Raw genomic sequence first — 136,716 nt, forward strand, 5'->3', positions numbered from 1 at the left:
CACACATGTGGAACACATAAATGTACACACCACGAGAAGCTCTGAAAACATAAAATTTAAATACATATGTAAAATTTTAAGTTAAATATAAAATTTAAAATAATACATCTTTTTAATTTTATTTTTTAAATACTTTTAATTTTTTTAAATTATTTTTTAGGGGTGCCTGGGTGGCTCAGTCATTAGGCATCTGCCTTTGGCTCAGGTCATGATCCCAGGGTCCTGGGATCGAGCCCCACATCGGGCTCCCTGCTCGGCCAGGAGCCTGCTTCTCCCTCTCCCACTCCCTCTGCTTGTGTTCCCTCTCTTGGTGAGTCTCTCTGTCAAATAAACAAAATCTTTAAAGATTTTTATTTATTTATTTGACAGAGGGAGAGAGAGAGCACAAGTAGGAGACAGGCAGGCAGTGGGAGAGGGAGAAGTAGGCTTCCCGCTGAGCAGGAAGCCCGATGTGGGGCTCGCTCCCAGGACTCTGGGATCATGACCTGAGCCGAAGACAGATGCCCAACCGACTGAGCCACCCAGGCGCCCCCCAAAAAATTATTTTTTAAATGTAATCTCTATCCCCAATGTGGGGCTCGAACTACTACCAGTAATCAAGAGTCACATGCTCTACCCCCTGAGCCAGCCAGGTGCCCCCCAAAATAATATATATATTTTTAAAGTTATGCTTTAATAAACTCCCACGGTTCACAGTTTGGGCATAAAAGGCTTTACGTTGAAAAGCTCCCTCCCACTCCTGCCCTTCCTTGCCTCATCTCCTCCCCAAGGAAGTCCCGCAGAAGTAACCGAAGTTCCTGTGTTTTGCGACTCTCTATCTAGCAGGTGCGCGTTCACAGGAGGCCGCACTTGCGAAGCGGCTGTGCGGAGTGTAGGCGGTCCATGCCTCTGACCCACCAACAGGACGCAGGGCCTCATTCCCTGCTGCCAGGTGGCCCTTCCACGTCCGCCCAGAAGCCTGGCGCGGTCCCCACTCCGACAGGTAGATTTAATTGAGCCCGCCCACTCCGGTCGCAGGAGCCAATCGAGCACGTTATGCAAATCTGAATCTAATTCCACTCCCAATGGTGGCGAGGAACAACAGGCTAGCGGGGTTCCCCTTTACTGCTTGGGCGCTGAGAAGTCTGGAAAGTTTCTGCCAGGGGCAAGAAGAACTTGGAAACCGTGGGAACTGGAGAACTGGGGGCAGGGACGTAAAGGGGACTGACATTGAGGCTTGAAGGACAGCTAGAGGTCATTTTGTCTGGACTCGGGGCTGACCCTCTCCCTCCCTCCGCGTCCTTCCTGCCAGGTGCTCACATAATCTTTGGTGAAATCACTACTGGCAGACGTCGCCCAGATGATGTGAGAGCGCGACGTGGCTTCATTGGAAGCAGGTCCAAGGTCTGGCTACTGGGCGTGGGGGAAAAGCCCCAGAGAGAATCGGAAGCAGGCTCAAATCCTGCCTCTGCCACGGGTTAGCTGTGTGCCTTTGGGCAACCCCTGCCATCTTGCTAAGGCCTCAGCTTCCTCACCTGGAAAATGGGGGAGTAATAACACTACCCTCCTAGCTCCAATGTTAGGATCGATGGGCTAGTCGAATGAAAACGCAGATTTTGATCTCTGCAAGCCCTAGTGCTTAACAATTAGAAGAGTATCACTTTGAGGTTAGACAGACCAGGTGATCCATTCCTGGTTTTCCCATTTATTTGCAGTGTGACCTTAGGCAGGTCATTTTACCTCTCTGACTCTTGTTTTCTTCAACTCTAAAGTAAAAAATTCCAACCGCTGTCATTAGGATTAAATGAATTCAGGTGTATAAGGCACTTGGCACAGGGCCAAGCCACGTGTTCCTAGAATAGGAACCTAGAATAGTTCCTCCTGGAACCTCAGTTTCATTGTTTGCCTGCCGTATACAACAATAATGTCTTTCCTGCCTGCCCCACAGAATAGCCATGAGCCTTAAATGTCTTATGACACAGTTTATAAATAGGAAAACATTATACCAATGTTAATAGTGATCTTGCAAGGCAGCCAGCACACTGGAAAAAAGCATGATGTTGGCCCTGGCTCTGCCTTTTATTCTGGGTGACCTTGAACATGTTATTTTATCTGACCAAGGGTCAGTTTCCTCTCCTGTAATACACCAAGTTTATAGAGTCATTGTGGACATTGGGAAAATGGTGTGTGGAGAGTGCCCGCTATATGCCCAATGCACAACAAATTTTAATAAACAGTACCTATTATTACCAGTAAGTTTTTCTTTCTTTTTTTTTAGAGGAGGGAAGGGGGAGAGGGAGAGATAACTGTAAGCAGGCTCTATGCCCAGCAAAGAGCCCGACAGGGGGCTCGATCTCACAATCCTGAGATCATGACCTGAGCCAAAATCAAGAGTCAGATGCTTCACCGACTGAGCCACCCAGGTACCCCCCCAGTAAGTTTCTCTTTAAATGTCCCTGGATTCTATTTCCAGAACTGAGGGACTGGGAGATAAGGATGAGAACAAGACTTGCTTCTCACTGTAATCCTCCTGTATCGTTTGACTTGTATTATGGTAATGTATTACTTTTTTAAAGATTTTATCTATTTATTTTTATGGGGGGGTGGGAGGGACAGAGGGAGAAGCAGACTCCCCGCTAAGCAGGGAGCCCGATGCGGGACTCAATCCCAGGACCCTGGGATCATGACCTGAGCTGAAGGCAGACGCCTAACCGACTGAGTCACCCAGGCACCCTGAGAATGTATTATTTTTTTTTTAAATACATAAAATTTAAATTAAAAGTGGAAATACAATTAATTATATAAATACAATAAGTAATAAAAATCAAAACATAATTAAAATTTAAAACTGATTTTTAATCTCATGAGTAGAGGCCTTGTCTGGGGTAAGAAGAAACCCAAATGCAAAGAATAACCTTGTGTCCACAAATGCTACAGTTTACCATGGAAAGGCAGAGTCGTGATTTTTTTCTAAGATCCATGGGAAAATTTCCAAACCCTAACAAGGGGTCACCTCTGAAAGGAGTGACCATCCATTGGTGTCAACATTCTCAAAGCCACTCTGAAGTCATGTTCTATGGAAGGAGATGACCTGGATGAGGAAGACTTTGGACTGGATTTCCCTGAGCATCAGAGGTATTCAGGACTCAGGGTGAGTCATTCCTCCCCGCTGGGCTTGCCCTCCAACCCCGATAAGGATGAATAATACCTCATTATGGAGTATTAGCGTTCCCCCAACCCTAGTGCCTTACATGGGTATCCACGAGCCATGGAATGTCCAGCCAATCCACGCCCACACTTCTCCAACTGTCCTGGGATGCCTCTGGCCTTTGGATGGCCTTCCTGTTCTTCCTCCTCTGGAGGCCACGGTGTGAATTGACTACCACTACTCTGCCCTGGAGGTCCCCATTCAGCTGGAAAAAGGCAGGAAGGAAGAACATCAAGGCCCCAGCCCACTTGCTCTCCTGTGTCCACTGTCACATCTTTACTGTGTGTGGCAGTGACCCCAAAGTTCAGGTTCTGTTCACGAATTATTCATCAAGTCGGAGGCGGAGGGGACATGAACTTTCACCTGCCTCCTCCTGGGAGGGACATGTGTCCTTTTCACTCACATCTCATTGGCCAGAACCATAGTGGGCCCAGCCAAGTGGAAGGGTGTGGGCCAGTGCTGGGGAGGTACTGGAATATTTGGTGAGCTTTGCTGGGTCGGCCACCATCTTTCTGCTCAGCCTTTGACCCACATTAATTCACTTTAGAACCAGAGGACATTAGAATGGGAGGGACCTCGGCAGTCATCCCATCCAGTGTCTTCTGAAGGTCGAAACACATCAGAATCTTTGGGTTGTTGTCAAAAACGCAGAGTCCTTGGTCCTCCCCCAGAACTCCTGAGTCAGAACAGTCTAAGATGGTGCCAGGGAATCTACATTTTTAGGAGCTTACCAGTTAATGCTAGCAGCAGCCAGGTTTGTGACCCACTGATGGAGGCTCTCCCTCTTTTACAGATGAGGAAACAGGCCCAGAAAAGGACAGTGACTTTCTCAGGGCCACGCAGGGAGGGAATGACAGAGCTTGGACCAGAGTCTAGGCTTCCTGTCCAGGGCCCTTAACACCTGTCTCTTCCTGCCCCGGCTTCTGATAACAGCACCTAAATTCTCCTTTGGGGAGCCACCAGTCACCCTCTCTGGGTCCCCATGGTGGAAGTGGGGCTGACCCATTTCCCAAATCTGGAGTGGGTCCATGACTCAGACCTGACCAGTCAGAAGCCCAGGATATGTTCTGAGGAGGTTTTGAGATCAAGTCTGGGAGGGGGGAGGCAGCCCCAGGATGTTTGCTGCAACTATTTAGAGAAAGCAGCTCTCTTTCCACTGAGGTTGCTAACTGGTTTGATGTGATACTGGATAGCTGGTGGCTGTCTGCCATCACGTAGGGAGAGCCCACCTGAAAATAAGCCCTAACTGCTGGAAAGCAGGGCTAAGGGACGGAGAGAGGGACCCGATCGCAGCATCCCATACCTGCATCCAGCTCTGCCCGGACTTTTCCCTGTGGGAGCCAATAAATTCTCTCTCGGTTCCCTGAGGTTGGCATCTGCCCTGCAAACGGCTGGGGGACAGAGCACTGGGGTCCAGGAGCACCACTGATTGGATGATGTGTGTCTACTGAGGGACATCTATTGAGGGTCAGGTGTGAGATGCTGATCCTGCCCCTCATCAGCCGGGGACACAGGACCCACACACAGGCAGAGCAAGTGGGGCCCAAGACAGGTTCTAGATGGGCTTCACAGATATTCGGGTCTCACTGGATCTCCTCCCTGGGAGTTAGGCATGGGAGGCCTAACCATCTCTGAATGATGAAGAAAGCTAAGCTCAGAGAGAGAAGGCCACTTGCCCAAGGTCACACCAGAAGTGACAGAGCTGAGACTTAGCCCCGGTGTTTCAACGGTCAGCCAGAGTGCTCAGAGCTCCCGTGGGCTGCTTCTCGTGGGTTCTGCACTGTCTGGACCTAGAGGGGACGTGTGCTGAGTGCCTGCCATGGGCCCGGCGCTGTTCTGAGCCTTTCTGGGGTTTGCTCACGCATTCCATAGGCAAGATACTGAGAGGGGATGCTGGGGATGACGACCCCATGTTACAGTGATCTAATAAGGCACAGGGTGGCTCAGGAACTTCACCAAGGCCACAAGGCCGGAGAGTGTCAAGGTCCCATTTGGGCCCAGAGAGCCTGGCTCCTGAGCAGGTGGTGGCTGGAAGGTCCCTTCACCGCATGTTATGCCACATCCAGGCAGGCAGGAGCTTCTCAAGCTGAGGAGAATGGCTGAAAAGAAACCCATGTCTGTGGGGGGCACGTGGGAAGGACAGGAGCCCCTTCTCTGCTCACACAGACTTCCCTGGAATGGCCCCAGACGCGAGTCCCCCCTGCAAGGAGGCCTCACAGAACAGCCGGAGAAGCCGGTGGGGTTTCTGCTAAGAGGCAGGAAACGTGGTGAAGCGTGTTCTCTGGACTTCTGGGCGCCCCGCGGAACTGAAAGCAGGGTCTCGGAGAGAAAGTTGCACATCCCTGTTTATAGCGGTCTTGTTCCCATTAGCCAGGAGGCGGAAGGACCCCAGTGCCCGTGAGCAGTGAGTGAGAAACCAGGTGTGGTACACACGCACAGTGGAATCGCACTCAGCCTTAAAGACGAAGACAGCTCTGACCAGGCTCCAGCGTGGATGAACCTGGAAGACGTTCTACTTGGTGAAATGAGCCGGTCACAAAAGGACAAATACCTTAGGATTCCGCTTCCGTGGGGTACCTAGAGGAGTCAGCTTCATAGAGGCAGAGAATAAAATGCCACATGGGGCGCCTGGGTGGCTCCCTCGGGGAGGCATCCGACGCTTGATCTCAGCTCAGGTCTGGAGCTCAGGGTTGTGGGTTCGAGCCCCGCGTTGGGCTCCATGCTGGGTGTGACGCCTACTTGAAAACAAAAAACAAAAAACAAAAAATGCCCCCTGCCAGGGGCTGCAGGGAAGGGCGGATGGGGAGTCGCTGTTCAATGGGGACAGAGTTTGTTTTGCAAGTGGAAAAAAGCTCCGGTGGTGGACAGCAGTGATGACTGCACAAGAGTGTGAATGTTCTTAGTGCCCCTGGACTATTCACTGGAAGACGGTTAAGATGGGACAGTTGATGTGATGTGTGTTTCACCACAATTAAAAATTAATTAATTAATTAATTAAAAAGAGTGCTCTAGGGGCGCCTGGGTGGCTCAGTCGGTTGAGCGTCCGACTCAGGATTTCGGCTCAGGTCATGATCTCAGGGTCGTGAGATCGAGCCCCGCATTCAGCTTCCATGCTCAGCAGGGAGTCTGCTTCTCTCCTTCTCCCTCTCCCTCTGCCCCTCCCCCTGCTCAGGTGCACTTGCTCTTTTTCTCTCTCTCTCAAATAAATAAATAAAATCTTTTTTAAAAAGTGGTCTTTTTTTTTCTTTTTTTAAGGGACAGCTTCATTTCAAATCCTAGCTCTGCCACTCATGAGCCGTGTGACCTTGGGCAAGTTTCTTTCCCTTCCTGTGCAATTTTTCTTACTTGTGAAATGAGAATATTACCTAGGTCAGTAGAAGTATGGTGAGGTTTCGATGCCTGGGTACCAGCGAAGTGCTCAGAACAGTGCCTGGAACCAGATAAGCACTCAGCGCTGTTGGCCAGCATTATTTTCACGCCAGTCCCTGGATCCCAAAAGGAAAATAATGAGTCTTTCTTCTTCTTTTCTTTTTTAAGATTTTTATTTATTTATTTGACAGAGATAGAGCGCACAAGTAGGCAGAGCGGCAAGCAGAGAGAAGGAGAAGCAGGCTTCCCGCTGAGCAGAGAGCCCAACGTGGGGCTCGATCCCAGGACCCCGGGATCACGACCTGAGCCGAAGGCAGACGCTTAACAACTGAGCCACGCAGGCGCCCCGAGTCTTCCTTCTTTAGCCTCACGGTTACTTTCCCTAAGTTCCACCAACCTAAAGACACCAAACTGTCCACACTTCAAGCCACGGAGTGGGATCGTGGGAAAGACGGGTGTCACAGCCACCCAGTGCGAGCCCTCAGCTCCGCCCCTCCTTGTGCTGCTCTGCAACTTTGGGCCAGCTCACTTACCTCTCTGTGCCAGACTTTCCTCACCCGAGAAATGGGTGAACTAGCCCCTATCTCACTGGTGGAAGTGAGGATTAAGAGAAGGAACGGAAGTGCACAGGGCTGGCCCTCCCAGTAGGCACCCTGCACACATCCACCCCTTTCTTCTCCCCCTAAACCACGGCCAGGGCCCAGGGCAGTGAGTTTCCTCACTTCCCAGGCTGTTGCTGGTTTGTAAAGGACCAGAGAAGTGTTGTCTCCAAGGACTTCAGTCCATGTGCCCAGGATGAGAGTCATTCACAAAGGGCCACCAGCCCTCCAAGGCTTCCTGAAGAGCTTTTGTCTTCCTTGTAGGGCCTCGGGTGGGAGTCAAGAAGATGCCCAGGGCGATAAATAAAGAGGAAGCAAAAACAAAACTAAAGAAGTGTTTACTCTGAGATGAAAGTGCATTGCTAAACACTAACCACAAGGACTTGTGTACAGAAACCACATGTTGGGGATGCTCTGGAATGTCACAAGCTATAGTGGCAAGAAAGGCAGGCTGGGCTGGGCCGGGCCCCAGGAGGCAGGAGCAGGACCCCACCCACGGCAGCCCTCTCGGGGACCCTGGCACCTACCTTCATGTCCCAGGTTCCATGAGCTCTCACACCCAAGCTCCCACAGCCTGAGCGCTCTGCACCACCTCCCCGTGTGACCGCCCCCTCCTCGGCAGGGCCCCTCTGCCCATCTGGAGCGTCTTTGCCCCCCACTCTCCTTAGCCTCACTACGTCTGACTCATCCTTCAAAACTGTGTTTAGACACCACCTCTGCTGGGAACACTTCGCTGACCCCACTGTGCCCCCAGACCCTCATAACCCGTATGCTCATCTCTACGGCTACAACTCTACAAAGCGCATCAATTATCCGTGTACTTGTTTCTCTCCCCTATGAAGCTGCAAGCACTTAGGGGCAGTAGAATGTTGAGGACGTGGATTTGGAGCCCGACTGCCATGGTCTGAATCCCAGTCTCCAGCTGCGTGACCTTGGGTGAATGAAGGAATCTTCCCTGCTTCCGAATTCCCCTCGGTAAGATGGGGACTGTAACAGCATTGGCATTACGGGGTCTCTGCCAGTTGCTGAGGATGTCTATTCCAATCACACAATCTAGAACTGGGGAAATAACCATGGGATGGGTTTGGGGACCCATCTGGCCAAGTGTGAGAAAGACCTAAGCTGACACTCCATGGATCATCTGATCATCCCAAAAGCCCTTGCTCTGACTGGTGGACCACCGTGATGTGCTGGGTCTCCTGGAGTTCACGTCAGTTTAGAGCCAGAAAAGTCTGATTATCTCCTTTCCCTAAGGCGCAGTCACCCTAGGAAAGGGCTGGATGTGCCCTTGGGGGAGGCTGGGAGAAAGCTGTAGACTGTAACTTCTTCTTCTTCTTCTTTTTTTTTAATCTATCACTCTTTTCTCACTGAGCTCCATTTGAAATTCTCAGGCTCAGTTACTTTATTTCTTTTTTACTTTCCACTTGATATATGTGTGCAGCGCCCATTTTTCTTTTCAGTACTAGATTGGCTAAATTTCTTTTCCTGCCAGAGAAATGGCAAGCTCAATTTTAAATGGCTCACACTGCTTTATTTTTTTTTAACATTGATCTTTTCTGTTAGTTTTTTTTTTTTTTTTAATTTTAATTCTAGTAGAGTTAACATACAGTGTTATATTAGTTTCCGGTGTACAATATAGTGATTCAATACCTCCATACATCACCCAGTGCTCATCATGATAAGTGTGCTCTTAATCCCCTTCACCTATTTCCCCCACCCCCCACCCACCTCCCCTCTGGTGACCAGCAGTTTGTTCTCTATAGTTAAGAGTCTGTTTTTCAGTTTGTGTCTTTTTTTCTTTGTTCATTTGCTTTGTTTCTTAAATTCCACATATGAGTGAAATCATATGGTATCTGTCTTTCTCTGACTATTTCACTTAGCATGATACTCTCTAGCTCCATCCATGTAATTGCAAATGGCAAGATTTCATTCTTTTGACGGCTAATATTCCATTGTACATATAGACCACATCTTCTTTATCCACTCATCAGTCGATGGACACTTGGGCTGCTTCCATAGTTTGGCTATCGTAGATAATGCTGCTGTAAACACAGGGGTGAAGAGGGTAACTTTTTGGCACTGCAGTGGGGTCCCCCCTCAAGGGGAACCAGCTCCCCTTTATTCAAGGTGTCTGGGTGCATAAACTGGTTCAAGTCCAAGAACTGATTGAGGGCATTGACTTTGTTTTGGTCACTTGAGTTAGTCCCTCTTTACTTGATGGAGAATTCTTCCACTTCCATAGACCAATTAAGAATTCAGTAGACCCTCCATCCATTTCTTTTCTAGGGACACCAGGATCGACTACCAATGTCGTCAATCTCTGTGTGTTTAGATGGATTTAAGTAGGTTGATGTATGCAAAGTGCTAGAATGAAGCCTGCCACGCCATATGCAAAATAGAGGGGCTTTTATTTTTTTAAGATTTATTTATTTATTTTGGAGAGAGAGCAGGGGGAGGGGCAGAGGGAGAGAGAATCTCAAGCAGACTCCACACTGAGCACAGAGCCCAATGCGGGGCTTGATCCCACAACCCCAAGATCACGACCTGAGCCGAAACCAAGAGTTGGGTGCTTAACCAACTTCACCACCCAGGCGCCCCAACAGAGGGGCGTTCATCACTGTCGTCCCTCTTTGTGCTCCTGTGCCCCACAGCAAGTAAGCACTTGATAAATGATTACAAAATGGGGCCACTAAGGGGTCCATGATCTACGTCTCCTCTTGAGGCATAAGCAGTGTTCACCTGTGATTCGGGTAAGACTGGAGGTCCTGGGGCATCCAACATGGGCCTCTCTGCATGAAGCCAAGGAGACTTCCGGGAAAGAACTCACTGGAAGGTAAAGGAAAGTCCAACATGGAGGGTTGCTTTGAGGGTTGGCCAACACCAGAGGAGAGTGTTTTGAACACAGAGCAGAGCAGCCTGAGATGTGACCCTCAGATTATCTCCCCTAGGCTTACTTGTTTACGAATGTAGTTATTTGTTTTTATTCTGCCTCTAAGAAACTCTAGCTACACAGAGTTGAGTAGACAGACTTTCAGGGGATAGCAGCGATCTTTGGTAGTTTATGCAAGATTATTTTCTTATTTATTTTTATGCTTTCCTTCTTCCTTGGTTCCCATTCATCTTCCCCACACATGCGTGAATCTTGTGAATTTTCTTTTAAGATTTCTTGCATGTGTTTTTTTTTTCCTTGCACGTGTTTTCATTTTCAAAAATTATGGGGCGCCTGGATGGCTCAGATGGTTAGGCGTCTGCCTTTGGCTCGGGTCATGATCCCAGGGTCCTGGGATCGAGTCCCATATGGGGCTCCCTGCTCAGCGGGGAGTCTGCTTCTCCCTCTCCCAGTCCCCCTGCTTCTGCGCTCTATCTCTCTCTCTGTCAAATAAATAAATAAAATCTTTAAAAAAAAAAGTTAAATCTCGCTCCGTTTACTGCTTTGAGATCTATCTCTCTGTTGCTGTACGCACACCTGTTCTTTGTTGCTGCTCTCACTTCCCTAGCACAGATCTGCCACATTTTGCCACCAGCAATGCAACAATGAATATCTCTGCCCAGATTCTCTGAGAGATTTTGATGAGAGTTTCTCCAGGATGATTACCCAGGAGTGGGATTTCTGGGTTATGTGGCATACCCAGATTGGATCTTGCCAGATAGTGCCTGATTGCTTTCCAGAATGGCTGTGCCAATTCACATGTCTCAGCCGTGCCTGAGACCACCCAACTCCCCCGCGTCGTCACCAACACCTGCGAGTACTGATCTTTCTAAGTTGTGCTGGGCGTGAAGTGGCATCTCACCGTTTCAGTCCTTGTTAAAGGCTGTCTTCCCTCCTGGACTGTGAGTCTGTGAAGATGGCAGGTCCACACAGAAGGTATGTCTGTGTCCTTAACTTTCTGCTCAGTGCCTGCCACACCAGGTACTTCCATTTGTACTGTTGAAGGGGTGAACACTTACTCTCGTGAGCCCCCCTTCCTGAGCTCAAGCTTGACTCCTGGGGAGGAGAGACAGGACCATGAGTGAGCAAAAAGGAAGAGCTGATCCACTAAAGCCGCAGAAAGCCACCGGCCACGGAGAGTTCCCTAGGGGCTCCCAGATACAGCTGGAGGGAATGTAAAGGAGCGGACGTTCCCACAGAGCCAGGGAAAGCCATTGGGTTGCAGACTGGTATCTGTGTTCATCTAGAAAAAAAGGGCTCTGGGGCGCCTGGGTGGCTCAGTCGTTAAGCGTCTGCCTTCGGCTCGGGTCATGATCCCAGGGTCCTGGGATCGAGCCCCGCATCAGGCTCCCTGCTCAGCAGGAAGCCTGCTTCTCCCTCTTCCACTCCCCCTGCTTGTGTTCCCTCTCTCGCTGTGTCTCTCTCTGTCAAACAAATAAATAAAATCTTTAAAAAAAAAGAAAAAAAGGGCTCTGCTGAGATCAGGGAAGCCTGGCCGGAGGCGCCTGGCAGAATCCCCACAGGCTGACTTGAATATTGAAGGAGAACAGAGCAGCTGCTACCAGGGGGTTGGACCAAATGGTCCTGGCTCACATGTTACTGTAATGATGATTATTACAATTTGGGGGGCTCAGTCCGTTAAGCATCTGACTCTTGATTTTGGCTCAGGTCATTATCTCGGGGTTGTGGGATCAAGCCCCATGTGGTGCTCTGCGCTCAGTGCGGAGTCCGCTTGAGATTCTCCCTCTCCCTCTCCCTCTGCCCCTTCCCACTCACGCACTCTCTCTCTCTCTTTAAAATTAGTAAATAAAATCTTTTAAAAAAAATTGATGGGATAAAATGAAAGCCACATGCCTCTGAACCCTCCCAACCAGCTCTGTTTGAGCCTTGCTCTTCTCCCCTGCAAAATGAGACTCATGGGGTTGTTTTCATGTTCAAGTGAGAAAAGGGATGGATGGGAAAGAACTTTCTAGACTGCCAAGTACATCCAAACAGATGGCCAAGACTATATTAAGAAAGCAGAGACCTTCTTACAGAGTGATGCTGATGGTCAGTGGGCTCTTTCTTCAGGGCAGTTTAAAAACCTACGGTTTTAAGAAGCTTTCAAATAAAGGAATGATGTTCTTAGCCCATCCTTTGAGGAGAGAAAGGGATGGTGGCAGTTGGTAGGGGAGGAATGGGGCTGAAATTTGGTTGCTCGTCCTGCTTTCTAGATTGCCAGGAACTGTCTGAGCGAGGGGAGGGTCAGGAGCAGAAGCAGATGGAATCCAACCACCGTCTTCCCCCGGCCTATACTCCCAGAGGTCAAGGAGCTGACGGGGTGGGGACACAAAGCTCACTGCTTCAGCAAAGGGACAGTATTGGTTAGAGGGTAGATCAGGCTGCTGTCACCGAGCGGAAAACATCATTGCTTCCATGAGACAGAGATGTATTTCTCTCTCACGTAACAGTCCGGGGAGGTGGTCCAGCACCAGCATGGCAGCTCAGCAGCGCTGGGCGCCCAGGCTCTTTCTATTGTGTAGCTCAGCCATCCCTCGGGGGTTGCCCTTATTCACATGCCTTCAGCCACAAAACTGCAATTAGTCTGTCATTCCAGGCAGAGGGAGAAGCGAGAGAGGAAAGGGGCTGACACATTCCTTTCCTATTAAGGACATGTGGTAGCCAGCCTCCAAGACTGTCCCAGATGATCCCTGCCCCTCTGTGTTGTCCTTTCCTACACCGAATAGGGATGACTGTGTAACCAATAGGATATTTTGGAAAAGACAGAGGGTGCCTTCCGAGGCTAGGTCATAAAAGACATTGCAGTTTCTGCCTTGCTCTCTCTTGGGTCGCTCGCGCTGGAGGAAGCCGGCTGCCATGTCCTAAGAACAGTCATGCCTTGTACAGAGGTCCACACAGTGAGGGACTGAGGCCTCCCACCAACAGCCCGCGAGAACCTGCCTCGCCGTGGGAAGGAGCCACCTTGGAGGAGGATCTTCCAGCTACTGTGCAGCCTGGAGGTAACTGCAGACCCAGCCGACATCTTGACAGCAACTTCCTGAGAGTCAGTCACTGCATCACTCACCTAAGCCATTCCTAAATTCCTGACCCCCTGGAACTGTGTGAGATACTAAATGTCTATTGTTGTTTTAAGCCGCTAAATTATGGGAAAACAAGTTGCTCAATACTACCTAACTCATACAGGTCACCACTCAGAAGGCACACACATCAGATTCATTCACATCTATTGGCCTCAACCCAGCCACATGGCCGCATGTAGCTGCAAGGGAGTCTGGGAAATGTAGTCTTTAGTTGGGCAGCTATGTGCCCCGCTAAAACTTCAGGGATACAGATCCTTAACTTAATTACATCTGCAAAGTGTCTTTTGCCATATAAGGTAACATATTCACAGGTTCCAGGGATAGGACGTGGACATCTTTGGGGGTCATTATTCCATCTGCTGCAATGCAGAAGCTTGCACATAAGCTTGTACTTCTGCACATAATCAAGATTATTCTGAGTGGGAAAAAAGTCAATTTCAAGAGGTTGCATGCTGGTGATTCCATTTATACAATGCGCCATGTGAGTGAACATCACTACAGAGGTGGGACCCAGAAGCTACAAGGGGCTAGGAGTGGGCAGCGGGGGTGGGCTTATACAGGTGCATCTCGTGGTGTTGGTACAGTTAAGTATCTTGATTACGGTGGTGGTTACATGAAGCCCCACAAGTGATAAAATTGCATAAAGCTACATGCACACACATGAAGGCATGTAGAACTGGTAAAATCTTGATAAGCTCTGTGGATCGCACTCATGTCAATTTCCTGGTTTTGATACTGGACTATAGTTAGGCAAGATGTTAACATGGCGGAGGGAGTCTGGGTGAATCTCTAATTCTTTCAAAACTTAAAAATTTTTAAAAAAGAGGGGGGGCACACCTGGCTGGCTCAGTCAGTGGAACATGTGACTCTTAATCTCAGGATCGTGAGTTCAAGTCCCACATTGGGTGTAGAGCTTACTTTTAAAAAAATGTAAAAAAAAAAAAAAAATTATGCTGGACTCCCAGACTGGAGACCTGGCTTCTGGATTCTGGTTCTGGTTCTTTCCTTAATTCACCTGCAGCAAATCGCTGGCCATCCCTGGGACTCTATCAGCCCATCTCTGAAATGGGGGTTTGGGCATATGTCGCAGGTTTTCAAAGTTTTATGTCTAACAGGGAAACCTTTTGTTCGGATGCAGACACCGTTAGCACCCAGTGCTGTGATCCCCCGTGGGACTTACTTCTGCCAGCACCGGTACCACCTCCCTGGAAGGCTCTAGCTGAGCTCAGGGGAGGCTGGAAGTGCAAAATCCTTGCCTCAGGATCCAGTCTGCTTCCAACCAAGTTAGAATCCCAAAATGCAGACAGATCCCAGTCCCAGGAGGCAAGAGGGTCAGTGAGGGCTGTGCCATGCGGGGGCCAACCTGAAGCCCTAGTATATTTTGATAAGGAAGGGAGTAAATAGGGAAGCACAGCTGGAGAGGAAACCTCATGATCCAAGATGCCAGGAGCGACCCTGAGATGATAATTTGCTGTCCCCATCCTCCAGGCAGACCAAGTCACTCGGTGGTAGTTCTTTCCATATCTTTCCTTTTCACTCCAGACCATGTTCCTCTTTTGACCAAGAGAGTGACCCAAAAAGGATTGTGGTCACTTTCTTATCTGGCCTGTGGTGGGGGTGGGGCACACACGTCAGGCCCTTCCCCAGCTCGTGTGGCCCCAAGCAACTTCTTCAGTGAGGACATGGCAGCCCCACTGGAGGCCACCGCTGGGCACCTCCCAAACTCTGAGCCAGACAAAGGAACCCCAGGCAATATCCTGAGGGTAGGCCCCAATGGAAGCTGGGTAGTATGGTCCTAGGAGAGAGCATTAAGGAGGGAGTCCTAGGAGAGAGCACTGGAGACAGAGTCCAGCGCTGCCCTTGTAGAGTGTTTATCCTTCTGAACTTCAGTCCCTTCAACAGCATCCACATACCAGGATCCTGGGCAGGGGATGTGAAAAATCCCCATAGGCCAGAAACCATAACCAATCGTACCATTCAGCTGGGAGTTACCCTTCCAGTGAGGACAAAGCCTTTGTTCCACATTGTGTCCTGGCACCAGGCACAGGGCTGACACGTGGGAGGGGCTCAGTAAATGCTGGCTGGATTAATGAGTTGGTGAATGAATGAGTGAGAGCTTGCATAGGTCATCCAGTTTGACAATTCGATCCAACCAAGTATCATGAATGGGCCTACTATGTGCCAGGAGCTGGGCAGGGCACTGAGGAAAATCACGAATAACAAAATTAAAAATTCCCACTTCTCCTTCTCCTCCTTCTCCTTCTCCTTCTTCCCCTCCTTCCCCTCCTTCCTCTCCTCCTTCCCCTCCTTCCCCTCCTCCTTCCCCCCCTCCTTCCCCTCCTCCTTCCCCTCCTTCCCCTCCTTCCCCCCTCCTTCCCCTCCTTCCCCTCCTCCTTCCCCTCCTTCCCCTCCTCCTTCCCCTCCTCCTTCCCTTCCTCCTTCCCCTCCTCCTTCCCTTCCTCCTTCCCCTCCTTCTTCTTCCTCCTTCCCCTCCTCCTTCCCTTCCTCCTTCCCCTCCTTCTTCTTCCTTCTTCTCCTTCTCCTCCTCCTCCTCCTCCTCCTCCTCCTCCTCCTCCTCCTCCTCCTTCTTCTTCTTCTTCTTCTTCTTCTTCTTCTTCTTCTTCTTCTTCTTCTTCTTCCCCTTAAGAGCTGATGGCATAAGAGGGGAGCAGCCTCTGGTGGAGGCCCACGTGTGTATTCCTGTGTATCCTCTGCTGGAATTATAACTGGAGTCTCAACCTTAGGTCACTGCTCAGGCTGTCTGTGGTGGCTGAACTCTAGGCCAGTCTCATGATCCCTCCTCCTGGTGTTCATACCCTTGTGTAATCCCCTCCCCTTGAGTGTGGATAGGGCTACAGTTTGCTTCTAACCAACCAAGTGTGGCCAACGTGATAGAGTGAGGATGATCACGTGTGGGTGACTCCATTACTCACACTCTTCTTGTGAGGAGGCTCTGTCTCCCTTGCTGGCTTTAATGAGGCAGAGGGCCGTGTTGGGGGACCCAGGTGGCAAGGCTCTGAGGGAGGCTTCCTACTGACAACCAGCAGGGAAACAAGGCCCTTGGTCTGACAACAGCAAGGAACAAGATTCTACCAATTGTGGGAACTTGGAAGTAGACTCTTCCCCAGTCAAGCCTCAGATGAGACTGTAGCCCCAGCCAGCACTTTGTCACCTTGTGAGACCTCGAACTGGTAATTAAGCCTCGCCCATATTCCTGACCCACAGAAGCTGTAAGATCATAGATGTGTGTTGTTTTAAGCTTCTGAGATTGTGCTTATTTGTTATGCAGCAATAGATAACTAATGCATCCTTCCTTCTTCCTGAAATGCCCTCTTCCCTATTCACCACGATGCTCTGTCTTTGGGGGAGAAGGCACATGTTGTTTTTTTGCCTTCGCAGAATCCCATTCTTCCTCCTCTGATAACACAGCCCAGCTTCTGTGTGGGGGGCCACCTCTGTCCCACTGTTGGTTGGTCCATTTCATTCACACAGGGCTGACTCCACTCTCTAGCTCCAGAGTTTGACACATGACTCTGAATCCTCCCAGTCAGAATTCTCCATTGGTATGCCCATAGATGATAGGTTCAAGGTTGAGCATGTGTTCTAAGCTGGTACATTCAGAGGTAACTCTGGACCTTTTCTGAGTTTGCTACACTGATACTTTAGCTTTTTGTGCAATTGGTGTCATCTTGCAGAAAGAACCGTCTTCAGAATGGAGCCAATAGGAGGAAAACAGAGGTAGACATGGAGAGAGAAAAAGCCTTTATGATATTGCTCACTTGAGTACCTGGATCCAACCATGCCTGAAACTGGTAATCTACCCTTGGACATTCCACTCATGTGAGTCAATAAATTTTATTATTTCTTTAACCCAATTGAGTCAGGTTCCTGTCACTTGGAAAAGAGAAAGTCTTAATTAATATACTCATCTCTACAGGTTTATTCAATAACCTCCCTCCTCAAGAAAGCCTTCCCTACTCACACTGAAGGGCTTCTGCCTGCTACACCACTCTCCCAACTTAGCCTTTGGTTTTATCCTCTCCTGTTATTCTTTTTTTTTTTTTTTTAAGATTTCATTTATTTATCTGAGAGAGAGAGGAAGAGAGAGTATGAATGGGGGGTCAGGGGCAGAGGGAGAAGCAGGCTTCCCGCTGAGCAGGGAGCCCAATGCAAGGCTGGATCCCATGACCCCAAGATCATGACCTGAGCCAAAGTCAGATGCCCAACTGACTGAGCCACCCAGGTGCTCCTCTTCTGTTGTTCTTTAGCATCTTGAGTGTGAGTTGTGATGCTCCAGCAAGATTTAAAGCACTTTTAAAAACCTTTCTCTTGTGCCAGGCACATAGTATGTACCAAAACAAAACAAAACTGACCCAAACCAAAGAGTGCCTTTGGATCAAAATGCAATGTTGTAAAGAGGTGTCTAAATGGACTGAGGGTCACTACCCTGCACTGGGCACCTACAGTGCGCCAGGAACTCTCAAATGGACTGTCCCAGTAATCGCCCAGAGCTTTTGAAGTAGCAGTTCAGTTAGGGGACTCAGGTTGAGCAAACAGTAGAATTCAGTGAATTCAGGGAAAACAGTGGTTCTCAAACTTGACTGCACATAAGGATCCCCTGGAGGGCTTGGTAAACCCAGATTGCTAGGCCCACCTCCATAGTTTCTGATCCAGGTCTGAGGTAGGCCCGAGAATTTGAATTTCTAACAGATTCCCAGTATCGCTGACAAGTTTCTAACTGCAGGTCCTGGGACCACACTTTGAGAACCACTGGATGAAATGCTATTAAGAAGATTACAGAGCCAGTGAGGGAAACTGAGTCAGGCCTGGAGGCTACACAGCAAGAAGCAAGCCCAAACCACACTGAGGGACAGCTTCAGGGAAGAAGATCCACTGTATGGTTCCCCCCGCTGACACCAGGCACTGGGCACCTGCCATTCCACCACTGCGGCCCCCGGAAGCCTGCTGCCTCCCCCATCACTCCCCCCTCACCCCGCGTCTGCAACTGGGGTCTCCTGGGGGTTGCACGCCCGATTCCTAGCTGCAAGAGAGCCCAGGAAACAGAGGTGAGAATCATAATGTGGAAATTCTCCCAAACATAAGATTTTCCCAAAATGTCAGCTGGCCACAGAGCATAATAAATGTCGATTTAGTGTGCCTATTTGATGTGGGACAGGGAAATGGTTTGTGATGAGGAAAATTCTTCTTCTTCTTCATCATCTTCTTTGTTGTCATCTTCTTCTTCTTCTTCTTCTTCTTCTTCTTCTTCTTCTTCATCCTCTTCTTCTTTTTTAAGATTTTAAGGGGTGCCTCAGTCGGTTAAGTGTCTGACTCTTGATTATGGCTCAGGTCATGATCTCAGGGTCCTGGGATTGAGCCCAGCATCGCTCCCTGCTCAGCAGGGAGCCTGCTTCTCCTTCTCCCTCTGCCCTTCTTCCCGCCTCATGTGCGCATGCTCTCTCTCAAATAAATAAGTAAAATCTGAAAGAAAAAAAAAAAAATTTTAGTAATCTCTACACCCAATGCAGGGCTCGAACTGACCCCAGGCCTGCCGGCTTCATGGCAGAGACACACAGAAAACCCAAAGGAAGCCTGCGGGTCCAGGAAGCACAGTGCTCTCTCTGGCCTCGCCTGCCCAGTCTGTTTCTGTTTGTCTAGGCCTCCTTCTCCAACTCTCTCATTCACCATTTTGTCTCTGGGTGTCTAACTTGCTTCCCCTCTCCTGATTCTCGGACTCTTTTCTCTTGCTTCTTCCTCTATGTATCTGACCCTCCCTCTTCTGTTACTTTCTGTCTCTGGCTCTCTCTCCCAGCTCCCTCTGCCTCCCACCTCTCCCTGCCCCCCGCCTCTCTCCTCTCTCTCTTCCCTCCTCCTTTCCCTGCCCTCTGTCCCCTTGGAGCTCAAGCAAAGACCCGCCAGCCTCTAGGACACCAGGCTCCCCAGGGGCCCAGCAGGAAGTGCAGTTTCCCCTCTGACCCCATCAGCTGGCTGTGGGGGATGCAGCTTCCCTCCCACTCTGTCCGCTGGGGCAGCCTGGGCGGCCTCCCTGGGGCTCAGGATGGAGCATCTCACTTTTGAGGAAGACAGCCTTTACCAACAGGGCAGAGGGTAGGGGGCTGGGCTCTGGCCCGGTGAGCACGGGAGGAGAGCCCCATGTTCACTGAACTCCTCCTGGGTGTTGGCGCAGCACCGGTTGCTGGGGGGGGGGGGGGTGAGGGTGGCGGGAAGGCATCAGAGGCCATAGTCTGGTCCCCTTCCTGGAAGACAGCAGGACACATAGGGCAAGAAGTGGGGGATGGGGTTGGCAAGAACTGAAGTTTGAGGGGCCTGAGGGGTCTCTGCTGAGACAGGGGCCTCCTGGCCGGCCCGGGATGATAAGAACCACCCCCATGGGGACACCTGGGTGGCTCAGTCAGTTAAGAGTCTGTCGTCAGCTCAGGTCATGCTCTCAGGGTCCTGGGATCAGCCCACATCAGGCTCCCTGCTCAGTGCGGAGTCTACTTCTCCCTCTGCCTCTGCCCCTCCCCTCGCCTGCTCATGCTTGCTTTCTCTCCCTCTCAAATAAATAAATAAAATCTTTAAAAAAAAAAAAAAATAGGGGCCCCTGGGTGGTTCAGTCGGTTAAGCGGCTGCCTTCGTCTCAGGTCATGATCCCGGGGTCCTGGGATCGAGCCCCACGTCTGGCTCCCTGCTCAGCGGAGAGCCTGCTTCTCCCTCTCCCTCTGCCTACTTGTGCTCTCTATCTCTCTGTCAAATAAATAAATAAAATCTTTAAAAATAAATAAATAAAAAATAAAAAATAAATGCAAATACATCTTTATAAAAAAAAATATCCACCCCCATGAATTTGCACAGCCATGAAGGTATTTTTACATCCCCTGGGTGACCCTTAGGAGAGGCAGTGTGCCGCGTCAGCATCCTGGGTGGGAGGCAGAGGCCTGGAGTCTGACTCCATTTCCACCTTGCCGCATGCGTGACCTTGGACGTGTCACATAACCTCTCCTGGCCTGTTTCTTCATGTATGAAATGGGTGTAAAAAGCCTGCTCATTGCAGCGGCGTAGAGCGGATGGGGGACTAAAGACGGGGGAGAGGGGAGAGGAAGGAGCACAGGACCAGGAGCCCGGCTTAAAACCATGCACACTGAGGATCTCAGGGCTGCGGAGGTCAGAAGTCCACCACTGGTCTCACTGCGAAACATCAAGGGGTCAGCAGGGCTCTGTTCCTTCTGGAGGCTCTGGGGGTCTGCGTTCCTTTGCCCTTTCCAGCTTCCAGGGGCTGCCTGCACTGCTTGGTTCACGGCCCCTCGATCCATCCTCCCGGACCATTCTGCTGGACCCACAGCTCACTCTCCCCTGTTTAAGGGCCCACCCAGGTAATCCAGGATAATCTCCCTATTTTAAGGTCAACTAATTAGCAACCTTTTTTTTTTTTAAAGATTTTATTTATTTATTTGAGAGAGCGCAACAGAGAGAGCGCAAGCAGGGGGTGAGGCCGAGGGAGAGGGAGAAGGAGACTCCCCGCTGAGCAGGGAGCCCGATGCGGGGCTCGATCCCAGGACCCCGGAATCATGACCTGAGCCAAAGGCAGACGTTTAACCGACTGAAACACCCAGGTGCCCAATTAGCAACCTTAATTACACCTTGAAGTCCCCTTTGCATGGAACCTAACTGGTTCCAGGGATTAGAACATCCTAATGACCATCTTTGGGGGTCGCTTTTCTGTTCACCACATCCTGAAAGGGGGAAGGTTTAACATGCCCCATCTCATTTTAATCTCCCTAACAACCCTGGCGGGTTAGTGTTGTTAACCCCATTTTACAGATGCGGAGATTGAGGTCAAGATGACACCAACATGGGGCACCTGGGTGGCTCAGTCGTTAAGCATCTGCCTTCGGCTCAGGTCATGATCCCAGGGTCCTGGGATGGAGCCCCGCATCGGGCTCCCTGCTCCGCGGGAAGCCTGCTTCTCCCTCTCCCACTCCCCCTGCTTGTGTTCCCTCTCTCACTGTGTCTCTCTCTGTCAAATAAATAAATAAAATCTTTAAAAACAACAACAACAAAAGATCACACCAACGTTAAGTTAGTGCTCTGGAGGGATTTGCAGAGGATTTAGATGTGAGCTCTCCCTTCACAGGAATTTATAATGGGGGGGGTGGGGGGCAGGGCACATCATACCCAAAAGCAGAGAGGAGAGGGGTGGGGAGAGGCAGGGTAAGGGGTGGGACGAATGACTTCTTGGTGGCGGATGAGGACCCTGATGCACCAGAGTCCTTACCGCCAGGAGGGCTTTGGCAGTGGGCTAATCCTGTGGTTTCCAATGTATTATTAGCAGCAAACGATTGCTCAAGGGCACCTCCTGAAAGGTCCATCGGAAGTGGAAACTCACTCTGGTCTCGGAGGCCCCTCCTGACCTGGCCCCTGCCGACCCAACCAGCCTCCTGGCTCCCGTGTTCCACCCCATACCCACCACCCCCAGCCCCTCAGCCTTGGGCGACAGAGCTTGTTTTCCTTAAGTACTTCAGTTTGCTCCCCCTTCTGGGCATCTGCTTCTCCTCCCTCCCCTGAGGCAGTGCGCCTAGTGTTTACGAGCAGGGACTCTCAAATCCCAATACTGGCCCCTGGACTTCTCTGCTGTGTGTCCTCGGGCAAGTTACTTACCCTCTCTGGGCTTCGAGGGAGGAGTAAATACAAGATCCCGTAGCAGGCCCCCAGGGCACACTGTCCAAGCTCACTCTGTACTTCAGGTCACAGCACAGGTGTGGCCCCTCCCTGAGGCCTTCTCAGATACCCCACGTGTCACTGCCCTGCCCTGCCCTCCCACCCCCAACAATAAACATGGAGAACCCCCTCTGTGCCAGGCTGCGCTGGGCATCATGGGGAGACTCACAGGAATCAGACAAGGCTCTCCTCTGGGGAGCTCCGAAGACAGGAGCCCAGCCTCCAGGGCAGGGAAGCCCCAGGAATTTGTTCTCCAACATTCCTGCCCCAGGGCCTCAGGAGCAGTCCTCAGCCCCCCAGCCCCCAAATGGCTCTGAGCAGACCTCAGTGGGCCCGGCAGCCGCAGGAGCTGGGAGCCCGGGAGCTCAGAGCTCGGGGTTCAGACCGAATTTTGCTCCCCTGGCTCTGCCCCCATGCTAACGGAGAAGAATGGCCCCTGGTCTCTTGATTCAGGAATGCAGAGCATTTCTTAGCACCACTAAGAAGGAAGGGGTCAAGGCCTCCTATCCCAAGCTCTAGAAGGATCCAAATTGTTGGCTGAAACTACAGCCCAGGAGAGGTCCGAGGGGAAATGGAGGTCTGAACCCGGGCGGGGAGGCAGGAAGAGGACTCTCCCTCCCACGGCCACGCTGGCTCCCCAGGGGTGTGGGCGAGGGTGTGGGTGGGCTGCCCCCCCCAAGGCACCCCACCTCCCAGCCTGGCCCCCATTCCCTCCTTTTCTCTGTTCTCAGATCTTTGTCAAATGCCTCATCTTCTGGGCCCCGTTGGCCAGGCCCAGTCTCCTTTTTTTTTTTTAAGATTTATTTATTTATTTGCGAGTGAGTGAGAGAGGGGCAGAGGGAGAGGGAGAAGCAGGCTCCCCGCTGAGCAGGGAGCCCGATGCGGGGCTCGATCCCAGGACCCCGGGATCATGACCTGAGCCGAAGGCAGCCGTTTAACCGACTGAGCCACCCAGGCTCCCCCAGTCTCCTATAATTTGTGCAGTGACCTTGATGTGCTGGACACTGCACTTGCTAGGCAGCCCGGGGAGGGGCAGGATGCCCAGGAGGGCGGGGGCTGCTCCCTCTCTGGGCCCAGGATGGCCACACAGCTGGTCAGAGGAGCAGGATTCGGTCCAGTCTGGCCTTGCTTTTCCAGCACCTATAGGCCTGCTCACTTCCTAGAGACCTCCCCCTCCCCCTACCCCCAAACGCAGGCCATGCTCTTCCCTCCCACCTGGCCCATCCCCAGCTACCCTCCACCCTCCACCCCTTCCAACTCCTGTGTTTGCTCAGCTGCCTGTGGGGACTGCACTCTCTCTCCACCCCCTCCCTGGAGACCTGGGCCTGACACAGACCCCAGCGGAGGGGCCCCTGACCTTCTAGACTTTTCCTGAGCCAGCTCTCCTCTGCCCACCACGACCCCATTCTGAGTGGTCTCCCAAATACACACCCCCGAGGCCAATTTCCCTTGGCTCCTGTTGGCCTCAGGCTTCCACCAGAGAAAAAGAACCAGTAGGATACATATATATTGAATGATTGATTGATTGACAGTAAGGCTTATGTAGCCATATGGGAGCTGGCGAGGCAAGTCCAAACTCTGCAAGGCAGGCCATCAGGAAGGGCAGCGGGATTTTTTTCCACCTCCAGAGCCTTAACTCACCCACACCTGCAAAGTTCCTTTTGCCATATAAGGTAACGTATTCCCAGGTGTCCGGGATTAGGATTTATTTTTATTTATTTTAGAGAGAGAGTGAGCGCATGAGAGCATGAGAGGGGGGGCCAGAGGGAGAGAAACTCAAGCACACTTAGCACGGAATCCGACCTAGGGTTCCATCCCAGGACCCTGAGATCACGACCTGAGCCCAAAATCAAGAGCTCGTCACTCAAACAACTGAACCATCCAGGCGCCCCAGGTGTCTGGGATTAGGATGTGGCCATCTTTGGGAGGCCAGTATTCTGCTTACCACAGCAACCGCCCCCACCCACCCCAGGCCACCACCCTGCCCATTCCTTGACCATCTCAGTTTTCCACATGGTCCACATACGACCTGAGCCTGTGCGGGGGGCTGGGGGCACAGAGTGAGGGAGCCTGTGGTCCTCTCCTCCAGGGAGGCCACCGTCACAGGCCAAGGCAGCCACAGAAGCAGATGGCTGTGACACAGCGTGATTTTGGTGACATGGTAGGGGTCAGATCTGAGAAGGGGGGAAGGGAAGACTGCTTGTCCTCAGGGACAAGAGTGTCTCGTGGAGCCTCCCATCCTGCGGCCCTTCCCCGCAGGGGTCGGTGGGGACACTGCCGTGCTGTGGCTAGAAATCCTAGTCCTCTTTGGGGTAAAGACTATGGACTCCAAGAAACAAACTGAGGGTTTAAAAGGCAGGGGGGTGGGGGGATGGGTTAGCCCGGTGATGGGTATTAAGGAGGGCACGTACTGAATGGAGCAGTGGGTGTTATACGCAAACAATGAATCATGGAACACTACATCAAAAACTAATGATGTAATGTACGGTGACTAACAAATAAAATAAAATAATAAAATAAAAATAAATACATACATACATAAAAATAAAAAAAATAAAAAATAAAAGAAATCCTAGCCCTCTGCAGTCATATTTACTGCGACCCTTATGGCAGGCAGGAGGAGAGGAAATCACGTTATAGCGAAACACAGATTTGCTAGGGAGTGAAATGCAAAATTCACCAGGTTCCTTAAGGAAACAGTGGGGACCTGAAGGTGAGGGGGCGTCTGGTTCTGTTCTTTGATCCGCCTTCCCCCACCTGCCAGCCCCCCTCCCCCAGCTGCCCCGAAGACACCACACTGGGTAGGAACCCGGGGCTGTGCGCTCTGTCTCCTCCCACACACCTGGGAGGAGAGAGGCCCTGCCGGGGGCTCCAGGCCAGGAGCACACCTGAGCGCCGGGGCGGGGCCAGGTGGGGTCCTCGGCCCCTCCTTCCCCCTCGCCTTCTCCTGGGCTCCCAGTCGGGCCTTCCTGAGCTCTCCCCAGCTGCTAAGTGCTAGGGACACAGGAGAGAGCCAGGTGGCCTGTGAAAGCAGACCCCTGGGGACAAAGCCAGGCTCCAACCCCTGAAGCCGAGTGGACAGGGGCAAGTCTCCTTTCCTCTCCCCCAGATTAGGGTAACTCCCTGCCCTCACTCTCGTTCCTGGCCAAAGGCTACAGGCCTGGGGAAAATCCTGCCTTCAGTTACAAAGCCGCAGTTACTTCACCAGCTGCTGCAATTAACCACATCTGCAGCCCTTCGAGAAAAATCTCCAGGAAAGCAGCAACTGGATCTGCCTGTTCGCCAGTGTCCCCAGTGTCTCCTCCAGGGTCTAGCACATGGTGGGGACACAAGAAGTATCCCCTTTCTTCCTTTTTTCCAAAAATGCATACTAATCAGCCTACAGATACTAGGCTGAGACTTAGGCATACCTGTCTTCACTTGGCAGCTGAGGAAAGGGAGACCCAGAGAGGTTAAGTGACTTGCCCAAGGTCACACAGCAGGTAACTCCTAGTAACTGAACTACCCCATTCTTCTACTGGGCCCTTCCCACTTGACCGAATCATCAAAGTGTGGAGGTACGGTGGAAAGGAAGGGGGTGGCCTGCCAGGGAGGCGGCCAGAACAGCAGGGTTTAGCCTGGAGAAATGGGCCAGGGCAGGCTCATGGTGATCATCGAGGGTCAAGTGAGGGACCAGGGAGAGTTTGGCTTTCATCCTGCAGGCCACAGGGACCAGAAGTTTGTTCCTGCTTTGCACCCTTATAAAACCAAAGCTTGTCACAAGTACTGTTCTCTCACCTGAAAAAAAAATGGCACAAATCTGTTGATAAGCGTTCATAATCCCAGTGTAAAGGGTTTGAGCCTTGGAGTCAAACATCTCTGGGTTGAAACCCCAGCGCTACCACTTCGCAGTTGGGGGATCTTGGCAAATGAAATCGCTTGCCTTTCCTGAGCCTTATGTCCAGCTGGGGAAACGGGGCTGATCCTGCTCATCACGCGGGGCCACCATGAGACTCACAAGGGCCAAGCTGGGAGAGCACCCGGCACAGTGTGAGCAGCTGATAGTGGTAGCTACTATTATTATTATTGTTGTTGTTATTTTTTTTGTATTACTATTGTCATTACTATTGTATTACTATTATTATTACGATCAGCCAGGCATTTGGGGATAAGACCCAGCACTGAAAGTCCCCTAGCCAGGGAGCAGGGCTCCCCGTGTTCTGTGGCCCCACCTCTCCCCACAGAACTTGGAGCCCTTTTGTTTCTGGCTTCCCAAAAGTGTCTGTGCATGTTCCAAAAGCTTAGGCTTACAGCTCATGACCCCCATGAGCAGATCACACTAAGCAGCATGAGAAAAAAACTGGCTAGAGACAGGAGACCCAGGGCTGAGCCCCATTCTGCCCTGACTGGCTGTGTGATATTGGGTGAGTCATTCACCGCTCTGGGCCACAGACGGGGGAGGTGGAAAGATTACGGGAAGAGCCTTTTCTTTTCTTTTTAAATTTATTTATTTATTTGAGAGAGGGAGAGAGAAAGACAGAGAGAGCCCATGCAAGTGGGGGGAGGGGCAGAGGGAGAGAGCATCTCAAGCAGACTCCCTGCCAATTGCAGAGCCCACAACCCTGAGATCATGACCTGAGCCGAAATCAAGAGTCGGACACCCAACCAACTGAACCACCCAGGAGCCCCGAGCCTTTCATTTCTTACCTTGGTAATGGGGGCCTGGAGATGGAAATCCATGCTGGCCCCAAAGAGTGGTGCCTGCAGGGTCTGATTCAGAATAAGGCCAGGGAGTGGATGCCCGCCAGGTCCCAGGTGTCCAATTCCTGAAGACTCCAAAGACTTAATTATAAGGAATTCCCATGAGGGGCACACCTGGCTGGCTCAGTCGGTGGAGTTGTGCGACTCTTGATCTCAGGGTTGTGAGTTCGAGCCCCACATTGGGTATAGAGATTACTTAAAAATAAAATCTTAAAAAAAAAAAGGAGTTCCCATGAAATATAGCAAGAGGGGCCAGATTTGGCACATGGAATTACGGGATGCTTGGTTAAATTTGAATTTCAGATTGAAAAACGAATGGGGGGGTGCCTGGGTGGCTCAGTCAGTTAAGCGTCTGCCTTCGGCTCAGGTCATGATTCCAGAGTCCTGGGATCGAGCCGTGCGTCAGGCTCCCTGCTCAGCGGGAAAAGCCTGCTTCTCCCTCCCCCACTCCCCCTGCTTATGTTCCCTTTCTCACTGTGTCTTCCTCTGTCAAATAAATAAATAAAATCTTAAAAAAAAAAGAAAAGAAAAACGAATAGGGGTTTTCTTAGTATAAGTATGTCCCAAATATTGCATGAAATGAACTTATACTAAAAAGTCATTTGTTCTTTTTTTTTAAAAAAAGATTTATTTACTTATTTATTTGACAGAGAGAGAGCACAAGCAGGGGCAGAGGGAGAAGCAGACTCCCCGCTGAGGAGGGAGCCCAAAGTGGGCCTTGATCGCGGGACCCCGGGATCATGACCTGAGCAGAATGCAGACTTAACCAACGGAGCCATCCAGGCACCCCAAGTCATTTGTTCTTTATCTGAAGTTCAAATAATTCAAATTTAACTGAGCATCCTGCATTTTATCTGGCAACCCTAAATACAGGCAAATTAAAAAAATGAGGAAGCTCTGTATGCGCCAAATGCTCTCAAGGATGAGTTCAGGGAAAAAGCGAAGTGAAGAACAGCTGATAGGCGGCTCTGGGTTGGCAAGGGAGGAAAAGAATACAGGAAGGTTGTATGCAGAAGCCCCTGGAAACGCTGGCCTTCTGGGGAGGGGAGCTGGGGGGCAGGAATGGGAGGATGAAAGACTTCACTGGGTCCCCTTTGTACCTTTTGGATTTTGTACGATGTGAATTTTTTATCCGGGCAAAAATAAATAAATAACATAATCAGGCAGTTTTGCCCTGACCCCGCTCCCCACACCCTTAACCTCCTGCATTCTAGAAATACTCCAGGGCTTGTGTTATCCTTATCAAAATTCCTCTAGGCCTTTGGACTCGTTGCAGCCTGTCTGCAGCATCCCCTAGCCTGCAGGAGTGGGGGTGAGTCACGGCCACCCCCGGCCGGCTCTTGGCCATCTGCAGGCCTTCCTGGGGAACAGCCCCTTTCAGCCGTAGCCCCGGTCCCTGCAAAGACTCTGGGCTTCTTTTCATCTCTCTCTTTCTCTCCCCTTAGACTATAATTCAAGTGAATTCAACCCCGATTTATTGGGTGTGCCAGGCACTGTTCTAGGAAACGATCTGAAAGGGAGGGATGACCAGAGCCAGGGGAGAGGTGTGGGGGTGGGAGGAGCAATTCTGTATGTGTGTTGCAGGAAGGTGGAATCTGGGAAGGCTTCCTGGAGGAGATGGCACCTTGAAAGAAAAGTGCTCTCTGGGCACAGCCAAGGTCTTTGGGAATTTATCAGCACAACGATGCATGGAGCTCAGTGCTAAGTGCAAAGCTGAAGGCTGAACAGGGAGGCACAAACACAGGGCCCACCCTCAAAGAACTTAGTCACGCAGGGGAGAAAATAGCACATCTCATAGGAGGTTGTGGGAACCGCTGAGCAGGATGTGCTTCAGTGCCATATCCAGGAGGACAGGCAGGGCTGCTAAGGAGTCCAGGGGATGGTTATGAAGCTAGCATGGGAAGGGCCTTCACGTATCCATACATCTCACTCATCTTTCAGGCAAGTCCTCAGGCCCAGAGAGGGGCAGGGACTTGTGCAGGTCACACAGCAAGTCAGCTGCAGAGCCAGGACCAGTCCCCGGGCTCCTGACTCCCAGCCCAGGACTCTCTCCACAGCCCCCACTGCCACCCACGGGGCTGGGAGCTCAGGCCGGCACCAGAGAAGGCTTCCAGAAGCAGGGATGCTAGGCACTCTGACCCGGGGCATTCCTTTGGCAGGTGGCACAGATGGGAGGCACGAGGTGTTGTACCAGGAACGGACCTGCCCACTTTGTAACCTGGGGTGACTCTGCCCCAGTCGGGCTCAGTTCAGAGCCACCCGCCAGAGCAATCTAGAGAGGAAAGGGCTACCTGATAAAGGTTATCTCATGTAACCCTCCCTGTGAGACTCCATGTAGGAATCATGCCCGTTTCCAGGAGAGCAAATGAAGGCTTAGGGCAATGAAGTGACTTGCCCAAGGTCGCTAGGCAGTGATGACTATGACCCAGCCATAAACAGTGCCCTGTGTTGTTTCCACAAGACTATTCTGTCTGCATTTAGCAAGTCCATAGCCCTCCCACCAAGACACACACGCAGTTCCTCCAGACATGCCTGACAAGGTGCTGAAACCCCACCAGGAGTGCTCTTTCTTCCTGCTTACTGCAGGTACCCCCTTAAAAGGAACAGGTAAGCCCTGAAGGCCCTATCAGCCATTTATACTCGAGTGTAAGTTAGTTACCAGACTCTGAGACTGGAGCTGAATTCAGGACCCTGCCCCAAATGACACACGACAGATGAAGAGGGAGAGGTCCCTGGGCTTGGGCTGCACCCCAGGAGTGGCGGGGTGGAGTTTCCCTTGAAGCATCGGGGCGCTGGGCACCGTGTCCAGGTGGCGCTGTGAAGGGAGGCGGCCAAGGGCGGAGGCACATGGGGATGTGGAAAGAACACTGGCTTTGCTCAAGTTCCAACCTGCGCTGTCTGAGGCCAGGCCCTCACCTCCCTGGACCTCATGACTGCACCAGTGCAGTGGGGAGACTTCTTGTAGGTGGGGGTGCTTGAGAAGGCACTCCATCCCAGGGTTCTCAAACTTGAGTGAGCACTGGCATCCCCTGGAGGGCCCCCAAAACCCCAGACTGCAGGGCCCCACCCCAGAGTTTCTGCTTCAGTTAGTCTGGGGAGGGACCTAACTAACTAACTAACTAACTAACTAACTGAGTGCCCTAACAAGTAAGCCCAGAGGTTGCAGGGGGTGGTGTGGGGGGTGGACAGAGCAGAGCCTGGAAAAACCTTGGGTACAAACTTGACATCTGGCAGGGATTTCACACCCCCATCCCCTCGGTTGGACCAACGGTGCCCAGGAGGAAGAGAAGAGATGGCACATAGGACCACGGTCAGGGATGACGATGCTGAGCTCTCTTCAACGACGACCCCTAGGAAAATCTCCCACTAAGTGCACGATGGCAGGTGTTTCTTTCTATGCCAGGCGCTCTGCCCAGGGCTTCCCGTGGATTGTCTTCCATAATCTTGCCCATGAGTCTATGCAGTAGGTTATCAACACCCCATTTGACAAGTAAGGAACCTGTGGCAGGCAGAATAATGGCCCCCAAACCTATGAATGTTACCTCGCATGGCAAGAAGGACTTTGTAGATGTGATTTTGGTACAGATCTCCAGATGGGGAGGTTATTCTGGGTTATCCAAGTCAGCCTGAAGCCATCACAGAGGCCCTAATCACAGGGAGGCAGAAGGTCAATGTCTTAGTCCATTCAGGCTGCTATGACAAAACACAGCACTGGCTGGGCGGCTTATAAACAACCGACATTTATTTCTCACAGTTCTGGAGGCTGGAAGTCCGAGATCAAGGTGCCGGCACGATCACTTTCTGCTAAGGTCCCCCTTCCCCATTCACAGATGACACCTGCTCGCTGTGTCCTCACCTGGTGGAAGGGGCAAGGGAGCTCGCTGAAGCCTCTTTTTTTTTTTTTTTTTTAAGATTTTATTTATTTATTTGGCAGAGAGAGAGCACAAGTGGGGGAGAGGCAGGCAGAAGGAGAGGGAGAAGCAGGCTCCCCGCTGAGCAGAGAGCCCGATGTGGGGCTCCATCGATCCCAGGACCCCGAGCCCTGATAAAAGAGGGAAGGGCTCCGCCTTCCTAACCTAAGCACCTCCCAAAGGCCCCACCTCCAAATACCATCATCTTTGGGGATGAGCATTTCGACGTTTGATTTTGGGGGGGACAGAAACGTTCAGACCATGGCAGTCAGAGAGTCAGAAAGGAGGTGTGAGAGTGGAAACAGAGGTTGGAGACAGGAAGCACCGTCTTGAGGCTGAGCCCAGGCTCCCAGGGAAAGGGTGCTGAGGTCGATTGGTAATGCCTGACTTGGCCTTGCTGGGGCTGAACAGCAGTGTATGCTGATCGGAATTAGATAAATTCCCTAGGGTTGGCCCTGGGTCTGACTCATCTTTTTATTCCCCGGGCCTAACAATGTGCCCCAAACAAAGCAAACACTCAATAAATGTTGGGAGGAGGGAGGGAAAGAGGGAAGAAGGGGGAGGGAAAGCAGGGAAAGTGAAATTTGTTTTCAGAAGGCCAGGATGAAGGCCAGTGGGTAGAATCTCAGGGTGGAGAGCTTCTGAGTCCCCTGCCTTGTTCTGTTCACAGCAATCCCTTCCTTGGGGGGGGATCCACCCCTGCCTCATTCCATCTGGTTATGGCAGGGCTGCCAATCACAAGGTCCTGCCCCTCCTCTCCTGGGGCAGGTCTGTGACTCAAGCCAGGCAACAGGACTCTGGTTCCTAGAATCAGAACCTTGATGAGATGGGTGCCTGGGTGGCTCAGATGGTTAAGCGTCTGCCTTCGGCTCAGGTCATGATCCCGGGGTCCTGGGATCGAGTCCCGCATCGGGCTCCCTGCTGGGTGGAGAGCCTGCTTCTCCCTCTGCCTCTGCCTCTCTCTCTCTCTCTCTGACTCTCATGAATAAATAAATAAAACATTTAAAAAAAAAAAAAGAAAAAAAAAAAAGAACCTTGATGAGAGACACCAGGGGGAAGAGCGCGTCTGACGGCCACATCCTGGAAAGGTGACCCATAAACTCAACCAGTAAGGGGGAAGTGGTAAGTGGGCCAGAACTCTGGTCTGTGAGACTCCCGAGACTGAGCTCAGATGCTCCTAACCTTAAAGTCATCTCTGGTAGGCCCGCCAGCCGAAGGCACAGAAGCCCCCTGGGGAGGGGCAGGCACCCAGCCCTTCCTGCAGTGGAGTGACCAGTGTGTTCCGGGAAGTCCCTCCACCTCCATTTTTATTCTGCTTAGTTATTCGGAGTCAGTTTCTGTGGCCTGAAACTGAAGAACCCCAACCTTGTACAGTGTTTCTAGAAGGAGGAGCGGGCCAATCATCAGAGCCGTTCCACTTGGGAAAAGCTCTTTAGTTGGAGGCTTGAGAAAAGAGAGATTTGTGTTCCCCCAGATTCACATGTTGAAGCCCTCATGGGATGGGATGGGAGTTAGAGGTGGGGCCTTCAGGAGGGTGAGCCTGCATGATGGGGTTAGAGCCTGCTGAGCAAGAGGGAGGGCACTAGTGAGCATACAAGAAGGCAGCTGTGTGTGAACCAGGGAGAGGCTCTCCCCAAGGACCCGAGCTTGCTGGCACCCTGATCTTGGACTTCCAGCCTCCCCGTCTGTGGTACCCTCCCCGCCCTGAGACACGGCGGCTGGGGGTCCATCTGGTGTGAATGCTGTGGAGTCAGTCCGGGAATGAATGGGATGGAGGGTCCAGAGCCCGGTAGCCAGTGAGCTTGAGTTAGACTCCCTCCCTTCTGGCACGGGGCCTGACCAAGTCCCTTTGTTCCAAGACCCTTTGCTCCCGGAGCCTCAAGGAGGCCATGAATATTATTCATCTCATCGGGTCCCTGTGAGGCACATAGAGATAATGCAGATGAAGCCCTTCGCACATTCCCAGGCTTCTCTCCTCTCCCAGGGTGCTCACACCATGCGGAGTAACACTAGATTAATAGATTCCTGCAGCATTAGTGAGTGCCTGCAGGGTCCCCCAGCAGGCCAGCAGGGGGCTGGGGCCTGAACCCTTCAAGGTCACCCAGCAGGCCAGCAGGGGGCTGGAGCTTGAACCTGGGCACATTCCACCAGGAGCCCCAAATCTTAACCAGTATTCATGCTGCCTCCCCTAGGGAGAGGCCCAAATCCTTCCCGCTGTAAGAGCCCTTGATTGCAGACATAGGGTCTCAAATCCTGCCCCAAGAAGCATGTGGTCCAGTTAGAGAGGAAATTCCCACGTGGAAAAGGAAGGTGAACTGAGAAGGCAAATTGTGCATAGGGAGAGCCCAAGGAGCCAGGAAGCCCAGCGGGAGGAGAGCCCCTCTGCCTGGATTTCAGGCCATACCCAGTGTCTCCAGAAAGAAAGTATTAGAAGTCACCACCCTAATCCTGAGGCCCCCGGGGAAGCAGCAAGTTCCTGGGAGAAGACAGGTTCCCACAGGCTTTATCCTCCCCTGTCACTCCACCAGGCAGCTCAGGGCTAGGGAGGGGAGGAAGAGAGGGTCTTCTCTTAGCTCAGGGGGTGGGGAAGGCTCCAACACTGGAGAGGAGAAGGCAGGCAGCTCAGGCTCAGAGCTGGAAGGGCTCCAGGACCTCACCTGGTCCCGTCCCTTCGTTCTGCAGCCCAGACAAGGCAGTGACTCCGGCGGGGCCACAGAAACGGGGTGGCAGAAGCACAGCGAGGACGCAGGTCTCCCAAGCTGGGGGCCTTGCAAGCACACGGCCCAGTTGCTCCCAGACAGGACATTTCTCCAAGCCCCTTCCCAAGCCCCCTTCCCCTTTCCGCAGACCCTTAACATGCAACAGTGAAAAGAAAGAGCCTTGGATTTGGAGCCAGGAGACCTGAATCTCCAGGACTCACTCTGAGACTAACTCCTGTGTAAACGTGGGTGAGTTCCCTCCCCTCTCTGGGCCTCAGTTTCCACAAAAATAAAACGAAAGGGTTGGACTCCATTTCGAAGCTTCCTTTGGCTCCGGCGTTCTGAGGGCCAGGGGTTATGAGTTGGGGCCACCCCCCTTCCACGGGTTTCCCCTATCTCTCCAGAGGCCTCAGAGATCCCGATGGAAGAGGAATTTAGCCAGAAGCTTGGATCGGGGTGGGGCTCTGGCCCCCGTATTCACCCTCCACTAAGCCAAAGTGCTGGCCTGCAGACAAGGTGGTTGGTACAGGCTAGAGAACAGAGGGGAGAACTGAGCCCACGTGATGGCACAGAGTCCAGAGCCCAGCTGCGGCCTCCACCACCCCCTTCTCCCCATCCCACCCCCAGGGCCAATGGCATCCTAAGCCAGCCTGGCAGGGAAACTAGGTGCCAAGTGGAGAACGAGGCGGGGCGGTGTGTGCTGGGAGGGTGTGTTAGATCAGAGGAAATGTGGTGGGGTTGTTCTCCTTCTTCTCATTTGGATCTCGGAACCCCCTGGGAGCTCCACCTGGGAGCACCTTGCAGCCATGGGATCCTGATTGGGGGGGTGGGCACCCAGACATGGGGGAGGCTGGGGGACCTGCCCCGCCCTCTGGTGCTGCTTTACAAGTGAAAGCAGCTGCGGAGGGGCGCCTGGGTGGCTCATTTGGTTAAGCGTCTGCCTTCGGCTCAGGTCGTGATCCCAGGGTTCAGGGATTGAGCCCCGCATCGGTCTCCTTGCTCAGCGGGGAGCCTGCTTCTCCCTCTCCTACTCCCCCTGCTTGTACGCTCTTTCTCTCTCTCTCTCTCTGTGTCAAATAAATAAATAAAATCTTAAAAAAAAAAAAAAGAAAGAAAGTAGCTGCGGAGTGAAGGACAGCCTCTCAGGATGCTGAGTTTAAATTCTTTATGAATCAAAAAAGGCCTCCCAGCCACTACTAGACCCTTTGGAAGGACACTTGGATCCATGTTTTTCAACGTGCAGGTCACAGTGAGTCACACTCAGAATTTCATTATGATGAGGATGATGACGATAAAAAGACCGAAGAGAAAATATCAGCGGGAGTCTCGGGTAGTACACTGTCTCATGAAAGGCTTGTTTCAATTTGGCGAGCTGTGCCAGGCTGTGACGTGATGTGGACCTTACCTCTGGTCGGTCAGGAAAACTTGAAAAGCCACTGCCTCAGATGATGTACCTTTGTTCACCAAGGGGGGGCGGGAAGTGAGCGGGCACTTTCCAGTGTCGGGCCCCAACCTACGTGGCTGGGCTCCCGGCTCACACACCCGACCAAAGGCTCCTGCCACACCCAGCCGGGGGCCCCACCCCAGCACTGCAAGTGCTCACACCCCTCTGCTTCCTTCAGAGTCCCTCTTCCTTCAGCCCTACGCCCAATCCTGCCTTCACTCAAGGAGGCCCTGTTGAAATGACACTCGCTCTGGCAGTTGTCCCACAGGGGCCCAGGCAGGATGACCCCTTTGTGGCTGGCTGTCCCACAGTCTGCCACAGCACAGAGCTCACCCTCTGTCAATCAACTGATCCACCATCAGGGGCTTGGCACACTCTGATTTCATGGATGAATGAAATTGTTCATTTAAAACGAATGAATGAATGAGTGAACGAATGAATGCTTGATGGAAGATTGAATTGCTCTGGGGTGCGGATCCTGGTGTGGAGACTTGCCGCTTTAATAGTCATCCAACAAATGCTGTGCACCTGCTAGGCATCCACCCAAGCTACTGGGGACACCAGACCGATTAGACCAAGATGATTTTCCTTGAGGAGCTCATCGTCCAATGTGAGAGACAGGCATGTAAATTACCACCCCAATATGATAAGAGCCGCAAATAAAGACACATGCAAGGGGACCCCATTTTGCTGGTGACACTATCAGCAAAGACTAAAAGCAGGGCAGGGTGGGCTGAGTGGGGGTCTTCCTGGCAAAAGGCAAAAACTCTCTTGGTACTTTGTAAGTCCCTTATAGCACATGGCACTTTAAAAACTTTTTTCATACTTATTTAACTTCCCCATTAGCCGGTGAATGCCAGGAGAGAGGGCTGGACCATGCCCGCTGAGCTCCTCACCACAGCTGAGCTCTGTTTCTGGTGCTGCATCCTAAGGCATTAAATATTTACTTAATGAATATTCAGGAAGCTGCAAACGGCTCAGGTTGACCTGAGAGGAAAATGGAAGGAAGGTGTGCTAGGAAAAGGCTCTGAGAAGTTTGTGGGCCCCAGACCGCGGAAGGCACATCAGCCCTGCTAAGGTCTGGTCTTTCTCCTGTGGGCACTGGGGAGCCATGGAGTGGTTTCAGTGGTCTAGAAAATTCCTTTGCCTCTAGTGTGCAGGGCAAGTGCCTGCAGCCCAGGTGGGCAGGGGAGAAAGTAAATACAGAAATAACCCAGGCGAGGAGACTTGAGTCTAGAGGCAGCCGACTGGGGCATGCTGGCTCTCGGGATTTGCCTGCTGCGGTGCGCGCTAGGACAGCCCGAGCCAGGCTCGGAGATCTGGCCTCCTAGCGCCGCCACCGGTGGGAGGGAGAGCCCCCTCTTCCCTCCTGGCCCACGATGCAGCCCCTGGGGGTCCCTCTGCCAAATTTCAGGCACTGTTAGCCTGCTCAGAAGTTTTGCCTTTGCACTCTTATTCTTGGTACTCTTATTCTTCTTTCTACAAATCAGCTCCTATTTTAACGCATTTATTTGTGAGCATTAGATGAATATATGAAGAATCATCATATTATCATTCTCTGTGCCCTTGTATTTCTGCACATTTTCATACTAAAAACATTAAGTGAATATTATGTCACTACCATGTATGGAAAACCAAGAGCCATAAACAGTAACTCTAAACTCTTCGAGGGAAACTCTGAAATCACCAAAACAAACTCATGTTATTGAATTTACCCACCTCCTATCTCCTGCCCGGGGCTCCCAGTCTGAGGCCTGTCTCTCCTTTGCTAAAAATGGAATCTGCTGAGGGGGTGACAGAGACACTCTAACGAAAGACTTTCTCCTTGCCCCTAACCAGGATTTACCGAAATGTGAAAACCAAGTACCTCGGTGTTTTTAAAAACTGCTCCTATGGCAAACAAGACCAGGACTGGGGCTGAACTCCGGGGGGTAAGGGTCTCACTTCCTACCCTTCAGGGCTCAATTATTTATCAACTGCACCAAAAACTGCGGAAAACCACTAACTCATATTAACGCATTCAGTGCTCACCCCAGCCCTGAGGAGTAAGCCATTATATCCCCATTTTACAGATAAGAAAACCGAGGCCCAGAACTACTTAACTTGCCCATAGCCCACAAAGCCAGTAAGCAAGCTCGCTAAACCCAGCCCGAGCGGTGTGGTTGCAGAGTCTTGGCTCTTACTGAGCCATACCACGCAAGTCGGCTGGGCGATCAGCTTTGCAGAAGTTGAGTTCACTGCCTGGCCTGTAGCAGGCACTCGTGGGCTGGGGCGGGCGGGGGGGGGGGAGGTCCCGAAGAGAGGCTGATTTTCCTCCCACCCCCACCCCAGCTTGCGGCTTCCCCCCCAACTTTCCGGGCCCACAGCCCCGGCGGGCTGACTGCGCGGGGGCCCGCTCGCGCGCAGCTGGAAGGAAGGGGCGCAGGTGCGCGGCCCCGGCCGGCCCGGGGACGGCGCTTCCCGGCAGGAAGGCGCTGGGCGGCGCGGCCCTGGAGAGGTGCCCCTGGCGGGCGGGCGGACGCAGGTGACGACAAGCGCCCCGGGCGGGAGCTGGCCGCGGCGCTCACCTTATAAGGGCAGGCGCGGCGCGGAGGGGCGGGGCCGGGCGCGGCAGGGGCGGGGCATCCCATCCTGCTGGCCTGGCCCGGAGGCCCGACAACCTCAGGGTAGACTTTTCTGCCAAGGGCGGGGCCCCTCCAGTGGTGCCCCAAGGCCCCCCGAGGCCCTTTGGGGCTCCCCACCCCCACCCCCCGCTCCCCTCTTGGCTGAGACCGCGCCGGGCCCCGTCCTCCGGGGGGCTGAACTTGACCGACTCTCCTGTGGCTGTGGGCGAGTTTCTTTCACCCCAGCGTTGGCAGCAGGTCCACAGTAGTTAGCGGGGAGGGGTGTGGGGGAGGAGGACCTTTAGTGACCGTACTTTAGAGCACTCGGTTACCGATCCTTGCGGTCAGAGGGTGAGACTTCCCGGGCCCGGTGTGCCCCAAGTGGGCGCCTTTTCTAACTGGCACTTAAAGAGTCTCTGTAGCCCCAAGCTCAGCCCAGGACCTGGCTGAACATTAGCCATTGATCCGTCGGAAGTGTATGGTTGACTGAACCGTTCTTGGAGCGACAAAACTTTAAAACAAATAGGAAGTGTCCCAAATGAGTCAGCTCCCTGGTCGTCTGGCCTCCACTCTTCTCCCTACAACCTCTCCTCACAGCCCATATCCTTTTAAAACACGATGTGTCCAATTGCTCTTCTTTGACCTCCACTGGACTTCACAACCTCCCAGTCACCTACAGGATAAGTATGAACCCTTAACTCAGTACACAGGCATCTGTGAACTTGCAGTTCCCTGGAGGCATCATGCTGTTCCAGGCTTCCCAACCTTTGCACCTGCTGCTCCCTCCTGGAAAGCACCTTCCTGCACACACAGAGACATACATTCATCCTTCAAAAAGATGCTTCTTAATGCCCTCTCCCTGACTTCTGTACTGATTAATCTTTCTGAGCCTCAGTTTCTTCATAGGCAAAATGGGGATAAGATAATCTTCACTTCACCATGTTATTGTGAGGGTCCCATGAGTTTATGTCTGTACACTGTTCAAGACAATGCTTGGGACATAGTGGCTGCTCATGAAAATTTGCTCCTGAACAAATTCATCTTACTGTGTTCAAAGTACCTATGCGTGCGCTCTGAGAAACATGAGGGCTGGGCTCTTCTTTTTCCACCCTTGCAGACCTGGTGCCTGGCACGTAGTAGGTGCTGATTAGCATTTGGCAGGAAATGAGCGAATAATAGGCAGTGGGAGTTGGGGGGGAAGGAGGAGGAGATCCCTCACCAGAGGGGCCACCACTAATGGTGAGAAAATAACCCTTATATCTGCTGGGATGTAACACAATCTAGCTTTCTCTCTCCAGTCTTCTGGGAACTTCGTGAGAAGGATGTTGGTGGCTATTGACCCCATTTCCCAGATTCACTTCTGAGGCATGCAGAGGGGAAGTGTCTTACCCGTGGTTACCCAGGGAGTGGCAGAGTCAAGACTTGGCCCACTTTTAGCTCTCAAATCCTGTAAGTGCTGGCAACCTCCTTAAGTCGCAGGCAAACCAGGATGATTGGTCACCTCAGATCCAATTCCAAACCCTAGTCTCTTGGGGCCCCCCATTCTCTGCCCTCTGGTGGGACTACCCCATTGTCCCCACGCTTTTTAGTGAATTTCTTGAAGATACAATGCTCTCTGGCCAGAAGTTCTGGGCAGCTAAAAAAAAGAATCTCTCTCACTTCCCAAAAGTCACTCACAGCACCATGGGGGTGGGGGACAAGAGCATCCGAAGGACCCAGACCCGGGGTCAGGAGTTCGGTGCACTTTGACACAGAAGAGAAGACCAGGCCCACTCTCTAGGACTCAGGTTCTTGCGGGAGAGACAGTGTGAGGACACATGGCAACAGTCTGGTTTTGGACAGCTGGAGAAGAGAGGGATGCCTCCGTGGGGTTTCTGAAAAGCCACCTCCGGACTTAGCCACTCTCCAGCTGGCCTCAGCGCCTCCCCGACCCCCTCCCCTTGCTGGGCCTGGCTTCCTCTGTAAACCCGGGGGTGGAGACTGGTCTCTGGGGGCTTCGGGGCCCTGAGGTTCATGACTTGGGGAGAGCAGAGTTCTGGGAAACGCGGCCTCCAGAGAGGAGGCATCAGAGGCCAAGCAGCCCAAGTGAGTGAGGGCGTGAGCCTGGGCCTCATGGACAGAAACAGCTTCATCTTCCCAGGCTGCCCCGGCCCCGCCTGCCTTGTCCTCCTGGGCCACTGTCCAGGGAAGCCAGTTCTCTGCCTGGTCCCCAGAGCCCACGGGGGACCAGCACCAGGACAGGGAGGGCCTGGGCCTGGCCCCAGAGAGCCTGCCCTCCCTCCCTCCCTCCCTTTGCTGGGGAGGAAACTTGCTCTTGTGGCCTGAGCACTGCAGCCCTGAAGTCGGCCCAGCTGTGCCTCAGTGGTCAGGGCCAAGTGCTGAGCAAACACCAGGCCCGCTGGGCAGCCAGTCCCACTGTGGCCACTGCTCTGTGGAGTCGTTCCTGGGCCATGTGGGGTGCTGAGCTGGGCAAACAAGTACAGGCAGGGAAGGGTAGGGTCTTTCCTGGCCCCAGGGACTCAGCAGGGGGAAGGGACGCCTGGGGACCAGTTCCTGCCCCTATGACTTCCTTTAGAAATAATCGCTCCCCCTCCACCTCTCTGCCAGTCTCCAAAAAGAGCAACCCCAGGACCGGCAATGGGAACCCAGAGCCACCTCTGGATTTTCTCTTCTTGCTTGCTGGTTGACTCCAGGCAAGGCCTCTACCCTCTCTGGGCTTCCATTTCCCTCTTCTCATCCAGACTTGGTAGACTTCTTCCCTTGCCTCCACATCACTGGGAGCCCCGTTATATGGAAAACGAATATGGGAAAGAACGTGGGAATCATGAACATGCTTGCTTCCTGGGGAGGGAGGACACGGTGGCTCAGAGACTCAGAGCGATGCCCAAAGTCACGTGGAAAGTGCCAGAGGTGCTGAGGCCCGGCCGGGCCTCCGTGGTGAGGAGAGAGGGGCCTTGGCAATGGGGTCTGGGCTGTGGGATAAGGGTGGGGACCAGACCAGCAACAGGGCCTGGCATAGAACTCCTTGGTGGGGTTAGACACTTCACTGATTCATTCATGTTGCAGATTCCTGTGCCTGGCCCCATGGGAAGGTAGGAACATGGAAGGCTGCTCAAGGAGCAGGTGCAATAGGATGGGCTTGGAGAGGGTTCTGGTCACAGGAAGGGCATTTTCTCCAAGTCCAGGATCATCTGCATCTGAATCACTAGGGCTTTAGAAATACGCATTCTCGGGTCCCACCCCAGACCCAGAACCATCCCAGATGCGTAACCGCAACCAGACCCTTACATGCATGCTTGCTTTGGACTCAAGTTCTCAGAAACGCCGGGATTGGGGGCCTGGAGGTTTCTTTCTTATTGTTCTTTCTTTCTTTTAAAGATTTTATTTATTTATTTGACAGAGAGAGACACAGTGAGAGAGGGAAATACAAGCAGGGGGAGTGGGAGAGGGAGAAGCAGGCTTCCTGTGGAGAAAGGAGCCCAATGTGGGGCTTGATCCCAGGACCCTGGGATCATTAACTGAGCCGAAGGCAGACGCTTAATGACTGAGCCACCCAAGTGCCCCTTATTGTTTTTTTTTAAATTGAAGTGTAATTGACTGGGGCCTGGAACTTTCTAAGGTAGCGGTGGCCCGGACAAAAAGGTGACTGGAGGTGGGGCAGGTCTGATGACATTCCTGCCGCTCAGCCTCCCCTCCCCCAAAGTAAACCAGCCGGTGGGAGGTGCGGGCGCTGGGAGAGAACCTAGCTCAGGTTTCAGGCCCCAGGACACTCCTTCCAGGCTCTCAGCGACAATAAAATGCTCCCTTTGCCCTGAGAATCCCGCATCTATAAAATCCAAAAGAAGAAAGAAGCTCTACTTCCAAACATGTTCATTCCGGTCTCATTTATAATGGACAGAAATTTATTTTTTTTATTTTTTTTTATTATTTTTTAAAGATTTTATGTATTTATTTGATAGAGAGAGACACAGTGAGAGAGGGAACACAAGCAGGGGGAGTGGGAGAGGGAGAAGCAGGCTTCCCGCTGAGCAGGGAGCCCGATGCGGGGCTCCATCCCAGGACCCTGGGATCGTGACCTGAGCCGAAGGCAGATGCTTAACGACTGAGACACCCAGGCGCCCCTATAATGGACAGAAATATTAACAGGAAAATACCTATGTATGGGACGGTGGGGGAAAGGCTAATGACATGACCCTCACTGAGTGACTTTCCCTGGTCTGGGATGTGGGGTGGGGAGGCTGTAGGAATGCTCTGAGTTGCTGCTAGGAGGTCATGGTAAGGCTCTAGGGGAGGTTGAAGAGCAGGGCACCAGTCAGACTAGGGGGGTTTTCATCCTGGCTCTGCACCTTCCTAGCTATGTGACCTGGCGTCATAACTAAAACCTCTGTGTTGGGGCGCCTGGGTGGCTCAGTTGGTTAAGCGACTGCCTTAGGCTCGGGTCATGATCCTGGAGTCCCGGGATCCTGGAGTCCTGGGATCGAGTCCTTCATTGGGCTCCCTGCTCAGCGGGGAGTCTGCTTCTCCCTCTGACCCTCCCCCCTCTCATTGCTCTCTCTCTCTCAAATAAATAAAATCTTAAAAAAAAAAAAAAGCCTCTGTGCCTCAATTTCCCCATTCATAAACTGGAGCTGATACTAGAACCTACCTCCTAGGGTTATATGAGCATCGAAGGAGTTAATATACAGTGTTTAGAACAGTGCCCACAACCTCTGTGTGTTATCCATTGTTATTAAACTAAGTAACGGGCTTTTATGGGCTGAGTGTGTCCCCCCTGCCCCCAAATCGACCTGCGGGGAGGCAGCGGACCAGAGAGAGACAGCTACTTGCCTACCGTTTCCCAGTAAGCGGACCAAAGGCGGGGGACTTGCTCACCCCCAGTTAATAATTAGCAGCTGTGCAGTGGGGTGCGGGAGTCCTAGCTCACAAGAGGTGCTCCCATCAGTGGCTCTGTGTGACCTGCTGGTTCAGGGGCGGGAGCGAGAGGGCAGTTGGATGGGAGTCAGGCTGGGAGGCGCGGAGAACAGAGGACCAGACTCAGGGTGAATTCCAGTGGGCATTCTCCAAGAGTGAGGTCACCACCTCTAGCTCCCCGGGGCTGCCCGAGCCACAGGCACCTCCAAGCCAGCTGTAGAGCGGGAGGGGGCGGCGGCAGGGGTCGGGGCCAGGGCAGGGAGCCCAACGTCAGGCCCACGGCCTCCTACAAGCACGGCCCTGCCCGTGGTGAGGTGCCGGGTCCTTATCTCAGGAAACCTGGTGCTTCCTGTTGAAGGTGTCGCTGGGGTGGGGGGGGGAGCCTAGCCGTGGACACTCTCAGAGCTCCAGCTAGGTCGCAGAATGCTTCTGCACACCTCGCCATGTTGTCCCCACTGTGACCTCATGCGGAGTGGGTGTCACTGGCCCAGCGTGCAGATGGGGCCACTGAGGCTGAAAGTGGAGAAAAACCTTGCCCCAAAGGGAAAGCAGTGGAGCTAATAGGTAAGGATGCAGAGACTTCAGGGTCGGACACACCCGCGTCCAGAGCCGAGCCCTGACACCTGTCGAAGCCGGGCCACTGAGGCGCTCCGGGCCTCAGTTTCCTCATCAGGAAAGCAGCGACAGCAGTCCCTGCCTGTCGGGCTTGCTGAGGAGGCTCAGTGAGATGACACCTGGAGCGCGCTCAGCGGGAGCTGCCCCTGTCGCCCGGTTCTACTGATGTCACCGCTGAGCTTCCGCATGGGGAGGCAGCGGGCCCCAGGCCACACTAGTAGGCGGCGCAGTCAGGACTGGAGCCCAGATCTGACTCTTCCTGCTCTCCTCACACCACCGTGGAGTGCCTGCGGACGGCCCTGGGCTTCCAGAAGGCCGTCGGGAGGTGGCTGGAGAGCTGGAGCTCCTTGGCACAACCAGTGGTCGCGGCAGCCAGCCCCCTGGGGCCCGGGGTTCAGGGTCACGGCCGCAGCCGGTGTTCCAGGCAGCGGAGAGGAACTGCGGCAGCATGCCTGGAAGCCTCGCGGCTCGCACGGCGTCGGCCGGCCCCCGAGGCCCAGCATTGTTCTCTGGGCCCTCCCAGGCCAGGGCCTGCACATTAGGGATTTCCTGCAGCCCCGCCAGAGCTGCCTTTGCTTTCCGGAGAAACCTTCCCCAGGCGTCTGGGGCAGGGGCTGAGCTCCCCGCCTCGGCCCCTCGCCCTGGGCAGGGACTGCTGGGAAGGGGACTGCTGGGAAGGGCCCTGGCAGCACGGTCAACATCCTCTTGACCCAACAGGTCCTGGCCCCGGAGCCTGGCCTCCTCCGAGACACAGCATCCTCTGCACCTCTCCCGGAGCGCAGGGAGGAAAGGGCCGGGTGAGGCCCTGCGATCTCAGGGCTGGCTGCAGTCAGGGCCTGGGGCCTCGAGTTCCCTTCACAAGTGCGCTGGGGCCTGGGCAAGTCACGCCGCCCGTGCCCTTATGAGGGACACGGGATGACATGCGAGGGCCTCTCACATGACATTGCTGCCCGAGGGTCTGTGGCATCAGGAGGGCACGGTCAGTTCCTGCCCGTCCTAGCGCTTCGAAGGCCCGCGGGAGCCCTATGTTGGCGAGCGCTCCGCTTGGCCACACATCTCAGCCATTCCGCGGACGTCACTCTGCCCTCAGTCTCCTCCCCTGGGAAATGGGGAGAACTCCTGCCCGGCGGGGAGTGGTGGGGATCACGGCGGAGGACGTACATACAGCACAACAAATGCGAGCTTCCGTCCCCGACTCCTGTCTTCGGGCCCCCTGGAGGACCTTGGTTGTCAGAATACGTGTACAGACGCCACCCCCGGGAGGTCTTGGGGCCGAGGGGACCCGTGGCCGTGCCCCCTTCCCTGGGGGGTGTCTGTGCTTCTGAGGGGCTGGCGCTGGTCCCCCTGCCCCGCGGCGGGCCCACCAGGCCCTGCAGCCGCACGGCCGACCCCTGTTCCACAGGCTGGGAGCCCGAGGGGGCTCCCAGGGGGCAGCAGCGGGGCCACGATGCAGAGCCAGCCGCGTCCTGGTGAGGTCAGAGCCGGGGAATTAGTCAAACGGGATCACCCCGGGGGTTCTGTGCTCCCAGCCAGTGACTCACGCCACGAACAACCACACGGGCAGAGATTGCCAACCTGGGCCGGCGGAGGCCCCCAGCCTACCTCAGCCCACAGCACACCTTCTAAGGACGGGGAGCCCGGGGCGGTGCAGAGGCCCTTTGGCAGCCCTTCACACCTGCCAGCGGCGGAGAGGCCAGACCCCCACCTGGGTTTAAATCTGGCATCATGGCTTTTTAGACGTGACCTTGGGTAAGTCAATTTCTCTGAACCGGTTTTTTCACTTGGAATGTGGAAATAATACTTGCTTCACAAGACAGGAATTATATGAGGTAATGTGTGTAGAAAGTGCTTGGCAAAGGGCACCTTTTAAGGAGCGGCGGCGGGGTACTGTGGCAGGGCCCCAGCTCGGGCGTCACGGCACCCTGACCTTGAACTCTGGCCCACCCCTTACTTGCCAGGCGTCTCTGAAAGTTGCTCAACCTCCGCCTGGGCGTCTCTCCCGTCAAGCGAGCTGCCACGGCCTGCCGTGTTCCCTGGCTCTGGGACTAAGATCACACGCTGCATTTTGTACCGGGACCGAAGAGGCGCGGGAACGGGCCAGCCCGCCTGGCCTCGAACCCCAGCCCAGGGCCCCGTGCGCCCCGTGACCTTGGACAAGGCCCTCAACCTCTGAGCGCGTCTCATGTGTAAAAGGGAACGAGGGTGAGGACGCTGACCTTGTGCAGCCGCGGTGGGGTCGGGGGGCACCCAGTTAGCGCCCTAGCAGCACCAGCTGCTGTCGTCCACCCTTCCAGCGCTCTCGGCCCCTGCCGGCCATGCCCACTGCTGGCGCATCTCCCCTCCGCGTGCCTGTGACGGGTCCTGGGTCAGAGGTCGCTCAGGGGCTGCTTCTGAGGCAGCCCCGCTCCCTGGCATCAGCCGGTGCTGGCGTGGACCCCTCCAAGACCCTGGTGTGACTCAGGCACTTTCAAGAGCAACCCGAGAGCCACTGAGGACAATGCCCCCAGGAGGAGACATGGCACCCCAGGGCCGAGGGCAAGGGCGCCAGGATACCCCTGCTGTCAAGCCCCGCACGGTGCCCAGGAAGCTGGCACCTCGGTCCCAAGAGGGAGACAGAAGGGGCAGGCTATTTTGGCTGGCAAACCTGGTGGCCTGGCACCTTCCTCCATGGGCCACGGGGCGCTGGGAATAAGAAGGGACAGAGAGCCTGGGCCCGAGGCTGAGGAGTTCCCGTGGCATGCACAGGAAAAGCGGCCCAGCTCCCCTAGGGCGCCAGGCTTTCCAGAGGAGGGGCCATGTGCCGGTCAGTGGAGAAGAAAGGCCCAGAAGCACCAAAGGGATCAGGTGCAGGAGCCCAGGCTTCAGCGGCAACCATGTCTGGGTACAAACCCTGGCCCTGCACCCCATGAGCCTCAGTGTCCTTATCTGCGTAACGGGGACAGGAAGCACCCTCTTGCCTCACTTGCGCGTGAAGGCGGCGCCAGGACAGCGGCCACCACCAACAGTGTTAGGAACAGGGGGTGCTGGCTGGTCAAGGGCAAGAGGGTGGTGGAGTCGCAGGAAGCAGGGACAGCCGCCCAGCCTGGGGAGGGGTCCCAAGTGCTTCCAGAGCCCAGACAGAACGGAAGCTGTCAACGGTGCAAACCCTAGCTTTATTGGTCCGGTTTGTTCACAGTGAGGCTTCCCAAGGCAGGGGTCTGAGGACTCCCCCCTCGTCCTGCCCCATGTGTGTGTTTCTGCCCTTGCGCCTGGGAAGAAGGAAGGGAGGTGGCTCTTTGGGGGGTGGTGGCTACAGGGTAATTTAGTGTGGAGCCCAGGGTCTGTTCTTCAGAGCAGGAGGTAGAAGGGACCACATAAAGTTCTTTATTACAGACCTACAAAAAATGAGAGAATTATAGATTACTCTCACTTGTTTGGGTTTCTTTTTTCCTTCTTCCTTTTTACAAAACAGAGGCAGGAAAGAAAAATGCAGGAGGCAGACAGGCCAGGCACCGGGGTGCGGATCAGAAGAACCAGGGAGATGTGGGCCGAGCGGTCCCTGCCGGCTGGCCTGGGGCTGGCCTGGGGCTGGCCTGGGGCTCTCTCCAGCATCCCGGGAGGACGGACAAGCCCTAGTGGGAGCAGACAAAAGACGGTGGGGGGTGGGGAGAGGCGGCTGTCCCCAGATCAGCAGCAGCACCATTCCTCTGGCACTCAGCCGGGCTGGAAGCACGCAAGGCTCCTGTGTTTGGGGGCCCGGTCTCCAAAGCATGGGCCCACAGGGGCCGGACAGAAGGGAGGAGGCGGGAAGGGCCAACACGGAAGGGCTCGGAGTTCTATCGGGGGCCCTCCTGGAACCATGGGGGCCCAGGGGGGCAAGGGCAACCAGGCCTCTTCCCTGCTGGTCAGCCAATGAGCTTCTTCAGGAAGGCCTCCAGCTGGTCCTCGTCCTTGATGCCCACAAACTTGTCCACCACGTCCCCATTCTTGATGGCCAGCACGGTGGGCACAGCTGACACCTACGTGGAGGAGACAAAAGGAGACCAGGTCACCTGGAGGCGAGCTTTTCTCAACAGCCGTTCCCCAGCCTTTGTGGAGAAGGCTGGTGGTGTACGCAGGGCAGCGACTGCCTGAGCGGCGGGCGGGGCCCCCTCCCTTGGTGCAGGGGTGCTGCAGGGCTTTTCCACTGTGGGCTCCTGGCGGTCCCCTTCCTCCCCCAACCGCAGGACTGACTCACTGGCCCAGTGGTTTGGCTGCAATGACAGGAGGGATGAAAATAGCCCACACAGCTGCAGGCCAGGGTGGGGGGCGGGGAGAAGCTCCCCGAGGGGCAGCCCGGCCCTGGGGGTGGGGTGGGGTCTGAGTCCTGGCTCTGCGGCCCACTAGCAGGCCACGCCACCTTCAGGGCGTCGGCACCCTCTTCTATAAAATGGGGGCAACAGCATCGACCTTGAAGGCTTAGGCCAGAGATGAGAGTCACAGATAAAGCGGGGTGGTTAGGAGCTCAGGCTCTGGAAGTGGCTGACCCGAGGTCGGGCCGCTCTGCGGAAGCCCCTTCATCACTCCGTCTCCTTGTTCCCATCCGCAGAACAGAGCCACTGAGCACACGGATACCAGGTCCCGGGGCTGCACGAGCTAAGGCGAGCGGTCTCGGCACGGCGCCCTGCACCTGGCAGGGCCCTCGAGGGTCACACCTGGCCGAGCGCCTGGTATGCAGCGCTCAGCAAATGGTGGCCGCAGAGAGCGTGTCAGAAAGTGTACTACGGGCCGCGCATGGGCCACATTCGCTCACTGCCTGCGTGGCCAGCAGGGTCCAGAAAGTCACCGACTCACACTGGGCAGTGCGGGACGACGGGCTCAGCCATGTATGCGCTCATGTTTATTTATTAGGGGGGATGGAGGCAACATTCTTGGCCTGTGAAGCATTTTTTCAAGTCCCCCAGGGGGCCCCGTACAGATTCCATGGCGTGTCCATGAGGCCCACTGCTCACTCTGGCATCGAGCATCTGCTGCGGCCTGGGCCCCCTGCCTGACATTTGTAGACATTTTTTAGAAAATGGATAAACAGAACAAGATAAACATTCTTTTCTTACACATGTTAACTACAAAGTAACAACAGCAGTTTACACAAACATACCAAGTCTTCACGAATTGTTCTGAGAATTGTCCTGAGTGCCGTCCTGCCCATGAGTCATCCCGGGGAGCCAGACTGGGGAGTTCGGACGTTCACATGGTGCACAGGTCCGTTACAAGAGAACTGCAGGCCACACCGGCCCGCTCTCACGCCTCGGGGGGCTGCCATCACGCCCCCACTGACTTTACGTGGCAGGCCTTGCCCCCCGCCCCTAATGGGCTCTGGGTGGACAAAGAGAGGGAAGAGGACACAGTCCCTGTTCATATTAGTCCCATTAGGTTCCTTCAAGGACTGTCCAGGGGCTGATGCGGGTGGCAGAGGGAATGTGCGGGTGGACCCACGGGCAGTGGGCTGACCACGCGTGCGCTGTTTGTAGTCTTACCGCTGGCTCCTGCCCTTGTTCATGACTGTGGCCCAGGAGGTGGCATGAAGGGCAAAGTCCAGCATGCGGCTCGCCCTGCCTCCAGGCACAGGCCAGGGCCCAGAGACGCTTGCTCTGGACTGTGCCACCAGTGTGGGGTGTACCAGGGTGGGCACGGAGCTGTGTGTTTTATTTTTCCGAAGACTTTATTTTATTTTAATTTTTTAAAAAGATTTTTATTTATTTATTCATGAGAGACAGAGAAAGAAAGAGAGAGGCAGAGGCAGAGGGAGAAACAGGCTCTCCACAGAGCAGGGAGCCTGACGCGGAACTCGATCCCAGGACCCCGGGATCACGACCCAAGCCAAAGGCAGACACCTAACCATCTGAGCCACCCAGGTGCCCTATTTTATTATTTTTTTTTTAAGTAATCTCTACACCCAACCTGGGGCTTGAACTCACAACCTGAGATTAAGAGTCACACACTCCGGGGACGCCTGGGTGGCTCAGTCGGTTGGGCGTCTGCCTTCAGCTCTGGTCATGATCCTGGAGTCCCAGGATGGAGCCCCGCGTTGGGCTCCCGGCTCAGTGGGGAGCCTACATCTCCCTCTCCTCCCTGCTCGTGCTCTCTGTCCCTCTCTCAAATAAATAAATAAAATATTAAAAAAAAAAAAATCACACACTCAGAATGAGCCAGCCAGGTGCCCGTGGAGCTGTGTTCTTATGCGCCCCCTAGTGGCCTGTGAGGGCAGCAAGGGCACCTCGAATCCAGCCACTCAACTGAGGGACAAGGCTCAAGCATTAACTGGATCCCATCCTGTTCTGTTTCTTTAACTGCTATAAAACCTGTATGTCCTATGAGAAGTGGTCTAATGGCTTTTATGTGTCCTCCAAGTAGGACTACGCTCGCTGAGGTGGCTTGGAGTGGTGTCAGTTTTCAGAGACTCCAGACCAGGCCCGCCACGATCACATTTGTGCAAACTCACACGCGTGCACGCACGCGCCCGGCCACGCTGCAGTCAGACGTAGAGCAGATACTCCAAGGTCTAGTCTTTACTGACCAAGGGCGTCCTTCGGAGGGTGAGTCTAAATCAGACGAGTGCACACAGCAACGGGCTTGCCAAGAGGCTGGTTTTCCCAGGACGTTGCTGTCGTACCTGGGGTGGGGCTGGACTTCCCTCCCCCGAGGGAGGAGGATGTGGCTTTGCGGATCCTGAGTCTGGCTCACAAATCAGGAGGGGCTGGTGCTGGTAAACACTGCCTTAAATGGAAGCGCACAGGTCCTTGGCACAGTCCTCTGGAATGTGATCTAAGTGGAAGAGGGGCCGCCGTGGGGCAGGAACGCGGCTTCGCTCTCCGTTCTGGCAGCTCTGAGGGGACCAAGCGGCTGCAGCAAAGGTGAGCAGCCGTGCTACCACGCGCTGTTCCTCCTCCTGCTCTGCGACACCACCTGGTACCTTCCAGGCTGGGCCCGAGACGCTGGGGACTCGTGTGTGTGTGTGTGTGTGTGTGTGTGGTCTGTTCCCACGGACCTGCAGTCCACTGGCCACATGGCCACGGAGCTCAGTGATCCTGCTGAGTCTCCCCCTGCCTCCCCTCCCCGTTCCCCGTCTGTCAGGCCCCACCAAGGGACAGGCACCGCGCCAGTTGTCACATAGGCCGGCGACCTCCTTCTTGGCTAATTGCGGAGCTAATGCAAAGGAAAAGATCACCGTCAGCCAGGCCACTACGTACCGGGGGGTTCCTCACGTGTCAGGGTGACACTAACCACTTGCGGATGCGACCTCATAAATTCGCACTGCAAGGTGGGGTCGCTTTACAGGGGAGAAGACCGAGGCCCGAGAGCTGAGTGACTAAGTGGTAGAGCTGGGGTCTGACACGAGATCTGTCCGACTGCTGTCGTGACGTCTAACTGTGCCACACGCTGGCCTCGGAGCTCCTGAGTCCCCGCAGGGCGAGGAAGCCCAGGTAGGGAAGAGCCGAAAGGCGGACTCCACGCTTCACATGAGAAGCCTTTGGACCCAGGAGGATTCTTGGAAAAAACTATTATTATGATTATTACTTTTTTAAGATTTTATTTTTTTAAGTGATCTCTGCATCCAGTGTCGGGCTTGAGCTCACAACCCCGAGATCAAGAGTTGCATGCGCCACTGACTGAGCCAGCCAGGTGCCCCAGGAAAAAAACTACTATTAAAAAAATCAAATCCAGGGGCGCCTGGGTGGCTCAGTCAGTTAAGTGTCTGACTCTTGATCTCCGCTCAGGTCTTGATCTGATCAGGGCTGTGGGTTCAAGCCCCACGCCAGGCTCTGAGCTGGGCATGAAGCCTACTCAAAAAATCAAATCCAACTATACGACATTCTGGAAAAGGCAAAACTATGGAGACAGTAAAAAGATCAGTGGTTGCCAGGGGCCCAAGGGGAGGAGGGAGGAGAAAGTGGAGCACAGGAGATTTTAAAGATGGTGAAACTCTTCTGTACAAAACTGTAATGATGGACGCATGTGACTGTACATTTGTCCAAACCCATGAGATGGACACCACCAGGTGTGAACCCTCACATGCCCCCTTGAAGGTCAGCATAGGCCTTTGGAACTTTTGCTCTTTCATGTTTGGTTCCAGACTGCTGGCAGTGGTCACTGAGAAGCTTGTAGAAAAGCAGAATCTCAGGCTCTTCCCAGACCTACGATTCATAACCTGCTTTTTTTTTTTTTTTTTTTAAAGATTTTATTTATTTATTTGAGAGAGAGAATGAGATAGAGAGAGAGAGCATGAGAGTGGGGAGGGTCAGAGGGAGAAGCAGACTCCCTGCCGAGCAGGGAGCCCGATGCGGGACTCGATCCAGGGACTCCAGGATCATGACCTGAGCTGAAGGCAGTCGCTTAGCCAACTGAGCCACCCAGGCGCCCCTCATAACCTGCCTTTAAGCAAAATCCCAGATCATACGCATGTTCGTGAAGAACTGATTTAGAATACTTTCGAAGTAGGGGCTATGGTAATGATTAAAGTGCTATACTTTGCAACAATGAAATATTATTATTCAATGAACTATGAAGTTACATGAAACATTAAAAGGGAAAAAATTCAAATAAAAGCATAAACCAGTTACCCCAAATCGTGACATGATTGTGTTGGGATGGTAAAACGACAGGTGACTTTTCACCCTCATTATTTCTTACCTGGCTGTTTTTCTAATACTTTTTAAAGGGTCTTCTCTATATGAGGAGAAAATAAAAGGATAACAGCTCCAAGTGTGAAGCCAGAAGAAGCCCCAGAGGAGAGCATAGAGGCTCAAGGGTCCACATCTGGATCTGCTCTTTGCCCCCAGTAGCTGGCAAGGTCTGAAGGATCAGGGAATGCCCAGCCATTCAGTGGGGACGAGGAGCTGGGAGACCAGGGAGCTTCTTTCCGGCCAAGCCAGGGCAATGCGCAAATGGGGGTGGGGACACCAAAACCCCAAGGCCCCCAGCCTTTCCATTCCTTCTCCTTTGGGAGACAGTGGAGTTCTAGGGTGGGCAGCTGACCTAAGCAGAGGTGTGGTGCAAGGGGAATTTGTGTGAGGAAGGAGACTCACCCTGAGGGTGCGTGCTGGGCGTGGGGGTGGGGCAGAGTTCAGGAAAGCTCGGGGAGAGGCACCAAATTCCCTGAATACAACTTAAAGCAGTTTCTCCCAGATGTTCATCCAACACTTGGAAAAGGAGGAAGCTGTCTCAGGAGGTACCATGGATCTCTCAGCTGAAACTTCTTCCTCAGGCTCTCTTCCAAAAGAACAGGTGTGAAGGAAGGAAGGAAAGGGCTGGCGGAGGGGGTCAGGACAACCCCAGTTGGAGCTTCCTAAGCACTGCAGTGACATCTGCCCAGGGCTTGGCAAAACAAGAGCCATGTGATGTGGGCCCAAGCACCCTGAGGTCCTTCTGTGTGACCGACACACCATTTGGACAGCAGACAGAGGGAGGAGTGAGACGCTCCTACAAGGGGACCCACCTCCAACACACACTTTCCAGGCCTGACCACAGGACCTCGGGGGCCAGCCCGACATCACCAGGCTCCCTGGAATGCAGGTGGGGATGGGTTATTCTTCTTGCCATCTGTACCAGCTAACCACAATTCCTGGAGGATGGCTGGCACTCAGGGTGTGTCTGCCGAGAAGTTCCACTGGCTGAGGCTGATTGCTGTGGTGGCAGGAGTTGGCCTAAGACATCTTACGCCTGCTGGTTACCCTGGGGATGTTCTAGCCACTCCAGCCCTAAGCTCATCCCCGCAGCTGCTGTGGGCTTTGGGGGAGGGATGGACAAGGAGGAGAAAGGCAGGGGCATCTAAATGGCCAGTTAAGTGCCCCCTTGACTGAAAGATCAGTGGGAGAGCTTTAAAAAAACAGCGCCTCGGGGCACCTGGCTGGCTCAGTAGGGCATGTGACTCTTGATCTTGGGGTTGTGAGTTCGAGCTCCACGTTGGGGGTATTGTTTACTTAACAAAACAAAACACAAAAACAGCAAGTCGTCCCTCCCCCACAAGCCCTTGTAAGCAGCCCCAAATCTCTTGCTCAGTGCCATGGCCAGCCTTCCTTCGGTAATACCCCCTCCTCCACCCGCAGTGGTCATCAGTGACTTTGCCTGCCCAGCATCTACTTCCTTTGCCTCTGTTTGGGGCAGATGTTCCCGTGGGTGATCACTCCCACCCGAGTGCAACAGGCGGCCAGCCTATCCTCACCCCCGCCCCCATGGGGACCAGCTGGAGGCGGCACCTTTACTTGAGCAGGTCTCATGAGCGCTGAGCCTGGACTTACAAACCCTGAAGGGTACAGGCCCCCTCTTTCAGGCTACCCAGAAGGAAGGAGGGATGGAGGCTCACTCTGGCCAGATCGTCAAGAGAACCAGAAATCTGGATTTTCACGTGAAATCTCTGCTTTAGATACCAGCATCTGGTTCGGTATTTAAAAAAAAGAACCCAAAGGCCAGATCAAATATGTCGGGGAACCACAGGCCACCAGGCATGACCTCAGCTTGGTAATAATGGTATCCTCAGCATGGTTTCCCGACCCCTTCCCCTCTGGCCACAGCCAACGTCCCCCACAGCCTGTCTTCTCATTCCCTGCTCAGTTCTCCATGCTGGCCATCCAGCCGCAGTGCACCTCTCCCTTTTCTCCAGCTGTCCTGGTCTCCGAGGCTGGGAGGACGCCCCCACACCCCACGCATCTCCCGCTCCAGGCACACAGGCACTGCTATTCTGTGAGCAAACCAGGCTCACACTGACCACAGGGACTTTGCATTTGATGTCTGCTCTGCCTAGATTGCTCTTCCGAAGAGCTGCCTGGTTCATTTCCTTACTCCCTCTAGGTCTTTGCTCAGATGTCAGCTTCTCAGAGAGGCCTTTCCGAGTCCACCCTTTTATTTTTTATTTACTTACTTATTTGTTTTTAAAGGAAGCTCTACAACCAATGCAGGGCTTGAACTCACACGCCTGAGATCAAGAGTCGCACACACCACTGAGCCAGCCAGGTGCCCCCCCACCCCGCCCACCCTTTTAAAAATGAATCCCTCCCCAGCCCCATGCTTAGCCCTATCTCCTCTTCCTGATTTACTTTTTCCCACTGTACTTATTATCTAAAGCAGGATCAGTGAACTATGGCCCATGGGCCAAACCCAGTTTGCTGCCTATTTGTGTGGATAAAGTTTTACTGACATACAACTACGCCCATTTGTTTATATACTGTCTCTGGCTGTTTCCAGTGGCAGCTGAGTATTTGCAATAGAGACCAATGCCCTGTAAAGCCTCAAGTATGTTCCACCTGGTCCTCTAGAGAAAAAGTGTGCCGACCACCCATCAAATATACTAGAGGGATGGGCACCTGGGTGGCTCAGTTAAGCATCTGCCTTCGGCTCAGGTCATGATCCCGGGGTCCTGGGATCGAGCCCCGCATCGGGCTCCCAGCTCCTCGGGAAGCCTGCTTCTCCCTCTGCCTGCCGCTTCCCCTGCTTGTGTTCCCTCTCTCTCTGACAAATAAATAAATGAAATCTTTAAAAAAGAACACAAATAAACTGGAATGTAGGCTCCACAAAGGCAGGGATTTTGTCCACTTTGTCCACTGCCTTATCAACAACCAAGAAAAAGCACCTGGCATTTAAGAGACTCTGAAAACACACACCAAAGGAACACATTAGACTCCCTCCTGTCTCAGTGTGTGCCATGCACGTGGCCCTTCTCCATGCATTCTCCATGGCCCCACTCAGAGGTCCCCCTAGTGGGAAGCATTCCCTCCTCCACCCTTCCACCCCCCTCCCCAACAATCAGTCCTTCCTTTGTGCACCTCTGCTCTTAGCACTTCTCACCATATGGTGAAATGATCTGTCTACCTGTTGTTCTCTTGCTAGACTAAGAGTGCTGGACACAAGGAGTTTGTCTTTCTTGTGCCAGAGTCACGAATGCCTGGCACATGCCAGGGCTCCCATGTGACTGCTGACTGAATATGTGCACGGATGAATATATGAATGAAGGAATGCATCCATGTCCCAAGACTCAGAGAATAAGCTGGTGTTTTAGATCATACATTCCACTTCCTAAAGGTGGTGAATAGACAAGTGGCTCAGAGGCTCGACAGAGTCACAACTGCAAAGTGCCCTGAACTCCTGAGCACGCTAGAAAAAACCGAGACACCCCTATTGGCTACTGGTGGTCCCCAAGCACCCCCCACACCAGCCGCACTGGGGCAGTCCCCTGCCAACTCATACCTCATATTCTAGGGCGAGGTCTGTGTGGTCATCAATATCCACCTTGGCCATCACCACTTTTCCATGCTGCTTGGCCACCACCTTCTCTAACCTTGGCCCCAGGATCTTGCACGGGCCACACCACCTCAGAAGGGGAGAGAAGAAGCATCCAGTCACAAGAGTGCTTAGCAATCGATCTTCTGTCTCCCCAGAATCCTCTCTTGAGCCACATCTTTCTGAGGGGCCTTTTGCCCTTCTCAGCTCTGTGTACAGTGATTGAATATTAACCTATAATGTTGACATGCCAAACAATAAAGCCAGCACTCTGCAGTGGGGGGATTTTCAGAGGTCACAGGTTTCTAAAACACAGTCCTCATCAGAAGACTCTTATAAAGGTTATTTCAGCACACGTAAGAGAAATACACTGTCATACAGAAAAATGTAAGATCTGAAGTTAAAAGGTTTGGGTCAAACAGAGATTCCTCACCAACCAGCTGACTGTTCTGGAGCCTCAGTTTCCTCTTTTCAAGTAAGAGAGATTATGCCTCTCACAGCAGTGATGAGAAATCCACTAAGGCAATGGGGCTCAATGTGCTCTCTAAAATGCAGTTATTTCACACACCTCATGGACCCAGAACCACGGGGAGGAGAAGCCAATGCTAGGGAGCGTCTCCAACATGCTCGTCACATGCCAGGACCTTCTCCGCTTTTATTGCCCAGAGCCCTCAACCCCACAACCCCACAAAGGAAAACACCTTCTTAAGAAACTAAGGACCATACAAGTTAAGGAACTTGTGGCAAGGTCCCAGAGCTTGACAGGCACCCTGGGACTGCAACCCAAGGTTGTGCTCCAAATGTGTTCTTTGAGCCCTGGGTTATTCTGTGATCTCCCAGGCCCGGGGTCAACTGCTCACACTGCACTCATCACAGGTGCTCCCCTCTGGGTGGTGAGCTCTGTGACAACAGGCTGTCATCTCCAGGGTACTAAGCAAATTCATGTCTCACTTTCTGGTCAGAGAAGAAAATGAGGCATCATCCCATTTATCATTCATTTTGGAAGTCCTCGCTTTACAAGGAAGGGAGAAAGTTCTGCTGGCCATGAACCCCTGGCCGACGACCCTTATTTTAAGTCTCAGCCTTTAAAACCCTTTCCGTTCAGAGATGTCAATTAATGAACTCACAACACCTAAAAACCCACTTTGCAAGACCTTATCTCCATTTGTAAGTGAAGGGGAAGCGCAAGGACATCAGACGGCATGCGCAAGGCAACGTGGTGAGTCCGAGAGAAAGAACGGGAAAGAAAGCAAAACAATCTGTCAGAGATTTGCCCAGAAGGCCTTCCAACTTCTAACCCAGGCTACCCAAGGATGCCTCAATCTGAGGGGTTAGTCCAAGTTCTTTTGTAGCCAGGTGGCTAGTCAGGACCCAAAGTCTGGAAATGAGGAAGGCCAAGCTAACAATCAGAAGGCTATCAGCGTTTAAATACCCCTACAACAAACTTCTACAGCCCTGAAAAGAAAACCCTGCCCATCCCCTGCGTGCTTGGGTACCACTGGGGTGGCACCGATAACTTTTTGCCAGCCCTTCCCCGTTTTGGTTGTTAAAACTCAACTTATCTGCAGGGCCAGGAATTGGTATACACCCAAAGCCAGATGATGTGATTGTCCTATTTTTCCTGCTTTGGTCCAAGCTGAAGGGGACTCTGAGCCATTTGGGCAGTGAGATACAGAACGTGAGTATTTCTCAGCGCCAGTGACAGTGAGCTCTGAAGACTGTTCACTAGTCTGTGTCCTATCAGACTATACTCGATCTTTGAGTGCGAGGGTTGGGTCTTATCAGTCTTTGGAATGAGACTATGTCGGAGAAGCATCAAACGTGGGACTGAGACCCAGCAGGTACTCAATAAATTCCTGAACAAGCAACACCCCAGTCTTCTGCTGACCCCCAGGACTCACTGCGCATGGAAATCCACAACTACTGGTGTTTCACTGTTGACAACTCGGTCTTGAAAGTCAGGTCCATCCTGGATGTTAAAGGTCGTTGTGCACACTCTGGTGGTGTATATTGACCGGGCTTGGTTGGGTGTTACTGTCAGGTCACCAGGACTGCACTGCGGGACCCTGTGGGTGAGGGGTGCCCACCGACCCTGAGGGGGCTTCCTGGAGATGATGGAGGACAGGAACCTCCTCAGGAGAAGTCGCTGAGCCATCTGTGAGGGGAAAAAGGAAGGAAGAGTTCAGGAAGTCAATACACTAGGAAAAGAAAAGTATCTGGGCAGTACTGTGGGGCTCAAGATTCAGGGCCTGAAAAAGAATGCCAGGAAATGATACATAAGACTTCTAGAGTAGAGGTTAAGTGAAGAATGAGAATCAAAAAGCAGAAGGAATGGCAAACCAGGACAGGAAAACTGGGCTGACAACCAAAAAGAAGTCAGGATGTGGGCGGAGTTACAACAGAAGGGAGGGAGGAACCTATATTTACTGAGCACCTGCTAAGGGCCAAGTCCATCCCCATCCCCAAGTGCCCTATACACATTACAGTTCTCCCAGATCACCCTGGAGGAAGTTTCTACAGTATTGCTCACATCACAGATGAGGAGTCCGAGGCTCAGGTAAATTGTGACATGCCCAAAGTAACCTAACTATTGAATGAGAGTCAACATTGGAACCCAAGGCCGTCTGCAAATTCTTTATTACTCGTTTAATAGGCGTTTTAATGGGAAATTAAGGGAAAAGGGGGTTATCAAAGGATCAGGAAAGAGGAATCGCAACAATTCAAGGGGAACTAAGAGGCTCAGGAACAGGAGTGTGTAGGGGGTTCTTAAAAAAGAAAGGACGTGTCTGAGGAGGGACTGGGGAATCGGACGCCACTGGGGATCCCGGCTCAACGAAGGACAGGTCCCCCCGCCCGCTCGGCCGCCGGACAGCGCAGGAACAGGCCCGGAGCGTGTCTCCGCCACGACACCACCTCGAGCCACCCCCACGAGCCTCCTACCTCCCTGCAGCGCGAGCGGAGGGATGCACAGCCCGGCCCTCCCCGCCAGTCAAGGGCACTCCTGCCGTCACTTCCTCAGGGGAGGGCCCTCCGAGCATCACTTCCGGGGACAGACAACCTGGAGCTTTTCCCTCCGCCCCTTGGATTTTCCACCAATGGGGATGGCGGGAGGTGGCACAGCAGAAGGGGTGGAGCTTCAGTTAGGGACAGGAAGAGAGGAGCTCTTGGGGCTGGGGGGAGGAGAGAACGGAAGTGGGGTGGGCTCTCGAGGGGAAGGACCGCGAGAGGGGGCGGGCCCTCGGGGAAGGACCGGAAGAGGGTGTGGCCCTCGGGGGGAGGGGCCGGAAGTGGCGGGCGGGCCCTAGAGTAGGGTCCGGAAGAAGAGGAGGAGGAAGGAGGTGGGAGACGGGGGAGGTACTCATGGGAGAAAAGGGCGGGAGGGAGGCGTGGTTCCGGGTCTTGCAAACTCCTGCACCGCCTACCTCTTTGCCTCAGTGTCTTCCAAAAACTGGAGGTGCTGAAGATTCCTTCCCTCTATTTTACAAAGGAGGAAGCTAAGTTCCTCGAAGGCGGAGTGCTGGTTGGGGGCAAAAGACCCTGACTGGGCGTAAAGAGGACGCTCTGTGGCCCTTGTCTGTCACACACAACTGTACGACCTCGTGGTTATCGGGCAAGTCACCCTGGCCCGGGGGCTTCTGTTTCCCAGTACCCGACATGAAAGGCTGGGCTTGTCTCAAGCCTGTCTCTTTGGAGTCGCTAGGGAACTGGGCCTGGACAAGATGCCAGGTGGTGGTACTTGGAGGGCCTGCCTTTGAGGCCCCTGGTGAAGTGTTGTGACCTGTGGACTTGCTTGGGCCTCGGTTTTCCTTCTGCACCCACCGTCATTGTCATGGGCAGCGGGGGGTATAAGTATCCTCTGTGTGTCCCAGGCTGGAGTCACAGCCAGATCTATCTTCCCTGCTCCCCAGCCGTACATTACCACCATTCGTGGCCTCATGGCTCTAGGAATATATCACTGCCTTTTTCCTGCTCCTTGCCTTTGCTCAATTTGAAATGCTTTTTTTCTCTCTCCCCTTGGTGGTACACCTGCTCATCACTTCTTATAATGACTTTTTTTTTTTAAGATTTTGTTTATTTATTTATTTGGACAGAGAGATGGAGAGAGCACAAATAGGCAGAGCAGCAGGCAGAGGGAGAGGGAGAAGCAGGCTCCCTGCTGAGCAGGGAGCCGGACACGGGGCTGGGTCCCAGGACCCTGGGATCATGACCTGAGCCGAAGGCAGACGCCTAACTGACTGACCCACCCAGGCACCCCGTCATCACTTCTTCTTTGAGCCGCATTAATTGCTTCCTTCTCTGTAGTGCTTGGCTCATAACTCTTGCATAACACATGGTAAGGTGTCTGTACCACATGCTTCCTGAGAGTAGGAATTTGTAGCTTTTATTTGACTCTATATGCCCAGCAATCTGATACAGTGCCTGGCTCACAGAGGATGTTCCATAGGTGCTTATTAAACAGTACCTTTGGATATCTCAGGGAACAGTTTGCAGAAAGGTTATGTGACTTGTCCAAGGTTACAAGGAAGGTAAATTGGCAGAGCCCCATCTCACGCCTTCATTTCAATCTACCTTCCAGCCAGTGGGAATCCCTTACAGTTCCAGAATTTGCTTAAATGTCTCTCCTCTCCCTGAATTTTGCAGTTGCTACTCTTTATGACTGGAAGGCGTTTCCCTCTACTCTCCATGGGAGAAAATGCTACCAGATGCCAGACTAGGCATCATCTTTGGAGACCCTTCCCTGAGTCTCCTCGAGTGGGAGAGATGCCCTTCTCTGAGCTTCCACAGCCCCTGTGCATCTGTCAATCAACCACCATGCTCAACACTCTGTTGTTACTGTCTGTTTCTTTTTCTTTGTTTCCACTGCATTTATTTGTAAAAAAATGTTAAAAAGAAAAAACTTCGGGGCACCTGGCTGGTTCAGTTGGAGGAGCATGTGATTCTTGATCTCGGGGTTGTGAGTTCAAGCCCAATGTTGGGTGTAGAGATTACTTAAAAATGAAAAATCTAGGGGCACCTGGGTGGTTCAGTCAGTTAAGCATCTGACTTTGGCTTAGGTCATGATCTTGGGGTCCTGGGATCGAGCCCTGTGTCGGGCTCCCCACTTGGTGGGGAATCTGCTTGTCCCTCTGCCCTTTCCCCCTGCTCATTCTCTCTCTCTCTCTCAAATAAATAAATAAATAAATAAAATCTTTAAAAAAGTGAAAAATCTAAAAAACAAACAAACATAATTCACTCTCCATTTTCCAACAGCTCTCATCCTTCCCTCTTGCCCACACAACTCCTGACCCATTTCCTCAGGGCCAGTTCATGACCAAACGTGTTCACTGCCGTTTTCACAGAAAGCAACCAGTGTCCAGGATGGAGGGGAAGAAGACGGGAAGAGGGCCACAATCCTGTTCAGGTTCCTTCCAAAGGTAGGCCGGGTGGAGATTCCCAGAATTCAGACGAAAGGGCTGGTGGCTTCACAATGACGCAATCTAACTAAAGTGGGTGGGAGAGGGGGGAGGGTAGCCTGTCAGAGGCATCAGAGGACAGTTCATGGGCTTGTGTCATGAAAAACGGATGCCAGGAGAAGGATGGGGAGGCCAGGGTGGCAGTCTTGTGGGAAGTTTCACAATGCTCCCGTGCTGGGACGTGCAGAAAGTCTAGAGGGCACCAAGAGCCTCACTCATTTTGGCGGAAAAACTTCCTCTGGTGTGGGAAAGGCATAAAGATGCCCCGGACACTGAGAAGGGCTATGAGGAAGGCACAATTTCACAAAGCGCAGTGGCCACAGACCGGAGCCATGGGGCTCATGCTTCTGACACAGAAACTACAAAATACTCTCTGCTTCTTTCTTCCTCGCTCCTCATTATACTGTCAGCTCCCACAGGGTCCATCTGTCTCTCCACTGCTTACCTCAGGGCCTAGGGCACCATAGTAGGTGCTCGGTGATGATTTGTTCCATCAACAGAGCATGGGAGCACAAATCACATCTTCTAATCCTGAATCTCATTTTCGCCACCATATTACATGGCTCCGTGAGACCCTTCCCAAATCGTTGCCTTGGTATTTTTGTGTGTTGTTTTTTTTTTTTTTTCCACTTTGTCTTGGCCATATTTGTTCTCTGTGCAGTTGGCGGGTTCACTCCCTCGCTCCCCTGGTGTGCACAGTCGCAGCTGTGCAGGGACCTTCCTCCGGGACGGGGGAGGGAATCTTTGGAATAGGCCCACATCCCCCCTGGTCATCAGCTGTGTCAGCCTTCCACTTAGTAGGTTGTCCATCACAGGCAGGAGACTAGGGGAGAGCATGGGCAGGCGTGGCCCTCTCCACCCTGTCTGACCTCTTGCTTTTGCCTCCGCCCCTGCCTGGGACTGGAGCCAGTGGTGGTAATCCACAGCGGGAGCCCCAGTACCTCTGGCTCCCCTGACGTCTGCATCCCTTGGTGCAGCTATTTCACTAATACAGATGCCATCTGGCAGGGGTGCTGCCCCCTTGCCCGTGTTTATTTCCGTTTTCCTGTATCTCCCGCACTTTCTCTTCCAGTCACCTCTTAATCCTGTTCGTCATGTCCACTCACTGCACTTTCTGGTGGGCCAGTTTCCCTGCGTAGTTCACATTTTGAATTCCAAAGGGGGACCGGTCCTGTTTATCCTTATTCCATAGTTACATCACCTCTTGGCCTCAGGCTTCTCATCTGAGAAATGGGAAGAATGATGCCTTCCTCACAGGGGGCTGTGAGGCTGCAGGAAGGACTGAGAACAGGGCCTAGCACATTGTCAGTGCCTGATGACTGATGAAATCGCTCTCTCTCTCTGCAGGGAGAGAGCCTATGACGAGGCTGAACTCACAGTAGGCCACAAAGGGGCTGCTCAGCTCTATGCTGGTGCGTCTGCCCAGCCAGAGCCGACCTGGTGTGGGTCCGTCTCAGGTACCAGGCAGGCTCAGGGCACAGGTATGAGAGGAAGGGAAGGGGGCCAAGGCTATAGCAGCCTGAGCTAGGGGTAAAGCTTCTACTGTTGTCTCTTGCCGAGATTTACTGCAGTGGTTTTTAGACTGAGGGATGTGAGCCATTGGTGGGTTTGTGAAATCAATATAGTGGGCTATGATCAGGTTTAAGACAAACAAATAGAATTGAAAATGTTGGAGTACATTGGATGTTACAAGTATTATTTTGTGGAACAGTTGGTGGTGTTATGTCTATATCTGTGTGTCCTGGGTTTTGATGTAGGTGTTTCTTTTTTTTTTTTTAAGATTTTATTTATTTGACAGAGAGAGAGACAGCGAGAGCAGGAACATAAGCAGGGGGAGTGGGAGAGGGTGAAGCAGGCTCCCCGCTGAGCAGGGAGCCCGATGCGGGGCTCGATCCCAGGACCCTGGGATCATGACCTGAGCCGAAGGCAGACGCTTAACGACTGAGCCACCCAGGCGCCCCTAGAATGTGTTTCTTGCCGTGGGTCGTGGTCAGAGGGTTTGGAAGCTGTTGATATACTGAAGAGTTACCAAACACCCGACACTGTGCTAAGCACCCTGCATGTATCAACTCATTTACTCCTACAACCCTGTGAGTCCCTATCTTGCAGATGGGGAAAATGAAGCACATAGAGGTTAAGTAGCTTGTCCAGGATCACCCAAATAGTAGGAGGTAGAAGCTTAAAGGTATTCTACTGCCCCTAGTAAGGGGCTGATTTGACTCTAGACTGCTGCTCCTCCTCCTCCCTGCCAATCCCGAGGGACCAGCCAGCCAGTCTAGGCCATTGGACTGCAACTGTGGGGCTCAAACCCAGGGCAGGGTGGGCAGCGGCGGGCAGCGGTGGTTCTCGGCCGCCGTGGTTCTCAGCCACGGTCATTAGCAACGGTGTCCACCTGGTGGCAGTGTGGCTCTGACGGTCTCCTCAGTGGGCCGGGCAAGCTGGGCCCAGCCGCGGGGAGCCAGCTCCCTCAGGTCCACCGGACAGGGGACGGGTGTGGGAGACAGGTGCATCTCAGTGACCACGTGTCGGAGGATTTCATAGCTGGAGGGAGGCACTTTAGCAAAAAACACTACAGAGGGAGGTAGTGGGCCACATCTAAGCTCATAGTGTTTCTGGGAGGTGTTTTTCCTAGAGTATCTGCTTTCAGTTTCCATCTTGATGGTAATTGCTGGGTTGGTCTTTTATTTTTTTATGTTTTTAATGTTTTTTTAATGTTTTTTATGTTTTTTTTAAAAAACACTTTTGCAGAACAATTAGAACTGTAATGTACGTTTTGCATTTCAAGAAGCTGGTTTCATGTTCCATGGTGATTCATGTTCTGTCGTGTTTCCAGCAATCACACAATGTCCCCTCACCCCTTTCTGAACATGAAGAGTGCACGCTGGAGCAGCCCTGTAACCCTTAACTCCCAGACTGGCCACTGTACCTTCCTGGGATGGCAGGTCTGGAGTGCAGGCAGGTGTATGCTGTCGCCTTCACGTGCCCACCCCTCTGCCCCCGGCGGACACGTGCAGGCTGGGGCACCAGGGCTCATTCCAGATCCTGCCTGCTGTTGTTCCTGCCCAGGGGTCTGGTGGCTCAGAGTCTGCTGGTGTGGGTTTAACAGCTCAACTCTACTGTGCCTTTAATATTATCTGTAAATAAGGGTTAACATGTACAAAGCTCTTTGAAAAGGTTTCCTTTACAACGTTGGGTCTTATTATAGACTTTTCCTGGAGGTGCCAGTCACAGACCCGAGCTGGGAAGGCGGGCCTGGGTGTGCTGGTGTTAGATCTCGGAACCCAGGTTGGTGAACACGTGAGCTTTGGAGTCACATGGACCTGGATATGGATCTTGGCTCTGTCACTTACACACAGTGTGATGTAACCCATATAAGGCTTGATTTCCTCATCTGTAAAATGGGGCCAGCAGTATGTACCTTAGATACTGTTTATGGATGGAAATCAAGTCATGGAGAGGTCATGTGACTTACCAAAGGCACACAGGTAGAGGTGAGGCCAGGCTCACATCCAGAACTTCTGACTGCATGTCCTCAATTCTTCCGCTGACTGCAAGGATGTGGTGCGGCTAGGTCTGAGGATAAGTATATTTGTCTTTAGTTTGTGAAAGTGTCACTGACAAGAATTATAATGAGGTCCCATGAATAACAATGACTTTTGCTTCCTGAGCCTTTGCTTTTTTTAAAAGATTTTATTCATTTATTTATTTTTTTGAGGGGGGAGGAACAGAGGGAGAGGGACAAGCCGACTTCACGCTGAGCATGGAGCCTGACATGGGGCCTGATCCCGCTACCCTGAGATCATGAACTGAGCCAAAACCAAGAGTCGGTCACCTAACCGACTGAGCCACCCAGGCCCCCCCTGAGCATTTACTTTATGTGTAAAATTGGACTAATAATAATACTCACCAATGTCTTAGGGTTATTGTGAAGGATTAAACAGGATAATGCAAGTAAAGGGCTCATAATAAGTACTCTTAGATTTCAATCTTGAAATTTATGGAGGCTTGCTTTATGGCCCAGCCTATGGTCTGTCTTTGTGAATGTACCATGTGTACCTGAAAAGACTATCTATTCTATAGTTGCTGAGCGGTGTGTTCTATAAATGTCAATTAGGTCAAGGTGGCTGATAGAGTGTTGGTTAGCTTCTCCACATCTTTACTGATTGTTCTGCTAGCTGTTCTATTAATTGTCGAGAGCAGGATGTTAAAATCAGGTATGATTGTGAATTTATCTATTTCTCCCTTTAAATCTGTCCATTTTTTCTTCATTTTTTAAAAAGATTTTATTTATTTATTCATGAGAGACACACAGAGAGAGAGGCAGAGGGAGAAGCAGGCTCCCCAAGGAGCAGGGAGCCTGATGCAGGGCTTGATCCCAGGACCCCGGGACCATAACCTGAGCCGAAGGCAGATGCCTAACCATCTGAGCCACCCAGGCGCCCCTATTTTTTCTTCATTTATTTGGAAGCTTTGTTATTAGGTTCCTACAGATTTATGATTGTTGTGTCTTTCTGATGTAGTGACTGTTTCACTATTATGGAATGTCTCTCCTTAACTCCAGCAATGCCCTTCATCTTGGAGTTTACTTTATCTGCTATTTAAAGAACTACTCCAACATTTTTATGATTACTGTTTGTCTAATGTATCTTTTTTGATCCTTTTATTGTCAGCCTATCTGGGACTTTATGTATAAGTGCATCTCTTACAGCGGGATATAGTTGGGTCCTACTTTTTTTTTTTCCAAGTAGGCTCCACACCCAACGTGGAGCTTGAACTCACAACTCTGGGATCAAGAGTCACATGCTGTACCGACTGAGCCAGCCAGGTGCCCGTGGGTCTCGCTTTTTTATACATTTTTACAATCTTTGCCTTTTACTAGGAGTATTTAGTTCGTTTACAATGGAAATAATTATTGACATGTTTGGATTTAGATCTACTATGTTACTGTTTGTTTTCGGTTTGTTCCATATGTCTTTTGTTCTTCTGGTCTTTCTTTCCAGATTTCTTTTGGGTTTACTGAATATATATGTTTTAGAATTCAATTTTAATTTATCTATTGATAAATCTATTTGCATTTTTTTTTTAGTTGCTACTCTAGGGATTGCAGTGCAAATCCTTAGCTTCCCACAATCGATTTAAAGTTAATATTAATATTGTGCCCATAAAATAATGTAAGAATCTTGCAACTGGATAGGTCCATTTACCATCTCTTCTCATCTTCTATGCTATGTTGTTATATACACTATATCTCTAGGCTAAGAATCCTATAATAGAATGTTGATATTTTTTGCTTTAAACTGTTATATATATATGAAATTAAGAGGAAAATACAGTCTTTAATATTTACTCTTTTTTTTTTTAGATGTAATTTTAAGTAATCTCTACGCCCAGCATGGGCTTGAACTCACAACCCCGAGATCAAGAGTCCCATGCTCCACTGACTGAGCCAGTCAGCCACCCCTAATATTTACTCATATAATTGTCCTTTCCAGTGCTCTTCAATTCTTGAAGAGATCCAGGGTTTCATCTGATATAGTTTCCTTTCAACCCAAAGAACTTACTTTAGCATTTCTTACAGTTCAGGACTGCTGCAAATTGGTTCTCTTCATTTTAGTTTATCTAAAAATGTCTTTATTTGCCTTAATTCTTGGAGAATATTTTCATTGGCCATGGAATTCTGGTTGATGTATTTTCTTCTTTTCCTGTTAGCATTTAAAAAATGCCCTTTCACTGTCTTTTGGCTTCCATACTTTCCAATGAGATGTCACCAGTTATTCATTCCATGTGTATAATGTGTTGTTTTTCTTTAGTTGCTTTTAAGATCTTTTGTTTATCTTTGGTTTTCAGCATTTATGTGATGTGCTGGAGTGTGGTTCTCTTTGTGTTTATCTTGCGTGGGTTCACTGAGATTCCAGAATCTAAATTTATGCATTTCACCAAATTTGGGTAAATTCAAACATTATATATTTAAAAAATTGTTTTTATTCTGTTTTCTCTTTTCTCTCCTTCTGAAACTCCAATTATACGTATATTAGAGCTTTTTATATTGTCCTGTAATTACTTAGACTCTTGATTTTCCAATTCTTTTACTCTGTGTTCTTCAGATTGGATTATTTTTTTTTCTTTTTAAAAATATTTATTTATCTAAGTAAGTTCTACACCCAACGTGGGGCTTGAACTCATGACCCCAAGATGAAGAGTCACATGCTTTTCTGACTGAGCCAGCTAGGTGCCCCTAGATTGGATTATTTCTATTGATCTATCTTTACCATTGATAATTTCTTTTGTAATCTCCAATATGCTGTTAAAACTGTTAAGTGAACTTTTGATTTCAGGTATTGTATTTTTTCAGTTCTAGAATTTCCATTTTTTAAAATAGATTTATTTTTCTATTGAGATTTTCTATTTATTTACTCATTGTGAGCATTTTTTTATGTCCTTGAGGATATTTATTTATTTATTTAGATTTTATTTATTTATTTGACAGAGAGAGACACAGTAAGAGAGGGAACACAAGCAGGGGGAGTGGGAGAGGGAGAAGCAGGCTTCCCGCGGAGCAGGGAGCCCGATGTGGGGCTTGATCTCAGGACCCTGGGATCATGACCCAAGCCAAAGGCAGACGCCCAATGACTGAGCCACCCAGGTGCCCCCCCTTGAGGATATTTATAATAACTGCTTTAAAATCTTTGTCTGATGTATCCAGCATCTGGGTCAACTCCATGTCATTCTTCGTTAGTTGCTTTTCTCTTCAGTATGGGTCATATTTTCCTACTTCTTTATATTTCTAATAATTTTGGATTGTATCCTGGACTGAATCACATTGTGACTGATACATTCATTGCAGATACTCTGGATTCTGTATATTTCTCCAAAGAATGGTGATTTTGTTTTGTTTTGTTTTAGTTAACTTGGCTGAATTTGAACTCCAAGCTCTGTCTCTTTTGTGGTGGGCAGCACTGAGCCCTGTTCATTTTTCTGCCTTAGCTGAGCTACTTATAATTCACCCCACACGTGGGTAGTTTAGGGGTCAGCCAGAGATTTGTACAGAGTTTATATGCAGAATTTGGGCCCCTTCTCTGTGGCTCTCTTTCTCTCTCTCTCTTTTTAAGATTTTACTTAAGTAGTCTCTACATACAATGTGGGGCTCAAACTCACAACCCCCAGATCAAGAGTTGCACACTCTTCTGACTGAGCCAGCCAGGTACCTCTGTGGCTCTCTCTTCTTGAGGATTTTTCCCACCCTTACTTTCCACTTCTGTGGTATCCTTTAACTCTTTCCTCTGGTTCTTTGAGCCAGCAAGACTGTAGGCTTCTGTTGGAATCTTAGCTGAGCTGTGTGGTGCTAGCTGGAGTCTGGCCTTAGGTGAAAAGCTTTACAAAATGGATAACTCACCCAATGCCATTTCCTTTTTCAATGTGTTAACTCTTTTCTAGTTCTGCCTACCTGGGTTACTCTCCAGTGCCTTCAGGTAATTTTTATTTTTACTTTTTTCTTTTAAGTAAACTCTATGCCCAATGTGAGACTCAAACTCATGACCCTGAGATCAAGAGTCATATGCTCTACTGACTGAGCCAGCCAGGTACCCCCTTCAGGTAATTTTTCTTTTTTAAGATTTTTTTTATTTGAGAGAGAGAGAGAGAGGACACAAGCAGGGGGAGGGGCAGAGGGAGAAGATCCCAGGACCCTGGGATCATGCCCTGAGTCAAAAGCCGACGCTTTTTTGACTGAGCCACCCAGGCGCCCCTGTGAACATAGTTTTTCAATATTTTTCAATATTTTCAATATTTACTGAGTAGCCCGAAAACTTACCACATGGAGGATGCACTCAGTTGTTCTATGAGACAGTAATTATTCAGCTCAGTGCCACAAGAAGCAGAAGTTGGGGTCAGGTCAGGTTTCATGTCCCTTATTTTTACTTTCTGTTCACTTACACATGATCTATATCACCTCTGTTTTATGTTTTCCAAAACTCACAACTCTTGGAGCACAAAGTTACTTCTTTCTTGGAACTTGGTGTGAACTGTTTCTATGTTTAGAAACATAGTTCTCTAGGGACACCTGGGTGCCTCAGTTAGTTAAGCGTCTGCCTTCTGCTCAGGTAATGATCCCGGAGTCCTGGGATCGAGTCCTGCATCGGGCGCCCTGCTCAGTGGGGAGCCTGCTTCTCCCTCTGCCTGCCGCTCCCCCTGCTTGTGCCCTCTCTCTCTCTGACAAAAAAAAAAAAAAAATTTAAAAAAAAAAAAAGAAAAATAGTTCTCTTTGTTTAAAGCTTTCCTCAGCCTTCCCAACTGGATCCAGGTTGAAGCCAACCTTGGAACACTGACCCCAAGTCTAGGGGTCATAAGGTAGGAAGAAACAGGGGTACCCGGGTGGCTCAGTCGGTTAAGTGTCCAACTCTTGATTTCTGCTCAGGTCATGGTCTCAGGGTCATGAGACCCAGCCTTGTGTCAGGCTCCATGCCCAGCATGGAGTCTGTTTGAGATTCTCTCTTTCCCTCTTCCTCTGCTCCTCCCCCTGCTCACACTCTCTCTCTCCCTCTTAAATAAATAAATAAATAAATAAATAAAATCTAAAAAAAAAAGGTAGGAAGAAACAGCTGCTCTGGGTGAGTTAAGGAGTTAAGGGGCCCCAAGGAACTGATTACCTGTCTGTAAAGATGACTCAGATTATCCTCAAAGGAATCAGTAACTGGCTTCTACGGAGGTCATTTTGCTTCTATTCTAGAATCCAGGGCTTGGTCCACTTGTTGTCATCCACCACAAAGATTCATTGATGTATGTGTAAGGCAGAGAGCCCACTATTATGGGCTGAATGTTTGTGTCCTACGCAAATTCATATGTTGAAGCCCTAATCCCCAGTGTGATGGTGTTTGGAGGGGGTGCCTTTGAGGGATAACTAAATTTAGATGAAGTCATAAGGGTGGGGCCCTCATGATGGGACTGGTATCCTTACAAGAAGAGGAAGAGAGACCAGAGCATTCTCTCTCTTTATCTGCCACTTGAGGTTATAAGAAGGTAGCGAGAAGGTGTCCATCTGCAAGCCAGAAAGAGAGCTCTCCCCAGGAACTGAAGCTGCCAGCCCCTTGACCTTGGACTTCCCAGCCTCCATAACACCTAGGGGTGCCTGGCTGGCTCTGTCATTAAGTGTCTGCCTTCGGCTCGGGTCATGATCCCAGGGTCCTGGGTCCATCATCGGGCTCCCTGCTCAGCGGGAAGCCTGCTTCTCCCTCTCCTACTCCCCCTGCTTGTGTTCCCTCTCTCGCTGTGTCTCTCTCTGTCAAATAAATAAAACCTTTAAAAAAAAACAAAAACAGAAAAAACCTATGAGACCTAAATATCTAAGTATCTGTTTTTAAGCCATTCAGTCTGTGGAATTTTGTTATGGCAGCCTGAGACACCCACCAAGAGTAAAAAGATATATGTCTTATCTTTTTTTGAACCAGGATATCGTGCTATAAAAATAACTATTGGAGGGGTGCCTGGGTGGCTCAATTGGTTAAGCATCTGACTCTTGGTTTCAGCTTAGGTCATGATCTCGTGGGTTGTGGGATTGAGCCCCCAGTCAGGCTCTGTGCTCAGCAGGGAGTCAGCTTGAAGATTCTCTCCCTCTGCCCCTCCTCCCACTCATGCATGCGCGCGCGTGCACGTGCACTCTCTCTGTCTCAAATAAATAAATAAATCTTAAAAAAATCAGGCAGGACAGTCTTTCCCTGAATCTCTCCTTACTTCTCCATGACCAGTCCTGGGTGACATGGTCACTTCTAAACGGATAAGTGGGCAAGGGAGATGGATTAGACCAATTAATTATAGGGTTCATTCTGTGGAGCTGCACCCACTTTTCCTGAGCTCCTCCAGCCATACACACTCTGAACAAAATCAGGAAACTGCTAGCAAGGAAGAAGTGAGGGAGTGGCTACTGGGTAGGTAGCTGGTATTATAATTAGTTTAAAATGCTGGAAATTTATAGAAAACAATAAAATAAAGTACACTTAGAATCAGCAAATGAGGGGTTCAGACCACTCAGTGGTTCAGGTGATGGGGAGTTCAGAAGAGAGGAAAGCCAGAGGCAGAATTTATGGAAGGGTTGTGTGGTAGAGCCTGCTGGCTTCCGAAGTAATAGGATTTTAAGTTGAGCCTGGGCTTTTCACCTAAAGACTGCACTTCCCAGCCTCTCTTGCAGGTTCCTCTGGCCGTGTAACTAGGTTGTGGGAATTGAAGTCATTTGTTCAACTTCCACGCTGTTCTTTTATTTTTTTTAAAGATTTTATTTATTTATTTGACAGAGAGAGACACAGCGAGAGAGGGAACACAAGCAGGGGGAGTGGGAGAGGGAGAAGCAGGCTTCCCACGGAGCAGGAAGGTCCAGAGCCACACGCTCTGGCCAGCTTCTGCCACGAAGGGTCATTTGAGGGAGACGAGAAGGCAGGAGGAGGGAGAAGGGACTTGTTCCTACCTATTTGCTCCCAGGGCTCCCAGGATCCCAGGGTCCTGGGATCGTGACCTGAGCCAAAGGCAGACGCCCAACGACTGAGCCACCCAGGCGCCCCCAGGCTGTTCTTTTAAAGTCAGGGTCAGCAAACTCTTTCTTTAAAGGTCCAGATGATAAATACTTTAGGCTTTGCAGGCCCTAAGGTCTCTGTTGCAACTACTCAGCTCTGTGGTTGTAAGTGCAAAAGCAGAAATAGACAATGCATACATGAATAGGCTTGTCTGTGTCTCAGTAGAACTTTATTTACACAAACAGGCAGAAGGCCAGATTTGGCCCATGGGTAGGAGTTTACCAACTTCTGCTTTAAAAGGTTGGGGCATGCCATCCCTTTCTCTCTAATTGGAATATGGATGTGTTGGCTGGAACTGGAGTAATGACTTTGGACCCTAGGCTTTAGGTCATGTGTTGAAAATGGTGGTGAGAAAAGGTAGGCATTTGAGTCCCTGACCCTGTGGAACCACATACCTACTCTGCACTGCTCATGCCAACAGTTACATGGGGAGGACTAAACATTTTTTTTACATCACTCCCATTTTGGGCCTTGCAGTGGCCACCATATTAATAGCTTAGCTATCTTACTTCATAGAACCTAAGAGGCCATCGAATGTTAATTGCACAATTATTTCATGTATCACTAAGAAATAAAAACACTGCTGTGCCTGTTACTAAGCTTTGCTTCTCAGCTCCAGATCCACTTTTCCCTGTTGTGCTTTCTGATGCCAGTGCTAGAAACCTGAGAGCCACACGCTCTGGCCAGCTTCTGCCACGAAGGGTCATTTGAGGGAGACGAGAAGGCAGGAGGAGGGAGAAGGGACTTGTTCCTACCTATTTGCTTCCCATTCTTTTCTTTTTAAAAATTTATTTATCTATTTATTAATCTTTATTATTTATTTTAGAGTGCGAGAGTGCGTGTGAGCTGAGGGGGGTGCAGGGGGAGAGGGTGAGGGGAAGCAGACTCCCCGCTGAGCACAGAGCCCAATGCAGGGCTCGATCTCCCCACCTGGAGATCCTGACCTGAGCCGAAACCAAGAGTCGGATGCTCAACGGACAGAGCCACCAGGTGCCCCTTGCTTCCCATTCTTACCACTGTCCAGAGCGTCGGCTCCTCACCCAGGCAGCCATCGGCTCCAGCCTCTGCTTTCTTCGGGACCTCCGAACCAGATTCATCGTACCCCTCCGGAGGTACCAGCACTAGGCAAGCAGGGCCTCCTTTTCAGGAGGTCTGGGTCCCAGCGACTCCCAACAGTTAGCACAACCCAAGGTGGGGCTGGTGCTGGTTTTGCACTTATTATCCCTGAGTTATCTCTGTGTTCCCTTTGCCTTTTTGGTCCTCTATGCCTGTATAACAAATTCTCTGTATTAATTTTCCTCACTTGAAATGTGTTAGGTGGCATCTGTTTTTCTGCTTGAGCCCAGAATAATAAAACTGTCAGTTATTACATTAGGACACAATGTTTCTATTCACTTAGAGTTCTTATTTTACGCTTATTTTTTTTTAAAGATTTTATTTATTTGTTTGACAGAGAGAGACACAGCGAGAGAGGGAACACACGCAGGGGGAGTGGGAGAGGGAGAAGCAGGCTTCCCGCTGAGCAGGGAGCCCGATGCGGGGCTCGATCCCAGGACCCTGGGACCATGACCTGAGCCGAAGGCAGACGCTCAACGACTGAGCCGCCCAGGCGCCCCTTATTTTACGCTTATTGAAAGAGTTCTTTTTGATTGACTAATTGACTTTTTTTAAAGATTTATTTATTTTAGAAAGAGAGAGAGAGAGCACAGGGGGAGGAGCAGAGGGAGAGGGAGAGAGAGTTTTAAGCAGACTCTGTGGTGAGTACAGAGCCCCACGCAGGGTTTGATCTTTTGACCCCGAGATCATGACCTGAGCTGAAACCAAGAGTCGAAGGCGTAACGGACTGTACCACCCAGGTTCCCCTGACTGATGGATTTTTTAAAGATTTGATTTTTAAGTAATCTATACACCCAATATGGGGCTCAGACTTGTAACTCTGAGATCAAGAGTCACGTGCTTTACTGACTGATCCAGCCAGATGCCCCTCTCTTTGATTTATTTAAAGAAAATGTAATATATGTCCTGTGCATATATATAAAAAAGGACTAGTGAGTATGTTTAATAAGAAATTTCTTTTAAAAAATTTTTTATTTTAAAGACTTTATTCACTTGTTTTGTCAGAGAGAGAGAGAGAGTACAACAAGCAGGGGGAGCGGCCCACAGAGAGAGAGGGAGAGGGAGAAGCAGGCTCCCCACTGAGCAAGGAGCCCAGCTCTGGACTTGATCCCAGGACCCTGGGATCATGAGCTGAGCCGAAGGCAGATGCCCAACCGACTGAGCCCCCCAGGTGACCCTAATAAGAAATTTCTAAACTTCACACATTCAGAATCCAATTCTTTTGAATCACTTCTTGATTCATGGACATCAATGTCCATATTTTTCCTCCAACAAAATACCTCTGTGCCATCAAGAGTGTTGTAATGAACTTTCCTGTTTGTGTTGCTGGTCCACTGTGCTGCGTGTTTGTCCTTGAATTCTTCTCATGACAAGACCAAGACCCTTTGGCGACTCCAGGAACCAACTCAAACCCTCTCATGAAAAGGGACTTCTTAGCTCATATAACTGGCACGTTCAGGAGCTTGGGCACAGGGGCATCAGGGCTCCAATAATGTTGCAGAGCTCATGGGCTTTCTTTCATTTGTTTTGCTTTCCTCAGCATGTTGGTTTCATTCCCTATGTGGTGGGAAAGATAGCCACAAGAAGTCCAGCTTTGGGTTTACAGTCTGAGAATAGGAAAGTCCCTCTTCCTCCTAGTGTCCCTACGTGGAGCCTCAGACAAGGCTCTGATTGGCTCTGTTTGGGTCACATGCCCAACTGTGGCTCATTCTCCGATTGGCCAGTCTGCATTATGTGTCTGGCCTGTGGTGGGTGGTCCCATAGAGTTGGGTGAACACTGAGTGGGTTCTCCAGAGGAAGGCATGTGGACCACAAACATGCTGGTACTAAGGACCCTTTTCTTCAAGTCCAATAATCCTTCCATATGACTTCTTGATCAATTCATGTCTGACAAAGATGGGAAGTCTTTTTATCAAAAAAAGTTGTGTTGGGCCAGTTGTGTTGTGTTGGGTTGTGTTGGGTTGAAAATCCCTTTCAAGTGCAGTGTTTGATCTCAGTGAAATACTGGTTTGTCTTGTTGACTCGCACACGTGTACAGGAGTTAGCAGGCTACTTGTGGTTTTCTGGAGGCAAAGACAGCCATCAGACTCCCAAGTTTCCTCCAGTTAATTTCAGGCAACCACAGAACAAATGTTGAGTCTTCATGCGCTCTCTTCTTTTCTTTAACTTGCTCATGCTTCTCTTACTTTCATTTTTCTTTAAATAATTTTTTAGAAAGTACTTATTTATTTAAGTACCATTTACATTCAATGTGGGGCTCAAACTCAACCCCAAGACCAAGAGTCACTTGCTCTTCTGACTGAGCCAGCCAGGCGCCCCTCACTTGTCTTTTTAATTGATCCCTCAGTGTATGTACACTAAATGGTGCAATACCATAGCTATATTTTACTAAGAGTTTTTTGATGAGTGTGCTTTGCAATTATCTTTGTAATATGCTCATTAACAATTGTTAATACAGGGGTGCCTGGGTGGCTCAGTTGGTTAAGTGTCCAACTCTTGATTTCAGCTCAGGTCATGATCTCCGTGCTGAGCTTGGAGTCTGCTTAAGATTCTACCTCTCCCTCTGCTCCTCCCCTACTCTAAAAAAACAAAAACAAAACCAAGAAACAATTACTAATACAGATAATATACCTGCTTTTACATGTGTAACTTCACTGAAGCCACCTTATAGCCTCTCCATGGTGTCTGTCCCTGTTATCTATTGCTGTGTAACAAGCCACCCTAACACTTAGTGGCTTAGAACAAGAATCATTTTCCTCACAGATAGGAAATTTGGGTGGGGCTCTGCTGGGATAGCTCATCTCTGCCCCACATGGGGAGCTCAGCTGGGCCTGGAGGATCTGTTTCCAAGATGGCACACCCACATGGCTACAAGTTGGTTCAGGCTATTAGCTGGAAGCTCAGCCACGTGCCTCACTTACTCTCTACACGGGCCTTCCTCTGTGTGGTGGCTGGGTTCCCCGAGAAGTAGTGGAAGTTGCCAGTCTTCTCGGGCCTTTGCCCAGAAACCAGTGTGGCTGGTTTTGGTCAAAACAGTCCCGGAAGCCACCCTAATTCAAGGCGAGGGGACACAGACCTCACATCTTGATAGGAATCGTCATAACCTTTGTGGCCATCTTTAATGTACCACGGTGCTTCATCGTGCAGGCTTCTGGATGCTTCTCCTTTTCCTGATAGTCATCTTATTTGAAACTGAAACATAGCCAGTATTAAGGGGGCTCATCTCATACATTTTCATGGTTGCTTTCTTTCTTTCTTTTTTTTTTTTAAATGTTTTATTTATTTATTCATGAGAGTCAGAGAGAGAGAGGCAGAGGCAGAGGGAGAAGCAGGCTCCCCGCCTAGCAGGGAGCCCGATGCGGGACTCGATCCCAGGACCCTGGATCGTGACCTGAGCCGAAGGCAGACGCTTAACCATCTGAGCCACCCAGGAGCCCCATAGTTGCTTTATTTCTAAACTACAACGAAGGGCTATAACACACTGTGAACATTTGAAGCTAGATCGCATTATCTTTTTTTTTTTTTTTCTGGTGGTGAGACTTTTCTGCATCTAATTAATTTATAATGATTTGGAATGACTTGAGAGACTGGTCTGAGACGGTAATATCTCCAAGAGAATGAAAAAAACAGGTGACAGATTTCTGAAACATTTTGCAATGAGCACGAAACTCGGGGCTTTCTCCAGAGGAGCAGGCAAATCAGTATGCAGAACTGAGAAAGGAGTGAGACAGGGTATTCTGCTGGTCTTTTCTTCCCTGCTTAAATACATCTGTTACTTTTTATTTCAGGGTTGATGGATTAGTCATGTGATGTACTTGGATTAAATACTTGGGCTAAAGCCTCTCATATATTTGCTCATCAGCTTCACTTGGTGGTAGATTTACATTCGGTCTGGATGCCAGATTGAATTAAATGCTTCTTTAAAGCCTGCAGTCTGACAAAAACCTTTCCCCAGTCAGCATTTTTACTGTATTAAAAAAAATTAGCATCTGCAGGGAAATGATGCAGCCTACGGGTTTCTTTTCTAGGGAAGAATCCAATTTAGCTTTTGGGGATAATGTTGTAATTGGTCAGGGAACCGAGGATTCTAACTGAGGCGGGAGCCTGGGCGGGGGGTGGATGCTCCAGACTCCAGAGCTTTCCTCGTCCCATCTGAGTCATCCTGCCCCCACCTGAATCACAGGACGTCTGGTTGATGGAGTAGATGAATACTCTTTTTGAGGGTACGTTTTTGTGTAATCAGCAGTTTAACATTTCCCTGCCACCTGGTGGGGCCACACACACTTTATTTCCTGTTTCTTAGGTTTGAGAATTGTGTGGTCCCTTAATTTCTTGTCAGCCAGTGTTCACAAGAAGGAAACCCACAGGTAACATGGTTTACTTTAATGATTTAATTTTGAGAGGGTGGCTCGAAGGAAGTGGATTTTCGAAGCTCCTCACCACCACAGACCTGCTGTGTGATTGTTCTCAGCATAAGAATGGGGAGACTAGGGTAGGAATGGGGGATAGGGTTATCTATCTCTTAGGGTTGTGGTGACAAATTAATGCAGGTAAGCTATTTAGTGCATGCATTAGTTATCTATTGCTGTGTAACAAAACACCCCCCCACCCCCCACCCCGAAATTTAGCAGCATGAAACAACAGACATTATCTCAAAGTTCTGTGGATCAGGAGTCAGGGAGTGGCTGTGCTGGGTGGTTCTGGTTGGGGGCCTCTCATGAGGCTGCGTTCAAGGTGGTGGCCAGCACTGCAGTCATCTAAAGGCTGGATAGGAGTAGGATCTGCTTCTAGGCTTATGCACACGGCTCTTGGCAGGTATTAGTTCCTTGCCACATGGACAAGGAACTCTCCATATGTGCCTGGATGTCTTTGCAACATGACCTGAGTGAGTGATGAGAGAACAGCCTCTTGGTGGGTGAGTGCTACAGTCTTTTTATGACCTAATCTTGAAAATGACATCCTGTCACGTCTCCTCTGTTTGCTATTAGCGAATCAATCAGTCCTGCTCTCACCCAACAGGGAGGGGAATGAGCTCCAGCTCTTTGGAGGAGAAGTAGCAAAGAATTCGTGAGCCTATCTTTAAAACCACAGCACAGTCCTGGGTACATAGTAAATACGTAGTAAATGATTAGATGTTAGGAGTAGTTTAGCAGATAAATTCACTACTTGGTGATTCATTTTCTAGACAGACTTTAGCTATACCCCCATTTTTATTTGGGGAACAAAAAGAATTTGGGGCTCTACAGCAGATTGGAGATTACACCCAGGAGACCTCCACAAAGTGAGGATTTTTGATCTTTCATTTTCTGTCTCTTGGGAGGGAAGATTCTTCCAGAGATCTCCTCTGTTGTGCTGGGTCAGTCAATCCAAAGACTGTAGGAGAGGAGCACACACCGCTTAAAAGTCCCTTCTCTGGCGGGGGGCACATCTTCCCCCTCGACACTGGGTGCAGTGTCTTCCTGACTTGGGAGAGGGACGAAACCATGGGTACCACTGGGACCGGGCAGAGCATGTCCCCTAGGAGGGCTCCCCGCTCCTCTTGCCCCCAGCAATTTTAAATCCCAAGAGCAGAGATGATTTTTAAAAAAATAAATGTATTTATTTCACTACGGAGTGTAACCACAAATTTGGACAAAGGAAAAGGAAAGAAAAATGCCTTCACAAACCTAATATAACTACTGTTGACATTTTGTGAGATGTCCTTTCCAGAGTCTCCCCCATCTGTGGCTTTCTAGTTTTACATAGTTATAAGTAGTTCACCACTACAATCTCATGGTCTGCTTCTTTTCACTTGGCTTTGTCACACATGTATTTTTATGGTATGGTCTGTCACCATCTCTGAGAGGTTTTGAGAGCCGTGTAGTATTTTATTGGGTGAATGTCCCATGATTTTCTTATCCCTTTTTTCCTCATTAACTCCAATTGGTTGAGTAATAAAGATATTTATTTTTATGTATTGTATTCTGCTGTCACTATTTTACCCATGCTGTCTGCCTTTTAATTTTTATCCTTTTCTTTAAACGGTCACATTAGTTAAGTATGGGCGAGGGGTGCCTGGCTGGCTCGGTCAGCAGAGTGCTTGATCTTGGAGTTGGGAGTTTGAGGCCCACATTGAGTATAGAGATTACTTAAGAAAAAAAAGAAAAATTTCACCTGAAACTAATATCACACTGTATGTTAACTAACTGGAATTTAAATAAAAACTTAAAAAAATTAAGTAGACTGGAAATGTTAAACCTTCTCCTCTGGGGAATTACCCCATCGCTTCTGAAGTTGGACAGTCCTTTCTTTTATTCTAACACCCCCTTGTCACCTCCCGTTTCTGTATGGCTTTTAAAAGTTGCTCTGGAATTGGGGCGCCTGCGTGGCTCAGTTGGTTAGGCGTCTGCCTTCAGCTCAGGTCATGATCCCAGGTCCTGGGATCGAGCCCCGCATCAGGCTCCCTGCTCAGCGGGGAGCCTGGTCTCCTCTCCCTCTGCCTGCTGCTCTGCTTAGTTGAGCTCTATCAAATAAATAAAATCTTTAAAAAAATTGCTCTGGAATTAATTCTGAAGTATGAAATAGGGATTTGAAATGAGATTTATTTTCTTTTCCAAATTACTGACCAGTTTTACAAGGAGAATACCAGGGAAGGCATCTCTAATCAGCTGAACCATGGAGCCGTGCCTTATGAAACACAAACAAGGCTGGCTGAAATTTTGGTGGAATGAACAATTTGGCAGATGATGGGAGAAGCAGCAGATGTCACATAGTTAGGCGTCTGTGAATTATTTGTTGCAGCACCTTGAACTTTGATAGGCGCTCAGCTGCCGTCAGTGGCTGGTGAGGGGTGATGGGTGTAGCAGGGCTTGACATTATGGGAACAGTCCTAGGGAAAAGATTTGTTTCAAAAAAGGTCTTGGAAACGGAAGCGGTGGGGGTGAGTGGGTAATGGGGCCCAAATCTGGGTTATAAATCATCTGTAAGAAATATGGCGAACCCAACCGTCTGGGACTAGGGGGAGATCTTTAGATGCTTCCGTCCCCAGGGAAGCTCTGCCAAGTATTGTCACAGGGTAAGCACCTCCCCAGCAGGCTCGGGCTGCCAAGTGTCACTGTTCTAACTGCACACGACTGGAGGGAGAGGTGTGTGCAGACAGGCAGTGGGCCTGGTGGTTGAGGCCAAGAGGATGTTCCCAGAAAAGGGCCGTGGATCCAGAAAGCCCGCATCCCTCGAATTCTGAGTGGATACAGGGATCCGTAAGAACCGATGAAAAAGCAATCATCTAGGGTCCTGGGCTTTGAAAAAAATCATCGTGATTATTTTCTGTACAAATGCTTTCCATGGCCTACTCCTACCTGGGATGAAAGTGCCTGACAGGAGTGTAGGAAGGGGGCGGATTCCTGGTGAGGAGGAAGAGTGAGAACAGCTAGGGCAACCAGAAAGAGGCATTGTCGTTGTCACACAAATGCAGTTAGAAATGCCTCCTTGCACACGCTGAGCCAGGCTCCTTGTACAAACAGCAGGTCAATCCCCTCGGAAAGAATCCTCACTGCAAGCCTGGGGACAGTTTTACAAACTTGCTCAGGCAGACCAGAGGCAAGGCGTTGTTCAGGATTTCAGAGGGCAGGAGCAGGGCAAGGGGACGGTGCCGAGGAGGAGAGAGAAGACACAGATGCTGAAGATGAGTCAAGGAGTGCTGTCTCGGGGCGGGTGCAGCTCTGAGTCCTGCTGCTCAGGCAGAAACCCCGCGCAGATAAGGTGGCTTTGCAGGAGCTGTCCCGTCTCTGCCTGGTGACAGCAGCCGGGCCTGTGATGATAAGCTGGGCTGGCCCAGCCTGGGTTCTGGAAACAGAGGTGGGGGCAGGGTGAGGCAGAGTGGCCCAGGCCTCAGGGGACCCAGACAGGGACGCCTGGCAGAAGCCTGGAGTCACCTAAGCTCTCTGAGCTGATGTCTTCATCAGAGGCGACAGTCCCACCCGCCCCAGAGGGTTGAGGATGTTAGAGCTTCGGTTTAAAGTGCCTGCCATGAACCCTTATGATGATGAGGACAGCACCACCTGTGACACGGTCGCCTGGTTCATCCGACGAGTAGACCTGAAGGAAATGGGACCACGGGGCACTTGATGGGGACAGAACCGAGCCAGCCTGGTGCCCAGTGACAGTTCACTTGCAGACAAGCCTGGCTGTGGAAGGCAGCTCCCACCTGGCAGAGGATGCCCTTCTCGGGATCCCACCTCCCAGGCATCCAAGGACCAGACCAGAGGGGAGACCACCGCATGGCCACCCCTCAGAGTGGCCTTGGTCACTGTGACGATCTGAGTGGTCTCTGGCAACCATGCGTCGGTGCGACAGAGGGCTGGCTGGGAGCCGCCTGGCGGTCACAGCTCCTCCTTGTTGCTGTCGAGGGGCTGGACCGGAGGCCCTGGGGCCCGGGAGCTACTTAGTGGCCCCCGGCCCTGGTCCTCACGGCGCCTGCCCACAATGGTGTAGTCCCGGAGGAGCCCGCTCTCCACTCCGTGCCGCCGGAGGGTCTCAGTCCCCACGAGCCCCTGCATTCTCAGGTACCCCTGCTGGCAGAAGGGTGGCAGCTTCTGGTGTGTTAGGGCGAACAGGAAGCAGGATTCTACACAAAAGCAAAAGCAGATGAATGAGTAAGAGAGGTATGGGGAGAGGTGCGGGAGGGAGGCCGGGGTGCCGATGCCCCGGGGCCTCACCCAGGGCCCTCCACCCCTTGAGCAGGGGAGCTGACTTTTGTGGGGATCTCACATCTGACCTGAGTAGCCAAGGATCTCGTCCCTCCCTGAAGTTCAAAGGAGGGTGCCCTGACATTCTGGAAGAACGAGGCCCCAAATGGAAAGCAAACCACAGAAATGACTCAACTCCCAGAGATCTGGGCCCAACATGATGCTCTGCAGGGAGCCAGTCCTACTGGGAGCTCAGCCACTGAGGAGCAGACCCTCAGCCTTCTCTTCTGGAAGCTGGCCTGGCTGGGGCCGGGAACTTGGTGGTCAGTCGTTTTGAGCTCAGAGCTGCCTGCATGGCTTTATTCCCTCAGCCATCTCTGGGTTGCAAATACTGTGTGCACAGCACTGTTGTGAGCCCTGTGGGGGGGGGGGCAGAAAGATAACACTGGTAAACAGCAGAAAGCTGGTGCATGGGTCAAGTCGGCTCTATCAGGAAACAGCTGTGGGTATTTATTATTCAGAAATATGAAGAAACCACCAGAAGAGCCAGAAGTAGTTCCTTCTGGGACTGAGGGTGGAAGTGAGAAAAAGTCTTTTAGCTAAGTGCTTATGTAACTTTGACTTAAAAAACAGACCAGATGAAAGAGATAGGGGCTCAGTCTTCTCAGGGATTTAGAGACAGGATGGGAAGGAGCGAACGTCCAAAAACTGTCTTGAGTCTTTTATCTCAAAACACCCGGGCACGTTACAAAGGATGTTGTGAGGCCCGCGTGGCTGAACAGGCTGTAAGGAGCCACACACAGAGGTACTTCTGACTTCATTTCTGACTTCTGGCCCAGACAGCCCCTGGCAGAACAGGCCACGACAAGCCTCTCTGGGCAGGGAGGACCGCAGGTGCAGGGGGAGGATGGGAGAGCGGCAGCAAGGTGGCCTCTTGGCAAGCACCACCTTCTGATGACATATGTCACCCCTTCTGCAGGGGCCTGATGGGGGGCAGAGAAGCCCAGCCGAGTCCGGGGCCAGTGCTAACAGCTGCGCATCAGCTACGGGGGTGGAGGAAAGCCCACTCTGCCAGCTGGCCCTGAGTTGGGAGGATGCTTCCAAGCTGAAGGCAGGGACACTCAGTGGCTTGTAGTGTTGAGCAGGGTCTAGGGAGTGGGAGCCAGGAGGCTCTAGGGCCTGGATGATGCATTCGTGGCAGCCGTAACCCAGGGCGGGACACGCTCCCTAACGGGCATGGCCATCTTCGTGTACTCCTGAAACCTCGAGAAACAGGCAGGGATGCTGTAGCTGAGATCTCTGGACCTGCACCGTGTCAATTTCCCAGGCGAGCGTGCGGTCGTAGCTGAGTCTGCAGAACGCTAGCACTTCAAAGTTGCTTAGCCCTGTGCGATGAATTACCTCGGGGCATCCACATATATTTAGACGATTAGCCTACACTACTGTTTTAAGCCAGCTCTCTTAACGTATACATTTTATTTCCAAGTTGACTGAGGATGTCGCCTGGGGCGACAAGGACACCTGCTCTCTGACCTGCAGGCCAGAGACTGACCGTCTTGAACCTGATTTGATTTGAATAGTACCTGGTATACAGCTGGTGTTCAAAGTATGTTTGCTGAACAGAAAAGGGGAGATGTCCTAGGCAGTCAGGGGGTTTTAAAAAAGACTGAAATGTGGCCTATTTGTCAGTTCTCCCTCCGGATCCTCAGACTTCTCGTCAGAGCTACCTTCCAGTTCACCAATTCTCTCTTCGTCTCTGTCTAATGTGCTACTTTATCTTTAGGTTGAGTTCCTTTTCTTTTTTAGATTTATTTACTTATTTTAGAGAAAGACAGCATGTGAGCAGGGGGGAGGGGCGGAGGGAGAGAGGGAATCCCAAGCAGACTCCTTGCTGAGCGTGGAGCCTTGATGCCGGGCTCGATCCCAGGACCCTCACATCATGACCTGAGCCAAAATCACAAGTTGGAGGCTTAAGTGGCTGAGCCCCTAAGGCGCCCCTAGGTTGAGTTTCTAGTTACACATTTTTTCATTTCCAGAAGTTTTATTTGGGTCTTTCTGAATACTGCCCAATTATATTTTTGATAATCTCCTTTTTCATTTCTTTACATATTTTAGACAGACTTTGTATCCTCTGTAACCATTCCAATTCCCATAGTCTTTTTAGCTTGATCCAGCAGTTTGTTGTTTCTGCTAATGCTCCCTCGCGGCAGTTTATGTCCTTTTGTGTTAAGTGCTTTTTGTTTGGGGGTGGGGGGTGGGTCCAACTTACTCGGAACTTTATCTGTGGGAACTTTTTGAGCCCCAGTTTTTTTAAAATTTATTTGGGAGCGAGAGAGAGAGAGAGTGGGAGGAGCAGAGGGAGAGGGACAAGCAGACTCCATGCTGAGCATGAAGCCCAATGCTGGGCTGGATCCCAGGACCCTGAGATCATGACCCGAGCTGAAACCAAGAGTTGGTCGCTTAACTGACGGAGCCACCCAGATACCCCAAGCCCTAGGTTTTTTTTTTTTTTAATGTATATTTGTATTTCTCTAGTTTTATTTTATTTATTTTTTAAAAGATTTTGCTTGAGAAAGAGAAAGAGAGAAAGTGCACAAGAAGAGGGGAGGGGCAGAGGGAGAAGCAGATTCCCACTGAGTAGGGAGCCCGACGTGGGGCTCAACCCCAGGACCCTGGGATCGTGACCAGACGCTTAACCAACTGAGTCACCCAGGCGCCCCTTTCTCTAGTTTTAAAGTTTGTTTCTTCACAGAAGACTTGCATTTACTTCTGTGATTTTTATACCAGTGTGAAGTTTGGCCTCAAACTCACAAGTGAGGCTTCGTGGTTAGAAATTCTCAGGGGAGATTTTCCCTTATTCTACCCAGAGCCAAAAGCACGAGTCTCCACCATCTCCCTCTTGAGAGTGTTTTGTGTCTCCTGCTTGGGTCACTGAGATCTAAGCTTAAGTGAAGGTCTCTAAACAGACCTCCCACCCTGCTCCAGCCTTACCTTCCCACCCCCAAGTACTGGTCAGTTACCCAGGCTCTAAGCTACTACTGATGATTGGCAGATAGCCCACATCCAACAAGGGCTTTATGCTTTTCTTAGAGTTCCCTTTTTTTCCCTGCCAGTTCTTTAAAAATGACATTTATTCAGCGACTTTAGGTGTGCCGTACTGCGAAGGGTCTGTGAACATCTGATCTATCTTGTGGATAACAGAATTCTTGGGTGTGGATTCTAGATATGAATCCTGAAAACTCCACAGGGCATGGATCTATCTGGTCTTTTTTCAACCTTCAGCTCAGTCCCTTCTAGGAACTTAGGTTACCTGCATAGAAGCTTCGCAAATCGGTGTCCAAACAGTTCTCCAAGAAGCGCCTCAGAGGTAGGATGTGCCCCACCGGGGCGGTCCAGTCCGTCAAGAAATCTTCCACGATGTGGTGGATGGCAGTGGGCCGAGGCAGGGCCCAGTCAGCAGGGCGGAACCTCACCTCCTGCTCTGTGGGGAGGAGAGGGGGGGAGTTGTGTCAGAGCCCAGAGGCTGGGCTTCCCATCCTGGAACGGACAGCATGGTTCCCACACATCCCAGGTGCTTCCCTCGCTCCCTCGCGTTCAGCTTTCCTGACACACTCCGTGCTGGGCAGCGGCCAGCCTCTTCAATAGCCATCTGTGTGTTTGCAAGGCTGGCATGAGGAAGAGACTAGATCTGTTCCTTGTGGTATCAGAAAGCGGAACCAAGACTGATCACTCGCACTCTGTGTCTTTCTAAGGCGCACATGGACTGAGGTCCATTGTGACTGCTTCAAAACTGCTCTTTCTGTGAGGAGACTCAGAGGCCCTGCATCGAAAGGGGCCTGAGAGCTCACCTAGTCCAGCTTTGCACCTGGTGTGGGCTCCCTTCTGTGGTGTCCCAGGCCGACGGCCATTAAGCCATGACTCAACCATCCTGGTACTGGGAAACTCGACTTCAGGGGCGACCCATTCCACTGTGGGACAGCTTTGACTAGTAGTTGCTTCCGACTCTGAATAGAATCCTGCATTCCTGTCACTGATACTACCTCTGCTTGTTTTTAGAGCATCATCTTCCAAGTCACAGCCCTTCAGTCTCTGAAGCAGGAGTCGTGTTCCCCGGGGGGGTGGGGGGTGGGGTGGGCGGGGAGGGTCATCTACTGGTAGCTACTCTGTGCCAGGTACCGTGCTGGTATTCTGTGTTTTTTTTTTTTTTTTTTTTTAAGATTTTATTTTTTAAGTAATCTCTGCATGCAAAGTGGGGCTTGAACTCATAGCCTCGAGATCAAGAGTCACATGCCCCACCGACTGAGCCAGCCGGGCGCCCCACATTCTGTGTTATTTATGTCATTTATCCTCACACAATCCTACTGTTATCCCCATTTCTCAAATGAGGAAGCAGAGGCTCAGAGCGTTCAAGTAACGGCAAGGAAAGCACAGCCTGAGAACACTGCCTAGTTTTTCTGCGCTTTTTCAGCGGCAGGCCCGTGTGGACCACTTCCAGCTCCTTTCCCCGTTCCCTCTGAGAGTCGGTCTCCAGGTCCCCTCCCCCTCCATGGCCTCCTTTGTAGACACACAGCAAGACGGTCCCTCTTACTGTGTGGTGCCTGGAGGAGGTCACGACACTCCATGTGTGGCCTGCCCAGGTCACGGTATGCGCCAGAATCTGGGAACACTGTTTCTTATTCCGGGACCTTCTGCCCCATTCGGTTTCTGGGCAGAGTCCCCCAGTGTCCTCTGTCAGCCGGGAGAGTTGTGTGAGAGGGGAGGTGTGACAGGTGAGAGACCCGCCCAGCTCCTGGAAGCCCGCGCTCGGGGGACAGCTGAGGCCCAGCTCACCGGTGGGAAGGTGCCTGTAGTAATAGATGACCGGATGGAGGAAGTTAGACTGCCAGGCGTCTTCCGTGTGCCCCACAGACCGGTCATAAAAGAACACGTCCTTGTCGGGGCCAGAGAAGTTTCTGCCGTACTCCATGTTGATGACGAAGAGCCCATGCCTGGCCTTCCTTCCTGTGATGGTCTCCAGCTGGGCCAGCATCTGCACGGGGAACTCCTCCAGGTACTCAAATGCCGCGGCGTTCCTGGGGAAAATGGGGGGGTGACCCTCAGTGCGGCAGCAGAGCTGAGGGGGGCGTGTGCGGGTGTGTGCGCGTGTCTCTCGTACAGTGCACGGCCTCTGGTCACCCCCACGCACCTCACTTCACCATTACTGTCACAGCTGAGCCCTGGCTTACATTGGGACAGATTCCAGAAAACTCTGAGCAACCCGAAACGTATCTGGGGCAAGAGTGACCCAGGCCGAGAGAACAGTAACAGAAAAGCCCTGGGAGGGAGTGACTGCCTTGGTGTCTTCGAGGGACAGGAAGGAGGCCTGTGTGGCTGAAGGGGCCTTGGGCAGACGGGCAGGAGAGGGGCTCGGGGGCAGGTTGAGGAGGGCTCATGTGTGCCCTGAGGGCCCCCGGCCCCTGGAGAGTACTGAGCAGAGCTGACTGTGTGTGATTTGTGTTTTGAGGGGACTGCCAGGCCGCTGTGTGGAAAGCAGAGCACGGGGCAAAGGTGAGAGGCCGCAGTTAGTTCAGGTGAGATGCTGGGCGTCTGGACCAAGGTGGCAGTACTGGGACTGGGGAGAGGCGGTCAGATTCTTGACATAATTTGCAGGTAGAGCTTACGGGGTTTATGGAGAGTCTGAATGTGGAGGATGGGAATGGAAGAGAGGAGTCAGGGTGATGGGATATCTTGCGCTGGGCGCTGTGAATTCCTGCGTGTCCCTGAACTTGATGTGTGTGGCCCTCCCCGGCTTTGGGTCAGGCTTCTCCCGCTCTGACTGAGGGATCCCCCCTGCTTCTCACCTGCCACCTGTCCTCGGAGCGCCCTCACCTGCAGCCCTTCTCCCTCCCTGCTTTGCTGGGTGTCACCTGTGATCTGCCACCTGTCACTTAATTGATAAGGAGCCAACACAGTCCTGGCCCGAGGGACCCCGTCGATCCACACTGGTGATATGCATCACTGTGGTTTACTGCTCATCCGCTTGGTGCCAACTGCGGTCTACCAGTGACCTTTACTCCTGCTTGCAAGGTGTGATTATCCCCATTGTGCTGCTGAGAGAAAGGCTCAGAGAGGCTGAGTGACTTGGCCCAGCTCACCCAGGCAGAAAGTGACAGACTGGGATGCACACCCAGGCCTGTGTGCCTGCCTGTGCAGCCCATGGTGTCGATTTCCCTGATTTCCCCCAGAATCGATCTTCCCTACCCCCCCACCCCCCATGCAGGCTTCACCTTAGGAGAGAAGTACGGGGCCACTCCACACCTGGAACAGGCACAGAAGAGCTAGGACAGGGTCAATGGTGAAGCCGGGCTACTCACTCCTTCAACAGGACCACGTCGGCCAGCACACCGAACATCTGGTAGAGCCCAGAAGCCTCGTTCACGCGCCGGACGATGGAGCTGGTCAGCTGTGAGATGGGGTGCTGGGTGGAGGGCCAGGCGACGTCGTGGTGGCGATGCTCCAGCAGGCGGTGAACAGCACGCACTGAAATCAGGCCAGAGGGAGGGACAGCATGCTGCCCTTAAGATTTGATCTTTCACCACCGGACACACGTCCAGTCCCCATGGACCTCTTGGAACTCAAGGCACGGTTGCCTGCGTGGCGCCAAGAGGATGCCTTTGGAGTGGGGTCAGCGAAAGCTTCCTACTAAGGGCTGGATGGACAGTGTTCTGGGCTTCGCTGCCCGGTTGGTCACGCTACTCAGCTCTGCTTCCGGGGCAAAAGCAGTCCTGGAGGGTAGCTGCAAGGGTGACGGGGCCAGCTCTGGCTCCAGGCACCCACAGGACCTCTCCCAGCTGCTCTGCCAGCCCCAGACCCCATGCCTCCCTCTCACCCGGCTTCCCTGCCCACAGTTCCCCTTTCTCCCAGACCCCCAGCGGGAGACCCTTTCAGCGCCCCCTCTCCTTCACTGCCTGCATCCGAACCGTCACGGAGTCCGAGTGACCTAAGGGCAGAAAAGCGACAGCTATCCCTCTGCACAGGGTCGAGGAACACCACAGCTAGTGGAGCGTGGGGAGGGCGCCCTGACGAAAGGGGCTACCATCTCGAGAGAGCCCGGCCCATTCTGGGGAGCAGGCGAGGGCCCAGGCTGGAAAGGTGAGCTGGCCCGGGCCTGGCAGAGCTCGGAATGGCACGCCGAGGAGCTACGGCTCTCGCAGGGCAGGTGAGGAGCCGCGGAGAGACGCTTAAGCTGTAAGCACAGGAAAGGCAAGATTTTGTTGTTTCAGGAAGGGGTGTTTCGGCGGGGACCGTGCGGCTGGATGGGAAGCCAGAGAGACCTGCAGTGGCAGGAAGACCAGTCAGGAGAGACGAAGAAGCTGCGGGTCAGGAGATGGAGGCGGTGGGCTGACAGAGATATAGCAGGGGGACAGACGGGCTGGGCGTCCGGAATAACCGTCCACGCGGTTATGGTCTGCGTCCTTCGTACTTTCTCTTCTTTTGGCTTTCCTCCGCCTTACTGAATGCTTCTGGTCTGCCCTGGGACCGGTTTCTCAGGTTGGAGCAGGAGGAGCGGGATGTGCACAGCCACACCAGCCCTCCCCCAGCAGGGCCCTCCGCTCGGCTCGTGGTGGTGACCACACAGCGGCCGGTGCCGAAACACCCAGGACTGTTGCCCCACGTGCCCGAAGCTCAGTGGTTGGCTGTGAGCTTTAGGGTCAGACACGTGTGGATTCAAATTACCCTCTGCCATCCACTGGCTGGGGGACTTTCGGGAAGTTACTTAAGTTCTCTGTGCCCTAGTTTCCTTATCTGGAAATGGAGCGGAAATGACAGGATCTGCGGATTTCTTACTGGGGAGACACAGCTAAAGGGACAGACTCTTCCATTCCGGGGTGTGTGTGTGCGTGTGTATTCGATATGTGGATGTCCTGGTTTACAGACAGCTAACACTCTCTCTCTGGTTTCCTTCTCTGACCACATGCATGGGACATAAAATATATCATCTGGAAATCAAACATGGCTACTTTCCCCTGCCAAACTGGAAGGACAGTAAAATGCAAAACTGAGCATTAAGCCGGTGGGAGCATCAAATTAAATACAGAAATGCTGGGATGCAGGACGCAGGGTGCTTCTGGTGTTTGTGGCAAAATCAACTAACTGGCCCTTGTTAACACTCGCCCACCCAGCAGCCTGCCTGGAGTGCAGAACAGTTATGCCCTCAGAACTGATGTAATCCAACTGTAATTTTCATTGAAATATGTGGGTACCCCAAGAATCTGTGCGTGATGCTTCGTAGCTACAAGGTTCCCAGGTATTATCTTAGTTTGTCCTTGAGACAGCCCCGCGAGGGCGGCGAGTTCACCTCGTTTACGCCTCTGATGCCACGCCGTCCAAGAGGCTTACGGAGGGGTCACGAAGCCTCACCTCTAGACCGCCCCGCTGGGGAGGAAGCCCGCGAGCACTGCTCCAGCCTCACCTCTAGACCGCCCCGCTGGGGAGGAAGCCCGCGAGCACGCCTCCAGCTCTGCCTTCTTGCCAACACCTGCTGCTTGATGGGCACAGGCTTGAGCATGTCATATGCCACCCCCAGATGCACTTGCTTTCACACCTTACCTGACGCTTTTCTAGATCTATCCCCAGCCCACGAAGACCTGCTGCCCTCTGTCCCAGACAGAGTTTAAGACAATCGACTACCGACAAGCACTCCCATGAAGGCTGCTGCAAATCAGGTTATGTTTACAAAGCCTGGGGATGGTTCTCTCCGCCGGGCTCACCTGTGTACCGGAATCCATGGATGAAGCCCCCGGCAGACTTCCGGTAATCCACAGAGTGGCTGGCGGTGCCCAGCACAAAGAGGCCCCGGCTTCCTTTGGACTCATAGCTAGCTTTGACCAGCGGGTACTTCTTGCTGAACTCACCCCCGGAAGACAGTCGGAGGGACCTGTGAGTAGAAAGGGTTGTTAATAAAAATCACTGCTGTGTATGAAACGCTTACTACGTGCTCCTCACTGAGATAAGCGTACGTACGTGCTTTATATTGCTTATTGTGTTGAAACCACACCAGGACCCTAGGAGCCGGGTATGAAGATCTCTGTTTAACAGCCGGGTATGAGGCTCAGGGTGAAGATGTGGTGGGTCAGGGACAGAGCCAGGATTAGAGCCTGACTTGAGGCTAGGCTCTGGGCTCCGACTGGGCCCTGGGGGACTTGCTGGGCGGGCGTCTGCTTCAGGCCCTCCAGTTTCTCCCTGTCTGCCTGCACCTTGGCCAGGGGAAAGTGAGACACTGGACGGATTCTTTGATACCAAGCCTTGCCAAGGTACCTGGGGCAGCAACATCTCAAGCAAAGCAGTCGAACTCGCAATTATAAGTGAAGTCGGTGGCTACCATTTTATGAAGCATATAGTATATGCCGAGTACTTACTCTGCCTGAGCCCCCCTTTCCCGTCTCTCGGGTGGAAGATCACGACGCAGATGAAGACCCACTGTTGCTGCTGCTCCAGGATGGAGGGCCTCTGGGCCGCCCATCCTTGTGAGGACAGCGAGCTCACGTCCTGGGCAGGGGACCCGGCAGCACCCATGTCCACTTTGACGGCGCCGTCCCGAAAGCCCTGCCGCTAGCCCACGGGGTGGTGACTCTCTGCCCCTGGGGACGTGTCAGAAGGGGTTCACGAAGTGACCCCAGTTCCACCCCTGTGTGGACTCACTCGTTGAAAATGGAGAAGTCGAAGTTCCAGCCCAGACAGCGGATGACCCGGTCGTAGGCCACGCGCATGGCAAAGTTGTCGTTGTCGTCCTGGGGGAGGGTGATGGCGTCGGCACTCTGGTTGCCTTCCTCCAGGAAGAACCTCAGGGTGACGTGGAACTTGCCCTCGCGGTCCTTCACGACAGCCAGATCCGTCAGGTCAGACTCAAGCAACCCATCCAAGGACTTCAGCTGGTAGGTGTCCAGCAGGCCATTGTTGATGGCCCTGGGGCCCGAGGGGAACACCAGGAGAGAGAAAGGAGTCTGAACGGGGCACAAGGAGATTCAGAGGAAGGGGCACTTGTTCCAGTGGGGTCAGGAATGGCTCTCAAGGGGGCTGGTGGTACGGAATCCATGAGCAGCTCATAGCATACCTGAGGTCTCCTACGTAGTGGGTGGCCCATGACAGTCGGACCCGGGAGCGGCTCAGCATGTGGATAAAGTTGGTGACACCCAAGATGTTCTCTGCTGTCTCGAAGGCAGAGTTCCCACGCCCCAGGATCAGCACATTCTGACCCTCGAAGTCCTTGGGGTCCACGGACACAGACTCGTACCCCTCTACGTATTCGGAGCCAGGGAAGTCAACCTGGTTGGGGACCGACAAACCGGTGGCCACAAAAAGCACGCTGCAGGGAAGGGACAGACGGAAGACGGCTTAATTTCTGAGCTGGAAGACCACGACGTGAAACTCACTCCCTGCCCCTGCTGCCTGGCTGGCCCGCCTCCCCCAGGCTGCTGGCTCCTAAACAATCCACAGGAGAACGTCCCTTCATTCATCTGTTTACTGACCTATCCCAAAGTATCCGAGAGACTTCACCCTTGCCCCTCCCGGGCCCACTCCAGTGGACGGTTCCCTTTACCCCGTACTGGGATGATGCCAAACACAAGAACGAGTCCAACTCTCTGAGAAGGGGACACATGAGAACTTGAACAATTCCCCTAATGTTGAACACAGCAGTTACGCCAAGTGTGGCCCTCAGTGGTGAAAATGAAACTTGGCGGTCCACTTTCCCTTTTCTGACGGCTGGGCCGAAGCAGGGGACTGCCGAGCAGGAATTTTGTCTCAGGCCCCTACCCAGTGTTTCGTGCATCATCTCATTGCCTACAGAAGCCCTGAGTTGGTGTTATTTGACCTGCTTTACAGGTGAGGAGACACAGGCCCTGTGGGCCCATGGCCTCCCAAGCTCCTACGACAGCACAGCCAGAATCCGAACCCGGGTGGGCGTGATTCATGCTGGCGGGCATTACTTTCCTGTTTGGGGCAGCCGGAGGCTGGCTCCCGCCGGCCTGCAGGATGGTTTGATTACAGGCGGTTTTGAAAACAGAACCGCACGGCCCGTAGAAGACATTGCGGGCCCTGTGGCTCCTTGTTTTCTCACCCTTGCCCACCCAGCTGAGATCTGAATCCCCTATGCTGTTGCCCGACTGTCTAAAACGCAAGGCTCCCAAGCTGACGGAGCCCTTCTTTCCCTGGGCCGGAACAAGCAAGGGGCGAGGCTGGGCCTCCGGCGAAGGGCCTGAGAAGATGAACTCCGGGCACTTGCCTGGAGCAAGTGGCAGCCCCATAGCCGGGAAGGGAGAGGCAGTCTGGTGTAGCAGAAAGAGCACAGGCTTCGGGGTCAGGAAGACACAGGCTCAGATTGTGTGACAATAGCACCGGTGACTCAACTTCTCTGGGCCTCGGCTCTTCATCTGTAAAACGAGGGTCAGGGAACTGCCCCCAGGGTCCTTGTAAGGGCTGAATCGGGGCAGTACGGTGTGTGACTCTGAGTTTGGGCTGTCTACACGACATTAAGCTTTCTCCCAAGCCAAAGCAAGCTAAAACTGATTACTGGCAGCCCTGCCTGTGCGGCCTCCCGCTCTAGTTCAGGTCTGAAATCCCACGGAGCCCATCTAACACTTGCTGGACACTTTTCCCGGAATGTCTTCTGAGGAACACTAGTTCTAGGAGATGCTCTTCAGAAAGGGCTTTGCGGGTACATAAGCTAGACGATGCTGAATACCCAAGGTTGGTGTCACAGTGAACATGACAAATGGATAAAATCTCTAAAAAAAAAAAAAAATTACTCTCTCATTTCTTCCCCACGTACCGCCGACCACGGGGTGCCAGCAGGTCGGCTCTGGGATGGGTTCCTTACCCGCACCGGTGTGCGTGACCCTTCCGGTCCCTCAGGATGAAGTAATGGCCGTTCCAGGCCTGCCGGTCCTTGTGCAGAGTGACGTGGGCAATGGTCGTGTTGTACAGCACGTGGAGCCCCAGCCGGTCTGCGAAGTCGCCCAGGTAGCGCACCATGTCGCCCGCGTCGGGGAAGTAGGCGCGGGAGTAGTGTCTGAAGAGCAGCCGGGGGTCGTGGCTGAGCAGAGAGTTCCAGTCGTGGCGCAGGTTGAACTCGGCGTTGGCCTTGCCCGTGTGCCGCTTGTTGATGCTGATGAGCTTGCGGTGGCGCGGGTAGCGCGTGAAGAAGCTGCCGGGCCGCGGGGCGCGCTCGAACACCGCGTAGTCCCTCCCGGCCCGCTGCAGGAAGTAGGCCATCTGCAGGCCCGCGGGCCCGGCGCCCAGGACGCAGTAGTCCCGGTGAGGGGGCGCCGAGGTCTGGGCCGCGCGCAAGCACAGAGCCGGGTGCAGGGCGAACGTCAGGAGCAGCCCCGGCGGGCCGCACAGCCGGGCCGCGGCCGAGAAGCCCATCCTGCGGCAGACCACGGATGTGAGGCCTCGCAGCCCGGATGGCCCCTCGAGGCCCGGGGAGATGGGAGAGGGGCAGGGGCTCGCCTGGCCGCTCACCGCAATCTGAGGTCGAGCCGGGACCGGAACCCAAGGTCCTCTGAGCTCATCTGCCTGCCCCCATCCTTTCAAGCCCGGATCTGGGGCTCCCCCCAGGAAATCCGAACGCCTCCATCTCCTCCAGGGCCTCGGTTCCCAGGAGCGCCACCCCCGTTCTTACTGCCATGGTGGTACGAGGGTGGGTGTTCCCCCACTCTTCCCCTAATCTAAGGGGTGCCCAACACCCTTCCCGAGCCCTCCCCAGCTTAGACCCTCGAGGGGCCGGTCTCTTAGGCCCCGCCCCGCCCTCGAGACCGAAGGAGGTGTGGCCTCCAGGCCACGCCCCCGCCAGGTGCCCGGCGCGCCGGGCTCCTCGATCACGTGACAGGGATGGCCCAGCACACCTGCCGCCACGCGACGCAAGGCCACACTCCTGCCGGCGCGCGCTCTCCGGGGGCCGCTCTCCGCGCGTGCGCGGTGCCCACGCCTGCAGCGCCTGCCTCTCGGCACGGAACGCGGACCTCCCAGCCGCGCGGGAGACAGCCCGCAGTCGACTGCGGCCGCGCTCGGCCCGCCAGCACCGCGGCGGCCCCGCCCCTCCCGCCCGGCCAATGGCAGGGGGCGGGGTCACGTGCGCGGCGCGCGGTACGCCGGGAGGGGCGGGGCGGCCGCGGGCTCCTGGCGGCGCGGGACAGGCACGCACGTGCTGCCCGGGGGCCGGAGGGGCTGGCGCCGCTGGGGATCGGGTCGCGCTGGGGCGCAGGGCTCTTGTGTTAAAGCTGTGCCTCTCCACGTGCAGGGGAGGCACGGGAGCAGATGACTTTGGTCTTACACTCCACCATGAACGTAGCCAGACACTCGTTGGCTACCCAGTTTTGGGGAACTGGAAACCAGGTCGACGTCAGGACAAAAAAAGCAGCTAACAGGTGTTTGCTACAGTGATGCAGTCTGTTGTTTGCTAAGTATCATGCATGACTGGCTGGCTGTCTCACCAACCAGGAGAGGTAGGCGATTCTCTTCCCCGCATTCTGTCGTCACTGGCCAAATGGAGGTTTAGCAGTGATTTGCCTGAGACCAAACGGTTAAGTGGAACCTGGAATTAATCCCCTGCCCCGCTTATGCCAAATTATGAGCTCTTTCCAAAAAGTTTATTCGTCATGTTTTGCATTCTTGGTAATGTCGTAAACAAAGTGGCCCATGATAGGCCAGCGTAGACACAAACCCGCTGCTCATGCCCAGCAACTGGTTTGGCTGCAGCAGAGGGAACGTGAATGGCAGGAGGATGATCCTGAGCCACCGTTCAGGTGAACTGGATGATCGAGGCTGGCTTTGCACAGGTGGAATGTGGACCCTGCTTTAGATTTACAGGGGCAGAATGTATGCCATTTTGAGAGAGGTACAGGAAACTTCAAGGGGCATTAAGAAGTCCAGTGAGATGGGGCTGAGGGTTCTCATGGAAGGCAGCCATGCCTGGTGTGGAAAGAACTCCATGGTCTAACTGCATGGCTGGAGCTTCTTTTTATTAAAAATTGTCCCTGGGACCTCTCTAGAGAAGTCTTCCCTGACCTCTCAAACAAAGTATCCACTAAGGAGTGCCACTTACCTATTTATAGCCTGTATCTGCATCAGAGAAAAGGTCCATAGAGCAGAAATGATCATAACTCTGGTGACCTCAGGGCTTCCTCCAGGATCTGGCATACAGCAAGCCATCAGGAAGCATTTGTTGAATAAACTGTGAAACCAGACAGGCTATGCAAAGTACCTTACCAAAAATAAAAAGGTCTACTTCTCAGTTGTGAAGATATGAGAATGAGTGCTGGCAAATAATTAAGTACCTGAATTAGTTGTTGGTCTTACTTGGTGAGTAAAGTCAGGACTGATGAAGTGTGGCAGGGCCTTGACAGTGGGCTGACAGGCAGGGGGATGCGGTGGAAGGTTTGAGTCAGGACTGAAGCCATTAGCTTGATGGCCCCAAGCAGGACGGGTAAAGTAGGGGATAAAATAAACGAAGCAAGTGGAAGCTGGTACAAACTTTTTAGGGCCCAAGGCTGATGCTGACTTCCACCTGCCCATTCATCCCATATAATCCTGCTGGACTGCACCATGGGTCTGCAAGAGGCAGTTTGGTGAGGCCCAGGCCCAACTCGGAAACCCCATGGCACTTGTCACTGTACTTCAACGTATGCTTTTTAATAATCTACCTATCTTGAAGACTCCCCAAGAGGCATGTTGCATGCCCTAGCTAACTTTAGGAAAACCAGTGTTTGGTTGCTTTCTGAGGCTCATTATTATTTTTTAAAGTTTTATTTATTTGAGAGAGCGAGCATGAGCAGGGGGAAGGGCAGAAGCGGAGGGACAAGCAGACTTCCCACTGAGCAGGGGGCCTGATAATGGGGCTCAGTCCTAACACCCTGACATCATGATCTAAGCCAAAGGCAGATGCTTAACTGACTGAGCCACCCAGGCGCCCCTGAGGCTCAATTATTTTGATTAAAATAGTAACTTCAGGAATGTTACTCAAAAGCTGAGCCTGTTTCCTCATCAGTACAATGACACCACTTCGACCAGCATTCCAGTTCTGGGTCAGGCTCAGATGAGGTATTTATAGAAAGCTTAGTATAATACCTGGCGGGGTAATTACTTCAAACCATCCAGAATAGAACACTACCCACTTATAACAAGTTTACACATCCTGAGCGTTCTGTAGCTGACTTATACGACACGATGCTTTGAGGGTGCTGGCTTGGGACTCGGTCACCAGCCCAAACCAAGCTTGAAAACAATTTACAAAACAGTGATCACCACCAAGTGGAACATCCATGAGAATCTTCTGGGGCAGTCTCCTTCACATGAAGCATACCCACCTCAACCTTAAAAGACCGTGCCCTGCTTTCCCTTTTACTAGCGATTTGTGTCTCCGAGGGCAGCAGCTGGGTCTGGCACAGCCAGCAGGCACCTCTACCAGTGGACACGGACCTCTTGTGGGGACCTCCACAATGTGCCTCACAACCTACAGCCATCCCCAGCAAAGGATGTCACGCAGTTCCAAGAACAAAAACATCTAGGACATTCACCCTCTAACAGGAGTGTAAAATGAGTAACGCTCAAGAACAAATAAAGGAGCCCTGATTTTGAACTCCAAATAGAACACGGCTGTATCTCACCCTCCCTCGCCCAAGAGCTACTGGGGGAAGGAAGAGGGGCTGCCGATCAATGTAAGCACATGACGAAGGTAAGAGACTAAATAGTTATACTTTATTCCACCGTCAAACTTCAGACAGCAAGAATCAGGCCAGCAGTCCACTAAGCATCCAAAGCCCTTCTAGGCTCAGTGGAATCACAAACTCCAGCTTCACATCACCGTCTGGTTTAAGTTTCTTCCTCTGAAAGACACAAAACGTTAGAAAAAGGAGCCATGTCACACTGGTGAAGTGCTTGTGATTTTCACCAGCTCCACTCGGAAGGTAAGCCTTTCGGATCGTCATGCGGCTAAGGAATTCCCTTCAGTCACCAGCTGGTGGTGAATGAAGCAGCAAAGAGGCAGCCTGGGGCCCATGTAACTAGCCCAGAGCATCTTTGCTCCTTCAGACCATGGGCTAACCATTCCATTGCCTTTCCCTCAATGCTTCTTCCTCACCCTAGCCTCTAAAAGGTCCCTCCTCCCCTCCGGGCCCCTCATATGATTTCAAGGTGCTTGAAGTAGCACCTGGCTCCAGAGTGAAGGCTGCTCCGAAGTCTAGTCTCAGAGAACTCTCAGGAAGTTCCACATCAGGGCTCCAGAGAGAAGGGTGGCTATAGAGCTCGGTCCCTAGCTAGCCTCAGCTAAGTCTAGACTTCAGAAAGAGGCCTGCTACACACCTTCCTCCTCCTCCTCCTCTTCCTCTTCATCCTCATCGTCCTCATCGGAGCTGAACGTGCCGTCGGGCAGGCTGTAGACGCGGATGACCTGCTTGTTGGGGTCCTTGAGGATGAGGTACTTGCCCTCCTCCAGCTTCATGCAGATGTCGATGACGCAGCGCAGGATGCCCCAGGCGTTCTCCACGCTCAGGTTGATCTGGCTGGCAAACTCATTGGGCTTGAACTGCTGGGTGCCCAGGATGACATGGCGCGAGGAGTCTTTCACGTGGTACCGGGACACGTAACTAGCAGGGGGGAGACGGGGCGTTTGTGGTGGGGGCGGGCCCGCACAGAGGCACAGCAACACCTGGGACCAGGAGCAGTTCTTCCCAAGGGAGAGGGGAGAGGCGAGCCCAGCCCGCAGACCCCTCCTTGCAGCAGATGAATTCAGGACCCCCGGACCCGAATCTCACCCAAGCTTGAGATACTCCGATCCGGCCAGCAAAGCGCAGCACGTCCATCGGGCCAACTTGTAGCTGTTGTTCTTCAGCTCGGTGGCAATGACAGCCCCTCGCTGAGAGTCCAACTTCTGACGCCAGTCGACACCATTGCAGTGCTGCGGGAGGCAAGCCGGGCCCAGGAGTGAATGGGGGCCCCTACTGCCTGAGGCCTGGGACCTCCTCCAGCAGAGAAGGCACTCCTTTGTGGGCTTGGTTCGGAAGATGGGGAGTCCGCAGGTAAATCACAGGCAAGGCTGTCACCACGAAGGCGGCAAAGACACGGCCCCTCCGTGCACAGTGGGCACCCAGCCAACTGTAACTCCTCTAGTCTAGACCAGGACCGACGCGTGCCCAGTGACACAAGTGCCATATGAATAATGGCAGGGGCAAGTGCTGACTGTGCTGTGTGGGAAGGGAGGGCTCCCTGGAGGCAATGCAATGGCTCACCCAGGGGAGGGCACTGACGGAGGCTGGAGGTGGCGTGCTGGGAGAGGCACAGGGAAAGACAGGCTGCAGGCCGGGTCAGCCCTGGGTGGGGGTGGAGGCCGCAGAGGGGAGGCCAGGGCCTGACCTTGCGTATATACACGTGCAAACAAAGAGATCGTCTTCTCCCACCACCTCGTGCGTGGACGTGGGAACTTGGGACCCAGAGTGAAGTGACTGGTTGAAGGTGACATGGCAGAGTCTCAGATTGTCTTGGTTCATGGCAACCAGAGGCCAAAAAAACCCCCACCAGAGTTCCTTAAGTGGTTAGGCCCAAACCATTCAGGGGTAGTGTTTCAACAGATACGATTCCCTCAAAACCACTCTTAGGAGTTTGCTGTGGTGCTCCAAGAACCTCTCCCCACAGCCGTGCTGCACGACGGGAGCAGTGTGCTGGACAGTTCGCTGGCAGAGACTAAGCGAGGGGAGGGTGGGGTGGAGGACGGTGCTGAGGAGGTCAGTCAGGGGACCAGTAAATGCACAGTAACAGGCGTGATCAGCAGCGTCCTCCACTGGGGTGATGACAGCAGAACCGACGGAGAAGATGGCCCACACCCACCTGCACAACAGAAGAGTGTGGAGGGGGGGACACGGGGGAGGGGGCAGGCTGGGGTGAGAGAGAGGAGGTGTTTGAGGGTGAGCCTAAGGGAGGAGAGAGACAGCTGACGCACAGGAGGGAAAAGGGAATTCAGCAGAAAAACAACGGGATGGGAGTCCAAGCAGCTCTGAGGAATCACTGTTAAGAGTTCAAGGTTGAGGCCTGCGGTAAGCACAATGCTAAGATGACCCCCGATGGCTCCTACCCTCGTGTGGGTGGAACCCCTGCCGGTGAGGAAGCCACACCCATGGTTTCGTACCTTCTACATCAAAGGCATTCTGCACATGTAATTAAGGTCCCTTAAGACAGGGAAACCACCTGGGTGGGCCTTACCTAACCATGAGTCTCTTACATCTGGGTGTAAACCAGACGGAGAGAAGTCAGAGACTAGAAGCACGAGAACAATCTGCTGTGCCGTTGCTGATTTGAAGGTGGAAGGGAGGGACCCTCAGGCAAGAGATGTGGGGGACCTCAAGGAGCCGAGAAGCCCCAGCTGACAGCTGGCATGAGAACGGGGGTGCTCAGCCCCACGATGGCAAGGAACTCTGAAATTCTGCTAACTAGAATGAGCCTGGAAGTTTCTTCCAGAACCTTCAGATTCATTTTAAGCCTTTAATTTGTTACGAAGCAAAAGAAAATGAATACACAAGTAACTGTGGTAAAAAAAGCCGTGTAGGGGACTGACTTGAAAGAAGGCTCCGCTGGAGCTCAACAAGGAGGGGAGCCAGCAGAGAACAGAAGCGAAGGGAGCGAAGAGAAACGTGCGAGACCAGAGTCAGGTAGCAGCACAGAGGGCAGAGCCACACCGCGGCCACGGGAGGCCCAGTGGGAAGTCTGAGAAGAGCCACTGGCCCCAGTCCTGAGGTCGCAGCAAGGCTTCTGGTGTGCACCTTCATCGGGCGACAGAGGCTAAGGACGCCTGGGGAGTGGGAACCCGCAGCGGTAAATGCTCTCCCCGAGGCTCTAACGAAGGCAGAGCAGAACGGCCCCCAGACTCCATCTCATTAGACCCCGTTCACTGGGCGCCTGAGCTGTCCTTCCCACGGAGGACCCTTTATTCGCTGCAGCGGCGCCCGGGAGCACTGCCCCCCGCAGCCGAGTCAGGCACAGAAGCCCGGGGCAGCTTCAGAGAGGGGAGCAGCCCAACAAGCATGGAGCATCAGCATGAGAGGGAAGCAGAGGAAAGATGAAGGAAGCCCATTTCTTTCAAGAGGCCTCCTGAAGAGCCAAATCTTCGCTGATCTGAGAATCTCGGAGTTCAAGAAGGGAAGGAGTTGGAAGAAGAAATCAGAAGGTTGGAAAGAAGGTAGTGGCTGCTCTAAGTGAAAGAACAGATCAAAAAAAGAGCTCCGGGGCTTACAGGACACCTGCCAACCCAGATGATGAGAGATCAAAACCAGACGCCAGCAGAGAGCAGAAGCCCATGGGAGGGCAGAGGGGAACAGAGAGGGAGAAAGTCCTGTGAGAAGGTAGTTAAAGTTCTTAGGCCTTAAGCACGTTCTACACACACACGATCTCTTTCTCAATGAAGAACCAAGGGGAGGAGAAACTCAGAAGACAAAAAAATAAAATAAATAAATAAAATCTTGGTAGCCGTGTAAATGATGCATGGGGACTGAGACCAAGGCTCACCAAGGCTGGCCAGGGACAGCATGGCCCACAGGAACCACGGACAGGGCGACCAAGGATGCCTCACCCTGGAATCCCACTCGTTGAGCGTTTTGATGTTGATGAAGGACACTTCCCCGTTGGCTCCGGTCATGACGCCATCATGCTCACAACGGACAATAAGGTCAATGTCATCTCCAAGCTTCCACCTGCGGTACCTGCAGTGAACACGGAGCTTGTTTGGTCACCGGAGAACCCGGCTTTCAGGGAGGCCGCCCCATCCAGGCGGCTGACATACCGGTAGGCGACAGAGGCGACTTCGTTCTTGTCCATGTCGTCCTCCACAAACGGGTTTGGGTTGGGGAAGTTGTATCTTTCCTTCCCCTGCCAACAGACAGAGGCATCATGAGACAGAGAGCACTTTCGGCTGAGCCCATCAGCCAGACCCTGCATTCGGCTTAGTTACAGCCCTGGCCGGCTCCCTGTAGCCCTTGGGGTGGGGGGAGGCTCTTTACCCTTCCCGACCTCGAGCACGAACCCTGACAGATCCCGAGTGCTTGCATGTGCCACCGGTGTGCTTCATGTGTCTGAATTAACAGCCACGCCCCCCTCCCGGTTTCATTTTTCTAGAGCACATGCCACCACTTGTTACAACATAGGTTTATTTAGTTTACTGTCTTTCCTCCATTAGAATGAAGCCTCCTAGGAGCAGGAACTTTGCTCACTGCTAGATCTCCAGCACCTGAACAGTATTATTTGTATCAAACACCGTATTTATCAAAGAGTTGAAGGAATCCCTACAACCTGTCTGGCCGAGAAAAGTGTTCTTAGTACCCTAACCTCACGGAGAAGAAACGTACCGCACACCACAGAGCTCTGAAGGGGTGGCTCTAGGGTTCAGTCAGGCAGCCTGACCTCAAAGCCCCAGCGTGGAGCTCCTCTTTGACAGCCCTGCTTAGTCCCACAACCCCAGAGCCTACCAGGGAGCAGATGTTCCATAAACAGAGGTTGACAAAACAGAAACTGGTGCCCAGAGGCTCTCACCGCCTCACCATTCTCAAGCACTGCTGGGAGAAGTTGTGGTTGATGTAGGTCGCTTCCATGGCCAAGTTGCGGGGCGAATTGAAGGAATTGCCTTCATCTTGCGGGGGCTCATTGGCAGTCTCACTCACCGTCAGGAGGTCTGCAAAAGCGGCGGCATGATCACCCACCCACGACACCAAGCCATCGACAGTGTGCCTGGCACTGCAGGGAGGGGCGCAGGCCCATCCTTCAAAGAACCACCGTCTGCCAAGCCGGCTCTCCCAAGTGTGGGGCGCAGAGGGGAGGAAGCGGGGAGCGCTGCTGGGTAACTTCAGATCCCCTCTAATGTTAAATTCAAGCACATCAAGATGTTAATTTAACATCTCTAATGTTAAATTAAGAAATCGATCCCCTTTCAATCTTTTTTTGGATTCCTCAAGAGAATGTCTGATTTTGTTAGTGTTTCAACAGACAGAAGGCCCTAAGCCTCAGGTGTGGGATTCTACCATTCGGTCTCACTGCTGTTATGTTTTGGAGACCTGCTTTCCCTTGATGGCATGTGTATACACGTTTGTGTGTATCAGACACGTGCAAACGTATTTTCCCTTTATAATTACACTCTAGTAAAGAAAATAAGGCATTAAAGAAAAACACGAAGTAAACATCAAAGGTGGTATGGAGCATTGGCAGAAGTCAGCAAACTGCCATCCAAAGGAGTAACATTTGGAAGCACAGTACTGGGGCCCTGGGAGGCCTCAGGAAGCCGGCGCCTTGAGGAGGTCCTGCAGCAACAGGCCTTCCCTTCTCCAGGTCCCTGAGCAGGCTGGGAGGGTGCAGCCGCCGCTGTTAACGCCTGCGGGCGAGACAGACCGTTTCCTGCCCATTCTCTAGAACCAGGGACTCGCTCCGAACCAACACAACACCCAACACCTTGGGGCCGCTCCCAGACAGGCTTCTTACCAAAGTCAGAGTTGTCCCTCTTGTCAAAGAAGAGCTTGGACCCGACTCTCTGCACAACGATGTCCCAGGAATACACGGAGCGGGTGCAGCTCATCAGCGTGGCCAGGATGGCATCAGTGGCAAACACGTTCCCCTGAGTTTTTGCCAGCTGCAGAGAGGACACAGAGAGAAAGACGGGAGGATATGCTGAGCTCTAACTGCCCATCTGCACGGAGGGCTCCGCAGGGAGCTCTCACGGCGTCCTGGACGTGTGCCTCTGGCTGTCCGAGGGGGAGTCCGCAGGCTTCCGCCGGCACACCCTGGCACACGAGGGCCGGCAGCTCTCCGACCACTCGCTACATTCCGGGATGGCACCTCGTGACGCTCTCGTCCTCACCCCAGTGGCTGTGGTAAGCACACTGGACCCACTGCACAGGGGAGGAAAGAAGGCCTCGGTAGGTGGCGCCAGGAAGCACGGCGGAGCTGGGACTCAAGTCCAGCTCGGCGCAACACCAGCATTACGGGGGAGCCAGTCAGGTGCTCGTATTCCCATCTAATCCTGACCTGTTCGGGAGCATCTTATCTAAAAAGGGGCTTCTGAGGTCCACATGATTCATGTGTATGCCCGTGCGCTGTTCCTGCTGCGGCCTCGGCCGTAGAAGCCGGCAGCACTCATCACGGGGGCCCACCTTTCGGATGACAGGGTCGTCTGTGGTGGTGACCGTGTGGAAGATGCGCTTGATGCTCCGCAGCGGCTTCTCGCTCCTCGTGGTGATGCGGTCGAAGGCTTTATCATAGTACTCCAGGGCCCCACAACACTCACTGCGGGGAGAGCGGGGAAGACACGCAAAGGAAACGGGAAGGTCAGCTTTTTTAAAAACAAAAAGCCATGGAGGGGCACCTGGGGGGCTCAGTCGGTTGAGCATCTGACTCTTGATTTCAGCTCAGGTCATGCTCTCAGGGTGGTGAGATCAGGCCCCGCATCAGGCTCTGCCTTTAGCAGGGAGTCAGAGTCTACTTGAGATTCTCTCCCTCTCCTTCTGCCCCCCTCCCCCGCTTATGTGCTTTCTTTCTCCCTAATAAATAAATCTTAAAAAAAAAAAAAAAAAAGAAAGAAAGAAAAAGAAAAAAAAAACCCCATGGACTCTAAAGTCTTATCTAGAAATCCGATATATAAAAGAAGAGATGGTTTCCCTGACGAGAACAGGAAAGACAAGCAATCAGACTTCACTCAGGTCCCTGTCGCTAAGCGTGAACACAACCAATTGACTCAAACTCCCCATTTTAATGACAGGGAGACTGAGGCCAAGAGAGGGACACGGGTAGTTACAGAGGCATCCAGGTACGAAGATTTCTGGCCTGGCACTCTGGCCCCCACTGACTTACTTCTATCTACTACTTGGGGTAAACAGCTCTTTGTAACGTCAGGAAAAGCTCTGCTTCTGATGAACTACGGTCTTTCTCTTTCTGCCAAAAAAGCTACACAACCTGCTTGTCCACACACGAGCGCGTGCCGGAAGGTAGCCAAAGACGCCACTTACATGTCCTGGGGCTCTGATACTTCCAAGTAGCGCATCTTCATCAACTGAGGAAAGTCCATCTCCTCTTTCACCTCCCAGTCACTACGGACCTCCACCGAAGAGTCTCGGGGTTTCTGCAGCGCAAAACCAGTGGAGGGAAAAGAATTAGAGCCAGCACGTAACCTAAGCAGAAGGCAGATTAACAGTGTGAAGAGCTTTTAGTCAATAAATCTCTCCGGAACGTCTACCACACGCTGGCTGCTTTATAATAAGCATCCGACTCTTCGGAGTTTACAATCTAGAAGAGGACTGAAGGAGTCAAGAGGTCAAAAACAACCAGGAATTTTACTCCTAGGTGATGTCGGCACCCAGGGCACACCAGCTCTTTCATACGGATGTATTTTTTTTTTTTTTTTTAAAGATTTTATTTATTCATTTGAGACAGAGATAGAGAGAGAGAGAGAAAGCATGAGCAGGGAGAGAGGCAGAGGGAGAGGGAGAAGCAGGCTCCTCGCTGAGCCAGGAGCTCGATGCGGGGCTCGATCCCAGGACCCTGGGACCATGACCTGAGCCGAAGGCAGACGTTTAACCATCTGAGCCACCCAGGCGCCCCCATACGGATGTATTTCATAAAGGAGCTCTAGCAGCTTCTTTTATTTCTCACAGAATGTTAGCACAGCAAGCATCACATGCAGCAAAACCTAACTGCTGCCACCCGAGCCTGTCTCCTGCTTACACGCATCTTCCGTTCTCACAGCGTCCCCACTAGCACCTGCACACGAACGTTGTCGGCAGCATTTTTCCTAACAGCAGCAAGTGGAAACCACCCAGACGTCCATGTCCCAGTGAACGGGTAACAAAACCTGGTATATCCATACAACGGATTCAGCAATAAGGAGGTACTGACGCACACAAGGCGGATGAGCCGTGAAAACATGCTCAGTGAAAGGAACCAGACACAAAAGCCCACATGTTGTAGAAGTCCGCTTATATGAAACGTCTAAAAGAGGCAAATCCAGAGACAGAAGAGATTGGTAGTAGTCGAGGACTGGGGAGAGAGAACAAGGGCTGACTGCTGAAGGGCATGGGGTTCTTTTCAGAAGGAGGAGAATGTTCTGGAACGCAGGCCCGTATCCGTGAATGTACCAAGAACCACTGAACTGTACACTTTAAATAGGTGGGTTGTATAGTTTGTGAATTTTATTTCAATAAAGCGCTTATAAAACCAAATAAACAAGCAACACTGAATTTCTAGATAGAACTCTGGCGTGGATACACTACCTGTGACTTTTGGTCCCACTTCTGCCTCACTCCGAATTGTTTCTGAAACTTTTTCTGCAGTCGTATGCGCTCTCTAGAAAGACAAGAAGATTGTGCTTTTGGCGCAGATCCTTAAGTCCGTGGCTTTTCGAAAGGCGGAAGCTGCCATCCTCTTCTGCTAAACCGCAACATCACCACTGACTTCTCAGAACTAAGAAACCAGGGGCTTTGTGAAAAAGAGCAGACCAAGAGTGCACATTCAGGTGCTTCAAGAGGCACAATGCCCCCCAACACCGATCAGGTGGGTTTCACTCCCCCTCCAGAGAGGCCAGTGGCAGCCCCAGCCTGGGCAGGGTGGCTGCTGCCCGACCCAGCCCCCAGGGCCCCGTGGGAAGGAGGCCCCGGCAGAACCGAGCCGAGGGAAGCCCCAGGGCTCTTCTTATCTGCCCTTGTTTCCTGCCAGTGCATGGCCACTGCCAAGTACCTTGCGATCTGCCAGTGGTGGCCCTCAGAGAATGAGGGCAGGCTCAAACAGTGGCTTCACTGGCATCTGGAAGGTTTTTGTTTTTGTTTGTAATGCTGGGGAAGACAACCATCCTCCTGCTCTGGCCCAGTGATTTCAGAGTACACTCAGTCCTGGAAGAGTAACTCGTTCCAGGAGGACAGGAGACCTCACCTCTCTTTCTGCTTGGCACTCTTAGGCAGGGTCTGCAGGTTGAATTGCAACATGTTCCGTCGATCTTTGTCTCTACGGAGGTTCCGCTGGGAATTAAGAAAAAACACCCGTGTTAAAATCCTGGGGATGTGACGGACAACAGGCAGAGCTTAATGGGAGGTCTTTACTTGGAATTTGCGTAGACCTATGTTCACACATTTTTTTATTGAAGCAGGTTTACGGGCTCTTACTAGAGGTGCAGTTTGCCTCTTTATGTAGTAAGGTGCAGCCCGACCGGACCATCTACTTAATAAAGCCTGCACACAGCAATGAGCCAATAGGCACCTTTTTACCTGACGCAAACACCCCCACTTGGCACAGAGACATGATGTCCTAGCCTACCACAAAAACCTAAACTATTTAAAGGCATCTCTGGACCCAGTAAAGTTTACTTTAGCATAATGTTTCACTGGTCAGCTACTTGGAAGTCACTGGAAGACCTATGAAAATGAACTTTCTTCAGTACACACAAGGTAGCATTTTTAGCAAGTGGCAGCCAATGGTAATGGCCCCAAGATGGTCAGATTGCTGGCTCTTGGCCTACCTGTGCGAATCGCATCCGATTCCGCTGGTAGGCAGTCTTCTGTGTGCGTGCTGTGTCCACCAGCTGGAAACTAGTTTCGTCCTCCTCGTGGAAATAAGCATACTGACTTCCACCTCCGAACTGAGAGGAGTACTTATCTGCAGGCAAAGGCAGTGGGGTGTAACAGCTACTACCTACAGACTTTACACACGTGCTGGTCTAAAGCCCTGCTATTTAAAGGGTGTTCTCTGGACCCTTAGCAGAAGTGCATGCTGACGGACTCATCCCAGACCCCTTAAACCAGAATCAGCATTTTAAGAAAATCCCCAGATGATTCATGTGCACATTCAAGTTCAAATGGCTCTGATCTAAAGAACTTTCTAAGTCAAGACATCTTGAGTCTGAGGACCTCAAGCCCATTTCACACCCTGCCTTATTCTGTAAGAATAGGAGTTAAGATTTACTCTCCCAGAAAGGGCAAACATGGGACACGCATTATGCAAATGCGTAATCATCTGGTACCCAAGGCAGACATGTCTAATGGGTTATGATATACTTTACTGCTGGCCTCAGCCTCAGATCTTTTTTTTTTTTTTTTTTTAAGATTTTATTTATTTGCCAGAGCGAGAGAGCGAGCACAAGCAGGGGGACTGGCAGGCAGAGGGAGAAGCAGACTCCCCACTGAGCAAGGAGCCCAGTGTGGGACCTGATCCCAGGACCCTGGGATTATGACCTGAGCTGAAGACAGACGCCTGACTGACTGAGCCACCCAGGTGTCCAGCCTAAGATAATCTTAACTTAGTATTCCAAGGAGTCACTTCTAACAATCTCAACTGGCACAGAAAAAAACCCAACCCATTTACTTTATCAAGATCTTAAAATCTGGGGTCGTAAATCTGGAGTCCACTGATTTGGCCTCCCAGGTTCAGTAGATCCCAGGTACTGGAGTGTGCAAAATGGGAATGAGTTCAACGGATCTATGAAAAGGTTCGTGGCTCCCTGAAAGTGGGAGGGAAAAAAATCCCACTATAACAGATTAAACCTATTTAACAAGCAGTCTAAGTTTTGAGGCCATAAAAAAGAAAAAAAAAACCAAAACTGTCTACAGTTCAGACTATGCCCCTAAAAACTATGAATTATCATCATCATTTTGTTCCTCTTCTAGAATGCTTTTGGTTGGAGGTTACTAGAAAAAGTAACAATCCTCCCAAGGCCCTGGTCTGGGCAGTCAGTTGAACACTTACTCGTGTACCTCTTATCTTGGTATGTGGCACCCGTCCAGTCTGCAACCTGTGAGAGCAACAAGAGAAGAAAGAGAACACACAGGTCAGTCAGACACGTTTCTGCTGACCCAGAAACCCCCATAAGTGAAGACGCAGTCTGGGGAAAATTTAAGAAGGACTGGCTCACAAGGCCTTTGTAAGTACCCAGCTCTCCTAGGACTAATGGAAGTACCCAGACGTTATAGCCTTCCCCAGCTGGTGTCCCTATAAGGAACACAGCAGTTACGTTTTTGAGAGAATAAACTTGGAATGAACTAATGGAGGGTAGCAGCCACAGTTTAAAAGATTCACTCTCACCGACAGGCAAGTACCTTTCCTAGCCGATCTCCTTTGCTAAACGGCTGGTAGGGCATATCCCGAAACTGCTCGGGCACCGCACAGGGACCCCAGCCTGAGGGGTTGTCCTGGATCACGGGGGTCATGAACTTGGCCATCTTCTAAAACCTTAAAAACACAAATAATGTGAGCAGCTTCATGAAGAAAGGCCTCCGAGTACAAACAGCCTTCCACTAAGATAAAACATAATAATGATAAAATTCAAAAGGCAACACACAAGATGGAACACTCAACTGTTGAGCTCCTACTAAATCTGTTTCCTCGTAGATAATATTGTGAATACTTAAAACTTGGAAGACCACTAGCAAAACTATTTACCGTATTGCACTGATTCTGTGACACCCACTTTTCTCACTATAACATCTTTGAAATGAGGCTGCACCTTATGCTTGATTGGCTGTCTTATCTTAATTGGCAGTCCGTCTTTCTTAGTGCTACATAACATAGTGCTTCTTAAACTCAGTGGTATCTCAGGTTTGATAGAATGAAACCTTTTCTTAAGTGTAATAACCATGCTCTAGTTCTCAAAAACACCTTCACCAAGGCATACAATTTGTAGCTTCCCCAAGTTTCAGTCTCTTCATCTGTAAAATGAGTAAAACCCTTATTTAATTCATAGCACAAGATCATTGCAAGATTTGGTAGTTACACATATGAAAATGCTTCCATTGTAGGATGCCACACAATTACAACTGGGACTTGCAAAAAATGCATTTATACACAGGGTGCTGAGAAAAAAAAGGAGCCCATAAGTATAGTCTGATGTTTAACTTTTCTTTCTTGTTCTTCCGATTTTCTGTCATCAATGCAAATCCTTATGCAGAACAAGTGGACACAGAGCCAAGCAAGCCTGTCAGAAAGCTGAGGTTACCATAAACCTTAGGCCGTAAAAGTGGCCATATGTCACATGTTTGTAAATATTATAAGTACCAGTTATTGGTCTTAGGTGTTTTCCCTGCATAAACTCAGTGAATGTCCCCAACAATCCTGAGGTAGCTTCTAGTATCATCCCCACTTTTCAGATCAGAAAATTGAAGCACAGAGAAGCTAAGAAATTGTTCAAATTTGCAACGCTAGTTAATGAAAAAATCTGAACCAAAGCAGTCTGGCTGGAATCCATATTCTGTGAAACGCTCAAGCAGATCTTTGCCTGACAGTTCCTATCAAAAACCTATGCACTTATCATCCATCGTAATCCGCAGGTGAGTTCCCAGAGCAAAATTCATTGCACAAATATTTCTGTAGCCTGAAGAGTAAGCAAAGCGCACAGGCAGAGTGATCGTGGGAAGTTCTCAGTGTCCCATGACAGGGAAGAGATTCAAGCTTCCTACAGAAGTGACACCGGGGTGACAGCAACAGGGAACGAGAGTTAACTCTAAACTTAAGCTACACTATAGGAAGAGGACTGAGACAAGGAGTGGCAGCTTCAAGACAACTCTCGTTAAAATGAGTATTTACAGTGTGTCAGACACTGGGCTGAATAAGTTAACAGCACTAACTCCCCCACACCCCCATTTTAGAGATTAAAAATTTGCAACTCGGCCAATTAAGCTGTTGAACTGCCCACTGTTTCAACAGAGAGCTGATTTCCAGGGCTGTCTGCCTGAAGTCCAGCACTCTTCCCCTTATGTTATAGCTCGGCACCAGCCCGAAAACAAATGGGGTTGTAGACCGTACCTCGTAACCCAGTAACAATATTTCAAAACGTGTAAAAAAAAAAAAAAAAAATCTAGTCGTTCTGCCACAGTTCAAAAAGGAAACAGACCCAAGGCTTGGCATGCACTTCTCCAGCGGGTGGGAGGACGTCCCCTGGCTTCCACAGACGTAAAGTAAGAATGAGCAGAATGGAACCAGAAGCAGAAACAGCCTGTCAGTTGCATCGGAGTGACAGCTGTACCGGCGACAGGGGCAGGGTGGGGCACTCAGAAGGGGCCGTGTGGCTGGCGGGGCACGGTGTTGTGTAGGTCATCGCGGCCACTACAGATCGGATGCCATCAGTTCCGGAGAAGAGTTCCAGATCAGAGACCAAACCTATGCTACCAGAGCCCTCCATTCCACACCTTTGGACTGTGAACTCCTCAGGCCAGGGTCGAACACTGCTCAGTTTGGAACCCCCCAATACCTCCTTCACAGAAACTCTGGGAGCCTCTGGCCACTTTGAAGTCCCTGAGACCCAACGGGGTTAAGAGACACTATCAAAGTCGCTCAGCCCGTGGCCGCAAAGCGGAGCCTAAGGCCAGGGGACCTCACCCACAAGGCCGTGACCCGCAGCCCTAAGAGTATCGGGCCTGGGGTCCCCGAAGGCGGATTCCTGCCCCGCCCAGCGAAGGCGCAGAGACGGCCGGAGCCGTACGGGAGGTCTCTTCCGGGAGGCCTCCGAAGGCCGGGCCCAGCCCAAGCCGGCTCCAGAGATCCACGGAACCCTACGGAACATTCCACTCACCTGTAAAGGCCTCTGCCGGGCCCGGATGACGATAGATGGTCCGAGCCGGAGACCGCGCACCTGGTTGCCCTCCGAGGAACAGGGAAAAAGGGAGAAAGATGCGCACGCACCGGCCGGCGCCGTAAACACAATCGGCGCTGTCGTAAACTGCCCTCTAGCTTCCTCCGGAATCAACGGCAGACGCACGAGTCGTAAAGCGACGGCACACCCGGAAATTCGTCACTGATTTTTGCGAGATGTCTTCGTGGTCTCCAAGGAGCCAAAACGCCGGAGGTGTGTTTACAGTTACGTCACGGGCGCATCCGGCGACGCCCCCAGAGGGCGTCCCGAATTTTTGAAACGTGGCGGCGGTGCATTTGAAGCTGGAGGCGGGGAGTGGTGATGGCCTGTGTCCAGTAGCGCTTCACGGAAGCTTCGGCCCCTCTGTATCGCAGAGTGACCGCCTTCTCTGGCCAATCGTGTGGCTCGGGTCTCACAGCTGGGGGCAAGTTGACGGTCCGGGGCCGGGTTTACGGTTACCATCCCTCCCCCCCTCCCCGCCCCTTCTTTTAGTTTCGGAAACTGAGGCCCAGGGGGGCTAAGGTATCCTAAGTAGCTCCGATCGCTAGTGTGGGGGGTAGCCGCCAGGATTCCAACCACACTTACACGGTTCTCAAGCTTTGTCGTACGACGAAGATTTCTGGAGCGCTGATGTGTAGAACGGAGACTCCGGGTCTCACTTCCATTGACTGTTACTCAGCTACGTCTAAGCTGGAGGCCTGGAATCTGCGTGTTAGCGATTGTGATTCTGAAGTGGCGACTCGGGAACCACTTTGCTGCAAAGGACAACGGTGCTGTCCTTTCTGCAACTATTGGCCTCTGGAATTTGTCCTGGAATTATATTCGGGGATTTCAAAACATTGAAAGAGAATCTGAGGATGTGTTTTTATTCAAACTTCAGATTCTTTTCTATCTGGTCTGCTAGGATTCCTTATCAGTCTCCCAGCGTGACTCCTTTATTGGAAAATAAATCTGTTAGATCTGATATCTGCTCGGCTCTGCCACTTGCTAACTGTGTAAGCTTCACATCTCTGGGCCTCAGTTTCCTTATCTGTAAATTGGAGACGATAAATAATTGAGCACTATGAGGGTAAAAATAAATTCATGTGAAAATAGTAATTCCACTTACCAGTTGTGTGAACTTGGACAGGTTATTTGATCTCTCAAGCTGCTTACTCATCTGTGACATGAAAATATTAATGGGGGGGCACCCTAGGGGGTAGGGGGTGGTTCAGCGGTTAGGTGTCTGCCTTCAGCTCAGGTCATGATCTCGCAGGCCTGGGATGGAGCCTTGTGGGCTCCCTGATCTTCAGTGGGGAATCTGCTCACTCTCCCTCTGTAACTGCCCCTGCTTGTGCTCTCTCTGTCAGATTCATAAATAAAATCTTTATTTAGAAAAAAAATGTTAATAGGTGCATTTGTTTCCATAAATTTTCTCCCAACCTGCTCATGTTCCCAGTTTTCCTAATTTTTGCTGATGGCATCCAGTTAATGGTGCTCGGCGCAAAGCCTTGTAGTTAATCATCGATACTTCCTTTTCCCTTTCCCACCACATTTCGACATTCAATCCTTTACCCAATGTTCCTTGCTCTACTTTCAAAATATGTCTTTTTTTTTTAAAAAAAGATTTTATTTATTTATTTATCAGAGAGAGAGCCAAGCATGGGGAGCAGCAGGCAGAGCAAGAAGCAGATTCCATGAAGAGCACGGAGCCCGATGGGACTCGATCCCAGGACTCTGGGATCATGACCTGAGCCGAAGGCAGGCGCTTAACCAACTGAGCCACCCAGGCATCCCAACTTTCCAAAATACACCTTGAATGCTACCACTTTCCCCCACCATATCCAGCCTCTTGCTTGGACTCCCAGTGTCCACTCTTGCTCCTCTATGGTTCCTTCTCCAATGGAACCCAAAGCAATCTGTTCACAGTCTTCTAGCAGCTTCCTATTATGTGCTTAGAGTGAAACATGAATGTCTTCCTGTGGCCTGTCTGGTCCCTGACTACCTTTCAACTTTATATCCTGCCTTTTTTTTTTTTTTTTAATTTGTTTAGAGAGAGAGAGTGAGCACAGCAGGGGTGGGGGCAGAGGGAGAGAGACTCTCAAGCAGACTCCCCACTGAGTGTGGAGCCCCACACGGGGCTCGATCTCACGACCATGAGATCACAACCTGAGCTGAAATCAAGAGTCAGATGCTTAACCATCTACATAACCCCGGCACCCCTGTATCCTGCCTTTCTCTACTCACTCTGCTGTAGCTACCATGATCTTTTTTCTATGCCTCAAGTACATCAACTTCATATCTAGCTCAGCAGGGCCTCTGCATTTGCTGTGCCTTCTGCATGGAACACTCTTTCCCAGATTTAACCATGGCTGGCTTGGTCTCATCATTTGCACCTCTGTTCCAAGAGTTATCTCCTCCATGAGATCTCTGACCACCACTCCTAAAAAGGCTGCTACTCCCTGCATCCCTCCTCGCCCCCTTACCCTGCTTCGTATTCTTCATAGTTCTCGTCATGCTCTGAAATATTTTTCTGTTTCCTTGTTTAGGTTCTGTCTCTGCCTCTAGAGTATAAACTCCATAAGAGTAGAGGCTTTGTCTGTCTCACCTAGAGCAGTGCCAGTAATACATATTTATTGAATTGTTGAATAAAGGCATAGGGGTTTTAAGAGAATTGAATGAGAAAATAAATTTAGCACATTACCCTGGGCACATAAATAAGCACTCGATTAACGTTAGTGTAATTAAGATCAATATCAATTGTAACGTGTTCCAAAATGTAAGGGGAGATGTATTTTTGCTCAATTGCTTAGATCATGTCTTTTTTCTTTTCTTCTTCTTCTTTTTTTTGCTGTGGGTTCACAGGCCATCTGCTGCTGTCTCTCCCTTGTGTCAGAGTTTAATCATCTTTCCCATATTTTGGCCCAGACATCTCCCCAGATGGAGAAGGATTTGGAGTGTCCTGTCTCATTCTCAGTAGTGAGTTTCTGGCCTTGGGTGGGAGATCTTGCCTTTGTTCCTCCCCTCAACCAACACCCCTGCTGCCTCTCTCTCTGTCTATCCCCCTGTCTACATGCAGCTGGGATGACCCTCCTTTACATTAAATCAGAGTGCGCCCGATCTCCCGTCCTCCCACCTCAAAACAGTTTAGCAGCTCACCTCCAGCCTGGGGATAAAATCCTGCACTCTGTTCTGTGGCCTGCAAATTTCGAAATGGCAGCTTCTCACTGGCAGGATTCTCTTTCTGGGTCCTACCCAGGTTCATTACTGCCCGGAGACCTCTTTACCTGCTGTCCTCTGGTGCCCCGAATGCATCTCCCCTAGATCTTCACGCACTCGTGTCTTCATCAGACAAACATTTCCTGACCACCCCTCTGAGGAGCCTCACGCCCTTTACTTTCTCCCTACCAGGGGCCTGGCACTCCTCTGGGGATTTACATGAACTCATTTAATTCTCACTACAGCTGTGTGAGGTCGAGCCTACTAGTCTTCCCATTTTCCAGATGGAGATACGGAGGAGTGCTCTAGGCTGAGCAGTGCAGAGAAGCTGGGGTCTCGCACTCAGGATGCCACCCAGCTCCTGCTTCTTTTGTTTCTCTGTTGGTGTTTTACTGGATGACTAACATTTGTCTTGTAAAAAATTATTTGTTTGGTTTTTTTTATCTCCTTAGGAGAAATGGAAGCCTCAGGAGAGGTGGGATCTTACATAGCTTGTCCACTGTTGGATTGCCAGCACCTAGAATTAGCACACAGTTCGTGCTTGGAAAATGTTTGTTGGGCGCGTGAGGATCTCTGCGGACAGGTCCTTTCTTCTGTGTGTCCGCAGCACTTGGTGGAGCCCTCTGTTGCTGTGTCTGTCTCTGGTACCAGCGTCCCCCACCTCTGGTACTCCAGACCCTGCGTTCCTCTACCATGTGGCTGCATTGTTTCATGAGGAGACCTCATGGCCCTGCACAGGACCTGGCACACAGAGCGTGCCCAGGAAATGCTTAATGAATCCAGGGCCTCTGGATCCTGCTTTCAGAGGCTGTAAAATAAAAATGTTAACATTCTTGCCAGAAAAATGCAGGTTTGAGGGCAGATGCCCATTTCTCAAAAGATTTCACAGCATCTTCCCACTTTGGAGAGGCACAAACACTGCCTTTGGGTGATTGAGTGACTAATTTTTTCATTATTACCAACAATGGCTAACAGTAGCATCACAGTTTAGAAGTGACAAGGTCCCTGATTTCATCTGAAGCTCATAGCGACCATATTTTAATACAAATTTTACAGTTGGTAGAATGAGGCTCAGAGAGGTACCGTCACTAACACGAGGTCACACAGCCAGTGAGAGGCAAAGCTGGAATTTTATTTCCTCATTCCACAGACACATTGTGGAGCACCTTCCATGTGCCTGGTATAGGCTAGGTGTGGGATGCAGCAGGGAGCAGAGTGGGTGAGGGTCTTGCCCTCAAGGAGGGTACTTTTAAGTGGGGGAAGGTAGACACTGGGCAGGCGTATAGAGATGTGACAAGGAGGTAACGATGCTTCACCAGGGCTCTGTCTTAGAGAATGGTCTGGGTGCCACACTTATAAGGGCAGGGTTCAAGGAGGCCCCTCTGGGGAGGTGACATTTGAGCAGAGACTGGAGGGTAAGAGGGAGTGAGCAGGGAAGAGCCTGGGAGTTGCTTACGTCTGCTTGGATGTGCCCAGTCCTGGGGAGCTCATTCTCTGATGCTACTCTACCCTCTATGGATTTCTTTTTGGTAAACATTTCTGGTTCCTTTGTCTATTTCTTGGTGTCACCTCAAGTGCCACTTGGGCCTCATTTCCCCACGCCTTCCACTTTGTCAGAATTCTAACAAAATGGCCACTTCTGGAATTACTCTTCTTCCCTCCTCTGGGATCTCTGATTCCTGCTTGGTTTCTCCCCTCCTTTTTGGGGACTTCTTAACTTCCTTCTCTACACCCGCCCCTCCCCACATGAACACATTCTTTCTCCTCTAACCTCTCTGGCACCATCCAGGCACCATCATCTTCGTGGAGCCTGCTCAGTGCCAGGGTGAATGAGCTCCTTTTCAGCTGCTGGCTTGGGCATCTTCATTGAGCTTGATTGGCCCACATTCTTTCCAGTGGCTGCATTCTGCCATTCCTTCTTCCTCAGGGTCTCCCCAAAAGCTATTGTCTCTGCTTGGAAGGCATCTCTGTTCCTTGACGAGTTTTCAGCTCTTGGTCAAATGTCATTTCTTTGGGGACACCTTCCTTCCTGCTCCCTGTGCTTCCCCTTCTGAACGCTTGTGGCAATGGTAATTAAATGATTATGTGTGTACCTATTTGATCTGCGTTTCTGTTCCATCACATGGAGCACCCTGAGAGGGTGGGAATAGGGCTTGTATTCCCAGTTGCTAGAACAGTGCTTGACATAAAGTAGGTGCCCAATTAGTATTGGTTGATTAAGTAAGTCAATGGATTAGAGGATCGAAATTGGTCTGCAATCATTCATTCAATGGGTGTCACTAAGGGCCACCCCTTTGCAGCAGGACCCTGTGTATATAATGATTGATAGTGAGATTCTTGTCTTCAAATAGCTCCCAGTCTAGCCGAGTCAGTGACTGCAAAGCAATTTCTAAACTGAAAAAGGGAGAGCCATAGGTGACTGCCGGGCCCTCCATATACATCCCCTCCTGTCGTGTCTAGAAATGAGAGGCACCATTATTCCTGTTTTCTGACCAGCCTCTTGTGCTATTCTGTCCTGGCCTCTCCCTGCCAGATAAGGCAAAGGCATTTTCTAGTAGGAACCTCCAATACCTTCAAAAGGGAAGTAGCATTTTTGAGTGCTTACCATATGCCAGACGATGTGTTCGTGCTTTATATCATTAATCATCTCTTTGATTCTTTCTGAGAGTTCTCTGAGACAGGCATCAACCCTCCCATTAATGTGGGTGGGGAGAAGGCTCAGGCCAATTGGGTCCTTGGTCCAGTGAGTAACAGCTGAGCCAGGATTTGAGAGCAGTTTTGTGGATTCAATATCTTCCATTCCTTACAGGGTGGTGGGGAAGGCCTTTCCTGAGATTTGGAAGGTTCTCTTTCTCACTCTCCTCCTCTGTCTCTTGCCTCTGCTATCTCTAATTTACTCAGACCCTTCCTATCCTGAATATCGGTGGCAGCTCCAGAATTTCCCCATGGGAGGGGCTCAGTGACAGGAATCTGGTGAAAAGGGGAAGCTCTGGGCTTGTCTTGAAGCTGTGTTGCATGGCAGATGCCCCGTTTTCCCTGAGGCCCAGTCAGTGGGGGAAGGCACTCTGGAGCTTTTGAGGGGGCTGCTCCTGAAGACATCTTGGTAAAACTGCTGAGCATCCAGACAGAACAAAATGGGGAGACAGGGAAGGGACGAGAAAGCAAGCATATTCCTTGAAGGCTGCCTACACATGAGGCATTTCATGTATTTTGATTATTCTAGACCGTGAGGCAAAGAGTTGTCAGGATCTGTGGTGTCCTTGAAAACTTGACCATATAATTTGCCATCCATATTGGGGCCCTTTTGGGAGACAAAGGGGTCACTATAAAAAATTATACCAGATGGAGCGCCTGGGTGGCTCAGTTGGTTAAGTGTCTGCCTTTGGCTCAGGTCATGATCCCAGGGTCCTGGGATTGTGCCCCGTTCTGGGCTCCCTGCTCAGTAGGGAGCCTGCTTCTCCCTCACCCTTTATTCCTCCCCCACACCCACCCTCATGTTCTCTGTCTCTCAAATGAATAAATAAAATCTTTTAAAAAACGTGAAAAAAATTATACCAGACAAAAGGTATAAATTGGGATGGTTCCATGCAAACTGGGAGTTTGGTCACCCTAGGCAGGAGGGAAATAAAATTGCCCTCTGTTCTGGTTATCTACTGCTGTGTAACACATCCCTCCAAAATGTGGCAGCTTAAAACAATAATAGTCCTTTTATCATCTCTGTTGGTTTCTGTGGGTCAGGAATTTGGGAAGGGTTGGCTGGTTCTAGCCTGGGGTCTCCCAGGCTATATTAGTTGGATGTGGGTGGAGCTGGAGTAGTTGGGGGCTGACTAGCCCCTTCTCTTTCTCTCTGTCTCTGTTTAGTCTCGGAGTCTCACCATGTGGGGAGTCCACAGAGAGAGCTGGGCTTTCTCACAATGTGGCGGCCTCAGGGCAGTCAGACTACATACATGGGGGCTGAAGATTTCCAGAACAAGTATTCTGGCTAGGAAGCTGAAAGCTGTGTGGCCTTCTACAACCTAGTCTCAGAAGCCCACCCCTTCTGTTGGTTGCCAGCGAGCCACAGGCCTGCCTGTCAATAGGCACAGGTTCTGGAAGAGTCTGTGGAGTGAGAGGTGTTTTCATGACCATTTTAGGAGCTTCAAATCTGCCACGGATGTAAACTGGCCTTTTTCTTTTTTCTTTTTTCTTGTCTTTCCTTTCCTTTCCTTTTCTTTTTGTGAGATTTATTTGTTTTGAGAGAGCGAGCGAGCAAGTGCTCAGTGAGGAGGGGCAGAGGGAGAGGGAGAGTCCCACGCAGGCTTCACACTGAGCGCAGAGCCCAACATGGGGCACGACGATCCCATGACCCTGAGATCACAACCCAAGCCGAAACCAAGAGTCAGACCCTCAACCTACTGTACCACCCAGGCACCCCAAACTGGCCTTTTCTAAAAGTCATCAGTTGGTTGCCAGCAAACGTGTGACTTAAGAGTTTCCGAGGGAATCTGGCTGGGAGGAGGCCTGGCGTGTGGTCATGGTTTATCAAGGGAAAGCTGCTCGGAAGGAATGGAGGAGGGAGTGGAAACACAGAAAGGGAGAGTCACAGAGCCAGGGGCTGGCTTTGTCTGGGGAGCAGGTTCTTGACCACACTGACCAGAGCAGCACCCCCATTTCCTGGGCGAGGCTGTCCCCTCAAGCTGCCTCTGCTGAGAAACGCTTCTTCAGAATAATGCCGTTCCTTGTTCTGTCTCCCTCCTACCCAGCGGCCCTGTGAGACCCTGAATCCTCACAGAGCTTTTACTGCAGGGCGGTAGATGCTGGTCAGGCTAACAAAAGTGTCCTGTCCTGCTGACGGTTGTATTTCTTGTGCTCTCCATTAATAGATGGATCATCTGTTTACACAGCTGCTTCATGACACTGGTTAAAGGGAGTTGTCTCCTACCTTGTGTGCAGATAGACCCCAAACTGTTCTGATGGATTCACCCAGGTCTCCTGGTGGTGATCCATCAGCGTGGCTGGCGACCTGCACCTCCTTGTGTGCCTTCATGAACCTCCACAGGGATTATTGCCCCATTTTCTAGATGAGAAAATAGAGGTGCAGTGAGGAGACGTGTCTCGCCCAAGGTCAGCCAGTTGGGAGAGGTGCAATTGGAATGGTCATCCAGCTGTGCCTGAAACCAAAGCTGGCCCTCAGATACAATCCCCAAATCCAAAAAAGCTCTGAAAACCAAAAGCTTTCTCATGAGGCAAGAGCTTATTGGCCAACCTGATGTGAATTGGAGAGGATGTTATTTATAACCTTTATCTTATTCCATCTAGTATGACTATTTATACATTTTGTTGCATAAAAATTAAAGGGTTTATAGAATACCCTTAATACCCTTAATATGTCCCAGAGCTCACTGGGCATATTCCATAATATACGGCAGACTCTCCATATGCATTTTTGAATGAAAAGAGCTCTAGGTTAATCAAACACATCGAGTCCCAAGGGTTTCAGATGAGGAACTGGGGACGTGCACTGACCCTTCTGTCTCAGTGACGACGCAGAGAGCACTGCCCCGTTTTACAGATGAGAAAGACTGAGGGTGGGGACCATGGTACCCCAGGCCGGCTCCATAGAACCACAGCATTTTATCCTCTGTCGGAGGGGGTGCTGGGAGGAAGGGAAGCCTTTGAGTCACCAGCTCACCCCAGCCTCCGAAGAGCCTTGTTGCCCCAGCAAATTTTTAAAAATAGAAAACCTGGAGGGATTAAAGCCCCAAAGGACGCTTCAAGTCCTCTGGAAGAAAGGGAAGCTTGCTGTATGTTCTGATGGTCTGCATTCAAATTTATTTTTTTATCTCAGCTGGCTGTACACTCACCCATCACAGGATCCGCTCTCAGAATAGAGAGCTACCTGTTGAATCATCCACCCCACTTCCTGCCTCGTGCGGGCATCTCTCCAAGTGCTGAGCCATCCGCTTCTCTGCTGGGGCCTGAGATATATCAGGATTTGCAGCCCTGTTGACAGGAGACAAAATAGACTCCCATTTCCTTTGGAACCATTTAGCTGGTTTTGGGACTGCTTGATTGTTTCAATGGGATGAGCAATAACGAGGCCTCTCCTTGGCTCCCTCTCTCCGCCCCATACTTGCTCTTCTATTGGAAGCTGGGATGTGGGATCCTGGGGACAAAGGCAAACACTGATTTTGGCTCAGTCTGGCTGTTGAGCTAATAGGTGCCCCTCTCCGAACTGCAGGCCCACTTTCTGCAGCACAGATGTTGCTCTCCTTCTCTGTTCCTGCTACCCGCCCTGGCTCCCAGTGGCCTTAGGACTAGAAATTCAGACTGCCTGAATTTGAACCCAGGTTACCACTAGCTGCATGGCCTTGGGCAGGTCATGCAACCATCTGAGTCTCAGCTTCCTCATCTGTAAAGTGGGTGGAATTATAGTAAGTAGGTAGTGAGAATTAAGTCAGATAACAGGTAAAGTGCTTAAAGCAGTGTCTGGTGTGCAATAAACACTTAATCCACGCCAGTTGGATTAGCATGGGCACCGGGAGCCTGTGGGGGCTTTGACAGGGGCAAGATCTTGCAGCGTTTCAAAAGCAATCGTTGGTCACTTATGGGGATCCAGGCCCCGAGCTGGCCACTCAGAGTTCAGAGAGAGAGAACCAGTTATGCTCTCGAGTAGCTCAAAGTCTAGTGGGAAAGCGGGTGTGGCTGATTCAGGGGCTGCAATACCTATAAAGTGCTTAATGAAAGATATTTTGAGTCTACATTTAAAAAGCAGATTTCACATAAACGTCCAGATTTTTGGCTTCTCTTATGATCTAGCAACACCAGCTTGGCTTTCGTGCATGATGATAAGAAGCTGGAGCTGCATAGGTACTGCCGTCCAGGCCGGGGAGCTCTCTACTTTGCCCCACTCTCCAGTCTTCCCTATTGCATCCTACATGCCCATCTTTATGTTCATGTGTACCTGCTGCCTGGCCTTTTGGGAATTTGCAGGTAAATTACAATGCAATGCTGTGAGTGCGCTGGGAGTACAACAAGGGGTAATAATTCAGCCGTGGGCAGCCAGGGAAAGCTTCCCAGGGGAGGACACGGCCCAGCTGCTTCTCTATAATACCTTCGAATGCTGCTGAACACCCTTGTCTTTATAGCTCAAGGATGTGCACAGAGGACACCAAGTCCTGTGAGCTGGCAGGGATCTCTGCCATAAAGCAACCAAGGCTCAGTGGCTTGTGTGATCACACAGCCAGCTGATGGCACACCCAGGCTAGAACCAGGACTGTCCACCAGAAACAGCCGTGGGCCTCGGGAGTCTGCAATTTGTACTCTGGAATCTTGATCCTGTCTCTGCCACTTACCTGCATCATGACCATGGGTAACTCCTTTCATCTCCTTAAGCCTCGGTTTCCTTGCCTGTAGAGTAGGGCTAAGGATTCTGACCCCAAGGGAGTATTCTTGGGGATGAGATAATGAGAAAACAGGGGGACACTCATAAGTTCAAAAGGACTCTAGACTGGTGAGGGGCATCGTGACTGTTGAGAAATAGCCACCTTCTTCCAGCGGATTTGGCACATCTGTTTCACAGACACCTTGAAGGGGACCTGTCCCCGGCCTGCCTTTGGCATACCCACTCCTTTGCATGTGGGAGCATGCACGGCCTTTTTCTGGGCATGGACCCGGGAAGGGAATGTTTTGGGATTCTCTGACCTTGACTGAACAGGACCCTGGGTGCAGAGCCCAAGGGCTCCCCTCTCTCAGGAGGCTCCAAGGTCAAAGGAGATGCTGAGATTGGGATGAGAATGAAGCCAACTTCCCTGGGAAAAAGAGGAGAAACATCAATAATTACTTTGTTTTCTTCAAGACATCTACCATAGCATATCAGGGGCTACCTTTAATTAATTAATTAATTAATTAATTAATTTGAGAGAGAGCAACCATGAGCCGGGGAGAGGGGCAGAGGGAGAGGGAGAGGAAGAGACTCTCAAGCAGACTCCCCGCTGAGCACGGAGCCTGACGCGGGGCTTGATCTCATGACCCTGAGATCATGACCTGAGCAGAAATCAAGAGTTGGACACTTAACTGACTGAGCCACTCAGGTGCCCCTCTTTATTTTTTTATCTTTTATTTTTTTAAGTAGGGTCAGTGCCCAATGTGGGGCTTGGACTCATGACCCTGAGATGGAGAGTCGTGTGCTCTACTGACTGAACCAGCCAGGCACCCCCAGGCATTATCTTTAAATCCCTGTTCAGTGACTTAAACTATTGAGACAACATAGCATTGTGGTTGACTACCTCGATCTGGGGGTTCCACTGTCCTGAGTTCGAATATTGTCTTTCCTCCTTATTCGTTGAGTGTGCCTTTGGACACAATTTTAAACTTCTCCAAACCTCAATGCCTTCATCTGCAAAATGGCCTTCTTAAAAGTACCTATTTTGTAGGGCTTTGTGGGAATTAAGTGAAATTATATGGTGAAGGGCTTAGCATAGTGAGTAGCTCGATAAATACCAGATATTACTGTTATTGGAAATAGTCATAAAAACCACACATCATGTTTGTACAGCATTTGACCATTTATGAACTGGTCATGCTTTTCTTTTACCTTTTGACCTTCGCAACTGTTTGAGGTGACCAGTGCAGGGATTGTGACCTCATTGCAGAGATGAGAGTACTGGAGCCCAGCGAGGGCAGCAGTCTGCTCAAGGTCACACAGCTCGTGAATGGTAGAGCCAGTTCAAATCTTCTCGGATGAAGGATGCTCAGTGTCATTCACAGGGCCAGGCCAGACCACCTGTGCATGTAGTTGGGCTGCTCCTTGGCCACTCTGGTTCTTCTAAAGACCCATTTGTGGAGAAATAATCCAGAGTGTTGCTTTAAGCCCTTGTTGTACCTATTTATACTCTGACACTATACCACCTCTGGGCGGGGCGGGGAAGAAATTTCTGCTTGTGCTGTGGTGTCAGTCTGACTTTTCCTCGCCTCTGTCCTAGAACCACCTCTGTGGGGTTCCCAGTAGCCCCCTCCCAGCCTGATCCGTTTACCAGAAGGTTCGTGTGTTCTGAGTTCCAGCCACAAGGTGGCGCTGCTCCCCAAGCTATGAAAAGTCCAGCCCCTCGCGAGGACTGCATTTCAATGGCTCAAATATCAATTAAACACCTACTATGTGCAAGTCGCCGTGGTCGCTGAGGAGAGGGCTTCAGTTAGTCACTATTGTTCTATTAAGATATATGAACAACAACAACAAAACCAATAACGCTGAAACATAGATTATCTGGTTCCATTTGCTAAATAATCCTGCTATATCAGATGAGGAGAATCTTTCCACCCACATCTAAGGAAACTGAGGCTCAGAGAGGTGCCAGGGCTTGCGTAAAGGCACAGAGTAGAGTGACACACAGTGGGCACTCAATGAATCATAGGTGGTAGACTGAATGGGGGCGACCAGGCACGTCCTCCATTGCCAGTGTCTGTCTGTGAGGACAGGGGCTGCCATGTTTGCCTTTCTGTCCCCTCCCCTCCCTGTCCCGCTTGCCGAGGGCTTCGGCAGGCATCTGTAGCAGAGAGAGGAGAGGCAGGTGGGCTCCCTCAGGCCACTCGGCCTCCCCGAAGCTGCAGTGCCCAAGAGCACGCCAGCTGCAGCTTCCAGGCCAGGCCTGGAAGGTTCTCCGGACGCACTCAGGCTGAGAGGTGCAGCGTCTGGGTTGGAGCCTGTGAAGAGACTGCAAAGAGAGATCACTGCTTTCACCACGAGGCATGGGCAGCGCGTGAGTGACTCACCATAATTTGGCCCCCGAAGGCTGCCAGGTGGCTGAGTGGTCGGGAATGATTCATTCATTCGCTCATTTATTCATTCAACAAACCCTCCCTAAGAGCCCGCTACGTGCTAAACACGGGGGACACAGAGACGAAAAACACAGCCCCTGTCCTCCTGGGACTTTCAGAGCCGTGGGGAAGACAGAGGGCAAAGAGTGAACAGTACAGCTTGGTAGGTGTTGCTTGGAGGGCTGTTCTAAGTTCATGGGGGTGAGTGAGTCTACCAGGGGCTAAGGAGCAAGCTACACAGAGGACCGAGCCTTTCGTGGGATCCTGAAGGATGAGACAAGTTTGCATATTAACCGGGCAAAAGGAGCCTGCAGGGGGAGGGAAGGGAGGGTCAGGGACGATGCTGTGTGCACAGAAGCAAAGCGCTGTCAAAGGTCATTGTGCATTTGGGGATGGAGCGGAGGTGCAGCGGGAAAGATAGCGGGGCAGCCGCAGAGGGGCCTCAAAAGCCGTCCTGAGGACAGTGAATTGTTCTCATAGACGAAAGAAAACATTTCAAGACTTTTCATCGTCATGCCAGGAGCGTGCTGAGCTCGAGATCCAGAGTTGAGCTCTGTGGTTCTTGCCATCAAAGAGCTCAGAATGTCCTGGAGAACATGGGCAAAGAGGAGACCCTCACTCACCTTTACTGAGCGCTGCCGATTTGCCATGCTTGGTGCTAACTGCTTCCTGAGCGTTGGCTTGTTCCCGACCTTACAAGGCGGGTGCTGCTAACATCCCCATTTTTCAGATGAGTAACCTGAGGCTTGATGTGCTTCAGCAAGTTGTCCGAGGTCATAGAGCTGGAAACGGTGGAGTCAGGACTTGCCTTTTTTGCTTTTTAACAGTCACCTTTACTAAAGCTAATTCATTAATTTTATATAGATTTTTCATGCATATTGTACAAAATTCAGAAGGTGCCCAGTGAAGGAGCTCTTGCTTACAACTCTGCTTCCAGCCCTCCCTCCCCAGAAGTGACCACTCTTAGTAGTTTCTGGTGTTTTCTTTTAGAGATGTTCTATCCAGACGTAAGCCCAAAAGGTAAGAAAAGACAAGTGTGTGCTAATCCCACACCTGGGCTTTGGGAGCAGCCTGTCAGGGATTGAATCCTGACTTTTTCAGGTGATCTTGAAGGGTCTTACCACTAAATTATGGTTTGAGCAAGGGGCAGGAACGCTTGGAGGGAGGGGGGATGTGGCAGGGGGTGTGTGTGTGAGGGCAGAGGGCTGGACTTGGGGCGGGGAGAGGACACGGTGACAGGAGGGAGGTGAGGGAATGAGGACCTGTGGGGCCCAGAGAGGGACTGGGTGGGGGCCAGGCTGCGCATGGGGGGGGGGGATTGTCACCACGACAGGCAGCTGGTTTTCAAGGATAGAGGTGCGCTGAGAGGGAGACCGGTGGCCCATGGGGGGCTGGGACTGTCCCTCATGCTGACTCCTGGAGCAGTTCCAGCTTATCCAGTGTACACCAGAGCTGAGCCGCTGGGCCTGGGCTGACAGCAAGGCCATGGACTCAGGGGTTCGGGAGGTCCAGCCTGAGTGACCAACAGGGAATTCTGGGTAAGCCGCTTCCCTCCCCGAGCTTCAGGGCCAGTTGGCGCTTCACGGAGGTTCATCACCCCGTCGTCCCAGGGTGGTGGGGAGCGGAAGGGCTCGAGAGAGGCCTGGGCTGGAATGGGCTGGGGGCATGGGCTCCTTCTCTGGACGTTTCCGGGCTGCATCTGAGCAAGCATTCACAGCTGCCGAACTCTCCTACAGAGGGTGGGAGCCTATACGTAGATACACTATTAGACGTTAGATCTAATATATGTATAACGCATGTGATCGTATGTACTGTATACATTATTTTGTTTGACTGTCACCTCTTTCTGTGTTGAAACCAGTTTTCAAAATAACAAGCAGGTCCTCTGGTGTCTTCCCCTTCTCCAGGCTGAGATGGTCTCATCTCTGGCCCCAGGGAGCCCCTTCACGTTGGACGCTGAGTCTTGTGACCCAGCCTGCGTCATTTTTGATAACTTCCTGGCTTTCTGGAAGAACAAAATGTTCCGGAGTCATCTTGTACTTTCCCTTCCCAAGTCCTGGAATCCGCCATTTCTCTGAGGAGCCCTGGGTCCCTTGTGTGAGAAACGCCATTCGGAGGCCACAGTCTGGGTTGGGGAGACAGACAGAAGCAGCAAGCTCTGGGTGAGGAGCCCACAGTCTGGCAGCCCGCTCCACCTCCCTTGGTGGTGGGGGATTAGAGGTCTGGTTAAGTCCTTTCCAGACTCATCTGAGGCTGAGAACAAAGGCATGGGAAATATTCAGGCTATGTGCCCTTGGGCTGCAATGGACCCGGATTCAAGCCCCAATTCTACTGCTGTGTGTCTGAGTGACTCTGGGCACATGACCTACCCTCTCTGAGCCTCAGGATCCTCATCTGTGAGATGGGGGTAACAGCACTCACCTCTTGTTAACATGAGGATGACGTGAGACAACATGCTTAGATTGCTGGCCTATCTCGCTCAGAGCAGGTGCTCAGTGAGTGTGAATTTCCTTCTTATTCCTCCTTGACCATGTGCTTTTAGCATCCCAGGAGGCCAGGACTGGATTACTGGATGGTTTGGGACAGGGGAAGGGAGGTGGCTAGGGAAGAGGAAGAAATTGGGAAATAGATGTTTGTGGACAAATACATGGAAGGGGGTGGGATTTAAAATAGAGAAGATGATTTTAATGGTCAGATCTGCCAACAAAGGAAGGTCCTGTTTGCTTGGGAAAGGTGGAGAGCCCCTTGTGGTTAGAAGCATGTAAGTAGAGGCAGAAGGACCATTGCCAAAGACAGGTTTTTGTGAGGACTCCTGCATTGGCCGGGAGGTTGATTCCTTCACTCAGCAAACTTTGGGAATCCTCCTGGTCCTTGCCCAGCCCTGTGATGGGACAGGGGATGCCGAGGTGAATGGGATACCATTCCTGGCCCAGGGAGCACCCAGTCCGGGGAATGAACTGATCTCCAAGGTCCCTTCCACTCTGCGGTTCTGTGCTTTAAAGTGTCCAAGCCTTGGAGGCAGTTGGCCGAGGATTTTCAGTGTGAGCCGTTTGGTATTGATCCACCGGAGCTGGAGCCGGCTGGGGAGCGGCAGGAGGAGGGCGCCGCAGCGTTATTAGTGCGGAGGACACGCTGTAATCTGTCAGTGTCACGCTGGTCGCAGCTGGTTGGGGAGCCATCCTGCTGTTAACTCCTCCCTTCCCAGTAGCCACTGAGCACATAACTCGTATGCACCCTCCCCAGTACCTCCATCTGTCCCTATAGGAGGGAGAATTTCTTTGTCTATTTCTCCCTGGCATGAGCCCTCTCCCCTTGTCATACTGATTTATTCAGTGTTTCCCACCTCGTACCTTCAGTTACCAGATTTCCCTACCAGCTACAGTCACTAAATCCACCCCCATCCATCCATCCATCCATCCATCCATCCATCATCCCAGCATCTAAAAATCCATCCATTTTTTTCCATTTATCCAACCAACTATTCATCTAAATATCCATCCAATCATCCATCTATCCACCCCTCCGTCCAGCTAACAACTGTCCACCTATCCGTTTATCCATCTGTCTGCCCCTTCACCCTCCATCCATTCAGCCTTACAATTCAGTTCAGGCCAATTCAGTTCAACCCAACTACGTTCACTTCAATTCTGCTCACCTTTATTCACTTCAGAAGATTATGAGGCCTTGCCATGTGCCAAGCAGGTGATAAGTGAGCCATGTCTCTGTGGTCAAGGAGCCCATGAGAAGAATCCTCTTCATCTTTCACGGCCAGCTTTGAGCCTTCCCTCTGTTAGCCCTTCGCCAGTCTGTTAGGCAGAAGCAATGGACTCTGAAGGACTGTCCTATGGAAAAAAAAGTTTAGCCTGGTTTTCAAAACCTCCATCGGGCAGAACTAAGACAAGGAGAGAGGCAGAGCATCTCTGGGAGACGAGAGGGAAGGAGGTGAGTGTGAGGTGAGCCAATGGGACAGGGATTTTGGTTCAATAGAGGGAGGCGCTTCTATTCAGGGGTGGGCAGTCTAGCAGGACTGAATGGGTATGCACTGGGGGATGAAGATAAAAAGGGGAACAAGTTAGAGACCACTGTTAGAGAAGTGGGGTAGAATGGGAGTTAGAATGGGAGAGCCAATACACTGCCTGGCTTACTGTCCCAGCTCCACCATATTCCTGCTGTGTGATTTTGGTCCTATAGCTCAACCTCTCCCATCCTCATTTCCTCATTTATAAAACAGGGCTAATAAATAGGATCTATCTCACAGTGCTGCTGTTAGCATTAAAATGTAAAGTGTTTAAATTAATGCCCGGCACAAAGGGAAAGCCGACTAGATTCTAGCCATGAATATTATGACTCTTCATTGAGCACCACCTACTTCCAGGCACTGTGCTGGGAGCTTTCACATTCAAGGTCTCCTGGGTGCATCCTGGCTGCTGATCCTATGTAGGGATTATCAAACCCGAATGCAGATGTGGATGTGAAGACTCTGGGAGGCTGTCTCTTGCTTGCATCACACAGCTGGTGAAGGCTGCAAATCCAGGCCTTTCTAACTCTCCTGCCCAAGCTCTCCCACCTGCCCTTTCCTGCTCTTTTCAGAGGATGGCTGCCTGGAGACGCAAGGATGCTGAGGCTTCCATCTTGGTTCTGTCTGGGCTGCTCTTTTGGCCTTCTCTACTTTTAGCCTTGAGTTGTTAAATATCATTTCATGTGTGTTTTCTCTCTTCTTCAGAGAGCTCGAGGTCGAGAAACAATTTTTCTTCTCTGTAGCAACCAAAGTGTTGGCTTTGACAATGAAAGCTACAGAACTTGTGATGTTTCCCTTCTTGTCTTGCTTGCCAGGAAGCTTGTGCTTTTTGTCATATTGCTTCTTCTTCCTTTCCAGGGTGCCTGGATGTAGGAAAGGGACGTACCTTACTCATATCTGTCCCCTTACAGTGTCTAGCCCTGGCTTGGTGAATTTTGCAGAGAAAACTCAGTGGTGATTTTCCCTGTCATGTGTGGGTCAGGGGCTCTCCTTGCACTTAGAATAAAATCCAAAGTCCTGTCCCGTGAGGACTGACCCCTGCCCACCTCTTCCTACTCATCCCATGTCATTTGTCCTTTGTTCATCAGGGGTAATCACCTGGGTCATCTTTTATGTCTACTCACAGGCCGAATTCTTTTCTGCCTCAGGAAAAGGAGCTTTTCACATGCTTTTCCCTCCTCCTAGAAACTTCCCTCCTCTCCCATCCCCTGTTTTTGTCCGGCTCACCCTCCTTACCCTGAAAATTTCAGCTGAAATTATCAGTGAGAGCCTATACTGACAGCTCAATCTAAAGGGGTTGCAGTATCTAAGCTTAAAGGTGGTGTCTGATGGCTGCACCCCTCTCGCTGCTCGCTGCTGATCCCAGCTGGAGGTGGACTTGGTTTCTACCCTCCCCCCACAACTGGCCTTGGGATTTACTTTGACAGACAGAATGTAGCGGAGGTGACTTGCTGAGATTTCTGAGGCTAGGCCCTCGGATGATGAGCAGCCTCCAGTTTCTGCTGCTTGGAACCCAGCTGCCATGCTGTGATAGGCCCAAGACACATAGAGGGGCCGCAGGGGGCAGAAATGAGGGGTTCAGGTCTAGAACTTCTCTGAGCTCCCAGCCAACAGTCTGCATCGACTATGGCACGTGGGTGAGGCCCTGTGGTGGTTCCAGCTCAGTCAGGCCCTCGGATGACTGCAGCGCCCCCTCTGCCCCCATCATCATCCTGTGGCGCAGAAGAACCATCGGATTGTGAGGGATAAGAAAATGGTTATTGTGGTTTTAAGCCACTAAGTTTCAGATGACTGAAGGCGAGGTCAACCCCTGTTATTTTTTTTTTTAAATCATCACCCCAATGCATGTACTTTGTAGCACTCATGAAAATTTGTGATATGATTATTTGATTCTTTTTTTTTTATTTGACACAGAGTGAGTGAGAGAGCGAGTGAGAGAGAGCGTGCAAGCACAAGCAGGGGGGAACGGCAGGCAGGGGAGAAGCAGGCCTCCCGCAGAGCAGGGAGCCCAATTTGGGACTCGATCCCAGGACCCTGGGATCATGACCTGAGCCGAAGGCAGACACTTAACCAACTGAGCCACCCAGGCGTCCCTGATTATTTGATTCTTAACTTGCGAATTTTCCTGCTTCCCCTCTGGAACAGGACTTAGAGGAGGCTGGGACCGTGTTTGTCTTCATTGCCACTCCCCCCAGCACTGAGCACAGAACAGCACGTAATGGGAGCTGAATGAATGAATGAATGAATGAATGAATGAATGAAAAGCATCAGAGTGGTCCTGTTCTGTCTCTGAGAATCAGGCAGGGGCAGCCCCAGGAAGCAGGTGCACAGATGAGCCTGTGGGTGCACAGATTATGTGTGTAGAGAAAGAGGCGCAGTGGGTGCGCACAGCCTTGCTGCTCTGGGCACCCCGTGCCCTGGATGAGTCCCCACTCCTCTCCACGCCCTGGTGTGGCTTGATCCTATTTCTCAGCAATCCTCCGTTTCCCTGTTCATGGCCCTGCTTCCTGCAGGAAAGCTCATATGCTTGTCATGTCTGTACATTTGGGACCAGGATCAAGGACTGGGAAGAGGGGACGTGGTCAATGAAAGCTGACAGACTGAACGAATATGTTTGTGTGAGTGGCTCTAACTCCAGAAGCGTGTGTGCGCGCACGCGCATAACAATGTGTATGTGCACACACACCGTGGGGGGGTAAGGATGTATCTTGAAGGTGTGCACAAGTGAACCTATATGCACACACCATATCTACGGATTTATGCACTGGTGTGCGGGTAAATGTTTGATAATCAGCTCTTCATTTAAAAAAAAGTCCCTGGTTTATAGCATTTGCCCCTTTCTGTGGCGTAAACCCTCCCTCCGTGGCCGTTTTCGAGGTACCATGTGGCATCTTGGACACAGAGTTGGGGGGATGCGCAGACCTACGGGAGGCAGCCCCAGCACCCCGCTGGATTGACGCCTGCGCCAGCCCGGGGCGGAGAAGGCAGCCGGTCAAATTCCTCGGGCCTGGGAGAAGTCTCTCGGCAAGCTGGCCCAGAGACACTTCTTTCCAGAACCTGTGCACCAGAGAAGCAGGCGGCTGTTGGCTACCAGCCAGCATTCTCAGCGATTGGCTTGGAAGCCAGTCCAAACTGATGCTCCTTGTTAGGCAGGTCTGGACACTCACCCAGACAGCCGCCTTCCCTCCCCGGGCCCCCACCCCTCCTGCAGACGCTCCCAGAGCCTTCGGAGTTTGGTGAGGTTAGCACTACTGAGAGGAGGGAACTCTAAGCCTAGAGCATGAGTGGAGGAGGAAGGAGAAGGGATTCTTCAAACCTCTGTCCGAAGGGGTGGCTGGGGACTGCGGAGGCCGGGAGGCTGGGGCTGGAGCCTGCTTGAAGCCGGTTCACTGTGCGGGTGTGGATGTGTTGCTTGTCTTCTCTGGACTCCAGCTGTGCATTTTTGCGCAAAGGGATAGGTCTTCTAAGCTCAGTGGCCTCTTGCCCTCAGGGAGTCAGAACCCTTGGGCAGGAGAGGCTGTGCTAACCCCAGACTTGGACAAGAGGGACCCCTGCTTTGGGCACTGGGCTTTGGGGAACCTTGCTCGGGCCCTCCTTGGGCCACTGCCCCCCTCCATGGGGATGTGCTTACCCTGAGCTTCTCAGACTTCTCTCTGGTGCCTGCTACCCAAGAACTTCTGCCCAAAGGATCCTGAGCCAGCCTCCAGGGTTGGCTACCTTTCGTCTTCAGGTCGGGGTGGCCCGAGGTGTGGCCAAGGAGTTGTTTGGGTGGCTGGAGCTGGAATTGTGGATGTGCGGGCAGGGCTGGGCAGCCCCTTTGTGGGAGGGGCCCTGCTTGAGCTGAGTGGAGCTGGAGGTGGGAAGGGAAGGGGGCCGGGCTGGGGGCTAGGAGCCAGGGTGGGGTTGCCCCACGCCGCTTTTTGGGTACAGAATTCCGACGAGGTTGAGATTTCCAAATTCGCACCGAATCTTTTAGGTCATCATGAAGAAATGTTGGTCAGGAGAGAAGGATGGAACATATTTGAAAGTTTGTTCATTTGATTTGTAGCTGTTAAATATTCAGATTTATGCTATGTGGGCTTGATTTGTACCCCTACCCTGGGGCCTGCAAATATTAGGGGTGAGCATGGAGGAAGAGATGCTCGAGACCGTAGCGGGGCTTGGCGGTGTGGCCCAAGGGGACTTGGGTGGAGCAGGGGCTTCTGAATGTTGGCCAATTCCAGAGTGGAGTTTTCTGGCGCCTCATGGTGTGCAGATGGCCTTCTCTCCGATCTGTGTCACTTGGGTCTCCTCCATATACATCTCCTTTCTCTTGGGCCCCAAGGAGACGTGTACAATGACTAAGCTTCCTCCCCACATCGTACACAGTGTCCCCCTTCCCCCAGGGGCCCCAACCTTCCAGAGCTCATGAAGAAGCCTGGGTCTGTGTCAGGACAGGGGTTGTGACATCTGGGACCCTCCCCCGTGCCCATCACTGTCTGTTATCATGGCTGTTTCTAAGCTCACGCGTAGGTCACTCTTCTGGCTTTCCAAATGAAAATATGAAAATAACCAGGCCAGTGAAGCCCAGCTATTGACATGAATGAGACCTCCATGGAGGTCTGTGATCATGGATGTCAGTAGACGGAATGAAGCTCTTTTCTCTTTTCAGAACAACGTGTTTTCATTTTTAAACAAGCTTTGGTTAGCTTTCCATTATTCCTGTTTGTCATGCTTTCGTTCCGTTGCGAGTGCTCCTGACCTTCCTAGTTAAGGATAATAAATTCAGGAAGGTGGTGATGGAAAGGTGGGCCCAGAGAAGCAATAGAAGAAGGAGGAAGGAAACATTTTACAATTTGCCAACAGAGGAGTTCTTTTTTGTTTGCCTTTTAAATCTTGATTTGGTTTTGAAATACCTTCTTTCCTCCCCTCCTCTTCAGTGTGACGGGTTTTTTTTTACAAGTTAAAAGGAACTGAATTAAATGTACTTAATGGATTTTGAGAGGTGTTTACAGCTCTCTTTCAAATCCCTGGTGCTGGCAGTTTGACCAGACCCGGGCTGCACATCGGCGGGCTGGCTCTTGAGCGGCCTGCAAGCGGGGCCTTTCACCAATGTCAAGGGTCAAGTTCTCCTGTTGGCATCCTGTGATGGGCTGAAAGTTTGCGGCCCCCGGAAATACATATATTGAAGCCCTCGCCTCCAGTATGAGGATATTTGGAGGTGGGGGTCTTTGGGAGATAATGGGTTAGATGAGGTCAGGAGGGCGGGGCTTCCACGAAGGGAGTAGTGACCTTATACAAAGAGGAAGAGAGCCCAGAACTTCGTGCCCCGTGAGCACACGAGAGAAGGTGGCCATCTGCAAGCCAGGAAGAGAGTTCTTACCAGAAGCCCAATCTGCCGGCACCTTGATCTTGGACCACCTAGCTTCCAGAACTGTGAGAAGTAAATGTCTGTCGTTTCAGCCCCCCAGACAAGGGCGTGTTTGTTGTTACAGCAGCCTGAGCCGACTAGGACACGTCCCATTTTGCCTTTCCTAGCTCTCCAAGTTAGGAGAGTCCCAGGGCTCCCTGCTAGCCCCTCTCCGTTTGTCTCCCAATCCCCAGTCCCCTCCGAGGAGGGAGCCCTCTGAGTACCCCTGCAGGGTCACTTTCATTCCAGGCTGCACACTTGCATGGGAAAAACTGAAACCCTGGAGAGTCACTGGGATGTTGAGTGGAGCTGGTTTATTCTAAAACAGGAAACTCAAGGACATGTGTTGGAAAGGGAAGGCATTCATTCAGTGTTGCTGGATTCAAAGGAGGACATGGATTAAAATTCATCTTGTGGAGGAGGCTCTGACCAATAAACACTGCTTATGGAGGGGGTGAGCTCCCTGTCACTGGAGGTGTGTGCAAGTATCCCTAGGGGATATTTAAGAGGAGACTCATGACCTCGGGAGTGGGGACACTCTCCTGCATGGCTTCTAAGCCTCCCATCCCCCAGCTCTGGGAATCTGCGGCTTTAGGATTGTGTTAAATGGGGATGCCGGGATGGGGAAAGCAATGAAAGAAATCCACTGACATGAGGACCAAGCTATAAAAAAAAAATCTTTATTTCATGTACCAGGATTTTTTTCTTTTTTTTTTCTTTTTTAAGTTTTCTGCTTTTTAAAATTTTTTTTTTTTCTGTTAACAGTCTGAAAAAAAAAAAGGACCCACCAAGAAAATAAAACAGAGGTTGGTTTCTTGAACTGGTTTGAGCTGGACATGAGCAACCGTCCACCCTGGAAGCAGCGCCCTTTGCAGTCCCGCTCCCCGCTCCTTCCCTCCGGGTCCCCTAGCCCTTTCTCAGCAGTGCTGGTTTCGCCCCACACCCAGATGGCCTTCTTCAAGCAGCCCCGGGACCCAGGCCTCAGCCTGGAAAGAGGCGCCGGTTGCCATCCCAAACACTCTGCCACAACTGGGGCCAATTTTGTCCTTCGACCAGCACCTGCTTGTTTGCTCTGTTCTTGGGACCTCTCCATCTCTCTAGTCCTTCATCTTTTCGGGTTTGGGTTTGGAAGCTGGTGGGGCGAGGGAGGGAGAGACTGTGATTTCTGCCCAGACCGAGAAGTGCTGGGTCGCCACTGCACTGGCCTTGGCCGCCAAGCGCTCTGTCCCTCTGTCCGGAGCCTGTGGCCTTCTGTGCACTGGGGGGCTGGGCGGGCAGATGTTCTGCCTTGTGGCTCAGGCTGAGTTTAGGGTTCCCGCTGCAGCTGACTTGAAAACAGAGCTCTCCTTTCCCGGACAAAACACGGGAAGGGTGGCTGGGAGTGTGCAAGCACCCCCAAAGCCGCAAGAGCCACTCCCCACAACTCTCCAGAGATCAGCTTTCGGAACTTCAGGCCAGGCTGGGGTCAAAAAAGAGGCAAAGCAAAACCTGCTGATGGGCCTAGCAGGGGCCCCCACCCTCAGCAGGGTGGCCAGCAGGCTGGGCTGAACTTCGCACTCGAGAAAGCTGTTGGGTTCCTCTCCGTCTGAACTGGGCCTTCTCCCCTCTGGGAAGAGCGGGAGCAACACGGGACGCCCCAGATTTTAGTCCGTGGCATCAGCTTTATTTTGGGAGCTGGTCCTCAACCTGTGACCAAACTTTGTAAAGCCATCTCCTCCATCCCCTTGACCTGAACCCCTCCCAGCCAACCCCAGAGGATCCTCTTTTTCTCTGACCCCCAAAGATAGCGGGGAAGGCCTGGCAGCTGATCTCTTTTCTCAGAAGCCCCCTTCACTCTCCGTGACTGGGTTATGGCACTAAAGAAAGGGGACACGAAATGAAGAGTGACTTTGGGGACCTCTGGTGCCTTTCCCTCTCTCTGAATGGCAGGATACGTTTGTTCACATGTATGTATTTTTGCTCTGACATTGGATGTGGGGGCAGGGGTTTGGGAGCACAGTGAGGAGGCATATGGGGTGTGTGTGTGTGTGTGTGTGTGGCTGAGAGGCTGACTGATGATTTGGGAATGTTCTCAATGTCTGGGGGCTGGATGGCTGCTATTTCGGTCATCCCTGGCATCTTCCTCTGGGCAGGTGGCAGATCTTAAAAGTCATCGACACCAAGAATAAGAATAGGCCTTTGGAGCTCATCTAGGTCAATCCATATGCTTACGTATGGGGGAAACTGAGGCCCAGAGAGGCAACCGCTGCAAAGGATTCCAGAATCCAGAGCTGGATTTTAGACTGGGGTCCTTTCCATGCATGCTAGTGGGGTGTGTGTGTGTGTGTGTGTGTGTGTGTTGTGTGTGGTGGTGTTGTCAATGGCTTTGGAGGGCAGGAGTCAGTGTTCCCTGAACCCTGCTTCTGGCTGTGTATGGGGAGGGAAGGGTTTAGACCAAGTGTGTATCCCGGTGGATTGGAGCACCGGGCCTGGAGGACTGTGTCTGTGTGCATGTGAGTGTGTGGGAGTGGGTGTGCGATCTCCTTCGTGTAGACCTGGTTCTCCGTCGTGATTCTCCCTCTTTTCTGCATTAGCAGCACCTTCCTGGTATAAGGAAGAGATCTCTGTCGTACAACCTCCCTGCCGCTCCCCCCCCGGGCCCTCCTCCTCTGCCTCCCCCTTGAGCCCAGCCCTGATCTCTCCCAGCAGGTTTTTTTTTTTTTTTTTTAATGGATTTGTATATTTGTTTTCTGTTTTCTCTTTACAAGTTCCCTGCTAAATTTTAAGTCCCCCACCCCACCCCATTGTTTTGTTTTCACAGTTTAAAGCTGGAAAAGAATTAAAAGAAAAATACTATCTGATTTTCTTGCAAGTAAATCCACTTATTATATATTTACATTTATTTATAGTCTGTGGTTTTTTTATTAAAAAAAAATCACCACTTGTTTTTCCTTTTTCTTTTGTAAAAAGAAACCTTTTTGCAGTGTCGTTGTTGGACCCGCTGGGCCCCAGGGGGGCTTCAGTGAGTCCAAGGACCCCCAAAGGGTCAATAAGCCCCCTTCCCAGGGGGCTGGGGGGGGCCTATGAGTCTGGGGGTCCACCATCGCCCCAGGGTCATCAGGTGGCCCTGAGATGAGAGGTGAGGAGGGAGAGCTGCTTTATATCCCCCCGGGGGGTGAGCATCTCCTGCTCCTGAGGGCAGGAGCTTGGGGTGGTGACCCCAAGAAGCTCACCCTGAGGATTCCAGGGTTTTGGGCATCTCGCAAGCCAAGGGCAGCCATCCCCTCTCCTTCCCCTCCCTCAAGGCCTAGGAAGTCATCACAGTGGGTTAAGGACCATTAAGGACTGGGAACTTGGGGGCTGGGCAAGCCCCAAGTGCACCCCCCTCCAGGCACCTTTCGGACAGGAGGGACCAAGGACTCTAGGGTCACCTGGAGGCCTACAATTGCCCCATCGATGCCGCGTGGAGCCGGCTCTCAAGCCTCGGAGCTTGCCCAGCGTTCCTGGGGCACCCATCCAGAGGCTCCAGGGACCTGGCAGTGACCGAGGGGCTCACCTGGCCCTGGGGCCCCTGAGTCTCCACCCCCCACTCGCCCAGGGAGGCAGAGCCCGCTTGGGGTTAAAAAGAACAGAAAAGTAACTCGCCCGCATTAAAACAAAAAGGAACATAAACCCCTGATAAATGCAGAGAACATTCCTCCTTCCTTTCTGCTCATTTTTTGCTTTAATGTTATCTTGGTTCCCTTTTATTTTTTCATTTAGATTGGTTTTTATTAAATGTTAAAATAATGGTACATGGGAAATCATGCATTTTCTTTTAGATTTATTGTCTATTTTTAATTTTTTAACCTCGCTCGCTTTTTTTTTTTAAGTTTGTTTTTCTTTCCCTCGGTTAATAT

The 136,716-nt window shown here is 51.7% G+C and overlaps 3 protein-coding genes and 4 long non-coding RNA genes across 9 annotated transcripts; 3 read left to right on the forward strand and 4 right to left on the reverse strand.

The window, feature by feature from the left end:
• Window positions 1-2,845: 2,845 nt before the first annotated feature.
• On the reverse strand, window positions 2,846-7,417 carry LOC144382171 (uncharacterized). The gene is made up of 3 exons (XR_013448612.1): window positions 7,090-7,417; window positions 6,553-6,672; window positions 2,846-5,922 (listed from the first exon to the last, which is right to left on the reverse strand). It is a non-coding gene; the product is annotated as an uncharacterized LOC144382171 (long non-coding RNA).
• Window positions 7,418-12,895: 5,478 nt separating this feature from the next.
• LOC144382172 (uncharacterized) lies at window positions 12,896-18,222 on the forward strand. The gene is made up of 3 exons (XR_013448613.1): window positions 12,896-13,083; window positions 16,860-17,004; window positions 17,909-18,222. It is a non-coding gene; the product is annotated as an uncharacterized LOC144382172 (long non-coding RNA).
• Window positions 18,223-45,938: 27,716 nt separating this feature from the next.
• TXN2 (thioredoxin 2) lies at window positions 45,939-58,125 on the reverse strand. The gene is made up of 4 exons (XM_036108738.2): window positions 57,977-58,125; window positions 56,938-57,191; window positions 55,004-55,127; window positions 45,939-46,803 (listed from the first exon to the last, which is right to left on the reverse strand). The coding sequence occupies exons 2-4, from the start codon at window positions 57,189-57,191 to the stop codon at window positions 46,690-46,692; spliced, it is 492 nt and encodes a 163-aa protein (XP_035964631.1). The 5' UTR covers window positions 57,977-58,125; the 3' UTR covers window positions 45,939-46,689.
• A 207-nt stretch (window positions 58,126-58,332) lies between these two features.
• LOC118546084 (uncharacterized) lies at window positions 58,333-85,857 on the forward strand. Its single transcript, XR_013449342.1, has 3 exons — window positions 58,333-58,374; window positions 60,376-60,450; window positions 85,739-85,857. It is a non-coding gene; the product is annotated as an uncharacterized LOC118546084 (long non-coding RNA).
• On the reverse strand, window positions 78,726-93,888 carry FOXRED2 (FAD dependent oxidoreductase domain containing 2). Of its 2 annotated transcripts, none has more exons than XM_078076566.1 (9): window positions 93,715-93,888; window positions 92,688-93,236; window positions 90,924-91,175; window positions 90,512-90,775; window positions 89,581-89,747; window positions 87,184-87,349; window positions 85,661-85,902; window positions 84,141-84,311; window positions 78,726-80,769 (listed from the first exon to the last, which is right to left on the reverse strand). In XM_078076566.1, the coding sequence occupies exons 2-9, from the start codon at window positions 93,233-93,235 to the stop codon at window positions 80,525-80,527; spliced, it is 2,055 nt and encodes a 684-aa protein (XP_077932692.1). In that variant the 5' UTR covers window position 93,236; window positions 93,715-93,888; the 3' UTR covers window positions 78,726-80,524. The 2 variants fall into 2 exon arrangements, with proteins under 2 accessions (XP_077932692.1, XP_077932693.1); XM_078076567.1 differs by lacking the exon at window positions 78,726-80,769 and adding an exon at window positions 80,791-81,247.
• A 2,655-nt stretch (window positions 93,889-96,543) lies between these two features.
• On the reverse strand, window positions 96,544-110,532 carry EIF3D (eukaryotic translation initiation factor 3 subunit D). Of its 2 annotated transcripts, XM_036108736.2 has the most exons (15): window positions 110,379-110,532; window positions 107,911-108,043; window positions 107,561-107,606; window positions 106,338-106,474; window positions 105,755-105,840; window positions 105,100-105,172; window positions 103,840-103,952; window positions 102,988-103,120; window positions 102,320-102,467; window positions 101,389-101,519; window positions 100,635-100,720; window positions 100,425-100,554; window positions 97,621-97,763; window positions 97,169-97,452; window positions 96,544-96,693 (listed from the first exon to the last, which is right to left on the reverse strand). In XM_036108736.2, the coding sequence occupies exons 2-15, from the start codon at window positions 108,031-108,033 to the stop codon at window positions 96,680-96,682; spliced, it is 1,647 nt and encodes a 548-aa protein (XP_035964629.1). In that variant the 5' UTR covers window positions 108,034-108,043; window positions 110,379-110,532; the 3' UTR covers window positions 96,544-96,679. The 2 variants fall into 2 exon arrangements, with proteins under 2 accessions (XP_035964629.1, XP_077932694.1); XM_078076568.1 differs by lacking the exon at window positions 96,544-96,693 and having other exon boundaries at window positions 97,238-97,452; window positions 100,361-100,554.
• A 2,765-nt stretch (window positions 110,533-113,297) lies between these two features.
• LOC144382173 (uncharacterized) lies at window positions 113,298-114,481 on the forward strand. The gene is made up of 2 exons (XR_013448614.1): window positions 113,298-113,396; window positions 114,089-114,481. It is a non-coding gene; the product is annotated as an uncharacterized LOC144382173 (long non-coding RNA).
• Window positions 114,482-136,716: the final 22,235 nt, after the last annotated feature.

Source organism: Halichoerus grypus, chromosome 6, assembly GCF_964656455.1.
Source record: "Halichoerus grypus chromosome 6, mHalGry1.hap1.1, whole genome shotgun sequence".
Taxonomy (NCBI): Eukaryota; Metazoa; Chordata; class Mammalia; order Carnivora; family Phocidae; genus Halichoerus; species Halichoerus grypus.

What these genes read in the sequence shown, in the direction of transcription:
- TXN2 (XM_036108738.2), bottom strand. Translation starts at nt 57,191, where the DNA reads ATGGCTCAGCGACTTCTCCTGAGGAGGTTCCTGTCCTCCATCATCTCC. An exon ending in GTTGTGGATTTCCATGCGCA is followed by an intron (nt 55,128 to 56,937) that starts GTGAGTCCTGGG and finishes TCCCCTTCTGAG; the next exon opens with GTGGTGTGGCCCGTGCAAGA. An exon ending in ACCTCGCCCTAGAATATGAG is followed by an intron (nt 46,804 to 55,003) that starts GTATGAGTTGGC and finishes TCCTCCACGTAG; the next exon opens with GTGTCAGCTGTGCCCACCGT.
- FOXRED2 (XM_078076566.1), bottom strand. Translation starts at nt 93,235, where the DNA reads ATGGGCTTCTCGGCCGCGGCCCGGCTGTGCGGCCCGCCGGGGCTGCTC. An exon ending in CCATGGATTCCGGTACACAG is followed by an intron (nt 87,350 to 89,580) that starts GTGAGCCCGGCG and finishes GCCTGATTTCAG; the next exon opens with TGCGTGCTGTTCACCGCCTG. An exon ending in CTACAGGCACCTTCCCACCG is followed by an intron (nt 84,312 to 85,660) that starts GTGAGCTGGGCC and finishes TCCTCCCCACAG; the next exon opens with AGCAGGAGGTGAGGTTCCGC.
- EIF3D (XM_036108736.2), bottom strand. Translation starts at nt 108,033, where the DNA reads ATGGCCAAGTTCATGACCCCCGTGATCCAGGACAACCCCTCAGGCTGG. An exon ending in AAGGAGATCGGCTAGGAAAG is followed by an intron (nt 107,607 to 107,910) that starts GTACTTGCCTGT and finishes TTGCTCTCACAG; the next exon opens with GTTGCAGACTGGACGGGTGC. An exon ending in ATCGGATGCGATTCGCACAG is followed by an intron (nt 105,841 to 106,337) that starts GTAGGCCAAGAG and finishes CTTAATTCCCAG; the next exon opens with CGGAACCTCCGTAGAGACAA.